This window comes from Urocitellus parryii, chromosome 11 (genome assembly GCF_045843805.1).
Source record: "Urocitellus parryii isolate mUroPar1 chromosome 11, mUroPar1.hap1, whole genome shotgun sequence".
Classification (NCBI taxonomy): domain Eukaryota; kingdom Metazoa; phylum Chordata; class Mammalia; order Rodentia; family Sciuridae; genus Urocitellus; species Urocitellus parryii.
The window spans coordinates 22,909,642-23,049,962 of record NC_135541.1 but is presented as its reverse complement, the minus strand read 5'-3'; the positions used below and the strand labels follow the sequence as shown (position 1 = coordinate 23,049,962).

The window sequence follows — 140,321 nt, the reverse complement described above, 5'->3', positions numbered from 1 at the left end:
GTATTTATGTATCAAATTATCACATTATACCCATAAAATACATACAATTAAATGATTGACTTGTTTTTCTTTCATTTAAGAGTACTGGGGATTGAACCCAGGATGCTTTACCACCAAGCTACACCCGTATCCCTTTTTATTTTTATTTATTTACTTATTTTTGTGGTGCTGGGGATTGAACCCAGGACCTTGTATATGCAAGGCAAGCACTCTACCAACTGAGCTATATCCCCAGACTTTTTTTAAAAAATATTGAGACAGGGTCTTGCTAAATTGCTGAGGCTGGCCTTGAACTTGTGACCACCCTGTTTCCTCATATCTTCCACCTGTGAGTTGAGAGGATTACAGGTGTGTACCACTGAACCCAGCTTAATTACTTGTTTTTTAAAAGAGCCATTGCAAGGACACAGACCGGTCGAGAAAGTTCAGGATATTAAAAATCTTATGTATCTTTGTTTTCCTGGCACATTGTTGCAACCTAATCAATCAATAATTTAGAAGATAATGCATACCCATACTTTATTTGCATTGTATCAGTTCTAAAAACAATCCTATAAGGCAGGAACTGTAGTTATCACCATTTTACACATGAGGAAACTGAACTTATCATGTTCAAGAGATTTTTTTCCAAGGTCACAAAGTTAAAAGGCAGAACTGGGACTGGAACCCAGGTGTGTCCGACTCCAGAGCACCAGCCTTGGTGCTCTGCTGACTCCCAGATACTCATGCTCGCTACCTCGTCGGGTGGGGAGAAGACTAGCAGTGTGGGGAGAGGCGGGGACCTCTTCCAAGGCCCTGAGGTGGGTAATGGGAGATCTAATGGGATCAGAGTGGGGCTTCCTGGGAGGGTCATGCTATGTCAAAGACAGGAAGATGAAGAAGATGGTCCTGTGTCTAGGGAAAGAGTAATCCAGCTCTTTCTTGGTTGAATTTGAAGAGATGGCAAGAATGCATGTGCTGGAAACTTGCTCCAGGTGGCTTGGGTGCTGCCTGGTTGTGGAGATCGGAGAACAAGCTGGAGATTACATTATGCATATGAATGTGGCTAAGTGGAGTGGAAAGGTGGTTGGAAAAGGAGAAGCCTATGTTTCTTGAGATTGTACTATGGCCAGAGAGGGAGCTATGCCCTGTGCCATTACTGCAGATATGTTTTGGGGTACCTGCCCAGTTATATGGAATCCTTCCCATCCACAGTTCCTCCTGAGGACACGTGTCCAGGTAGCCACACCTGTCTCATGACCTTACCATCTTGTCCACAGTTTGGGACAATTGGCTCCCCATCTCTGAAGTAGGGCTTAAAACCCCAACAGGCAGTGGATACTGGACAACCCCCAACGAAAGGTCCCAGAAGCCATTCTGGGCCACAAATGGCCACATGCAAGCCAAAGAAACTACTTTTCTGAGAGGAAGCCCAGAAGTGGGGATGAGGAAGCATGTGGCCTTGCAGGGGGGAGGCGGAGAGCACTGACAGGGCCCCTTTGCAATGCCCAGGAAGCAGCCCTGTTCCTGCATGCTCTCCTCTCCCCAGATGCTCACCAGTCTATCTTACAGTAAGCCGCCTTCTCCTTCGCTGGCTTGAGAGGGATTCTGCTCCTTTCGACCAATAACCTTGAACTAACGAACTACACATCTCAAGTATAAAGTTCCTGGTGCAGTGCTTAGCTCATGATGGGCCACCGAAAGTTTCAGCCATGATTATCTCATTTGCTTCTCAAAGTAACACAAGGAGGCAGAAGGTATTGTTATACCCATGGGAAAAAGAAGGAAACGGAGGCCCATTGACGTGTTCGACAGGTCCTGGCTGAGTTCCACTGGGGGTTTGGAGAGACAGGGCTCAGCTGGACGGTGTGTGCGTTTTTATAGAGGAGACAGACGACAAGAAAAAAATAGAGACATCAGGCAGAAAGCAAGCATTACAAAAAAAAAATTATAAAATGCTCTACTAGGGGTAAGAGAGTGTCCCTCTGAGGAGCAGACAGTTGGCAGGAGGCCTGAATGACCAGAAGGGGCAGGCTATGTGCCTGGACGAAGAGTATCCAAAGCTGAAGGAAAGCAAAAGGGAGACATTGAGGTTGGGCAGGGTTTGGTCCAAAGAGGGCAGAGTGGGCAGAGTGGGCAGGCAGGGAAGGTCCCCTGGGGACTGGGAGGTCAGGAGAGATGTTTGGCTTCTGCACCAGGTGGGAGGGTTTAGGAGTGCTGGGCTAGACAGTTCTTCCAAGATGTCCAGCGTAATCCCCCAAAGCTGTGAATCCGTTACCTTATGAGTAAAAGGGATTTTGCAGATGCTGTCACAGATCTCGACATGGGGAGATTGTCTTAGGTCAGCCAGGTGGGTCCTGGATCATCACCAAGGTTCCCATGGAAGGGAAGCTGGGGTGGGGTGGGGTGGGGGGTGGACGGGGTGGGTCAGCATCCGAGAAGGAGATGGGACCATAGAGTGGAGGTCCGAGTGAGGCAAGGAAGGGGCCACGAGCCAAGGAACGTGGGGGGCCTCTAGAAGGCGAGGAAAGCAAGAGAAGATCTTCCCCGGGTACCCAGAAGGACCTGCTGCCCTAAAAGCCCATGTCAGACATGAAGCCACAGGACAGTAAGAATAAGTTGTTTTAAGCCACCAAGTTCATGTTCATTTTTTGCAGCTGCAGCAGGGAACGAATACAAGTGCTGTGACCTGACTTTCAGAAAACCACTCTGGCTGCTGTGATCATCAGCTGGAGACAACCAAGGAGCCCCAGGCATGGCCCAGGAGGGGATGGCCGGTGAGGTAGGTAATGGGACATCTATGGGATCAGAGTGGGGCTGACCAGCAATCCTCCTGCCTCAGCCTCCCGGATCACTGGGGTTATAGGCATGTGCCACTGTGCCTGTCGAGATTATCTCTCTATGAGATAGACAGACACATGTCACAAACTTGGTGTCTTAAGGCAACACAAGCTGGTGGGCTTACAGTTCCAGAGGCGAGGAGTCTGAAATGGGTTGTAAGGGCTGTGTTCCTATCAGAGGTGCTGAAGAAGATCTGTTTCCTTGTTTTTCCACCTTCGGGAGTCTCTTTCTGTGTCTCTCTCTGTCTCTGTGGCCCTCTTTGCCTCTCTGTCTCTGTTTCTCTTTGACATTCTAGTATCTGTGGGGCGGTGCCACAGACTGGAGGCCCAGGGACATCCAAAGGCAGGGTGCCGGCAGAATTCCTTCTCGTTCCAGGGAGGGAGGTCTTTTCTTTCTCTGAAGGCCTTCAAGTGGTTGGAGAAGGCTCATGTGAATCATCAAGGGCTTCATTTTATTCAAATTCTCCTGATTTAGACTATCAGTACTTTCACCAGGTGCCGTGGCACATGCCTGTAATCCCAGCAACTTGGGAGGCTAAGGCAAGAGGATCACAAGTTTGAGGCCAGCCTCAGCAACTTAGTGAGAACCTATCTTGAAATAAAAAATAAAAAGGGCAGAGAATGTGGTTCAGTGGTAAAGCCCCCCTGGGTTCAAATCCCAGTACCAAAGAAAATAAATTAAAAAATAAAAATAAAAAGTACTTTCAGAAAAATGTTTAGAATAGTGTTTGTCCACTGGCCCCAATAAATTCACACATAAAACTAACCATCTCATGAGTCTTACGACTGGGCGTTGTTGTTGTTTTCAATTTATTGATTTACATCTTATGACAGCAGAATGCTCTTTGATTCCATGTACACAAATGGAGCCGGAGTTTTCACTCCCCTGTTGCCCCCAAAGTAGGGTGGCACCATTCATGCTGTTGATTTTAATCTATTTGTGGGTGGAGAAGGGCATGAGGCCAGGATCCCCTTGGGTTTGTCCACCGTTGAAGGCTGGGAGGAGGAGTGGGCAGAGACCAGAAGAGAGGAACGGGCCCTGGGGGGGTTCAGGAGCTGCACTGGGGGGAGGCACCAGGTCTGGGGATGAGGAGGCTGTTGGTGACCTTCCTAGGGATGGCAGCAGACAGGCTGGGGGAGGGCAGAGGGTTCACCCGCAGGGTCCCCAGGAGCCCGAGTCCACAACAGGACACACCACCAGGCAGAAGGGAAGCCGTGGCCCCAAGTCATGGGGCGCTACTTAGATGGAGGGGTCAGGGAACATCCCTCAGCATCCCGGGTCTCGGCCCAGATGGGCGGAAGGGAAGCCGCAGCCGCGCCAAGAGCCACGGCAAGGGCAGTGGCCAGGGGACCTGTGCAAAGGCCCTGAGAGAGACTGGGAATCATCCAGGGACTGGAAGAGCCCGGTCAGCTGAAGCAGAGGGGGAGAAAGAGGGAGGGAGGGAGGGAGGGAGGGAGGCGGTCTATGAAGCCGGAGGGACGTGGCCTTATAAGGGATGGTGTTTGGACTGGACTCCAAGTGCCATGGAAAATCACCGGACGTCTGGGCAGGGAGCGAGTGAAGGTCCCTGGGAGCGCCTGGCTCCCTCCTTCTGGGTCTTCTCTCCCAATTCAGCCATATGGTCTTCACCGTGTGCACGTGTGCGCCGGCTGCTGTGTGCGCTGTGCTGAGGGGGAGTGGGAGCAGGGGGCGAAGGGGTGCTGACAACCATCCAGGTAGGCAGCAAAGAGGGCTGGGCCCCGCGGCAACCAGGGAGATGGTTCAGGAAGGTGCTGGAGCTGGATCGGCAGGGTTTGCCAGTAGAGTGGAGGAGGGGGGGGTGAGAGAGGGAAAAGAACAAAACAGCACCCCCCTCAGTTTCCTGCTCCATCAGGATCCTTGCTGTTTACCAAGAGGGAACCTGAGGGGAGAGAGGTTCTGCATGGGGATCAGAAGTGTAGTTTCAGGGATGGGGATGTAGCTCAGTCCAAGAGCATCTGTCTTCCATGTGCAAGGATCCTGGGGTCAGTTCTCAGCATTACCAAAAAAATCTATCTATCTATCTATCTATCTATCTATTTTAGGGCAGGAAGTTGGGTTTCTACTTTTTCTTTTTTCCCCTCTTCTAGTACTGGGGACTGAACCCAGGAGTGCTCCACCACTGAGCCACACCCCCAGCTTATTCATTTATTTTTTGTTTGGTGACAGGGTCTTGTGAAGTGGCCCAGACTGGCCTGGAACTTGTGATCCTCCTGCCTCAGCCTCCCAAGTTGCTGGGATTATGGGTGAGCACTACACCCCGCCCAAACAGGAAATTGGAAGAGCTACCCCCATCAGTTCTGAGGATGGGAACTGGGACTAGGAGACGAGGGTGGGGTCTGGGTGGCCCAAGGAGCTTCTCTGGGGCCATCAGCCCCACACACCACAGGACACATGGCACACGTGGCTGAGGACGTGCAGTGAGTGGTGCCACCTCCCGGGTGGCTGGGGCTTCTCCAGCAGAGCTCAGCACCCAGCAGACGGTGGCAGAGGGTTTGCCTGCAGGTGAGCTGCTGAGGCCAGGCGGGCACGGGCATCACCCTCCGGCAGGTGGAATGCCAAGACTCTGAACTAGGAGCAAGGGGCAGGCCTGGGAGCAGAAGGGGGTTCTGGGGAGGGTCCGGGGGTCCAGCAGTTTGGGTGAGGCCACGAGGGCGTGGCCATGGGGGTGGGAGGCGGAGGCGGAGGTGGCGAGGTGATCGTCCTGCCTCGGAGGTCCCGGAGGCTGGGGTACGCAGAACAGGTCTCCAAGTTGGTGTTCGAAGCTGCCACAAAGAGGACAGGGGCCCAAGTCCTGTGTGAGGAAGAGGGCACTGCAGGGCACTGGGAGGGGAGAGGGCAGCAGAAGAGCAGGAGCCTGCAGGGGGGTAGCCAGGGCGGGGAGGAGTGACAGGAGGCTGGCGCTGCACCCTCCAGGGGGAGGACTAGCGATGTCTCCCACCGCGCTGGGCGCTGGGCAAAGGGACAGTGGCCCTGGTGTGCATTAGCCAACCCGAGCTTAGAGCCAGGTGTACGGTGGTGCTGGCCTCCAGGGCCCACGGCAGGCCCTCAGGAAGGGAGGCTGGAGCAAAGAGAAAATGAAACCACCACCCATCAGTTGTCACTGGAGCGCCTGGCTCCCTCCTTCTGGGTCTTCTCTCCCAATTCAGCCAGCGTGGGCGTTGCCAGGAAGTCCTTCCGAAGCACAGCTCCAATCCTGCCTGCCCCCCACCGCCTCATAGACCCTCAGGGTTGCCGTTGCCCTTAAAGTTTAGTGCCTGCTTTTTAGCCTGGTACAGAAGGTCCTTCGGGAAGGACTTCATCTGCTGCCCTCCTCCCTACTTTGGGCATCTTAAAGTCCCACGAAGCAGAACTACTGATTGCTAGCTGGGTGCTGCCTGTGATCCCCGGGAGGCTGAGGCAGGAGGATTGCAATCTGAGACCAGACTAGCAATTTAGCAAGGCCCTAAGCAGCTCAGTGAGAGCCTGTCTCAAAGTAAATAGATAGATAGATAGATAGATAGGGCTGTGAATGGGCTCAGCTGTTAAGTACCCTTAGGTTCAATCCTTGATGAGAGAGAGAGAGAACACACAGGCCTATAGTCCCAGCTACTGGGGAGGCTGAAATGGCAAGACCCCTGACTGGAGTCCAATTGGAGACCAACTTGGGCAACACAGCAAGACCCTATCTTTTGTATGTTTATGTGTGTGTGTGTGTGTGTGTATATATATATATATATATATATATATATATATATATATATATATATAAATAATATATAGAGAGATAGGTTTTGTATATATATGGGTGGGGAGAAAGACTTGTTGATGGAATTGGTGGATGAAGATGTGGTGCCTCCAGCTGCTGCCTCCACACCGTGTTCATAAGGGCAGTAGCCAACATGCTGAGGAAGACTGAATGAGAACAGAGGAAAAGAACATGATTTTTTTTTTTTGGTAATACTTGGAATTGAACCCAGAGACTCACGCTAAACGAGTGCTCTACCGTGGAGCTACACCCCCCCGCCCAGAACCTGATTCTCTCGAGGGAGCGGTTGAGCTACTGGATCATTCCTACATAAGTCCTTCTTGATGCACAAATAATACATAAATAAATAATATAAATACTATATCACTCTTTTGAGTTGTTCTTTTATTGCTTATGGCGGAAAGTATCACGAGACGGTGAAAATGAAGATGGTAAATGGTTCTTGCCTGGTGAAGAATAACACAAAGTATTTGGAAACTTGCTCATGGCCAGGAGCTGCTACTGTGGCCCGAGTCTGCTCACTTTTTATCTTCTAATGAGAGTGATGATCTAGGCTTGTTGTGGTGACAGTGACTTAGGACACCATCGACGGACTACAGACGGATGGTCCCGGCTGTCTGGGGTTCGGTTCCCCAAGCGTTGCTTCAGCGTGTCCACGATGCTGGGATCACGAAGGAACTCACCAGGTAGGGGAAGAGACAAGCACCAGCCCACGAGGAGTGATGCACAGGTCTACCACACAGGTCTGCCGGCCGACTCACGAGAAGACTCCATAGAGCTGTTTTGAGAAGGGTCAGGGACAAATATTTCTAGGCAGAATTGACCCAATCTGCAAAGTTTGGGCAACACCACGTTGTTGGGGAAAATGACGAGGCTTTTGGCATCACCTGAACTGGCTGGCTACTTTATAGTCTCTTGACCTCTTGGAGGTTCAACATTCACATGTACGAAGAGAAAAAGGGGGCGTGCTGGGCACGAGGGCGCACATCTGTAATCGCAGCTTACTCGGAAGGCTGAGGCAGGGGGATTGCAAGTGTGAGGTCAGCCTGGGCCACTTAGGGAGACCTTGTCTCAAAATAAAAATAAATAAATATATGAAAAGGACTGGGAATGTAGTCTGATGGGAAGAGGGTCCCTGCGTTTCATCCCCAATACTGAAGAAAAAGAAAGAGAGAAAGGAAGAAAGAAAAGAAAATGGTTGCGAAACAAGTAACCATCTATGCCAAGCACAGTGGCATATATTAGATGCACAAGAAATGCTCTTTGTTATCCACCCATTATGGTCACATGGTTCTAATTCCCTATCTTCTCTGACCCAGGTGGCTTTCTACGCTTTCTCACTCATTCCTGAGCCCAGTAGCGAGGCCCCCAACTCCCACAGACTTCTCCTCAGGCAGGAAACCCGAGCCCACTGCCTGGCCTAAGACAGCTTCTAGGGCTGAGTGGTTTGTGTTATTTCTTCTCTCTCTCTCTCTCTCTCTCTCTCTCTCTCTCTCTCTCTCTCTCTTTTCCCTTAAATGCAACAAAATAAAACCAAACAAAAGCCCAGCGCCTGGCGTGGCTTGTCAGGGAGTTATGCAAGTGTGTAAAAAAATAAAATAAAATAAACATTGAGTTTTCGGCATTTGGGGCTGTTTGATTAGGCACAGAGCAGAGCCAAGAGCTGGTTAGACACCAGGGAGGCTCGGGGCAGAGGGAGAGGGAGAGGCCTGGAGGGGCCCTGGACCAACTCGGAAATGGCCATTCCCCTCCTGCAAACTTGGCAACACTCTGGCTCCGGGAGTCCAGACACTGGGCATCTGGGATCCCAGGGCTCCACTTTCTCTGGCAACCTACCATCCTGCTCCCTGCTCCCTGGCCATTCCACCCATTCCCCTGCCGTGGAAAAGGACCCTGTGCTCTTGGCTCAGCAGTCAGACCTCCCCCCTCCTCTCCAAGGAAGGAGATTCCACAGCCTGTCTTGATTACTCACCCCCACCCCACGCACAATCAGTACATCTTTTCTGCTCCAGCTTGACTCCACTAAGGACAGTGTTAGCTCATTTTCCTTCCCCCAATCTGAAGGGAGGCTGGAGAACAGCTGTTTGCCACCCCAAGAAGTGAGTGTCCCTCCCTCCCTCTTCAGGCTCAACTTCAACATCATCTGGGTCACTGCAGGTGTCTGCAGCCCTTCCATGCTCATCCCACAAACATTTATAGAGTTCCTGCCATCCACCAGGCATTGCACACTTCATTTCACTGAACCTGCAAAACAGATGAGAACCTTGAGGCTCAGAGAGGTTAAGTACCTTAGGCATGGCCACACAGCTGGTAAGTGACCGAGTGGGGGATTTGAATGTAGGTTGTATTCTGTAACTTCTGTCACTCTCCGGTACCAGCGGAGTGTGGGAGTGTGGAGCTGTCCTCGTGGGTGCCCAGAGTCTTGGTATTTCTTTTGAAAGATGCTTTGAAGATTATTTGATCCTGAAGGGGAGGAGGGTGTGGCTAGGAACACAAAGCTCTGTTGAGTCTATTCCTTGTCACTTTCCTGGTTCTTGATGGGGAAACTGGGGTTTGGCTAGGGACCCGGGCGCTCTTCAGACCCCCAGATGCTCTGAACCGCTGCGGGTGCCCAGGCTGTTGGGATCCCCCTGGTGTGGACACTGGTGCGGCCCGGGAGGGAGGAGACCCGGGCAGAGGGTCTGCGCCGGGGTTCAGAGAATTTGTTCCCGTGCCAGCCTTGCGCTCAGGGCGCAGCGCGCCAGCGTGGTGCACGGGCGTGCGGGAGGGGGCTGCGGCTCCCGGCCCGGCGCTCCAGTCCATTTTTTCTTGCGGATCCCAGGAAGGGGGGCCGGCTCGGGGGTGGGACTGCGAAGGGGGGGATTCCCTCCCTCGTGCGAGCGGAGGACTGGCCTCTCTCCCGGCTGGGAGCTCCGGCCGAGCGGAGGCGCGACGGAGACACGAGCGCGGGGCGGAGAGCCCGGCGCGGCGAGCCGCAGTCGGGCTTTCGAGCCGTGAGCCGCGGAGAGCGGGGGCCACAGAGCCGCCCCAGGAGTGATGCGCCGGGTGGGGCGCTGGCCCCGGAGGGCGTGAGCCGCCCGCAGATTGAGCAACTTGGGAACGGGCGGGCGGAGCGCAGGCGAGCCGAGCGCCCCGGACAGTCCTGCGGCGGGCGGCTGAGCCGGCCGCGCCCTCGCCCCTCCCGGGCCTGCCCCCGCCGCGGCTGGCAGCGCCGAGGTGAGTCCCCGCTTTGCGGCTCCGTCCTCTCTCCTAGCGCCCCTTCCCCGGGACCTGGGGTGTCGCGGGCCCCCATTCGGGGCTTACCCATCGGGCGGGGGACACGGAGAACGGGGAGCCTCATTGCTCTCTCGGTCATCCTTCGGAAGAAGGCACCTCCTGGACTCGCTCCTACGAACCCTGTCGCCCCGTCACCCCTCAGGGCAAGCGGGCAGCCCCGTCCCGGTCGCTTCCTCGGGTCCTCCGCAACCCCCCTCGCTTACAGTCCTGAACTTGTAGGTCCACCAGCCCTGTCACACACCCTCCCCGACCCACAAGCTCTTGATCCTTGGTCTCACTGCCTCGGGGTCCCCCTGTCTCAAGGCTCCTGGTGACCCCTATCCCATTCCCACAGCCCGGGCCGGGGTCCAACGTGGCAGGCAACGTGCGCTGCGGCCCTGGGTGCGCAGGGAGGTGGCGCGACTCCGCGCTGAGGGTCAGACGGTACCGCTTGGTGGGGCAGAGCTGGGGGCCCTGTTCTTCTGGGGCCCCGAGGCGAGCAGGGATGACTTCTGGGTGCCGGTATTAGAGGTCAGGGTTCCTTGTGAAATTGGCTCTTGAACTTGGATCTTGGGGGCAACCACCGGGGCTTCGGTCCGTCTCTCCTAGGGCACCTGTTGGGGGCCTCTCGGGGATGGTGGAGAGGGAGGATGAATGTGGGCACTCGGGGCGGTGATGGGGGGGGGCCTGCAGGAGCCTCTCTCCGGTGCCCTTGATTTTGGGGGCGGGAAAACGGCCCCAGCACCTGGTTCGGCTCTGGCGGACAAGCTAATCCCGGCAGGTTGGGCAGCGCGTCCTCGTCCCGCCCCCCAGCCCAGCAACTCGGCCCCCGCTGCCTGCCCGCTCCGCAGCCCGAGCTGTCCAGCCCGCAGCCGCTCCTGGGAGGGCTAATGAGGAATTATCTGGATGGTTTACATTTTTGGGTCCGGATCGGCCCCGGTCGGAGTACCAATTTATCCTGACAGTGTTGCAGGCAGGAAGGTGAAGTGATTGCAACCCTCTGTCAGGACCCAGTCTCCGCCCAGCTCCGCCCCCAACGGTGTCCCCCTCCCCAACGCGCGCGCGCGGCCTCCCCTTCCGGATCCATCCCTCGGTCTCCCGCCAGCTCGGCCTCGGGCCCCCAGCCCTTTCACCTGCTGCAGGTCCAGTCCCCAAGCAGGGAAGGGGGCACATTCCTCAGCGACCTTTGCAGCACCCAGCAGGCACCCCGTTCTGGGTAGCCACGGAGACCCCAACCTCTGCAAAATGGGATATAATACTACCTCCCTCTTCCTTAGGGTGGAATAAATGAGGGCCTAGAGCATGTCAGGTGGCAGGAGGCACCCTCACCCCCACCCTGGCAGAGAGGAATGCCCTTCCCCACCCCGAGCCCCCACCAATGCCGGGCACCCTGAACATCAGCAGTTCCCTTTCTTTCTGGGCAGAGAAAGGAGCCCCCGAGACTGCCTGTGCCATAGCCCAAGGCCCCCAGGACATGGGACAGCAGAACCGTGATAGGCGACTTAAAGGAAAGTTGTCTGCTTCTGGCTCCACTCCCGCCCCAGCCCATGGTGACCTCCTTTCCTAGGGGCCAGGATCTAGTCAGAGGGATGTGGAACCTCCAGGCAGGGACCTGTGGCCCCCTGGAGCTTGGCACCTGAGGATCTGTAGTCTAAGACTGTGCAACATTGAAAATCAGATTTCACCCAGGATCCTGAATGTTCTACTGCTCTTTCAAAATGCCTGAGGATCTGGTGATGTTGAGCCATCCTTTCTGCCCGTCAGCCCCCAGCTGGAGCCGAATGGCCTGTGCCCACTTGAGCTGGGTTTGCCCATGCCACATCCTGCTCTGCTCACATGCGTCACTCCCATCCCCTGGTATAGATGTGTCCTTAGCTTCTTTGTGGGGTTGAAAATATTATATTTTTCTCCTAAAAAAAAAAAAAAGGGCTTGGAATGCTTCTGATCCCAGAGGTGAGGGATGGAATTTGCATCTGGATCCCCCTCTTCATCTCCCAGCTGAGACGGTGGTCCCTGGTGATTCCCGTGGGAGTGGGCCAGAAGATCACTGCAGGCAGAGGTTAGGTGAGTGTGGCCAGGTCGAACCTGGAGGACCGGGGCTCAGGGAGTGGGCAGCCTTCTGAACACTGACCCAGGCACCGTGTGGGCAGGCACAGAGCACCGAGAGGCATAGGGGACCTTTTCTACCCCAAGGACCCTAGGGACATGGATCACACAGTTAGGCCAAAGTCTCACAGACCCAGGGTGTGACACTAAGTTTGTCTGATGCAGTGTTTGTCAAATGTAAGGACTGGCAGGATGGATCTGCCAGGGGTCCTCACAGCCCAGTCTGACCAGTGCTGTTAGAGGTAAATCCTGTCCCTCTGGGGAATCAGAGGTAAATCCTGTCCCTCTGAGCAGCTACTTTGGTGCCCAGGCCATCAACCAGAGAGATCAATGCAAATGAGTAAATTGCATGCCAATGCTCATGATCAAGGTAGGTATCGAGATGACACAGAAAATGTCGATATTGCTTTTGTTGATATTGAGATTGATATTGATATCGAGACCTCCCTGTGTGCCTGCCCCACTCAAAGCAGTGACATCTAGTAACTCATTTAAGGTGTCCAGAGGCAACTGTCTTGCAGATCAGGAAACAGGCTTAGACCAGCTAAGCCAGGAACACAGGGTAACAAGCTAGCCAGCCGCAGAGCCAGCATTCAAAGCGCTCTGTGCCCTTGACCATCAAACTGTGTGCCCAGCCTCTGAGGCTGCGTACTGGGGACCGAAGACCCTAGTTTGGTAAGCTGGACTGGGCATCCACACTCTGGGTGAAGGACGTGTGTAGCTGGGGCCGGGGAAGGTGGGAAGCCTTTGAAGGTCATGCAGGGGCTGGCATTTGGGGGTGGCTGGGGGCATCTCCGCTGGCTCCGGCCACAGCGGCAGGTGGGATCCATCAGCCCTCGTGTAAACACTTCTTCCAGGCAGCTTAACCACTTGAGTGTGTCTGGCCTTCAAAGCTAGTGGGAGAGGCCGAGGAGGGAGGTACTGAACTCCCTGGGGGGATAATGATTTATCTCCTGTGCAGGTGGGCTCTCCTGGGGCCTCTCCAAGAGGCGAGGGGGTAAACTGGGCACCGAGGAGACGAGAGGCGAAAGGATTAGGACAGGGGAGGAGGACACCTGCATGCCAGTACCTCAGGTTCCTCATCAGGAAGCCAAACTCAGCCACCCTCAGCCAGCTTGTGAAAGTCCTGAGTCCCCATCTTATAGATGAAAAGACCGAGGTTCAGAGAAGCTAAGTGACTTTCCAAAGGTGACTAAGCAGTGGACAGGAAGGCGATGCTTCCCTGGCATCCACAAGGCTTCCGCTGCTGTGGGCCGGGTGTTCCCCGTGTGAGCGTGGGCAGGTGTGCAGAAGGGTGCAGAGGCCGTGTGGGCGGGCCTCTGTGGGTGGGGAGCAGGGCTTTGGCCCTCACTCCCAGGTCTGGCTAGAGGCTCAGACGACCCACCTCCCAGATACATCTCACGAGGGAGGGCCCAGCTCCCCTGCCCCCATCACCCCAGCCTGCGGGTCCAGAGCCCTGGCTCTCGCGGGGCTGGGGGATTATCGCCATTCTCTGTGTCCCTGACCAGGGCGGGCATTGCTGCCTCTTTTATCCCCTCACAAAGGCCAGACCCGCCGGGCCTGCTGTGTCAGAGTTTCTGTGGCCCGGGGAAGCCTTACTTCCTTTTCTCCCGCCAAGCCGGGAGGGCCATCCAGAGTCTGCCAGCTTGCCGGGGGCCACTACTCTAGCTCCAGGACAGGTGAAAGGCACATGGGTGACTCAGCACTGGGAAGAGAAGGCTGAGGGGCCACTCATGGAAGGACAAGTAACAAGCTGCTACTGCAGCATGAGGTCTGTAGGGTAGACTTAAAGAAGGACTTCCAGTGAGAGCTGGCCAATAGTAGTCAGGGTGGGGCCAGCTGGTTCCCATTATTGAAAAATCATCATTAAACCACAAATCTGGTTTGAGCGTTCACCATATTCCAGCTACTCAGGTAGCCGGCTCTGGTGTCAGGTTAGGGAATTCGGCAGGAACAGGAAGAGGAGCAGATTTCTTCTCCCTGGTGCCAGGTGGGTAACTGGTGGCGTCCAGAGGTTCTGAGTTCTCACCCTCTTCTGGGTAGGGAAACACATGGGGAGCCTGGGGCTCCCGGGTACCACAGACTTAACCCTTCTCTCTCCTTCCCCACAGGTTGTTTTTTGGGGTAACTCCTGCTGAAGTGACAGAGAGGACTCCCATGTGACACTCTGAGGTGGCTTTGAGGACCTCCATTTGGGCTGATGGAGGCTTCCCACGCCCTCTCGGTCCCCCGCTGAGATTATGGTGGATTTGGGTTCTGGCCCGGACCTGGGCCTCCTGCTGCTGACCCAGCCCCAGAGGCGTTAGCAAGAGCCCTGCGCTGTCCACCCCCCAGCGACCACCCCTCCTGCGGGGGCCTGGAGCCGGCCAGTGAGCATGCGGCTTGGGCTGTGTGTGGTGGCCCTGGTTCTGAGCTGGCTGCACCTGGCCGTCGGCAGCCGGGGGATCAAGGGCAAGAGGCAGAGGCGGAGTGAGTACCGGGCAGGGGGCTGGGCCTGGGGCCGGGCCTCCGCTGGCCTCGGCGGTGGGAGGGGGGTCCCGGGCTCTTGGGTAGTGGTGACCCTTCAGATCTCCCCTGGGTCGGTGGGTTCCAGGTCCGTGGCCTCGCAGTTGTTGGGTGGATTTGTGGAGATCACCTGCTCCCTCCTGCCCCCTCGTTGACTGTGTTCCCCGGTGTAGACGCTGCTTTCTGGATTAACCCATCTCTTGGGAGGATCCGTTGGTGAATTAGCCCTCTGACATGACACCAGCTCTGTGGTGTCCATGGATTCAGGGGTGGCGGGCAGCATGCTGGGTTCCCCCCTCACCGGATCCCAGGCGGCGGCTCCTCGCTTTCTGTCATGGCTGAGGCGTGGTCCCTGGGGGACTCTGCACCTCTGGGTAGTGGGCCACAAAGGGCTTCCCCCGCCCCACGAACAGGGCGGGAGGGAAGGTCAGGAGACCCTGCGGTCCTGTGGCTTTTAAAGCAGGCCCAGTGGGACTGGGAGCTGTGGGGGAGACGGGAGGCCAGCAGGCCGGGCGCTGCCCTGGCAGCCTGGCACGGGGACAGCTCCACTGCCCCTGCTCTCATGGGGAGCCTCCATGTCAGATGTCACTGTGGGGCTGGGGACCTAGCTCCGTTGGTAGAGAGCTTGCCTCGCGTGCACAAGGCCCTGAGCTCAAGCCCCGGCACCACAAAAATAAAAAATAAAAAAGAAAGAAGGAAAGAGATGTCATTGGAACAAAAGGTTCTCAGCTTAAAAAGGAAAAGCAAATCTCTCTCTGCATGATGCTAAGAAAGGTGAAGGGATGGGCCTGAGCCCACACAGTCATGGTGGGAACCCTTCTCAGGGTGACAGAGCTCAGTAAAGGTCAAGATTAAGGTGTGGGACCCCTCCCCTCCACCAGGCACTCCCTCCCCTCTGCTTATCATCTCCTGTGATGGGGCTGTTATGTCGTGGGAGTGGCATTATGTGACAGTGACCTAGGCCAGGGAGTGGGCTGGTGGCTTCTGGACTCCCAAGGCCTCATCTATTTCCACACACACCGAGGAGATGTCACGCCCAGTCTTCCTGAAGTCTCTCCCAACTCCCTCTTGCTTCACTTTTTCCTTCAGATGGATGCCGCCCGCCAGGGGAGGCTGAAAGGCAGTAGAGTCTTGTTGGGTCCTGATGGGAGGATGGGAGCGGCCGAGGCCAGGACTCAGCCCAGGGAGGGAAGCTCAGAGAATTGGTGAAGCTGAAAATCCCTGGCTTAACAAACAATTAGAGCCGGTTAGGTTCAATCAGCAGCGGGCCTTGATTTCCCTCCCCTCTCCTCTGTTGTGGCCAGTATTTTGGACTCCACGGGCCAGATGTGGTTTAGTGGTTTATAATCAGTCTCCTCTATTTCCGAAATGAGAGAGAGAGAGAGAGACCAGCAATACTCATGGAATATGCACAAACGATTCTGCTTACGTTCACATGCAGGGCCACACACACCCACCTAAACCAGGGGCCAAAAGATCTGGGTTCAAGTCTGTTGGACCAAAAATACAAAAACAAACAAACAAACAAACAAAAAAACTGTACTGGTCTGAGCATCAGTAAGGGCCTCTTGCTTTGGCTAATCTACTGCAGCAGTTCCGATGTGCCCACTTTTGATACAGTGGCATTCGGCAACCTCAGCAGCATGTAAACCGGTTTTTGTTACCAAATGATGTGACAGACAACCTTGGCAGTGGGAATCAAGGGTGGGGGAGGTGTGGGGAAAGACTGGGTGCAGTGAGGGTCCGGAATGAAGGGAGGCTTGGAGGAGATACAGGGTGTGCGTTGTGAGGCAGTGCTTGTCACTTAAGGGTCATAACGATCACCGTTGTAAAGCTGAAATGTAATCCTGCGGGAATATAGTAAGGCTCACGTGAGATAGCAGCTATTTTGTTTTTTATTTTTGTTTTAGTGCTCCCCCATGCCAGGCAAGTGCTCTACCGGTAGCTACATCAAGCCCTAGATATGCATTTTAAGCTCTTTGTAAAACAGCAAGCTCTGTGCAGAGTTGGGGATGCAGCGGTGGTTAAATAAACCACGTGTGGACCATTTTGCCCTGGGCTTTCCAGGGAGTGGTGGGAGGTGGGAGACCAGGCACCTGTGTGAGCTACTCTCCACCATACAGAAGGGCACTAGGTTGTTTGGGGAGCACAGAAGTGGGCTTGCTGTGTGTATATGGGTCTTAGGGCCATTGGGTGGGTCTGATGTCCCTTGACCACATGACAGCAGGCTGCCCGCAGCCACCCAATAGAGCTCTGATCCTGAGCCTTACACCAGCTAGTCAGCTTTGTGTCACTGTGACAAAATGCCCGACAAGAACAACTTGGAGGAGGGAAAGTTTCATTCGGCTCATGTTTTAGAGGCTCAGTCCATGGTGGGCTGAGTCCTGCGCTCTGGGCCTGTGGGGAGGTAGGGCCTGAGGTGGATGAGAGCAGCTCAGGTGACAGCCAGGAGCCCAGAGAGGGGAAGGGGTGGGAGGGAAGAAGCGCCCGCCCAGGCCACGCCCCCGGGACCCTCCTCCAGCCACGCCCGCCTCCTCCAGTCACCTGGAGATTCCTGCGGGAACACAGGCGCTTTTAGGGGCCATCTCACATCCAAACTGTAACAGCCATCTCTGGACCCAGAAATGCCTGACCGGAGCCCGAGGGAGGGTCCCCTGCTCCGAGGTGCAGGGAAGTTGAGCCAGAACTTCTCTTTGGCGGTGGCTTATGAAGCCCCCTGGTCCTTGCTCCTCAGGACCCTCGCCACCGACCCTCACCCCCTCTGAGTCCCTTCCTGAGCCCTCTCTCACTCCCATCTCTCTCACCCAGTACCCCTTCCTGAGCCACCCAATCTGATCTCAGGGCCCCTCGGCCAATCCTGGCCCCATTCCTCCCTGAGCCCCTGAAGCCCAGATGGTACCTTTCTGCCCCATCTCACTGCCCTGCCGCCACCCCAGCTCGCGTCCCCTCCCACACTGACCAAGCTCAGGGCCCCTTCCCTGTGCATTCATGGGGTCATCCAGCAAGCGTCACTGAGAACCGGCAGAGCTGGCCCCAGATCACAGAGAGGACTCCTGAGGGGCTCACGGTGATGGGGAGGCGACCAGCAATCCAGCCTCCTGACTACTGCTACAGGAGGCAGCCCCAGGGCAGAGAGACCCTAGGAGAACTGGGGGAGGCCAGAAGGAAGAGCAGCGGGGAGTAGCAGGAAAATGATTTTAAAATGGGGTTCTGGGGGCCCTCAGGGTTTCACCTGGGCAGCTGTGCTCATATCTGCTTTTTTTTTTCTTTTTTTCTTTTTTGGCACTGAGGATTAAACCCAGGGGCACGTAACCATGGAGCCACATCCCCAACCCTTTTTGCTTTTATTTTGAGACAGGGTCTCACTAAGTTTCTTAATGCCTCACTAAGTTGCCAGGCTGGCCTTGAATTCGGGATCCTCCTGCCTCAGCCTCCCGAGTCACTGGGATTGCAGGTCTGCAATACCACTCCCGCCTCGCATCTGGTTTTCATGCTGGGGATCTTTGCTGTGGAGAAGAAGTGTTCCATTGGTGAAGCAGGAAGCCCAGCACCCCTTAGGCTAGAGGGACATGAGCTGAGGGTCCTAGGGAGATGATGCTGTGGACCTGGGCAGAGGTCAGATGATTTGAAGCTCTTTGTACTCATCAGGTGGAGGAGTTTGGACTTGCCCTGACTTGAGCTGTGGGTGAGGAGCAGCCACTGAGAGGTCTTAGTCTGGGGGCACATGGGCCAGCATTGGTAAAGGCTGGAGACGAGCTACAGGCAGGCACACAAGCTAAGCTATGAGGCAGTCTTGGCACAGGTGAGAAAAAGTCTAAGCTAAGTTCATGGTTAGTTAAAGAATCCCGAGGGCTTGGGTGTGGCTCAGTGCAGAGCATTTGCCTAGCATTTGCCTAGGCCCTGGGTTCAATCCTCAGCATGAGATGAAATAAAAAACCTCTGTATTCCCAGGGGAACATCCCCAGGGCCTGCTGTCCATGCAGTAGCTGGTCCTGGGTGCCAGGAACAGATGCATCCCTGAGAAGGCTCCCCGCCTGCTCAGTCCACCTCTCCCAAGGCTGGGTCCACTCTACAACCAAGGCCAATGCTCCTCTGAGTCATGGCCAGTTCTCTCCATCCCCATGACCCCTGCATTTCTGCCCAATCCCACTCCCCACGTTTCAGGGGTTGCCTCTGAGACCTAGGCACACACCGTGCTTCCCCCACCCTCCACCCGTGGGGCCCTGCTCCTTAGGAGTCTCACTGCTTGACTGGGCCTCCGTTCAAAAATAAGAGGCTGCGCCCTCCAAAGCTCTTTCTAGTGGGAGAACCAGACTTATTACCAGATAAGAACCACATGAAGTGATCAAATACCGGGGACATGGGAACACAGGAGTACTCCAACCAAACTTGTGGGAGGTGAGATCTAGGAGGACTTCCTAGAGAAGGTGACTTTAATTCTGAGGCTTGTGGGAGTTTGTCAGGCTCAGGAGGAGGCAGTGTTCCAGACAGAAGGGCCATCTTGAGCAAAGGCACCGAGGTATGAAATAAGGTGACATGCCCAGAGAACAGAAATAGATATTGTTTAGGGAAGCATTGAGAGATTGGGGGGGGGGAGGTAAGCTCATGATAACGTTTTAGACCCCTCCAGGAGCTGGGTCTTCTTTCTGTCAGTAATAAGGAACCATTGACGGATTTTAGGCAGGGCTGGGGCACCATGAGATTTCTGGTCTAAAGCAGATGCCTGGGGAGGAGGCCGTTGGGAGTTAGAAGAAGCAAAGACCTTGGGGGAGGAGGGACAGTGGGACAGAATCCATTCTTCAGGGAGGGGCAGGCTGAGACAGGATGGGACTCCTTACCAGCAACTGGGAAGTGTCTTGCACAAGGTTGACAGAGGCCAGTCCGACCATGCCATGGTCCCTTTCCTCACCGATAGTAAAAAGCCCTGTTTCCCACCCACGGTCGTCAGTGCCTCTGAGCCTGTGCCCAGGCTGTTCCTCCCGTGGGGCGCACGCTTTTCCTGGAGCGGCCCAGGGGCCTCCCCCACCAGGGCTCCGTCACCCCTGGCTGCCCTGCAGAGCCAGCCCTGCTTCCCAGGCCCTGGGGGGCCTTCCTCTCTCTATCACCATGTCCCAGCCCCCAGCAGTCCTGGCAGCTGTCAGGTTGCAGCAAGTGCCTGGGGAACAAGTCCCCTGGAATTGAAGGCATCCCTCAAACACGTCTTCCGGGACCCTGCATTGGAAGTCTTGTTCTCATTGTTGAGCCCACCGAGCCCTCCTCTCTGGCTCTGTCCCCTCCCTGCCCACACGTTGGCCCGTCAAGCTGAGAACACCTTTTGGCTTTTATTCCCCTTATAAGCATCCCTTTCCCTCCCTGCCCATCGCTGAGCCCCCTCCCCTTTCTGAGCTTCAAACTCCCATGGAATTCGGATCCCTTAGTTCTTTGTCCCTTGTCCTTGACTTCAGTCTCTCATCACCTGATCTTTTTGTTGTTGTTTTTTCCCCCCCATGGTACTGAGGACCCAGGGCTCCACACATGCTAGGCAAGCACTGTACCACTACCCTACACCCCAGCCCTTTTTTTAAGTGTGACACAGAGTCCCACTAAGTTGCTGAGGCTGGCCTCAAACTGTGATCCGCCTGCCTCAGCCTCCTAAATAGCTGGGGGCACCGCACCCAGCCTGACCTCTGTATCTCGACCCTCCTGTATCCTCAGGTCTTCATTCCATCAATTGACTCTGCCTTTGAGTCTTGGAATCACATTCCACCCCCATTTCTTCTCTCCATGTTGTCTCTCTCTATTATTGTTAATAATAATAATAATAATAATATTATTATTATTACCACCAGGATGAACTCTGGGGTGCTTAACCACTGAGCCACATCCTCAGTCCCTTTTTTATATTGTATTTAGAGACAGGGTCTCGCTGAGGCTGGTCCTGAACTCACAGTCCTCCTGCCTCAGCCTCCTGAGCTGCTGAGATTATAGCATGAGCCACTAGCCCAGGTCCTACGCTGGCTCTTTCTATGCTCTCTGATTTTCATCCCTCTCCTTGCTTTATTCCCACCTCCTTCCCTCTGCTCGTTCCTCAGCTCACTGTGGTCTGGCCGACATTCCCCCTCCATGAAACTGCCCTTCCTGACATCACCCAGTCAATGGCCACCAGTGGTCACATCTCTAGGTTTGCTCCAGGGCTCACTGGCCTTGGCTTCCCTCCAGCCCTGTGCCTGAAGAACTCTTCCTTTTCAACTTTTTTTTTTTTGTACCAGGGATTGAACCTAGGGTTGCTTGACTACTGAGCTACATCCCCAGTCTTTTTAAATTTTTTTTGATTTTGAGATGGTCTTGCTAAGTTGCTGAGGCCAGCCTCAAACTTGCAATCCTCCTACCTCAGCCTCCCAGTCTCTGGGATTTCAGGTGTGCGCCACTGCGTTTCACTTTCTGCTTGGTTTTTATCCTCACCTTCTGCATCTCCTCTGGCATTTCCAAGGGTTGCTTGTCAGCTTTCTGGAGCCCCTCTTCCTCTGCTTCTCTGTGGACTGCAGGTGTCACCAGGGCTCAGCCCCGGTCTCCTCCTCACCCACACACTCCCAGGGGGTTCTTACCCCTCGTCCGCAGGCACTTCTAGAAAGAGATGGCACACGGCCTCTCTGCCTCCTCACCATTCTTTTACTCCTCTGCCAGGCACTCAGCTCCCCACCAGAGTGGCCAGCACCCTGTCACTGATTCCCCAGGGGATGTCTCAGCAGCATTGGGCACGTCCACACCTCTTCCTTCCATGGAGAGCGCTCTTCCCCTGGGTCCGTGGTGCAATATGCTTCTCAGTGTCCACTGCCCCCTTCTCAGCCTCTTGGGGAGACCTTCTTTCTTCTGTCCTTCTCTTAAGTGCCGAGCTCCTCTTCCTGCTCTGTAGATGCCTTTGGTGACTGTTTTCACGTTAAGGACTTGGCGTCTCCATTTCCAGGCCCCTGTGTGCAGCTGGCTCACTCCCCTGGGTGCCCCACAGCGGCCACACCTGGCCACACCTAGAGCCTAAGTTCTCACCATGTCACCCCCCAAAAAATCCTGCTCCTCTTCCTGGGGCCTCCGTCTTAGCAAAGGCCCAACAGCTGTCCCCTGACATGGGCCCCCCATCTCCAGGTCACCTTGGCCTGTGCTGTGCCCTGTCCCTGGTCTTCCCACGCAACCCCTGGTCCTCGATCCTTTCCTCCCTCTTGGCTCGGCCCCAGCTCTTCTCCCTGAGTCCTCACCTGGCATCTCCCCCTGGCCCTTGGCCGTCCTTCAACCCGTCCTCCCCGCTGCGGAGGGGTCTTTCTGACACGAAGCCCCAGCCTGCCCTTCCAGTGTCCTGCTGATTCCTCCTGGCCTCGAGGACAGCTCAGGCTGGAGGCCCTTCCTCTCTGGCCCCTGCCTTGCCCCCCGGCCTCCTGTCTGAAGTCTCCTGCTTCCCTGTGCTGAGGAGGCCACGCTCTCCCTGCCCTGCCCTTGATGGCACTGAAGAAGGGTTGGGGTGGAGCTGGGGGAGAGCGCTGGCCAGTGCACCACGGCCGGGGCCATCCCTGGCACTGAAAGAAAATAATAATAATAATAATAATAATAATAATAATAATACTGAAGAAAAAGGCACGCAGGGCATGTCTGCCGGTCGAGTGAGTGGCGGGCAGTGGGACTCTGAGGAGAATCTGTCCTCCACGGAGGAGGCAGGAAGGGATCGAGGAGTCTGGTAAGGTCCCTCCAGAGGACGGCCAGGCGGACCACTAGTGGTCAACATCTCTAGGCAGAAGCCCAGAGGGAACATTCATTTCAACAAGGATTTAAGTAAAAACAATAAGTAAGGGGGGTTTTAACATCTTAGAAGGGGAAGCGGTCCCTCAAATCTTCAAGGACATAAATTTGTCATAGAGCTGAAAGAAAAGGCCCAGAGTAGAAAAAATAATCCCAAACAATTCTAAACCAACAAGAAGGATGGTAAATTTTAAGTTCATTCATGAAATAGTCACATCGGCTTGCCAGATGTGGTGGCGCATGCCTGTCATGCCAGTGACGCGGGAGGCTGAAACAGGAGGATCCCAAGTTCAAGGCCAGCTTCAGCAACTTAACAGGCCCCTGTCTCAAAAAATAGAAAGGGCTGGGGATGTAGCTCAGTGGTAGAGCACCCCTGGGATCCACCCCCAGTGCCCCGCCCCCACACACAAACAATAATAACATCGACTCTATACAAATAAATTGCATACTTCAGAAATCATCACTCTAGCCACACTTGCAGTTCCTCTGCTCCCTCCTGCTGCCCCACACCTGCCTTTTATATGCGTGGTTCCCTCTGCCTGGAACTCATTCTGCCTGAGGAATCTGGCGGGAGAACTTGAACCTTTCCTTTTCTGTGACAATGAGGATGGGAGATAACTACAGCACCTACCTCACGAGGTGGTGCTTGTCAAGCCCTGAAGAGTCCTCCTTATCAGGGGGTCAGTGTCACACTTAGCGACACTCTGCCTTTAGGACTGAGACTGCTCAGTGACGCCTGCGGTGGTCTTCGTCTCCCCTCCCCCTCTGCCTGCCTCCCTGCATCGTACTTGCTCTCCTGTTCTGAAGTCAGGAGTCGTCCCTGCGGCCTGTACTCCCCCCAGGAGCCCCCAGGGGGGACACCCTCACCTCCCTTTCTCTGGGGTGGGAAGGGAGGTACAGGATCCAGTATTTGGCCTGGGCTCACAGTCAGAGACTCTGGCCTGAGGTCCAGCTGGGTCTGCAGCCTGAGCCCCGGGTCCATGCTGCTGAGCTCCCTCCTGCAGTCTCTATTCTGATTTTTCCAGCCCCGGCATCAGGTGTATCGACAGCTTCTTGCTGCTTGACTTCTCCTAAGTGGCTTATAACTACTCTCCTTCCTTCTCCACTCGATTCTCTTCTCTTGGGCCTCTTTTAGTGATTGACCCCACAGTTCACCTGCACCCTAGGCCAGAATCACCCAGGCTCCTGGCCGCTCCTCTCTGCTAAGCATGTCTCCTCTGTCTGCACTACCCACAGTTTTGTTTAAGGCTTTCTTACTTTCTCATCTGGATGAATGGAGTCAGCTCCACCCAAATATTCCTTTGGTCTCCTGTCTCCACCCTGGTTCCCAGTTGAATCTTCACAATATGTAAACTGGACCAGTTATGTCCAATGCAAATTGGATCTCACTCCTGATTCATTTTCCCATGGCTCCCTGTTGTCCAAGCAGCTCTGAAGAGGTCCCAAGAAAGACTCTTCAAAATAAGTGGTTTGTGTCCAAAATGTTGGGGAAACGCAGCTTCCTCTGTCCCTCTCTTATATGCTCTGCATGAGAGTGTCATAGAGTTTGCAAAAAGTCTCACTGTAACAAATCCTGTTTGCATTTGTTTGACCCACGGGGTCCTGGTCTTACCTGTTACAGTAGCCTTTTCTCCAAGTCTTCCTATTGGTATTTAAGGGAATCTCCTTCCAAGGAATACTCTTTGGAAAATGCCACGTGGCAGGATCAAGTTCAAGTTTGTGATATGTAGATAGGATATCTTATTTTTCACTACCTCCTCCCCTCACTTCCACCCCCAATTATCTGCAGTTCCCCCTCTGTAATATTTTACCTCTGTGGTCCTGCTCCTTCTAGTACCTTATCTCCATTTTCCGGAAGGAAAGCTGTCTACACTTCTCTGTGAATCCTTCCCCTTTCTTTTCGAGTCCACTCTTGCTTGGCTTTGTAGCTGTCAGCATTTGCCTGTCTGTGGGTGTCTGCTCCGCTGAAAGGCCAAGTCCCCTGCCAAGTGGCCTAGCTCACCTGCCTCCCTGTCCCCAAGGCTCACCCTGTGCGTGATGCATGGAAGGGGCTTAGTGAGTGTTGGTTGGCCCAAGGAACAAGATCAAAGCTTGGAGACTCAGCACTGCACCTGGAGGTCACTCTGCCTCTCAGGATGGTTCTAAGACAGGATTTTTCAATCTCGGCACCACCGACATTTTGAATCAAATAACTATTTGTTGCCAAGAGGCTCGGGAGACTGAGGCAGGGGGATCTCGAGTTCAAAGCCAGCCTCAGCAACAGTGAGGTGCTAAGCAACTCAGTGAGACCCTGTCTCTAAATAAAACACAAAATAGGGCTGGGGATGTGGCTCAGTGATTGAGTGCCCCTGAGTTCCATCCCTGGTGTCCCCTCTCAAATAATAATTATTTGCTGAAGAGGGCCACACCATGCCTTAGAGGGTGCTTAGCAGCATCCCTGGTCTCTATCCACTTGATGCCAGAGCAACCCACCTCTGCAGTTGTGAGGATCAAAGATGTCCGTAGACACTACCAATGGTCCCCTGGGAAGCCAGATGGTCCCTGGTTGAGACCACTGTTGTAGACATAGGTTATTTTGGTCATCTTTCTGTCTCTAGGTAGGTGGTCCTTTTCTCTGATAGCTTGACCCATTACCTGTCTTGTCCTTAAAACTCAGTCAGGGGAGTAAAAACTGTCCTTCTGAACTTGAGGCTGGACTTTTCCTCTTTGGGGAGAGTCAGGGTAGGTTCCGGGAAGGGGGCTGCTTCAGCTGCTTCTCTGGTGGTGGTACAGCGAGCCTGGCAGGGTGAACTTGTGTCTGGAGCTCGGGGGGCACGTCGGGTCCTGGGAGCCCTAACTCCAGGTGTCCACGCTCTTTCCCCGGTGAGAGGATTCTGGGGGTGTTCATAAAACAGCCTCTCAGAGGGCTGCCTGCCTGGCTGTTTCCTGACCACCTTCCTGCTACAGAATGACACCCCGTCTACTCTCCCCCTGTCCTGGTGGGAGTCTGGAAGGCCAAGGCTTGGGCTCTGTCCTTCAGCATCTCCTCATGCCCGCCCGCCCTGTCCTTGCAGTCAGCGCCGAGGGGAGTCAGGCCTGTGCCAAAGGCTGTGAGCTCTGCTCCGAGGTCAACGGCTGCCTCAAGTGCTCCCCCAAGCTCTTCATCCTGCTGGAGAGGAACGACATTCGCCAGGTGGGCGTCTGCTTGCCATCCTGCCCGCCCGGATACTTTGACGCCCGCAACCCTGAGATGAACAAGTGCATCAGTGAGTGTCGGAGCTGGAGCGGGGGTGCCACCGGCCCTGGGCGCCCGGGAAGGGTGCTTTGAGCCGTTGGTGGTTGGTGAGAGATGTGGAGGGGATGCTGGTGAGAGCAGACGAGGCTCTCGATTCAGGTGTCCGGCTGCCAGCCAGACATGGCCCCAGCTATCCCAGCTGCACTCCCCACTCCTTGTCCAGACCCAGGCCCCATCCTGCACCTGCCTGTGCTCTCAGGTCAGTTCAGGGTCCCCGCGCATCTCCCTAGCCACAGACCTGGCAGCCAGCCTCCCGCCTGTGCTGCCCCCATCCACCCAGTAACCAGATGCTGGCTGCTCCCTTCCTTCCTCTTCGCCACGCTCTCCGCCTGGCTCCCAGCCTGGTCCGGGGTCTCTCCCCTGATCATCTGTGCTCCAGGCTGTATGGTCCCCCCAGCCTTCCCTCTGCACCACAGCCAGAAAGACGCTTCCAAGACACCCGTCCTATGGCTTCCCACTTGTGCTTGAAAACCACCGTTGGCACCACACGGGCCACCAAGAAATCTAAGTATGGCCGCCCCACCCTTTCACTCTCTTCTCGCTCTGGTCTTCCAACCCTGCTTTTCCATACCAGCCCCAGCTCTCCCTGCTCCAAGGCCTGGGCTCCATTCCATCTCTGTAACTGCAGCTGCAACATGCTGGGGACACTCAGTGAGCACACCGGCTGAACAGTGGCCACATCCCTCCCAGTTGATCCTTTGAACTTTTCAGGGAAGCAGGGCCATGGGATGGTACCCTTTTTATAGCTGATAACTTAGAGACTTAGAGGGGAAATGTCTGGCCTGAGCTTCGCCAACTGGGTTCTGATCTCAGCTCTGCTGTTTAGGCATTGTGTGACCTTGGGCCTATCTCAGCCTCCCTCATCTTTAAAATGGGAGTACTAGCTTCCCCCCCCCTGGGGTTGGGAGATGCTCTGATAAGGCTCTTGGGGTCTAGCACTCAATAATGGTAGCTGCTATTGTTATTTTGGTTTCTATTTTATTGGCCACCAAACCTAGGCCTCAGAGCATCGGGAGGTGAAGGAAGAAGGGAGAGGAGGGAGTGAGGCTGAGATAAAGCCATGGGGGCTCTGAGGCACAGAGGTGCAGTAGGGAGCTCGGCAGGATAGAGGTAGGACCCCGGGAGCAGTGTTCTTGATCCTCGGGGTCGGGAGAGGGGCTCCTGGCTGGGCTGGCTCCTGGGAAACTGGAGGCCTGGGCCTTGGGCTCCAGAGACTGGGAGGGGAGAGATTGTGAAAGGGCTGCCTGTTCCCAGCCAAGCCCTGAAGAGCCATCCTCCCTACCAAGGAGAGAGCTGGCAAGAGGGTGGCAGGGAGGGACCCAGGAGTCCAACCAAGGTGGTTCCTGGAACTTGGCCTTGCACAGGGAGAGGAATTTGCCCCGGGATGGCTCCTGCTCCTCCGAACAGATTCCTTCTGCCCAGGGCAGGAGAACAAGGTTGGGATACTGTGGATGCCCAGCGGTGGAGGAGGGAGCCCCGACAGCGGTCTCCAGGGGTCGTCCCACTCCTCAGTTCCACCCTGGGTAGAGGGCCCTCTGGGAAACAGTCCTCCCACAATCCCCGCCAGGCACAGAGGGTCCCCCAACTTCTTCTCTAAAACCAGCTCTTGTGGGCCTTACCTTGGGTTCCAGGGCTTGAATCTGGGTTTGGCTTTGGGTTGGCTGATGGAGGGGAGAGTCCCAACCAGCCCTCAAGAGTGGTCACTTCAGACTCCCCCCCCCCCCCGGTCTGCCCTCATTCCTGCTTCTGCTCCTCTCCCAAGCTTCCTCTGAGATCACAGTAGTAGGCCGAGGGTCTGGCCTCCATGTGGGTGAGTGTGGATGGGTGGGCTTTGGAGCTTGGGATGAGGGGAAGGGTCTGTTCCCGGCTGGGCCAGAGACCCCCGACTCTGGTGCTGTCCACAGAATGCAAGATCGAGCACTGCGAGGCCTGCTTCAGCCACAACTTCTGCACCAGGTGTCAGGAGGGCTTGTACTTGCACAAGGGCCGCTGCTATCCGGCCTGTCCAGAGGGCTCCATCGCTGTCAACGGCACCACGGAGTGCAGCAGTCCTGGTAAGCCGTGGAGGGCGCTCACAGCCTCCCGCACCCCAGGTGGAGTGAGTGGCAGGGCGGGGTCCGGCCAGGGATCATGTGTCCTGGGAGCGCTGTGCAGAGAAAGCTTATCCCGCCACACTCACCTGCTGGGGCTTCCCCGAGGCCCTTCTGCCCTCTGGACTAAAGATGCTCTGGCCTGAGGCCCAGGCCAGGGACAGGTGGATGAGGTTGCCCTGTTCTGGTCCAGGGGAGGAGCCTCCCATATTTCCTTCTCCTCCTTTTCCCTCTCTTCCTACCAGCACCATGTGAAATGAGCGAGTGGTCCCCTTGGGGGCCCTGCTCCAAAAAGAAGAAGCTCTGTGGTTTCCGGAAGGGCTCTGAGGAGCGGACGCGCAGGGTGCTTCATGCCCCTGGGGGGGACCATGCCGCCTGCGCTGACACCAAGGAGACCCGGAGGTGCACAGTGCGGAGGACGCCGTGTCCTGAGGGTGAGTGGCAACCTCTGCCTCCCCGGGGTCAGTCACCTCTGTGTCCTGCCAGGTGCCCAGGGCAAGGCCAGATGGAGAATGCTCAACTCGAGGCCCTATGCCGTCCAGACTGGGGGCCCTGTCCTGGCGGAAGGCAGTGCCCCAGGATGCCGTGGCAGGAGCGGGGAGCTTCTGTGGTCACTGTTCCTGCAGTTCCCCATTTCTTCTGGGTGTTCATGGTAGAAGGGCCTTCAGGGGTCAGATAGCCAGAGGGCTAAGCCCCAGAGACATACCGTGATTCAAACAAGGTCACGTAGCCTACGTGGTCATGAGGTGGCTGCTGCTCCTTGCCTGGCCCCAGAGGTACCCAGTGAGGGGCAGGGGTGGGGACTGTCTTGCCTGTGCGGAGACTGCACCCAACACCTGGAGAAGCTAGGCCCACTGGGATCCGGGGTCTGAGGAGGGCACCAGCATGTACTGAGGGTGGGGGACCTGCCCTTATGCTGGGGGTTCTCTGAAGTGTCTGCTGGTAGAGGAGTCGCTGGGCTTCCCGTCCCAGCCTTTTCGTCACTCCCCTCCTGGGACTCTGGAGCACATCCTCTGTTGATTTTTCCTGCCATGGGGTTTGTTGCAGGGCAGAAGAGGAGGAAGCAGGGCCAGGGCCGTCGAGAGAATACCAACAGGAACCTGGCCAGGAAGGAGGGCAAGGAGTCGGGCTCCGGCTCGCGGAGACGCAAGGGGCAGCAGCAGCAGCAGCAGCAGCAGCCCGGGACAGTGGGGCCATTCACATCTGTGGGGCCCACATAGGCTCAGCATCCAGATACCAGGCCTGCACAGAGGGGCCCAGAGCTGTGCTGCGTGATGAAAGCTTTCCAGAACTGGATCATCGGAGGCAGTGCACACGTGTGCATGCACACACACATACACACACACACACACACACACACACATACACACCCCTGAGGCCACCAGAAGACGCTTTCATCCTTTGGCCTGGCGGTACACACTCGGTTTAAGATGTGCCCAGTGGGCATGTCAGAACATTTCCCAGCATCCAAACCCCAACCTTGCAGAGTGGAACCTTCGGGAGAAGCTGCTGGGATCGCATCTGCCAGGAGTGGCGGGCAGAGCCAAAGCTGGAGGACCGCAGGGTGACGCCGCCTCCCACCCCATTCAGCATTCCCGCCGTGGGACCTTATGGTTGGAGACTTATTGTTACGCAGCCGTGATACCTATCAGGGCTGACCTGACTCCGAAAACTGCTTAAAGGTTTATTTCAAATTAAAAAACAAAACAAAACAAAAAACCCAGCAGTCGTCACTGGCACCATGTTCCTCTTCAGGGTTTGAGGATCGGGAGGTCCACATGGGAGCAAGAAGAGTCAGGGTCAAAGTTCAGAGGCCCCGAATGGCCTCTGTGACAAAGGATCCAGAGCAGGAAAAGAAATCCAGGACTCTAGGAAGGTGATCACAGGCTCTCTCACAGTCTTCTTACTCAGAATGCAGGGCCGTGGACCGGCAGTGACATAGTCACCTGGTGGCTTCTTAGGAATGAGAACTCAGATCCCATCCCAAACCTGATGAGCCAGAGTCTGCCTTTGAAGGGAGGGTCCAGGTCATCGGCATGCACTTCCCGGTTCAAGAGGTACTGCTCTAAGAACCCTAAGGAGGAACAAAGGGCTCCAGGCCAGCTCTAAAGGAGGACTTCCCACCTGGGAGGGCAGAGTCTGTGTCCTGAAGGGCTAAGGTGGCCTTCCCAAGGGAAGAGGGGTGCACAGGCTCTCTGAGATGGCTGGGGACTAAACCAAGGGGAGCAGTAAATCCTAGAGCCATCAAGAAAGAGGGAGAGGGGCTGGGGCTGGGGCTCAGTGGTAGAGTGCTGGCCTGGGTGTGAGGCTCTGGGTTCAATTCTCAGCACCAAATAAAAAATAAATAAAGGTATTATGTCCATCTACAACTTAAAAAAAATACACAATCATGTTTAAAAAAAAGAAGGAGGAGGAGGAGGAGAGGTCAGGTTGAAAGGAAGGACGGGGTGGACTGACTTCCTGTGGCATGCGGCACCCTCTGGGCTCTGGATGAGGTGCAGGGTTTGCAGCAGGGAGCCAGGCAGATGCAGTGCAGCTCTCCTGCACCTCAGGGTTGGTTGAGACAGGCCTGCATCCCGTCAGCAGAGAAGCAGATTCCTAATTGCAAATGGTGGGCTGGTGGGCGTGAAGGGCAGGCCAACACTGGCTGGACTGGGAGCTGTGGACGTGAAGACCAGGAAATGAGCCTCTGAGGGAGGCAGGTCGGAGGAGGCTGTCCTTGGGCCCAGCTCTGAAGGATGGGAAAGAGTGGAGGGACGGCAGCGACATGGCGTGTCCCATAGCAATACGTGAGCCAGCCATGTAGATAATTTACAAATTTCTAGAAGCCACAACTTATCTAACCAAATAGCTACGAACTAACCCAATATATGCAAAATACCATCTTTTAAACATGTCACCGACAAAATCGTTAGAGAGATCTTTTACTTTTTAAAAACCAAATAAATATCCTGTGCGATTTTTCACCCTTACAGCCTAACTTAATTTTGAGACAGGGTTTCTAGGTTGCTGGGGGCCTCCCTAAATGACTGAGGCTAGCTTTAAACTTGTGATCCTCCTGCCTCCGCCTCCCAAGTGGCTGGGATTATACAGGCACGACTACTGCATCAGACTTGGATGCTAAATTTTCATCAGAGATGCTTAATCTGTATTTAGACTGCATAAAAATTAAGGTTGAAACAGAAGATTTTCATACCCAAGTTGTTTTAGGAATACTTAAATCTTCTGATTTGGATTTTTAAAAAAAATATATTTTTTTAGATATTGATGGACCTTTCTTTTATTCATTTATTTATATGCAGTGCTGAGAATCAGAGCCAGTGCCTCACACATGCGAGGCAAGTGCTCTATCACTGAGCCACAACTCCGGTCCCCTGAATGGGATATCTTTAAATGTAAGTTTAATTAATTAAAAATTAAATAGTATTAAAAAATTTAGCCCTTTAGTTGCACACTAGCCATATTTCAAGTGCTCAATGGCCACATGTGGTTACTGGCCTATAAAAGATATAACACATGCAAATGTCCTGTGCAGAAAGAAGCTTGGTGTTTCAAGAAACTGAAAGCCAGTATAGCTGGGAGGCCTGAGAGCAAGGGAGGCCAGATGATGATTCCAGAAAGGTCCTCTGGAGTTGGGCCTTTATTCTCAGAGCCAGGGAGGTTGCTGAAGCATTGTCAGCAGTAATTCAACATAACCAGATTTGCATTTTTTAAAGATCATGTTGTCTGCAGTGCAGAAGATTAGAGAGAGGCCTCCTGGGAGTTCTGCTGTCATCCAGGGGAGAGAGGTTGGGGGCTTGGTCTGGGGTGGTAATGGTGGAAATGGAGAGAAGATGACTACGTTAAAGATATTTGGAGAGTGAAACTGGCAGATTGTGGCAATACACTGGATATGGAAGGGGTGAGTGGGAGATGAAGTGTCTGTGGCCTGTGGCCCCTTTCACTGCTGGTTGGTCTGGCTTTGGAGCCCAGGCTGCCCCCAGCCAGCTCCAGCCTCTCTCCCTGGCTCTCACCTTGCCCCGCCCCCTGACCTTGGCTCTGTCTTTGCCAACCTTCCATCGCTACTTTTTGCTGTCTCTTTCGTCACCCCTCTCTGTTTCTGTGTCCTCTTACGGGTCCTCTTTTTGTCACAGTAGCTTTTTTCTGCTCCCACTGCCGTCTCTGGCTGCGGGTCCGTGGATACCATTGTTTCTTTCTCTTTCTGCTGGTGTCAATCTTCAGACCTTGTATATCTTGGCTGTCTCTGGTTCGGATTTGTTCCAATCTGCCAGATCCTTAGGCAACTCCAAGTGTGGCCATGGACCCGCAATCTTGGCCTCATTTGAGAGCTTGTTAAAAATGTAGACTCCCAGGCCCCACCCAGATGTAAAGAATGTGCTGCCTTACCACCAGATCCCCCAGGTAATTCACGCACTTTAAAAGAGCGCTGCCATAGCGGCTCTTTTAAAGCAACAACCAGACCAGAATCCAGAAGCTTAGTCACGTCCAGGAATGAGCTGGGGCCTCCTGATCCCTTTGGTGATCCTCTGAGCCTCCGCTTCTTCAAATCACCTTCTTGAACCCCAGTCCCCTGAAGCTGCTCCTGAAGCTCTAGGCAGCTCAGGGAGGGACAGTGTGGTTCCAGGAAGTCCTGAGCCCGCTGACCACATTCCACGCCTCAGCTTCCACATCTGGAGAAGCAGTAGCCAGAGTGGGTTTTGCTATTGGTACCCAGGGAGCTTCCAGTGGTGAACCCAGTGCATCCTTCAATACCATGCCCCCCAGGACCTATTCTTGTGTGTCTCACTCTATGGTCTTTGGAGCTGGAGGGGAGTGTGGGTTTCAAAGTGAGGGGTGAGTATCCTTCCACAGCCCCGGGAGGCATCCCACTTGAGGCAGAGACCCCAGGACTGGAAGCAACCAGAGCCGGTCCAGAAATCACACTTTGTGCTTTGGTTGGGGATGAGCAAGTGCTGGAGAGAGGGAGTCTGTGTTGAGATCTAGGTGAGCCTGACCCGGCTCCCAGGTTTAGGCAACAACAGCCCATGATTGAATCTGGTTATCTGACTACACTGTTACTTGGAAAATGTTGGCTTTATCCTCTCCAGGGTCACAGACTTGCCCAGACTAACACATTTCTGGCCACCTTACCCGGTTCCAGCTCTGGTATGTTTTAGACCAAGTCTCCGGGGGATGGATTTGTTTTCCATTTCATTATTTTGGGTGATGAGGTTGTGTTTTCTAGATATATATATATATATTTTAAAACTGGGGATTGTTTTCCTCCTCTGGTTTGTTTGGGTTGGTTTAGGAGGAATGAGAGGGAATTCAGGGAAAGGGTCAGCCTCTCGGGCCTTGTTACAAGCCTCTGACACAGGGCCAGGGCTCCAGGTGCTGGCTTTTTGCCTCTGACCTTCCAGTTATATAGTCCTTATGAGAGATAAATGGGCAACAAGTAGACACATTAGTTCGTGGTGCTGAGGAAGGAGAACAGGTTCCATCTTGAGGGACTCCAAGGATTCATGGAAGAGGGCCGCACTGCTACTACTGCCAGGCAAAGTGAGCCAGAACAAAAGCCCAGTTGTCGGGGAGTAGAGAGGACCTGAAGATCAGACGCCCCGGGGTTGCTGAGACGAGAGCATACCTGAGCAGGGCGCACCTGTCCCCGTGTGGCCTCCTGCTAGCTCTCCCAGGGGAAAAAGCCAACACAGACAGCACAGGGGAAAAAAATAACAAGACTCAGCCCGAGGCTTAGCTGAAGCTCCTTCAGCACTGAGTTAGTGACCTGCCCTCAACAGACCCTCGGATGCTGGCGCCAGTGGGGGACTCTAGTGGGGGACTCTGGGAGAACCTGTAAATCGGAACCCCTTCTTTCTCTGGCACCCCTAACCTACCAGGTTGGTGGCCGCCACCATCAGAGAGTCCAGCCAATGGCTGGAGAAGGTGGCTTGGGTTATGCCCTAGAGCCTTCCAGAACTTAAGTAGGATATTGCGAAACAGGGCTACATTTTGAAAGAGAAAGTATGTAAAAAATGGTTCCTCCCTCGCCTGCTTGCTCTCCCGGGGCTTGGTGCTGGGAGGTGGGTGAGATGGATTCCTGGCTGGACTCAATCTGGTGTGCAAAAGAGGGCAGAGCCCAGCCCCCATGGACTCCCCAGGCTGGCTCCCGGCAGCTGCCAGTCTTTGATTATTGATTATCGTCATTGGGATGCACTTTTTCCATCTGTTGAACATCAGCTGGGTCCATGCAGAAGGCTGGTGCCTTGGCTGCTTTGCCTCCTGAAGGGGCTGGCTTCTGAGGGCTCCCTCTGCAACCCAATACGTACCACGGGCTGCTGATTGAGTACTTGGAATGTCTTCAGGTGGAGCCAGGCCTGTCCATAAAAATGGGAGACATTTTGGCAGTTCCAAGGCCCCTGGCACCCCGTCTTGGCCCTGGCCCGGCTGTCTTCTTCAAGGAGCTGGGGCGGGCCTCCCGCCAGCATGCTTCCCTGGGAGACATCGAAGTGAGTTAAAGTCAACAATGAGTTCATCTCCAAAAGGAATAAGCCACAGCCTCCGGGCACGGGGACAGGAGGAGGGGGAACAGGGACTGGGGGCAGAGGAGGGGGTTAGGTGATGCTGGAACAACCAGACCAGATCCCAGCCTGTCAAACGAGCTGGCGGCTCGAGAAACAACAGAAGTGCTTTCCCAGGCCAGCCCTGGAAGGCTCACTTGGCAAAAGGGGTGACAATGAGGGTGTCACAACCCCAGGGACCATGGGGAGCGTTCTTTCAGGGTCTGGGGGCTGGAGCAAGATAGACAGGAAGAGACTGGGACAGACTGGGTGAGTGGATCCATGAGCTGGGGCTCAGCTGCCAGCCTCGTGGATGCACGGGGATGGCCATTTGGGCGGTTGGACACCACTGTCTCATCAGGGAGGATTGCAAGAGGGTGGACTTAGCGTCAGGGCCAACAGAAGAGCAGGCTCACGAGGGTTGCGGAACCCGACGTTTTAATGGGAACATCTCTGTTATTAGGTTTATCTCTGAGGGCTTCACACATAGCTAAGGGTTCCCTACTGAGCCTGAGTCACGCTGCTCAAGGACACTTGTCCTGATGCACTGTGGCGCTTGGGAGCCATTGGCACTGAGAGCCCAAAGTGAGTGGTTCCCACCTCTCTCTGAGCAGCAGAGTGGTATCCCAGCCTGCCTGGCCACTCAAGGGCTGGCTCTGCAGGGAGGAGGACAGCCGTGCCTCCCCACTTTGAATGGGAAAGCAGAAGACAAAGATGCTGTATCAGGTTGAGATGCACGGAACCCATCTGGCTCAGATCTCAGATATGTCCCAGGGCTCCTGGAGACTCTGGCAACAACTACCTTGAATATACACTTGGCCTTTCTCCCAAGGGCAGGACTGCTGCCGATAGACTGTGCTGGATTTCTCTCATGCCCTCACATCATTCTCGCAAGATATTTTATTGTACGAGGTATTTGCCTACCACGCATATTTACAATTCTTTGCCCGCCACCAAACCAACAAAACGTCCACAGACATTGCATCTCAATTTCTTACAAACACATTCTCCCTGCATTCCCATGGTGCACCCTTCTCCCGCCCTCCTCCTATTTTTTTTTTTTTTTCAAACCTGCTTTGTCCCTCTGATCCTTCCAGATCCCTCCCCAAGCTGGCTGACCTTGACTTTCCTGCTCTCCGGGCTAGCCCTGAGGGCTCCCTCCACCATCATCCTCTGCATGTTCCTGCTTCCTTTTGATGTGTAGCTGCAGGTTCTTCATGGTCACAATGTGCCTGGTCCACGTATAGTTGACCAATGGCATCTGTTTTTTTGTTTTTTGGTTTTTTTTTTGCAATTACAGGCTAGATACTGAATAAATGAAAAGGATTTGTGTTATTAATGGGACTTAACTTCTTTTTCTTTCTGGGAAGAAAAAAGAGGCTACCTCAAAGATTGTTGACAAATGGGGTCAAAAACAACCTGATCTTGATCTTTCTGTCATTGGGCCACTGCTGGCTATGACCACTCACCATTCCAGAAGCATCTTCTGCCTCTCCTACCCTCCTTGACTCTTCGCTCTGAATTCCTCACTGGTGCCCAATACAAACGAACCGCCCCTTTTGGTGCTGTTCTGGAGGTGGCTCCCCCTCCCCACAATAGGTTTCCCTCGCACTCCCATCCACAGACCTCCTGCTCATATTGAGCAAATTACTCCCAGAGCAAATTACTATGCCTCTGTGGAGCAGCCTCCCTCACCAGGACTAGCCTCTGCGTTTTCTTGTGGACATCTATACGCCTTTACCACATTTATGGCTGCATCCCCCAACTGAACGTAAGCTCCTGAGAGCAGGGATGGTGGGGTTCATTACTGCATCCCCTGCCTTTTCTCAAGTCTCTCCTAAGGCTGTGGATGAAGTTGGGAACATAATCATAATGGCAAATATTTATATAGCCCTTAGGCCCTTCTAAGCCTTTTCTTTGCTGTGTTTTACTTAACCCATGATTCAGGCCTGGGAGATGGGTACCATGATCATGCCTGGTTTATAGAGGAGGAAACTGAGACAAAGAGCTGAAATAAAAGATGTGAACCCAGGCACACAGCTAAAAAAATGGTGAGGTTAGGATTGGAACCCAGATATTCTGGCTCTGCCACTGCCTAGCTAGTGGCCAAACTTACTCCTGGCATATTCTTTTCCCACTTCAGTACCAGGGTATCAGTGTGGCGCTCCTTTGCAGATAGAGGGGTTTCGGGGATTGGATTGCAGGTGCTCACAGATAATGCCGTAGACTCCACAGGGGTTTCTGCCAGGCTCTGCCCTCTACCCTGCCAGTATGAGTTGCTCACAAAACCTCTTAACACTTCCTTACTATCACCAAGGCTGCCGGTGTGTGCCCGGTGTCCTGCCACAGTGGCTGCCTCGGAATGCTTCTGAAGCTGCCCACCCCAGCCCTTGAAGAACCCTGGGTAAAGCAGTCTCTCCCTTCTGCTTTGTGTCATGCTTTGACTCAAGGTAACCAAAGCCAGTCTCACAGACTCTGAATAAAGGGGCTTTTTAGGTTTCTACTTGAAGCCCCTTTTCCTTTGGGATTAAAAAAAAAATCCCAGAGCTTGACCACAGAATAGATCGGTGCTGCTGCCCTAGACCAGATTTGCTTTCTGGCACAGGCTCTCTAGACCCTCCCCATGAAATTTAAACCCCTGCAGAGCGCCCCCTGCTGGCCCATAAAAGCATCAGCTACATTCAGATTGCAGGGGCCCCCTTGCTTGAATCCCATCGGGGTGGAAAAACCAAAATATATATATTGGGATAAACAATTGTTCACTCAGAGAACAATGGTAACCATATAGTCATCTAATAGTTAGTTGCATGCCCATTCAATGCCAGAACACACTCTAGTCCCCTGCAATGGGGGATGTGGGCAGGCTGTTTCTGTCCTGGGCCAGGGATTAAATATTTTAGGCTTTGTGGTCATATGTCATCTGTTGCTTTAACTCATCTTCCTCTCAGTGCAAAAATAGCCAAATGCCATATATAGACAACAGTGTGGCTGTGTTCCAATAAAAGTGTATTTATGAACACTGAAAGTCAAATTTCATATCACTTTCATGTGTCAGAAAGGGCTTCGGTACTGGGGATTGAACTCAGGGGCACTAGACCACTGAGTCCCATCCCCAGCCCTATTTTGTATTTTATCTAGAGACAGGGTCTCACACAGCTCGATATTGCTGAGGCTGGCTTTGAACTCTCGATCCTCCTGTCTCAGCTTCCTGAGCCACTGGGATTACAGGCATACAGGCATGCACCACTGTGCCCCGCTACTTTGGCTTTTTAACCATTTAAAAATGTAAAGTCCAATCTTAGCTCTTGGGCCATATTCAAACAGGCAGCTGGGGGAATTTGCCCAATGGGCTGTAGTTTTTTATCCTTGAGTTGGCCAATAAGCTCCTTGGTTTTGGTTCATGTCTTTGTCTGTGTGTGTGCCTTAATGATGTGGGGGAGGAGGAAAGCACAGCAGAAGTCTGTGGCCCCATGTCCTGGGCACATCGGAGAGGCATCTCAGTGATTCGCCCAGCTCTAACTAGAAGCAAAACTGATAACGCTCATGTTTCTCAAATATGTATTTGAAGCAATGAGAAGACTCCTCTCTCCTGGGTTGCATGGTGTGTTGGAAGGGAAGCTTTTGCCAAAGATGGGAAACTGGTAGACTTATCTTAATTAGGGCTCTAAAAAGTTACACAAATAAGGTTTTGCTCAGTTCTTTCTCTGCTGCTTGAGAAGGTATTTACCTTTCTTCCACACCTTGGCCTAAATCTCTATTTTGAAATTAAGATTTCGTTCCCAGTCTAGATTAGACTGGACAGTGGAACAGGAATGATGGAGGAAGTCAAGGAACATCTCAACATCTTGCTGGCTAGAAGCTGCCCTTGGGGCAAGACTGATAGACCCCCCCTTGATACACTGGTTTTAGAGATGACTTTGCAGATTCTTTGATATGACATTATTCTTCTGGAAACAGTCCAAGGGACCTGGTTAACATTTTTAAAAAGTGTTTTCCTAAGGAAAAAGGAGAAGGTGAGCAGGCGATGAGGGGGTAAAGAATTACACAAAGATTTAGTCTAATGTCTTGGAAATCAAAAGGATCATTGGACAGATAGATGTCAAGTGTAATAGGAAACACACTGATTCTGGAGAGGGGATTTAATAAGGGCCCTCCCAGCCTCCCTGGAGCTGGCACAATGATCTACGATTTGGAATCATACTTGAAGTTCTCACCATCAGTGTGCGTTCTGGATCCATTTCTCAGGACATAGCCAGCAACCTTGAGTTCTCTAAACCAGGCTGAAAATTAGAGGTCCTTAACGGCATCTCATGAAAGTGCTTCTCAGAGTTTTCTTAAGCGGGATATGCTGAGGACCACAGGGATCCAGCCATAGGAAGAAAATGCTGCGGGTTATTTTCCAAAGCTTAATCTAGGGATCTTTTTGAAGAGCTCCTTACCCGGCAATGTGATGAATACTGAATACCAAGACTAATATTGACTGCTTTTCCCACTTATAAGTGGTGACCAGAGGGATATATCATCCACAAAGAGAAGTTTCTTAGGGTTTGCCAGAGCTGCTTTTCATAGCTAGCCAGGCTGCCAGCTTGCTGTGTCCTTATCCAAAAGCGTCCCAGGCAACCCAGACTGAAAACTGAGGGCACTTTGGCCAGGGAAGCCCCAAATTAACACACCTTATTTTTAAAAATATTTCCTGATAAACCATTGAGGTTGTATTACCAAGGACACTCACACCCTCTCTCTCTCTCACACTCTCTCTTCTATTTTGTTTTCTTCAAATGAAACAAAATGATAAAACTCAGTAAATACATTCTGAGTCCTTCCCTGTTCTTCCAGGGTCCGGAGCCTCCTGCCTGGGAACTAGGACTGTTTGGCATTAAGTGGCAGCCACTCCAATGTCTAACGCTTGGCCACAGCAGACAGGGGATCAATGCATCATGGATTTGCCAGAGGAGAGAGACCCAAAGGGAGCCAGCCGAGGAGCCTTTGCTGCAGCTCAACTGGGAAGCATAAACCAACAAGCTGGCACTAATTAAGAGCTAATGGCCTTACAATGGAGCGTTGCCAAAGGATAACGACCCTCCGGCTGCGGCATAAATATCAAGACATCTGGGGCAGAGCCAAGACATATATTTTCAGAGAGCATTAGACTCTGTTGCAGCCTTCACCCAGGCTCTGCTGAAAGAATGAGAGGATGTAAGGTAGGTGGGAAAAGCCAGATCTTCCAGGTCTGCCTTCTGGCCCAGCTGGTCTGAATGCCTCAAGGTGATTTTGGGGAAAGACTTTGCTTTCCAGATCTCAAAGCTTTGCACACAAGAATCACTAGCGGTAAGGATGTAACTCAGTGGTAGAGCCTGTGCCTGGCAAGTACAAGGCCTTGGGTTTGATCCTCAGCACTGTAAAAAGGAAGATAAGAATCATTAAAGTGTAGGTTCTTTGGGCCGCACACCCCAGAGGGACTGACTTTGGAAGCTCAGGGATAAAGGCCAGGAGCCTCTATTTCTAACCAGCTCTTCCAAGTGATTTTGATGATGGTGATCCTCTGATCACACTCCAAGAAAGCCTGCGTTAGGAGCTGCTGCAACCCTCAATGACAGGGTGAATGAAGACAGAAGCAAGGTCAAGATTCTGAGCTTCCAAGCCTGGCGCCATCATGCCCCTATAAGCACAGTGACTGGAGAGGCTGAGGCAGGAGGATGGCAAATTTGAGGCCAGTCTCAGCAATTTAGCAAGGCCCTAACAAGTTAGTGAGGCCCTGTCTAAAATTAAAAAAAAAATTAAAAAATAAAAAAGGGCTGGGGATGTAGCTCAGTGGTAAAGCACCTCTAGGTTCAATATCCAGTACTCCCCCCGACCCCACCCCCCAAATCTGTTTCTTAAGAAAAACCCCAGTCCACTGGTTTCAGAAAGGTGGTATTTCCAACCAGTCTCTGTTGGGCTCTTTCCATTCACACAGACCCGGTTACTAGGAGCAAGACTTCAAGGAATGAGGCACTACCTCTTGTTCTAGGGGGAACAAAAGAGAAAGTATCCCATCTGTATGGTGCATACCACATCTGTGAGGCTTTCCTGTACCATAAGTCATATAATTATCCCGCAGCTTTGCAGGGTAGCTAAATTATTCTGTTTTAAAGCTGAGGGACTGCAAGCCTGGAGGTGTCTAGCCTCCTCCAGTTGCCATGACATCAGGAAAAAAAAAAAGTGAAAAACTGTCCCAGTATTACAACTGTAGGAAGCAGGGCAGGCAAACCAAGCCAGTCACTGAAGCATAACCTATCTCCATCGAGGTCATTATCTTCGGTGAAACTGAGGTTGGTGGTCAGGATGAGCAAACACAGTTGTAAAAGGATTGATAGGTCAGATTCTAAAAATAGATGGAAAGTTTGTATGATAAATGTGAGCAGAGGATGAGAACAGGAGAGAAACGACCCATCGTATCATCTGGGAAAATGAAACTCTTTGGCAAGACTTCACAACAGCCCGATTCAAAATTTCATAATGAAATTATGTCTCTGATCAAAGCATGCATGAGCTCATGGGATTTTTGCCATTCGTGTTTATTCTGGTTTGCACCAAGTCGAAGCATCAGAAACATATTAACCTAATCCTCTCTCTGGGAGGAGGATATTGGACCCTCATTTTGGGAATCAGTGGGACAGTTGGGGCAGGAAAGGGGCATCTTTAGACCTTCACTGAGTGTAAAGTTTTCTCCAACTAGCTCAGAGTTCCCTTAGACATATGCCAGGGGCAGGACCTACCTAGAAAAGTTGTGTTTAATCTCATGACACTTACCCTTGGGGCAGTAAGAGTGAAGTTCAAGAGAGAGAGGCTACATCTAATTCTCATCTAGGACTTAGACCACTTTTGCTCTAGAAATAACATTTGGGGATATTTTTCAGACTCAGAGAACTACTCAATCATCCCCCCTCAATCAGAATGCCTCTCTTTATAACAAATTGTTTTTGTAGAATTAGGGGAGCTGCAGAAAGCCCTCCTAATTCCCATTAAACCATGTCCTCTTTGGCCAATCCCCAGGGTGCAGTGATGGGGGAAACTTGGGGTACCAAAACAGAGGGTTGGTTTCTTGGTTGAAACTTTGACCTTGACTTTTTTTTTAGGATATTGTAGTGAACAAATTCCCTGCTCTCAAGAAGCTCACATTGTAATTTTGGGGATGCATCCAACAATATTGTAAATAAGATAATTTCAGCTAGTGATAAGCATCATGAAGTAAATAAAACAGAATAATGTAACTGAATCACTGTGGAATAATGAAAGTGGTTGATTTACCCACATTAGATGGAAGACTTCTCCCAAAGGGAAGGGTTGCCAGATAAAATGCAGGACACATAGTTCTACTTGAATTACAGGTGAACAATAAATTCTTAGTGTTAAGTATGTCCCAGCTGTACCAGCATATATTTACACTAACAAATTGATTCATTATTTATCTAAAATTCACATTTAAATGGTGTCCCGTATTTTTATTTGCTAGTTCTTACAACCCTAACAGTAGAATTGAATGACCAGAAGGAACCAGCTCCATAAAAGTTTCAGGGAAACAGTGATCCAGGCAAAGGAAGCATCTTCCATAAACGTTAGAGGGCGCTATAAATAAGGTCAGATAAATAAGCAGGGGCCATGTCACAGAATTCTGTAGGGATGCCCTGATTGAATCCATCAATCAGTCCTCCCCCCCCTCCTTAACCCCTATGATGGTAAAACATTAGACCATAAGAGGTGTTTTGTAGTTCTGGGACTGAACTCAGGGTCTCTGTGCCATACTCCTAGAGCTACTCCCTCAGCCTAGAGTTTTAAGGAAGAAGATCAGGACAATTCTGAGTACTGATTGACATTTGGCTACTGTGTGGTCGTCCAGGTTGGAAGGGTTTGTTTAGAGGACACATTCCTAGGATAATTAAGGTTGTGTTGGCTTAAGAAGAGACTATTTGGGGGGGGGGGGCGGGGAGGATAGTGGGGATTGAACCGGGGGATACTCTAGCACTGAACTACATCCCCAGCCCTTTATTATTTTGAGACAGTCTTGCTAAGATGCTCAGGCTGGCCTTGAACTTGCAATCCTCCTGCCTCAGCTTCCCAAGTCGTTGTGGATTACAGGCGTAAGCCACCCCGCTGGATGAGAAAAGCCTTCTTTATTTGGGGGTGGAGCCAACTAGGAGCTCTGTGCCCTACTCCTAGGGTAACTAGAGGTTGCTATGGCGGGGCAGCTTGGCGGTTGCTAGGGCAGGAGTGGTCCTGCGGTCCACGCAGCGTGAAGCCTAAGACTGGAGCGGGGGCGGGGCCAGAGCCCGGGCCGGGGCGGGGAGTGAGAAGGCGCGCGCCGCGCGTTCGCAGGAAGTCGCGCCGGGGGAGAGAGAGAGAGAGTGGCGCGAGCGGAAGTGACGTATCCTCGCGCTCGTGGTCCTGCGTGGTTCACGCGCGTTCCCTCGGCTGGCCTGGGGAGTTCCGCGCTCGTTTACCCATCGATAGCCAGAACCGTCCCGGTCCCGTCGGCAAGATGGTGAAACCCAAGTTCAAAGGAAGGAGCACCATCAACCCCTCCAAGGCCAGCACAAACCCGGGTACGGGCTGCGGGGCTCGCGGAGGGGGAGCTTGGAGGAGACGTGGGGGAGGTCGGAGGGGGAAGAGGGCACCTGAGTGGCGTCGCTTGGGGTGACCTCGAGCCCAGTGGCTTTGGGGGATGAGAAGGGAGAAGGCAACCAGCGTTTGAGGTGGTTTCTCAGTTGGGGACACCGGGAGGTTTGACAGCTCGCTAGCCCGGCAGGCCAAACGGCAGTCACCTGGTTGAAAGGCGGTGGGGGTTGGGGACAGCGAAGCCCGGGCCTCTGGCAGCCTTGGGGCCTCGCCAGCTGTGAGATGCAGAGAAAGATAGTTTGAGGGTGGCCTAGGCCGACTCGGTGGGCTTTTCACACATGACCACACTCTCCTGCCACCTTAGCTTTGATCATTTAAAAGAGAAAGGGCCCGTGCATTCTTCCTCGCCGGTAAAAATGACTAGGAAATCCTAGAGAGATAAGTATGGTCATTTCAGTCCAGGTGTTTTTTGGATATGAGTCTAAATTTTGGCAAGGTTTCACCTACAAGGTGAACAAGATAAGCTTGGTGGGGGTGCGGGTGTCCCTTTCATTCCGATTTAGTTAATCAAACTTTGTTTTTAAATATGGTTAAGAATTTTTGTCCACCCAGCATGTGTTGAATGTTTTCCCGGATGGATGATAAATTAATCCAGTTTTTGTAGACTGGAATCTGAGAATATTAGCCCCCAAAAGGCTGTCAGAGGTCATGATTTTTTTTGGTGAAGAGACTGAACCAAAATAGAGGATGTGGCTTGTCATGGTGGCCACACTTCTTAGTAGAGTCCCCAGTCCTATGATGCCAGGCAGTTTTTTACTGCATTTTTACTTCAAGAGCAGGTGACTTGAAGGGCTTCTTAGGTGAGAAGCTAGGCTAGTATTACCTTGCTTATTTGACATTCTTTTTCTCTCTGGGGTAGAAGGAAGGATTCCTACTTATTTTAATTAGACTAAAATTGACAAGTTTTTAATTAGGAAGTTAAGAAACTGGAGCATTAAGAACAATTCCATTTTAAAACTGTAGTGTCCATGGTGCCTTGCATGTGTCAGGCACCAGTATTGGTTAAACTGAGATGTAGATAGGTGTCTGGAGCGTAAGAGCACAGATTTTGATTTGGTTCTGGCTCTGCTGCTTCATAGCTTTGTGACTTTGGGCAAAGTGTCTGTGCCTTCATTTCTTAGCTAGCAGCATGGACATAATGTATCTCTATATGAATATTATTTAGATTAAGTGAGATAATGACTGTAATATGGATAGTTCATTGTCATAATTAAGCTAAAATATTAGCTATTATCATATATAATCATATTGAAGATTAAAGATTGGATACATTTTTCATACCATGTAGCTTTAAGTAATAGCTTATTGGAGCAACATATGGAAAAAAATAGAGATTTTTGTGGTGTAGTTTGTACAGTGTGGGTGAGCTACATGGTTCAATTTGAGCAGTGACCATCCTTATTGGTTATCAAATAGTGTACTGTTTACTTCTGCCCTTCCTAGATCGAGTACAGGGAGCAGGAGGCCAAAACATGAGGGACCGTGCCACCATCCGCCGCCTGAATATGTATAGACAAAAGGAGCGCAGGTGAGGACTGGGTATTGCCATCCTTTCCCCTTTCCTTTGTACCCTTGACTTGTAGCTGAGACCTGTTAAGCCTTTGGTGTTCCCACCCTCACTTTCCCCAAACAGGAGTAATATGTTGTCAAATACCACTTCTATATGAGTGTCATCAACATAAGTCATTCATTTTTGGCTAAATGCATGGGTAGTGGATGGTGAAATAGTGATTGTTTCATAGTACTTTCAACAGGTGACAAGTGTCTTGCTCCTCACAGCCCAGGTCTCCACCAAGGGCATGTTAAATCTCAGAATTAAATATCCATCAGGTAGAAATCAAAGTATATAGTTATGAAAACTGCTAGAAAAACTGTTTTTCAGTGCCAGACTTTTTAGATCACAACATTGTGGCACTTGGAAACTCATCCCAGCTCAGTTCTGCTGAGGCAGCCTCCACCCTAGGGACTTGCTGAGTGTGGCATTTTGCTAGCTGGTCTTAATTTGTTTGGTAATTAGATTCTTCGTCTGTTCTAAAAGATGTGTCTAAAACACAAACGTCAGTGAACTTAATCTGCCTTAGTCACCTCTTTGCAGTTTGTTTTAGAATTTTGAGTTCCAGAATAAATCATCCTCTACTTAAAATTCATTTAAACCAGGCTTCAAATAATTACCAAAAAACTCAAATATGTGATTTTTTTTTAAAAAAGCAAACAAACAGTGAGCAGATTTTTAAACATAGCATTGTTACTCATCTAGCAGAAATCATTACGTGCTCTGTTGCAAGAGGTTAAATGACTTTTGGGCAATCTGTTTCAAATATAGAAGTACTTTTTGTTTACTGAAATCTGTACTGCATGATCATTTAAAAGCAAAAAAAAGTCCTTTTGATGGAAAGGGTATTCTGTAAACCAAACTTTTGTGTTGCCTTTCTTCTGTCGTCAAACCAGAATCTGTTATTTCCTCAATTTAGGAACAGTCGTGGTAAAGTGATTAAGCCTCTGCAGTATCAGTCAACAGTAGCTTCTGGCACAGTGGCACGAGTAGAGCCAAATATTAAATGGTTTGGTGAGTACTGTCCCTTGTTATTTTGTGCAACAGAACGAACGTTGTATGGGAAAGACTAGAATGTTTAAACATCTAAAAGGCATTTTAAGTGTCTAAAAGGAGCTTTTGGTGAGTGAAACTCAAAAGTTATAGGAGGAAGGGATAAAAAGTACCCGTAATAGAAGAAGTACTGGGGAAAGTGGTGGATTTCTTAAGTCTCTTTTTGAATAGAGCTTATCATTCTTAATTGTAAGTGAACCATCTTAAGCAGATAAAAACAATCCTTAATGACTAGCATTTGCAGACCTTGGAACTCTTACCCTTTAATTTCTGGTTGCCTAGAGAGATTACTGTTTGAAAGGTGGCCTTGCAGATGTGTTTGTGCCATTAACTCCCAGAGTGGATCTCACTGTTGGTGCTTCCAGGAGTGAATAGACTATCTCCTATTGAGGCTTCTTCCTTTTGACTTTTGAGCTTTTCCCATGGCCATTGGTAAGATATGTGATGGTCATCATTTACCTGGTGTTTGAACTCCTTGCTTGGGGGCAGATGGCAATGTCTTTTGAGTATCTTTTACACTTTTTGTTGGGATACCCCTTTAGAAGTGCAAAACAAAAAAGTGTCAAAAAGGGGATGAGGGTTGTAGCCCAGTGCTAGAGTGTTTGCCTAGCATGTGCAAGGCCTAGGGTTCAATCCCAGTACTGAAAAAAAGAAAGAAAGAAAAAAAAAAAAAAAAAAGACATGTCAAAGAAGACTGTAGAGGAGCATTTAGCATGGGTATTGGGACTGTAGATCCAGAGTGCCTGAGTTTGGAATCAACTTCTGCCATTTGTGTGAGTTTGGGTAAAATTGTTAAGTCTATTTAATTTCTTATGTAAAATGAGAATAAACCTGTAATCTCAGGAACTCAGGAGGCTGAGGTAAGAGGATCACAAATTTGAGGCCAGCCTAGGCAACTTAGTGAGATCCTGTCTCAAAACTAAGAATAAAAGGGACTAGAGATACATCAGTGGTAAAGTGCTTCTGGGTTCAATCCCCAGTACTGCAAAACAAAAACAAAAAGAATAAAAATAGTACCAACTCACAAAACTGTTATGGCAATTAAATTAATAAATACATGTAAAGTGCTTGGAATAGTGCCTAACATACAGGGAGTGTCTTTTATGCATTTCTATCAACAGTGCCTTGATATTTTGAATTTTGTTATGCTGCTGCTATTTAATTGAGTACTTTCTTCAGGATCTGTCACTTAAGATGTTCTCCAGGGTGTGTTTTAGGGCTTCATTTTATTCTCTTTGGTGAATTTAATGATTAATATTCGTAACCCTAAAAATTGTAACTACGACTATTACGTTTCTGAGCTTCAAGATTCCTGGTCTACATCAATTGACGAGCTGTGATTGGCTCCAGATTTCTTTGCCAGTATGAGAAGGAAGTAGGACATTTTTCAAATCTTAGTCCCATAGGGTGATGTTTATTTTTCAGTTTCATTCAGCCAGGAAATTAGGCTTGGAAAACTGTTAAATTCCCTTATATGTCTGGGTAGTAGATTAATTCATGGTATATGAATGCAGAAAAGGCAGTTTCTTGGTTGTTTCCTTTCCTCTCTCAAGTTTGAAAATGTGACTGGGGATTGGATGTCTAGGTGCTTGGAGAGTAACTTAGCATCATGCCTTTCATTGTATTGGTGGGAAGGTGGGTATAGAAGTAAAACTAAGTTATTTATTAAATGGCAACATTCTTTATTTGTAAAACAGGAAACACACGTGTGATTAAGCAAGCATCATTACAAAAATTTCAAGAGGAAATGGATACAGTTATGAAGGATCCATACAAAGTTGTCATGAAGCAAAGCAAGTTACCAATGTCTCTTCTCCATGACCGAATCCAGCCTCATGTAAGATGTAGGGTATCTTTGGTGATAGAATTTCTCAGGTAGACTGCATGCAGGCAACCTGTCTAACCTGTTTGTCTTTGGCTTTAATAAACTTTGAACTTTCTGAGACTTCTCTGTTTATCTTCGTTAGGGTCCTCACTTTTAGTATGAATCAAGTTTTGTGAGGAACATGCTGTAGTGTAGTGAATCAAAACAGGTCTTCAAGCAAGACCTGAATTCTAGTCCTTCCTCTGTCCCTTCATGTACCCTTTGTTAGGTTTCTCTGTGAGCCTTAACATTTTCTTCGGTATGCAAACTTGTCTTAGTGGTAATTCCATCAGTCTGGGGGGAAATGTAGGATTAGGACCGGACCGAGTTGGAAGGAGGCCTTTGGTGTTGCTTGCTTCTCCGATTTTGTGAGGCCCCTGGAAATGCTTTTCAGCCTAGGGAAAAGGTGCCATTCACATTGGCTGTTGATTGCTGGAGTTGGAAGGACAATCTGGCAAGAGTGGGATGAGTGTCACATGGAACACAGACATCGCCTAATGTTGGCTTGCATGTTTTTGCTTGCATTGAATAATAATTCCCAGAAACATAGCCAGTACATACACTTCAGTTCCAGTATAAGGAGGGGAGGAAACATTGACATGCATACATGGATTAAGCAGTTCAAAGAAAAGTGTTTACTTGCAGAACAAAATAAAAACCAAGGCCTGGTTATTGCCTCAGGTTTTGTCAATTAGGTTTTGTTTTATGATGGACTAAAAGAATGGCACCTATTAGTGGAATGGCTGTTTTCTTTCAGGGAAACACATGAGTACAATTCATGAACCACAGGCAAGTTGCTCATTTCCCTTGTTCTCTTTGTCTGTTCTCCCTAAAGCCATCTTCTAACCAGCTATTGAATCCTGTTTATGGGAAAAAACAGAGAGGTTCTATTACAGATTTTTTGCTTTGTTGCTTGTTCTAGTTGCTCAGTGCTCCTAAAATCCAGTACTTAAATATCTGATATGTAGGATGAAGGGTCTGCAGTTGGACTACTCAGCTTGGATTATGGTGCAGGAAAATTCTTAAATCAGTAGGTTTTCTGCTTTTGCCTTGAAAGCCCTTACCTATTTTATTTTAGTGTGATATCTGTTTGCTTTGAAATCTCATTCTGTACATTTTAGTCAAATCGGATATACTTTGACTTTTGCACATTCAGCTTTTATGTATTAGAATTACTGTATTTCTGTCTGGGTGAGGTGGTACTCGCTAATAATCTCAGCTAATGTGGAGGCTGAGGCAGGAGGATCACAGGTTCCAGTCAGCCTTAGCAGTGTAGCAAGACACAGTCTCAAAATAGAAAATTAAGAATAAAATAGGGCTGGGATGTAGCTAGTAATAAAGTGCCCTGTGTTCATTTACCTATACCCAAAAGAATTAACTGTATTTCTGTAGCAATACAATAAAAATGATGCAACTTACTTTACATGTGTATTTTAATAAGTACAATGTAGTAGGTTTATGGACACTGTATTTTCTAAGCTAAGATATATTCAGGAATAGTTTTGGTCATACTTGATTTTAGAACCTAATTCCTGTGCAAAATGTGATTCTTCTGTTTTGGGGATGTTCCCTGAGGATACCAAATAAACTAAGAGGTGGATTAGAGAATCCAAGCAAGTGATAGTAGTTTAAAGATCTTTAAAGGTTGGAAGGGGAGATCAATTAAAGTTGTTCTGTCATCCTGAGGTTTGGAGTTTGTATCAAGGGGAAGGGGGTGATTTTACTTTATTTTTTAAAGGTGGTTCTCTGTTGGCTCTCAACATTCTGTTACGTGATAGATCCTAACTCAATCTTTGACTTTTATCCTGCTTCAAGAATTCCTATGCCTGTAACTCCTTTACCGCACATCAAGTTCTAGTTAGTATCAAGTTCCTTTTATCACATCTAAAGTATTATTTTGGACTTTTGCTAGATGTTTTTCATCAAAAGACTTTCCATGTGCGTTTAATAAAAATGTTACCTAAATTAGGGAAAATGTTATCTGAAACTAAAATGCATCTTACAAAACAAGCGATTCCTTTTCGACATGAAAGAAATTAACTTCCAAGAAAAGGTTGGCATTTACAGTTGGTTTAAAAAAAAACACAAATTTGAGTATGATTGTCCTTGACAAAATCTGTGAATTTGGCAAACTTTATGCACTCATTTGAAAACTCAAAAAAAAAAAAAAAAGAAAAGATAAGTTACTTTTCATTATTGTAGCCTTAATTACATTTGACTAAACTTTATGATAAATGAAATAAAGCAGAGTTTTGGCAAATCTTAAACACAACTATCCATATTTGCTTTAATTTATTACTTTTGTGTTTCTCCAAAGAAGCTCACAGAACTTCAGAATAGAACAAGTGTTTGTGCTATTTAAATAAGCATTTCTGATTTGAAACTAGACCAAATTCATGTTCACTTAGATTTCAAATGTGTGTTGAGCTCTGGAAAAATAAAGGCAGAAAACCTTTACCGGGTTGGTTTTTAAATTTTTGCTTTTCCTCAGTGCTTTCCTTAGTTTTACCTTTAATTCTCCTTTCCCTTTAGAACTCAAAGGTGCACATTCTTGATACTGAAAGTTTTGAAACTACATTTGGCCCTAAGTCTCAGAGGAAGCGGCCAAACCTATTTGCAAGCGATATGCAGTCTCTCGTAGAAAATGCTGAAATGTCCACTGACAGCTATGACAAGGGCAAGGATCGTGATTTGGTAACTGAGGATACTGGTGTGAGGTACGCTGTCAAAGTTTGCATGAGTCTCATCATTTGCTCCTCTGCAACAAAATGTTTTACCTATTTTGCCTGTATGAAGGGTTGATATAGAGAGTTCTCCTGTTCCCTTAGACCAGAAATATTGGTGGAATTCAGTCCAGTAGGAAAACTATTTAGGATGGCTTGATTGTCACAGATCTCTTCATTCCCCCAAATAAAAATAAATGATATTTTCTTCATCATTATAATAGTAGTATATCCCATCACAGACAAATTAGAAAATTCAGTTAAGTTGAAAAATGAAGCAAAAAGAAAATAATTCATAATTCCATTACTTCATTAAAAGAATTTTTAATACTTTGTTAACAATTAACCACTGAGTATTTATGGTGGCCTGTGATCCTCTGAAGTAGTGGAATTTTTTTTAAGTTGACGGATCTTTATTTTATTCATTTATTTATTTATATGTCGTCCTGAGAATGGAACCCAGTGCCTCACACATGCTAGGCAAGTGCTCTACCACTGAGCCATGACCCCAGCTCCAAGTAGTGGAACTTTATTGTTTTGTTTTCATTTAGTTTTGTTTTGGAGCTGAAGAGAGGAATAGTCCATAACTCTCATCAAATTCATGTAGGGGATCCACAACCCAAAGAAGGTTCAGAATCAGTCACTGATACATATCCTTTTAGGTCTTTCTTATGCTCATTTTTTATTTACAAATATAATATGTTACATCTATTTTAACTTGTCTTTTATTTGTGTTTTCCTGTGTTACTGAGAATATATTTGCTGAGTGTGGTGGTGCATGCCTGTAATCCTAGCAGCTCTGAAGGCTGGGGCAGGAGGATTACACCCAGCCTCGGCAACTTAGCAAGGCTGTAAGCAACCCAGTGAGACCTGTCTCAAAATAAAAAGTGCTGGGATGTGGCTCAGAGGCTAAGCACCTTGGGTTCAATCCCTGGTAAAAAAATATAAGAACAAAACCAAGCCAGCCTCAGCAAGTTAGCGATAGATATCCTGTCTCAATACTAAAAAATAAAATTGGTGGCTGGGTGCAGTGGCACATATCTGTTTTTGCTTGGCCTCAAAAGGCCAGACATTATCCCTAGTGGGTCCAAAGCTTGTGGCTGACAGCAATGAGGTCACCTCGCTGCTGTCACTGGACAATGCCCCTTCACATTAATAGGGCAAAACCTCCCTCTAGTTAGAGAAACTTGTTCGGGGAAATGGAGCCCTGTAGTGCTAATACCAGTGGCTCCAAAAGCTGAGGCAGGAGGATCGTGAGTTCAAAGCCAGCCTTAGCAACTTAGTGAAGCCCTGAGCAACTCAGTGAGACCTTATCTCTAGAATACAAAAAAGGACTGGAGATGTGGCTCCGTGGTTAAGTGTTCCTGGGTTCAATTCCCAGTACAAAAAAAAAAATTTTTTTTAAAGTGTTGGGGATGTAGCTCAGTTGTAAAGCTCTCCTAGGTTTAATCCCCAGTAATAATCCCCTCCCCCGCAAAAAATAATATATATCCATGTCAATCACCTACACGTAATGTTTATTATCAGCGGTATTTTGTTGTGGCCAGTCCAACTTAGACATTTGTGCTGGTTTATGGTTCTACCATATGGTAAATAACTTGAGGGAGAATAATCAATGTGGCTAAATCGTTTTCATCCTTAATTATTCCCCCAAAGATAAATCCTACAGGGCACATTATAGTGTTAAATGTGTGTATGTTTTTCGATGGACTGCTGCCACATTTTCTAGTTTAGCTTCTCTTGAGAGGTTTACACTGCAGGGCTCCATTTTCCCCCATAAGTCTCTCTAACAAGAGGGAGGTTTTGCCCTATTAATGTGAAGGGGCATTGTCCAATGATAGCAGCAATGTGACCTCATTGCTGTCAGCCCACCAGCTTTGGACCTCCTAGAGATAATGTTAGGCCTTTTGAGGCCAAGCAAAAACAGGCAGCAAGTCCGTTTACAAGAATTATTTGAACTTTCTAGTTGGGTTCATGTCTTCTTCTGATTAGAATTTTTTTCCTCCTCCAAAATGTACAGTAGGTAATGGAGAAAGGCAAAGCTATTTTTGTTTTGTTTCCTTGGGTAAATGTTTTTGAAACTAGTAAATAAACAGATTCTTAAAAATGTCATTTATCGAAAAAATGTCCTTACTTTACATAGTATCTATGGAGTATAGATGTGATTCAGATCCTGCCAAGGATATTTCATGATTCTTTGACATTGAGCCTCATTACAGCTGGTTAGTTTTTTACTGTAGTGAAATATACCTAAAATTTACCATTTTAAGCTAGGAGTGGTGTCACCTGCTTTTAATCCCACTCACCTTGGGGGGCTAAGGCAAAAGGATCACAAGTTTGAGGCCAGCTTCAGCAACTTAGCAAGGCTCTGAGACCCTGTCTCAAGATATAAAAGGTCTGGGGATGTGGCTCAGTGGTAAAGTGCCCCTGGGCTCAATCCTTGGTATTTAAAAAAAAAAAAAAAATTACCATTCCTAAGTACGCAGTTCAACAGCATTAAGTACATTTACATTATACAATCATCACCATTGCCCACCTCCCAAACTTCATCCCACTGAAACCATGTGTCCTTTTAGTGCTAATTCCTGCTCCCTTCTGCCCAAGCCCCTGTTAACTACCATTTAAGTGTTTGACTCACCTACGTACCTGCCTCTTGTTAAATGGAATCATGCAGTATTTGTCCTTTTGTTCCTGCCTTATTTCACTTAATGTCTTTAAGGTTTATCCATGTTGTATCATGTGCCAGAATGTCTTTCCCTTTAAAGCTAGATAATATTCTATTCATGTGTTTATCATATTTTTGTTTATCCACTCATCTATTGATGGACACTTGGGTATGGTTAGTTTTAAAATTCAACCTGGGAGTCAGCCATGGTGGCACATGCCTGTAATCTCAGCCGCTTCAGAGGCTGAGTTCAAAGCCAGCCTTAGCAACTTAGCAAGACCCTGTCTCTAAATAAAATATAAAAAGGGCTGGAGATGTGGCTTACTGGTTAAGTGTACCTGGGTTCAATCCCCAGTACAAACAGACAAACAGAAAACTTTAAAATTTAGTTTGCAGACTAGGGATGTGGCTCAGTGGTAGAGTGCTTGCTTGGCATGTATAAGGCCTTCAGTTCAATCCCCAGTACTGCAAAAAAGAAAACAAAAACATTTCTCTGTAAAATTGTTTTCAGTCCATCTCTACTGGTTTTGATACCATTTTCTCTGTTATGTTGACTTTTCCCTAAAACATCCTTTTAGTCTTGATAGTGCTTCTTTTGCTCATTTGGAGTGCTTTCTTATTTAGAAATGAAGCCCAAGAAGAGATCTACAAAAAGGGACAGTCCAAAAGAATATGGGGTGAGCTCTACAAGGTAAGACTCTAATATTCTCACAAATGAGTGAGTGATTTGTACCCTCATGAGCACAGATTTTGATATAGGGATGCTGTGTCACAGTACAGACTCTGTGACCCATTCTGTCCTCTATCCCTCCCAAAGAAACCAGGATGTTGCAGCCAGGCACATACTGCCTTTGTTGTAAGTGATCACATTTTTTTTAAATAATGTTTTTTTAGTTATCAATGGACCTTTTATTTAATTTATTAATTTGTCTATATGTGGTGCTGGGAATTGAACCCAGTGCCTCACACATGCCAGGCAAGTACTCTTCTGTGGAGCCGTAACCCCAACCTGTAAGTGATTGCATTTTAAAAATTTCTTTTATAAGAGTAAAAGCTACCTTATGCATTCATATATTTCCTGTTGATATTTAGATTTACTATCAAAATGGTGTTCTTATTTAGATTCATCTTACATGGTTAGAGCCACATGAGAAGTTTTAAATTAGTCCAGCTGTTTTGTTTTATAGCTGAGAACTCTTATCTGGAAAGGGTTAATACCCTACGAGCTTGTTGGTGGAAAAAGCCTGATCCAAACAATGATTTTTATTTATTTATTTTATTTTATTTTTAAAGAGAGAGTGAGAGAGGAGAGAGAGAGAGAGAGAGAGAGAATTTTTAATATTTATTTTTTAGTTCTCGGCGGACACAACATCTTTGTTGGTATGTGGTGCTGAGGATCGAACCCGGGCCGCACGTATGTCAGGCGAGCGCGCTACCGCTTGAGCCACATCCCCAGCCCCAAACAATGATTTTTAACTGGTTGAGTTATTGGTTTTATTTTGTTTTAGTTGTATATAAACACAATACCTTTTATTTATTTTTATGTGGTGCTAAGGATTGAACCCAGTGCCTCACATGTGCTAGACAAGCGCTCTACCACTGAGCCACAACCACAGCCCCTAACTCGTTTGTTTTGAGTCTGTGTAATAATATTCTAGGAAGAAAGACCTTTAAGCATAGTCTCATAATTAAACAGCATCATAATAGGAAACTAAGACTATAAAGGTAAATTAAATAATTTCGTTTTCTAGAAAAACACACGAGACTTATAATACTAGAAACTTATGGAAGTGATAGATTAAGTTTAATAATCTCTAGTAGTTATGTGATGAAATAGGTCTTATCCAAGTTGGCTTTCCTATTTGAAATTTGTTAAGTTTCAAATAGTTACAGGTTGAAAAATCTTGAATTTTTTCATCACTTGCCCACATTCAAGTGTCAGATTGAGGTTGGCTAGCATCTGTTCTCACCAGACTTGAGTTGTGGTTGTCTCTAAATATTATTTCCTTAGTTTTTTTAAATGTCATCTCTCTTTAATTTTCTCTGTACTGTAGCAAATCATTTCTGTCTCTTGAATTCACAGGTGATAGATTCATCAGATGTTGTTGTTCAAGTTCTTGATGCTAGAGATCCAATGGGTACCCGTTCCCCTCACATTGAGGCTTACTTAAAAAAGGAAAAACCCTGGAAACATCTCATTTTTGTGCTTAACAAATGTGACCTTGTTCCAACCTGGGCCACAGTAAGTACAGCTACTGATAAAACACAAGACTCTCAAGGCCACTCAGCTCTTGTACACTCTGAGTAATCTGTTAACACATCAGTTTCATGGCCTCTAGGCATTAATACATTAAGGTATTGCACTCTTGAGCACCTTAGTAGTTTTTGGAGTGTTCTACTGAAACAACCAAAGTGAGCTTCACCAATGGTGGGTAGCAGCAACTCCTTTTGTTCTCTGTCGTCTGTAATGAGACAGCTGCAGGGCCCCCAAGGACAGGCGAGTGTGTGCCCTGTCAGAAGGCAGCAGCTGCCATAGCTACTAGCCTGCTCCACATTGCGTTCCATTAATTGCATTTAGTAGCAATGAAGGCATTTTTGGAATATTGTTTTTGTGGTTATGAGACAAAAGACAAAGCATTAAAACAATTAGACTTGAAAGAACATTTCAAAGAATTATAACTAGCATTTTCCCTTAGGCAACAGTGCATTTGAAACACAATTCAAACTGTAATTCAAGCTTCGATTCTTCCACATGTTATAAATAAACAAGCTCCAATTTACCAGTGTATTTTCTTCTTTCCTTTTAGAAAAGATGGGTTGCTGTCCTCTCTCAGGACTATCCTACCCTTGCCTTCCATGCAAGTCTCACCAACCCCTTTGGCAAAGGAGCTTTCATTCAGCTTCTTCGGCAGTTTGGAAAGGTATGAAGACCTGCTCTGTTGTTCTAGGAGTTTGATAGCTGGGAGTTTGTGTGCAGATCACTTGCCGCTGTGCATCAAAAGTTGCCAGCCTCACTTCCCTCCATGTATTCTAGAGATGTAAAAATGCATACAGCCTGTGAAGTATGAGGAATCCCGAGGTGTTTTCTCACTCCACATTTGCCCCACTCCTAGATTCCCTTTCTGCCACATTCTGGTCCGGTGGATGTCTTCCCTGCATTCTGTGTGTCCACATTATAAATAAACAAGCTCCAATTTACCAATGTATTTTCTTCTTTCCCTTTAGAAACGATGGGTTGCTGTCCTCTCTTTCTTTGGTTTGCAAGGCCTACCTTGCTTCTTCCTCCCTCGGGGCCTATGTATCATCTTTTGGCCTGGAGAGGGCGCTGCCCACATTCAAGCCTCAGATGCCAGTTGTCATGGATGCCCTGGGACCAAATCACTCTCTCAGATGTCTTAAAACTTATCTTCATGCTCTTATCTGTAATTGTGTGTGTGTGTGTGTTTTTGATTAATTCTACCTGTCTTCTAATGAAAAACACATGTCACCTGTGCCCCCCTTTCCCTCTTCCCAGAAGGAAACACTTCCAAGTACTCTTGGCCATCATTTCTGGTATTTTTCTTCATGTTGTTAACACATGCCTATCATTTGATCTTTTAAACTTCCCTAATTCTCTTCCTTGTTTAAGATACAAATTTTAATTTCCTATTCTGGAAAGTGAGGATTAGATGTGTGTGCGCGCGCATACGCATGTACATTCTGAGGGTTGAACCCAGTGCCTATGCATGCTAAGCATATGACTATAACACCGAGCCATACTTCCAGTAGTAATTAGATTTCTTACAGTCACTTTCCCTCCACACGTACTTTCCTCCTCCTGCTTTCCCTGTAGAATTGGACAGTGTTGGACCACATCATTATTCAATCAGTGTTTATATTGTTATGTTTGTGTGAAACACTAGTATAGCTGAGTCACTCTGTGATATGATTAGAATTCCTTTCTGATGAAAACCTTTGTTTTTCTCTGGTGTTAATTTGTTCTTTTTATGTTTGTGTCTATTACTAATAGTCCAGAGATGCTCTGGTAGAGTGGGAATGTGTCCACGTGTAACAGGATCTGCCTTGGTGGCCAGCCCTTGGTCCTCTCTCCAGTTGACGGGAACTGACTATTCCTAGGCCTGCTGTGGTCTTCCTGGGATTTCCTTTCACTATCTTCATTCCCAGGGCTCTTTCCTATGTTGGATCACTTTTATTCTTGTCCAATTTACTCCTTCTGTTTTTGTTTTATGGTGGTTTTTTTTTTTTTTTTTTGGATGTGGGTAGGGGGGATACTGGAGATTGAAGCTAGGAGGTGCTGAGCCACATCCCCAGCCTGATTTTTTTATGTTTTATTTGGAGACAGGGTCTTGCTGATTTGCTAAGGCTGGCCTTGAACTTGTGATCCTTCTGCCTCTGCCTCCTGAGTCACTAGAATTGTAGGCATATGCATCTGTACCCTCCTGAAGGAATTTATTACTTATGGTTATGAGACAAAAGACAAAGCATTAAAACAATTAGACTTGAAAGAACATTTCAAAGAATTATAACTAATTCTTTGAATTAGTTATAATTTTATTTTCTAAAAGTTTCCTGAGAATTTATTTTCTAAAAGTTACCTGAGAAGGGGTGCTTCACAAGAACTGTTTTGTTTTGTTTTTTTTACTTTAAGACAGTGTCTTGCTAAGTTGCTCAGGGTGCCCTTGAACTTGTGATCCTCTCGCTTCCACCTCCTGAATGGTTGTGATTATAGGAGTGGGCCATTGTGCCTGTCTTTAGAGGGAAACTTTGAGAGACCTGTCATTCTGTCCCTGTTCTCCTGTCACACTGTTGCGGCATCACTGCATTGCCTTCTGGCTTCCCGTGTTGACATTGAGAAGTCAGAGGCCATTCTGTCTCCTAATCCTTTGTGGCTGTGATCTTTTTAGAAAATTTCTCTTTTGGAATTTCACAGTATTGTGTCTGAAGCTGGGTCTTTTATTGTGGAGTGAGCTAGGCATTCCATGGGACATTCAGCCTGGTATTGTCTGTTTTTTTGAAATTTCCTTTTCACTATCCATCATCTTTTTCTCATTCGGGAATTTGATTTTTGCCTCTTGGCTTAATTCTTGAATTTTCATATCTTTTCTTGATTTTAGTACTTATTTATTTTGCTCAGCTTTCTTGACTTGTTTATCAAATTGTTCTGTCACAAAATGTATTTTTTTCTGGTCACTCTTAATTTTTAATTTCTGAAAGCTCTTACTTACCTCTTTTTTCCCTACCTCTTATACATCACTTTACATCTATAATATCCTCTTTGTCTCTCTGAGAATGTTAATGATAGTGGTGTTTTCAAGTTTTCCTTATTCCCAACATTGACTTTGTTGGCTCCAAGTTTCTTTGTTTTACTGTCTTTTCTGCTAGTCGTGTTTCAAATGGTTATTCTCCATATTTCAGAATACTTTACTGGTGTGGTGGTATGAGCCTTTAATTCCAGCTGCTCAAGAGGCGAGGCAGGAGGATGGCCTAAGCCTTGGAATTCATATTGCCCTCATAAAATAGAAAGATCCCATCTGAACAAAGGAATAAGGCACCAAAAAATGATTTTTAAAAAAATTTTTGGCATAGTGGCTTATTGACTGATAGATTTCATTGTGGGGTGATTAGATAGTGACCCAGATATTTTGTTGTAAAACAGATGTCACTGTTTTTTTTTTTTTTTTTTTTCTTAATATTTTTTTTTTTTAGTTTTCGGCAGACACAACATCTTTGTTTGTATGTGGTGTTGAGGATCGAACCTGGGCCACACACACGCCAGGCGAGCGCGCTACCACTTGAGCCACATCCCCAGCCCCAGATGTCACTGTTGATAGGTCTTTTTTTCTTATGGTTGTATCTCTAAAACAGTCTTCTAATTTCTAGCCCTGGCAGGTATATAAACCTGGCTGCCAGCTAAATGTGGTGGGGAACACCTGAGATCCCAGAAACTTGGCAGGTTCAGGCAAGAAAATCACAAGTTCAAGGCCAAACTGAGCAACTTAATAAGACCCTGCCTCAAAATTTAAAAAAAAAAAAAAAAAAAAAAAAAGTTTAAAAAGGGCTGGGGATGTAACTCAGTGATAGAACACCTCTGTATCAATCCCTAGTACAGCTGCTGGGTCGTGAGCTCTCTCTGGGAATAGGAACAAGGTCTCACTGTTTGATACTTAGGCTTTGAGTGTATGACTTGGGAAACAGCCTTTTGCTGCTGGTATATTTAAAAGGATCCATTTCAGGTTAGAAAATAAAACATTTTCAGACATGCAGGGTCTCAAAAATCAAGATTTCCTGAGGACCTGGACTTCTTGGGGAATAGAGAAGCCATGTGCTTGTGCTGAGTGAGGGTGGGGAACAAGGGGTTTGGCCACTTGCCAGAGCCGGGCCTTTGGCTTTTAGTCCTCTTCTCAAAGGTACCCAACATTTAATTTCAGGACTTTTTGTTATTCCTTGAAATTATCATTCAATTTTTATGAATTTTTTCTTGCCCTACACATTGTTAACCTTAAAACATTCAAGGGTAATTTCATGTGGATACTGAGGAAATGACTTGCCTCTGATTTATTAATCAATATTTGTGTGCAGCTCACTGAGGCTGTGTAGCTGGTATGTGTCTAGGCTTCCAATCATGTACCAACAGGTTTGTGCTATACCCTTCAGCAAATTAGCAGTTTATCTTAAGGGATATTCATGACTGAACAGATGTGGTGTGTATTCCCTTTTTGCACAGTTGCACACTGATAAGAAACAGATCAGCGTGGGGTTCATCGGCTACCCAAATGTTGGCAAGAGCTCTGTGATAAACACACTGCGCTCCAAGAAAGTTTGTAACGTGGCCCCCATTGCAGGTGAAACCAAGGTACGTCTGACTTGGACTTGACTTCCGCGTATTTTATTTCTGTCATGGGTGATTGTTTCAGACATAGGGATTTCTGTCTCTCCCCCTTTCACTTTTTCTTTTCTTCTGGGGATCAAACCCAGGGCCCTGCACATGCTAGGCAAGCATGAGGCCACTGAGCCACACCACCAGCCCCATCTGCTTTGCTTGGATAAAACCACTGTTGGCAGTTTAGTTCTCCATATACTAATTTTGAATGTACCAGGGGTTTTTTTTTTGTTGTTGTTGTTGTTTGTTTTGCTTTCCATTTCAGTAAGACTTGAGCATACTTCTTATGCCACTGTGTAGCTTTGGTGTAATTTAGTTAAGGCCATTTATATTTAAGCCTATTTCAAATTGTCATACCAGCCTTTTACTTTTTTTTTGGGGGGGTGGGTACTGGGTAGTGAACTCAGATGTACCCAACCACTGAGCCACATCCCCAGCCCTATTTTTTATTTTATTTAGAAACACAGTCTTACTGAGTTTCTTAGCACCTTGCCATTACTGAGGCTGGCTTTGAATTAGTGATTTTTTCTGTCAGCCTCCCAAGCTGCTAGGGTTAAGAATTCCTGGCTGAGCATGGTTGCACATACTCATAACCATAGCAACTTGGGAGGCTGAGCCAGGAAGATCACAAATTTGAGGCCAGACTCCACAGTCTAGCAAGATAGTTGTCTCAAAAATAAAGCCAGGCATGGTGGTGCAAACCTTTAATCTTAGCGACTCTGGAGGCTGAGGCAGGATGATTGTACATTTGTGGTTAGTCTCAGCTATATAATGAGTCCCTAAGCAACTTAGGGAGACCATGTCTCAAAAATAAAAAGAACTGGGGATGTGGCTCAGTGGTTGAGAACCCCTGGGTTCAGTCCCTGATACAAACAACAACATCAACAAAATGGTGGGGTGCTTGGAATGTAGCTTGGTAGTAGAGCATCTCTGGGTTCAGTCCTCAGTAACACACACCACAAAAAAAAGAAAACTCCACCTTCTGGTAGAATCCGAGAGTTGGAGGGCCAGGGAACATGGTTCGGTTTAGAGGTAAAGAGACAAACAGTACTCTGCTTCCAGACCACTTTAAACCCAGAGAATGGTTCACTGGGTGTTTCTGTGTGATGCTAAATGAAAATCCTGTCTCTGCATAATTTTTGCACTTTTAGCTGATGAAACCTGGGTCCTTGGTGGAAGTGTTGTGGGTGTGGCACAAACAGGAGAAAAGTACTGGATTATCCTGCAGGTTGCTTTGCTTTGACTCCTCCCTTCACTCTGCGCTTCTACTGTAGCAACCGTGTGATTGTGTGAAGTGTAGCTCTGAGCATTTGACTGAGGGGTGTCTCTGCTTTCAACTGCAGGTCTGGCAGTACATCACCTTGATGCGGCGCATATTCCTGATTGACTGTCCAGGTGTGGTTTACCCCTCTGAGGACTCGGAAACAGACATTGTGCTGAAAGGAGTTGTGAGTAATTTGGTCCCAAAGCCTCTGTTGCCTTTTGGGAAGTTTCTTAAGGAACACTGGGAACCTTTGCTTTCTTCCCATTCACAAGGCAGTTTCAGGTCAGCCTGTCCAACCAAACTTCGGGCACATGATACTGCACAGGGCAGCCTCTCTCTCCACTTCAGCCTGCTTGAGGAGTTAGTGAAACCATGAGCATATCTGGTCAGTATCATCTGTAGCAGAGTTTGTAGTTTACACACAGGATCCAAAGAGAAGCAGGGCCTATTTATGTTCAGTGATAATTCATCTTAGAGGGTTTATGGGTTGAGTCATTTTGGAGCCCAGTCATTTCCTCACTTGTTTCTGAATACAATCAAAAACTCTGAAGGCTCCCCTTGACCTTAACCATGCATCCTGTGTACATTCTTCCCTTCCATTCTTAAAACAATTCCATTCTTTTCGAGTTCTGGGATTGGCAGGCTGTTAACTATTTCTGCAAATGGGTAGCAGGAAGCATTCCATGGTCAAACTGCTTGTGGAAGCCACACAGTTTGGGTGAACTGTTAGAAAAGTTGAATTCTGGGCTCCATGGCTCTGGTATTTTCAGTGGTGCTTCCTGCTGCCAGCCATATGTAGCCATCTCAGAGAGAGGCTCCTGCCAAGTCCACTGGCCCTGTGATACTGAAACCTATTTCATGTTATGAAGAACACCAGAAACTTCCCTACCTCTTTACAAGCAAGAGATTTCTATGCACATGTAGGTTCAAGTTGAAAAAATTAAGACTCCTGAAGACCACATTGGTGCTGTCCTTGAGCGGGCAAAGCCAGAATATATCAGCAAGACGTACAAGATTGATTCCTGGGAGAACGCTGAGGACTTTCTTGGGAAGCTCGCTTTTCGCACTGGGAAGTTACTAAAGGTGATCCAGAGTCTGAGAGAATTTGGGCTGCTATACACTACAAGCATGTGTGTGTTTGGTGTGGAACTATTCTGTGTGCATTGTGTGAACAGTGTAAAACTTACCAAAAAGTGATAGCTGCGACAGCTGAAGTGCCCCCAAATTGGAGGTGGCGTTGTTCTTTGAATTTAATTGGGAATCTTTCCTAACATTTCAGGGTGGAGAGCCTGACTTGCGGACTGTGGGTAAGATGGTTCTCAATGACTGGCAGAGGGGCCGGATTCCTTTCTTCGTCAAGCCACCCAATGCAGAGCCACCAGCTGATCCCCAGGTAAGAATATGGTGGACCCAACTCTTGGAAAGCGTGATTGTCTACTCCGATGTGGTGTAACTTCTGGTTGCCTCCCTCAGTAGAGCATCTTTCTTTGTGGTAGCTATCTCAGCTGCAGTGACTCATTCCAGAGTGCCACTACAGTAACATTTATTTTGTTTGTTTATTTATTTGAGACAGGGTCTGACTAAGTTGCTGAGGCTGGCCTCTAACTTGGGGTCCTCCTGCTTCAGCCTTCCCAGTTGCTGTGATTATAGGCATGCATCACTGTGCTGGGCCCATGACTATATTTATTTAAAAAAAAAAAATTTAGTTGTAGATGAACATAATACCTTTATTTTATTTAGGCATTTTTATGTGGTGCTGAGGATCAAACCCCATGCCTCATATGCTAGGCAAGTGCTCTACCATTGAGCTTCAGCCCCAGCCACCACCACCCCCGCCCTTCCCCGCCATTACTTTTTGAGAGTGGTGTCAGAGACTAATAAGCAGAAATAAAATAGGAGACCAAGCTTAAATACCAGCTTACAGGGCCTTAGGAAAGAAGGTTCATTAAATGTAAGGGATCTTCTGGTACCTCTGTCTTTTCTTCTGTATGAGGAATGGAGGCACTGCTAAGATTCATTTGTTTAACAAACATTTGTTAGAACCAACCATGTGCCAAGTGCATCATACACACCTGTAATCCTAGCAATTTGGGAGGTTTGAGGCAGAGAAATTACGAATTGGAGGCTAGCCTCAACAACTTAGTGAGGTTATATGCAATTTAGCAAGAGCCTGTCTCAAAATATAGAATGAGCCAGGTGTGATGGCCCACTCCTGCAGTCTCAGCAGCTCAGGAGGCTAAAGCAGGAGGATCACAAGTTCAAAGCCAGTCTTAGCAATTCAGCGAGACCCTGTTTCTAAATAAAAATAAAAAAAGAGCTGGGGTAGTGGTGCCCCTGAGTTCAATCCCCAGCACCTAGATAGATAGATAAATAGATAGATAGATAGATAGGTAGATCCCCAGCACCTAGATAGATAGATAGATAGATAGAAAGAAAGAAAGAACTGGGGATGTGGCTGGGTGTTATGTGCCCCTATCTCTCCTGGTCCTGCTCACAGTTCATCATGTAGAGGTGATGCTTACGGAAAGAAGTCTTAGATTTGGAGCCTCTGACCTGAGTCAGGAAACTCCCTGGTTCCCTGACTTACCTGGACAGTGAGCTGCCTCAAGGTTCAAGGCTCTTTTTAGGGCCTGTTTCAAAACTCAACCAAGTCTCTTGAAGTGGTAACTTCAAATTTTGCTTCTGTTTGGGTGCTTATAGTTCTGGTTTCCTCTTAAAGATACTATTTCCAGAGTTGTAGTTGTAGCTAGATAATACCAGTTGGAACATTCTCCCAAAATTTTTAAAACTTAAAATATCTGAAGTGATGTTGATGAATTTTCCTTCTTCTCTCCCCTACTACACACCCATCCAAATTCTGTGCAGAATAGCTCCTCTCCCTTTTTGTTGTATATTAGGTCATTCATTTGTTGAGACATTCACTCACCTCCACTCCACCAGTGGAGGATCTGCTGTGGCCCGAGCCCTCAGGGTACTGGAGATGCTGCAGTGATTAGTGGGAGGGGCCTGATATTCCTCTGTGTGCGTATGCGTGTCCCCAGATATGTATCATTTCCCCACACCAATTCTGCAGTTTTCTAACACCAGCTGTGTGTCCAGCAATTTCATAGGATTCTTATACTAACTCTTGGAATTAGTGTGGACCCCACGGGTTGAGAGCTGTGTCCCACAAGGTTGCTCTCACTTCAGCTGCCAGTGGGATTCCCAGACAACTCCCACTTAGGCCCTACTGATTGCACATTTAGGGGTTCTAAGATTTGATAATTTTCTGGAACAAAACAGTTTAGGAAGGTGCTTGCTTTATGATTACCAGTTTATTACAGATGATAGAGGTAAGTAAGGGACGGCAAAGTGAAAGAGATGCCTGGAGCATGGGTGGAAGAGCAGGGAGCTTCCGGGTGCTTTCATGGTCTACAGGCACGTCATCCTGGAAGCCCTTGAGCCCCATCAGGGAAGAATGGTTATGAGGCTTCATTACACAGACACATTGATCAAGTCAGTGGCCATTGGTGATTGGGCTCCAGCCCCGCCTCCTTCCCCAGAGGTTGGGGTGGGGCTGAAGGTCATGCCTTTGTCTTTCTGGAGACCAGCCTCCATTCTGAAGCTACCTGGGAATCCCATCATAAGTCATCATATTAACTTAAATGCAGGTGTGAGGGAAAGGGGCTTATGAATAGCAAAAGAGACCCTTGGCCCTCAGGAAATGCCAAGATTTTTAGGAGCTCTGGGGCAAAAACTAAATGTTATCTGTCTCCTTAAATACATACATTAAAAAATGTATCAAGAAGTGTCATGTGCTATGAGGAAAACTCAACCGGGGTAAGGTGTTGAGGCAGGCAGAGAAGTTCTCCTGTGAGTAGGGAGCTTGGAACGGGCTTCTGAGAAGCAGCTTTCTAGCAGTGAACTTCAGGTTTGAAGCCTTTCAGGTATCTTGGGAGGAGAACATTCCAGGCAAGGGGAGCAGCACAGCCAGAGCACCTGAGATGGGGTGTCTGTGGCCTGCGCAGAGTGCTGGAGAGAAGTGGCTGGCTGAGTTGGAGGGGCAGGAGGCTGGGTCTAAACCAGCTGGAAGTCTGTGTGCTTGTGAGCCTGTGTCCTTCTTTCCTTTCTAGTCATTAAGTTTAGGTAATGAGTTCACATAATTCTTAAGAACTATCCTGCTGGGGCTGGGGGTGTAGTTCAGTGGTAGAGTACTTGCCTAGCATGCAGAAGGTCCTGGATTCCATATCTAACCTAGCCCCCAAAACTATTACGTTCTCCTACGCTGTGATTTTTTCCTTTCTTTTTCTCTATTGGTGATGCAGAAACCTCTTGAACTTGAAAGCTAAAAATTGCCTCACTAGAAAAATGGACAATCCTCCTGGATTTTACAGATTCCTGACGAATTTAGTGCTTTGCCACTGGTTCTTTTTTTTTTTTTTTTTTTTTTTTTTTTGAGCTAGAGATTGAGTCTAGTACTTGGTGCATGCTAGGCAAACACTCCACCACCAAGCTACTTCCTCAGCCCTACTTACCTGCTCTTCTTTGGGAAATCATTTGAGTTCTGTGAAAAAAAAAAAAAAATCCAGTTATTCCAGCATTCTTGGACTTTCTTCTTTTAAGACACCTCCTCCTCACATGCCTCTCCTGGTCCTGCTCACTGTTCAGCTCTTGTTTCATCTTCATATGGTGGCATGTGCTTATCTCAGTAGCTCCATGTTCATCACAGTACTCTCCAGGAACATCTAGGGAACATTACCTGTCTGTACTAAATGATCGATTGGTTTTCCCTGGTTCAATACTGTTAAAATGGGTGCATCTTTTAGAAGTGCATATCAGTTCCTTTGATCCTTTGTTTCTGGATCTGACATATATTGGCTTAGAATAGATGAAGGATGTGACTCAAATGTAGATATTTTCCATACTTCTCTTGGTTCTAAGATGTTGGCTGCTCATTCAAGAGCAAGGTGTGAGCTCAGGCATTTGCTTCCTTTTCTGATTCTATTTCTCTCCCGGCTTCTGCTCCTTCTTGGCCTCAATAGCTTCCACCACCCTCATCTTTGGAAATTGCCACAGAAACAACCCAGAACAACCCAGAAGAGGAAACCACAGAAACTGTAGGTAAAGGGTCAGAATCCGTCATTGAGGGAAAAAAAGAAGAGGACAGTTCCTGCAATGCCAGCTCAGAGATGCAACAGATCCTCACAAGGGTTCGCCAGAACTTTGGCAAAATCAATGTAGTGCCCCAGTTTTCTGGGGATGACCTGGTTCCTGTGGAGGTGTCAGATATTGAAGAAGATCTGGAAAGCTTGTCTGCTGAGGAGGTGGAAGAAGAGGAGCAGCCAGGGGAGGAAGATGAGGCCGAGTCTTACCAGGAGTCCCTGGAAGAGCCAGGGCAAAGTGACACCAAAGCAGTCATTAAAGCCCTGGATGAGAAGATCGCAAAATACCAGAAGTTTTTAAACAAAGCCAAAGCTAAAAAGTTTTCAGCCGTCAGGTAATATTTTCACCATTAAATGAATTGCATTTGTTCTTTTCCCCAAAACTTGCCACAAGTATGGGAAAGGGTGTGTTTGTTTTTAGTGCTAGGGGTGGAACTTGGGGCCTGGAGTGCACTAGGCAAATGTTCTACCACTGAGCCTACCCACCCCTATCCTGGCAGTACATGTGTGTGGGTGGCGGTCATTGCAGATTTTAAGAAGAAATTGTGTGAATCTTGTCACATTTAGCTCCCTGAAGCATGAGAAAATTAGTTATCCAGTATCTTAGAAATGCCCAAGGAACTCCACCAACTTTTTCCCCTGGTGTTAACCATGCAAACAGGAGTGGAGTTTCTTTATTTTAGAGGTTGTTGCAGGTCTCCAAGGCACCCTGCTGCAGGTGACTGAAGAGAATATTGGGCCGCTTCATTACTTTGCTTTTCTGTTTCAGAATATCCAAGGGGTTAAGTGAAATGGTTTTCGCCAAACCTGAAGAACAGAGAAAATCATCTAAAGAAGAAAATGATATAGGTGAAGATACATTATTTAAATCATTTAAATGTGATTTGCATCTTTAGAATTTTGGGAACCTAAGTGGAACTTCCAGGTGACCTCTACTGGCATCCACACAGATACATGACCTGGTTCTCCATAGTATTAATCATAAAAATTGGGTTATCTGCTTCTCATTGTTCACTTTGTCAGGATTAACTTGGCAATTCAGGAATCATCTTTCTAAGAAGGGTACAGTGTTAGTCTAAGAATCTAAGGGTGGGTCCACAGACAAATTGGAGCAGGGACATTACATGAATTTGTTCTTGACCCCTTCTGACTGAGAGCTTCCACATCAGGAGTGTTTATGTAACACGAAAGCAAACCCTGCTATAGTCTGTGTGGTCTGACCTGACCTGGCACCCTCCCCACCCTGCCTTGTCCTGCTTTACTGTATGCTGTGCTCACCTGCCCCATCCACTGGCCACCTTCCTCCTCCTCTCCACCGTGGAAGTCAAGGGCAAACTTTGAATAGAAAATTTGAATGTGTGTTTTATGTATCATTTAGATCCAGCACCTACTAAAAAGGGAAGGAAGCGGAAGGCTCAGAGGGAAGAAGAACGTTCAAGTAAAACTCCAAGGACACTTACATCTAAGGAAGTAAGTGCTTTAGTTCCCAAGACCCAGGTGTAGAAAGTAGGGAGAAGTGCAGTTCTCAGGATGCACTTTCTGAAACAAATGTGGGTCTAGAGCTGAATCCTAGGAACCCCAGACCTCAGCTACCTGGTTGAAGTCACTTAAATAGGGTCAAGAGGTGGCCAACTGGACAGATGTCATAAGTCCATGGAATTTGTTCCTGGGTACTATCTTCCACTTTGTGACCTACCTTTTGGAAGAGTTGGTTGTTTTGTGTGGTCCCGATGACCCGAGGAGCAGAACTGGCTAGGCAGGCAGATCACTGACCTCTATGAGAACAGCTTTGTGACCGCGCGCTGTGGAGCTGGAGCAAGCCCTCCAGGGAGAACAGATTTTCAGGAATGCCACAAAGGATTCAGGCATCAGAGGTGGGGTTGGGGGCTGGACCAAATGTGAATCAGGAAGGGGTCAACAGGTCTGTGTGGGGGACCTCTCTTTAGCCCTGTTTCACTAGTTGTAAGGGAGGTGGAGTGGTAAGAGACAGGCTCCCGTTTTATGACTTTCAGCGCTTGATTGGGGTTTTTTTTTTTTTTTTTGCAGCGAAGGCGAGCAGCACGGCAGCAGCAATCCAGAAAAGTTGGTGTGCGCTACTATGAAACACACAACGTGAAAAATAGGAACAGGAACAAAAAGAAGACCAATGACTCTGAGGGACAAAAACACAGACACAAAAGATTCAGACATAAGCAGTAACATGTAAAAAATTGTTTATTAAATTATATTATACAAAAATATACAATTAGAAATTGTAGTCATTTTCTTCATGCCCACTTGGCATTTCTAAGGACGCAGTGCATGTGTTCTGAGGCTTGACAGATGCAGCCATTCACTGGTGCCGGTGAAAATAAAGCCCTCAGCCCTACTGAGTTCCATCGTCAAGTCCATTGACCTCTCCAAACACTTGAGTCAGCTCTGAGTTCCTCCAAGTGTGCCTCTGGCTGTCTGTGTGCTGAAATGGGGTCTGAGATGCGCAGAGTGCAGAATGGTAATTTCCTTTGAACTGCCAGGCAGCAGCGTGTGTGGAAGCTCATAGAGCTGTAGCGTGTTTCAAGGATGTTTGGTATACCTGGCCGTACTTTTAAGATATGAGAAAAAAGCTCTGGCAACTTTTGTCCCTCATTAAGTGGACCCATTTAGGACATGCATGCTTTGCTGTCACGAGTCATGGGACCACAGACCTCAGGGAATGGAGTTATTTTCCATGAAGATGGCAGCACAGGCAGGTCACTTGAGTGGACTTATAATTCCTCAAGACACTGGGTACGGATCAAAGCTGTGGCTTGCAACCTGAGATTAGAGTGGTGGGGTGTGCTCTAGGAACACAGCTCTTGTGGGACTAGTTTTCCCAGTGAGCCTTGAAGCCCTAATCTAGGAGGGTGTTATGTTAGAGCTCTGCCAAGGAGTCAGTCTGTCCTTGCACTTCAAGGGATACTGAGTGGCATTTCAAGCCCGTGAAATGGTAGTGCCTTCCTATGGAACCAGACTTGGGAAACTTAAACTGCATGATGGATGTCACCTGGCTTGCTGTCCTGGTCTGCCCAGAATTAAGGATTTGTGTCACTAATTCAATCCTCTGGGTCTACAGAAGCTATCTGCAGGCCATACTCTCTGGTCATTAATAATTAGCATGGCCCCTGGGCACAGTGGCATATGGTTGTAATCCCAGCCACTTGAGAGGCTGAAGCAGGGGGATTGCAAGTTTGAAGCCAGCCTCAGCAACTTAGTGAGACCCTGCCTCAAAATTTTAAAAGACTAGCTCAGTGGTAGAGCACCCCTAGGTTCAGTCCCCAGTACCATGCACACGCACACGCGCGCACACACAAAGTAATAGAAACTGCATACAAGAGACGGTTACCTCTCCAGTTGTTTAAACAGGTAACTATGGGGATGTGGAGTTAGAGTTCAATTTTCTGCAGAATAAGGTGAATGATGTCTATGGGAGGGAGGAGCTGAGGTATGGACAGCTCACAAAGGACACTGGGACTTGGATTCCTTTCCAGCAAACATTTACTTCCTCCACAGACTGGGTCTGCTGCTGCCGCTGTTCTCTGAACTCTTAGACTGAGGAAGAGATCCAGTTGATGTGGTGGGTGGGGATGAGACCATACAGCAGAAAAACAAAGCTCCAAAATGAGTTACCAAAACTGCATTGGTTAGGAATGAAAATGGAATGACCGAGGCCAGAGAAGCCCCAGTTAGGATACAAGGGAAACTGTGAACCAGACATTTGAGAGACAGGAGTAGCTTCCTTTGGCCACAGATGGATGGTGGATGAGATGGGAAAGCAATTCCTTCTCAATCTTACTATTTGAGTTGGCGAATGTCCTGGTTGGCCCACAAGTTGCATACCGAGACTATCAGGGTCACGCCACCCTCTTGCCTAACCAGGAGCCTGGTTGCCAGACTGTAGGTGTCCCATGCCACGGGGGCAATAGTGTGACTTCTGACAAATGTATAGGTGGTGGTCAGGGGAGGGGATGGCTTGTTCACTCAGGAAACTAGCTTTTTATTACAAAGGGCTTGTGATGGGGTGGTAGTGTTCGCTGAGACCCATATGGAAATTATCACTTCTTTGGTGCAATAATGCCTTCCAGTTGGGCCTGAAAAACAAAACAAACCATTAATGCTTGAAGCTTGCAGCCTAACACAAATAGCTGAGAGGTGATAAAGTCTCTGGGAAGAATAATCCAAATGCTGCCACTCCAAGTGTTCTTTTCTCCCCCCTTCATTCTCACTCCATATTTTCGGGATTAGCTGGTTTCTGGCTTGGCGTAGTCTTGTTACACCAGGAGAAACCAGAACTGTCCTGGTTTCCATACAGTAATGGCTCAGTGTATAATATAAAGCATTGAAAAGGAAATTGAATAAAAGTTGTTGAAATAGTGGTTTTTCATTGCTCAGATTTCAGGCCTGAATGTGTCTGCTCTTTGGTTTAGGATCCTGGGATCTCTGCTGGGACCAGAGGTTTGGGAAGCAGCAAATTATCAGCCACTAAGACAACTTGACACCCAATTAGAGAAAATTGCTACCAGTGAGTAGGGAGCTGTCCATCTTGTAGGTAAAGCTTAAGACACTTGGGAGTTATTTACCCGGCTTCTCTGGTAGCCGGTACAATAATTTACTATCATGGTATGTGAACAGATCTTTAAGTAGGTCTATCCTGGGGACTGCAAACACTGCTTTATTTGCAGTGCAGCTTTGAGCCAATAAAAGAAACTCACTTCTAAAGAATCCTTCACCCTGGGGATTACAAGGTTGCTCTTGAATGTTAAAAAGATGCTAAGGTATTCAGCTTCGGAAAACCGTGTAAGTAGGACTTACAACAAAGGAATATGGCGGATAAAGGAAGATGGCAGATAGGGAAGCAGCTTTCAGGGGTAGCTAGGTAAGTGATCACATTGCTGTGAAATTTTCTAGCTTTACCAAGGGTGCAGTGGTGCACACCTGTAATCCCAGTGGCTCAGGAAGCTAAGGCAGGAGGATTAGGAGTTCAAAGCCAGCCTCAGCAACTTAGTGAGGCCCTAGGCAACTCAGGGAGAACCTGTCTCTAAAATACAAAAACGGGCTGGGGATGTGGCTCAGTGGTTAAGTGCCTTTGGGTTCAATCCCTGGTACAAAATAATAATAATAATAATAATAATAGAATAAAGAATTCTTGCTTTTCTTTAACTCTTTGGTAATAAGAATCTTTTCTGATGGTGATTAATACAAAGGCTTCTTTATCACAAATAGCTGGCCTTTTTGGTTTGTGGAGCCAACACACCTGCTGATCTCAAGAATGTAAGCTCTCCTTGCAATTAGGGAGGAGGCGGCCAGGGTTGTGGGAGAAGTGGCTCAATGTCAATAGGCTATGCATCTAAGAGAGTGCCTAGGGCCTCAGCGGACACCAGGACTTCGGGAGGCCTTGTTGAAGTTTTCTGGTTCAGCAGATGCAGGGAGTGCCCAAACATCTATTTCCACAAGCTGCCCCCGATGAGGATGATGCTAGTCTGGGGTCAAACCTCTGAAAATCTTTGGCTCAGTCAGGGAGCATAGGGTTGCAGAGGCCTGTGACTAGCCTTCTGTTGGACCAACCTTTCCCACCAGCATGGCTCCCAGCACCTTATATAGATGGGAGCATGTCACCAGTTCTTGGACCCTGAGTAAGGAAGACCATCTACAGGGGGTGCTTGAGACCGAATGCCTGGGGAGGTCCTCAGCTTTTTTTTTTTTTGGTACCATGGACTGAACTGAGGGGCACTCGACCCCTGAGCCACATCCCCAGCCCTATTTTGTATTTTATTTAGAGACAGGGTCTCACTGAGTTGTTTAGCGCCTTGCTGTTGCTGAGGCTGGCTTTGAACTTGTGATCCTCCTGCCTCAGCCTCCCAGGCTGGGGATTTCAGGTGTGCGCCATCGTGCCTGGGAAGGTCCTCAACTTGAAGTGTCTCTTCCTCCCAGGGGGCTTTCCTTCTCTGTGCACCCACTAACTTGGCCTTCTCTGCTTCTGCCCCAGACATGGAACCCCAGTAGATGCCAGGAGGACAGTCAGCCCATGAAGGAGAACTCCAGCTTTGAGGGGAGGGCGCCTCTACTTTCCGCCATATCCTCCTCTCTGGGGTTAGGCGACTTTTCCCAGGGCAAAAAGTCTTCTCCTAGAGAATCAGGCTGATGTGCCATGGGGTCAGAGTTGAGAATGGAGCCCGTCCAGAGCCAGAGGGATGGAGGGCCCTCGTCATGGGCCTGCCCCACCCCAATGTCAGCTTCCTTTACCCCATGGAAGTGCGTATGGACCAACACGTAAAGGCCACGGGGACTGTCCAGCCCATGAGGCTGGGGACCAGTGCTGTGGGAGCACCGTGGCCTGGGCCTCCATCACCTTCAGCTGCTGATTTGTCCGCTTCAGGAACTGAATCTCCTCATTGTGCTTCTTCTCCTCCACCTGTCGCCGCTCGGTCTCCCGCTTCTCAGTGGCCTCGCATTTTGCCTTTTGCTCGTTCACTTGCCTCTCCAAGTCTCTCTTTTCCGTTTCCAGTTCTGCAATCTGAGGGCACAATACTCAGTCATCCTGGGATGTTGCCCAAGGATGGGTGGTGTGAGAGCCTGGGTGGTGAGGACTTGGGACACCACAGCTGTCCAACCTGACATTGCCAGGGTATATACTGCCACCAAGTGGGAGGTCAGTGACTGGCACGGAGCATCCTCAGGGAGACCAGCAAGCCAAGACCATGTACGTGGCTGGCTGTTACACCCAAGCAAGGGTCCTCCCTGAATGACAGGCCCAGAGTCATGAATGTGAGGAGGGCACCCTAGCAGCCAGAATGCAGTGCGGCAATGACAACAGAGTGGCCCTGGTATCAACAGAAGAGCCTGAGGGCCAGGGGGCATGGTAAAACCGACTCACTTTCTTCTCCATGTCTGACTTCCCCTGCTCAGCCTGCAGCGCCTTCCTCATGCCAAACGCCACGCTGCTCTCGTACAAGGTCTGGTAGGCAGCGATGGTCATGCGAATCTCGTCCCGGACTCGCAGTAGCAGCAGCCCCCTCTCTGCACAGTTGATGGTCACCTCCCGGATCAGCTCATCTTCCAATATGCACAGCGCAAGATCAGAGAAGGCAGGGGCAAGGGGACATGCACCTTGCCCATGGCAAGCCACCCTTCTTCTTGGAAGGGCCCTAGGGTGTGTTCTCACTTGGAGCTGAGGTCTCAGGGAGACCTAATGGAGGGCACCTTCACTGGCCCAAGAGTCTGCCATGCAGCCACCCCGTTCCATTTAGCACAAGGAACAGCACCCAGCCAGCAAGAAGGGGTTGGCCAACGCACAGGGAGACTAGGAACCCCAGGTTTGTTTGTGGTAGTGGGTCCCCCTCAGCTAGAAACTGGGAACTAATGCAGAAATCTGACTTTTTCGGTGAGAAGATGGTGGCAATTTTAAAGCAGACTGGACTGATCTGTGGCTGAGAACATCAGGGTTTTAGAGCACACATAATCACCTTTTTTTAATAACTTTTATTTTTTTAATATTTATTTTTTAGAAGTAGTTGAACACAATACCTTTATTTTTATTTATTTTTATGTGGTGCTGAGGATCGAACCCAGGGCCTCGAATGTGATAGACAAACACTCTACTGCTGAGCCACAACCCCAGCCCTTATTTTTAGCTCTTTATTTTTATGTGGTGCCGAGAATCAAACCCAGGGCCTCACATGTGCTAGGCAAGTGGTCTGCCACTGAGCCACAACCCCAGCCCACATAATCTCCTTTATAAACATATAAAATCTCCTTTATAAAGCTGGAGGGTCAACCACAATCATAGTAAGACTGAGAGGAGCTGCTCAAGAGTTTAGAGGCAGCGAGCGTGCAGATTAGAATCCAGCCACTGGACACCTCAGGGTGGCAGATTTTAAATCCCTTGTGTCTACTGAGGGACAACAAATTAGTTTTGCAACATTTTTCTGGGCTGAGTACTGAATGCTGATGGATATAAATACCAAACATTATTTTTTTCTGATTAAAAAATTAGCTCAGTGGATCCTCATAGCAACCATGAGGATCTGGGTTTGACCTCCAGCATTATAACAAAAAACAAAACAACAACAACAACAAAAAAAACCAAAAACATGTGCTTATTGTGACTATCTTTGAAAAGGCCAAGATTTAAAATGGAAGCTCTTATTTGACTCCAAATGTGTGAGAGATGAAGAAACCAGATCATCAGAGTACAGTGACTGGCAGGTGGGGGCCTGTTGGGACAGGTGGTTGGGAGGGGGAAGGAGTTCCACTTGGCAGTTATTGGGTGGGTCAAGAAGGGTGAAAAGAGGTGATTTCAACATGGGAAGGGCTTCAGCTCAGAGGTGCTCAGAGCCAGATCTGTGCTGAAGGGAAGGAAGGAGGCGGGGGTTGTGTGGTACCCACCCCCACCTCGCCCACTCACCAAAACACTGTGAGTAGAGCTCCCTGCGGACAGGGCAGATGCCCGTCTCCCTGGCTTGCCGCTGCTGCAGCTTCAGGTCCAGCTGCTCCTGGAGGTGCACCACGTCCATCCTGGTGCTGGGGGTGCTGGACACCTGCTGGATCCATAGCTGTGTATCCTCCACCCACTCCCTGCGGCACAGACACAGCCACGCTGAGCAGAATCCACATGCTTGAGAGAGTTCTCAGGACATCAGCAGAGAGATCTCTTTGTGTTCTCGGCCTGAGCAGGAGTGAGGGGCAACTCTGCCACCATCCCACCAGAATCCCTCACTCCACTCCTGTGGTGTGGGTTCCAAAACCATACTTGCTTTGCTGCCCCACAGAAAAGGATCTGGGGAACAGGGCAACGTCTACTCCCCAGGTGGTCTTCATGAAATCATCACCATTGCTGCAGATTTTACCCTCCTAACATGATTTACATTGTGTTGCCTGATCTGTGTGGAAGGCCCAGTGGAACTCTCCACTGACTTAAGGAGTAAGAGACACAAGATTCCATAAACCTTGTGCAAGCCAGAAAGAGGCAAGTGTGTGTGCAGGGGTTGGGGAGGATCTTGACGGGGTGTGCCTGCATGGGCTACCCACAGGGAACTTCATGGTGGAGTAACAACCAGGGTCTGGAATCACCACATAGGAGACGTGGAGGAGAGAACTTCAGTGCCGCTGGTGGGAGGGGATCAGCTGACACATCGCTTCCCTCCATTGACCTCCTTCTCAGAGGAGATGGATTTCTGTTTGCCTGTTTCCTCTTTTCATTAAAGCCTTAAAAACTGCTGTCAATATGTTACATAAGAACAATACATTACATAAGAACAGTTGAGTGGCTGGAGATATAGCTCAGTGGTAGAGTGCTTGCCTCCCATGCACAAGGCCCTGGGTTCAATCCCCAGCACCACAAAAAACAAACAAACAAACAAACAAACAAAAAACAGGAAGGCTTCACCTGGAAGAAATGATGTTTCTTCTGATAGAAGAAATGAAGGGAATAGTAAAGGAAGAGTATCCTTGGAAGTGAGAACAGCAATTGTTAAGGCCCTGAGGTGGGAGAGTGATTGAAGTGCTTCAGAAAGGCAAGTGGAGACCCCTGGGGCAGTGAACAGGAGAGAAAATGGGGGATATCATGGGCTAGGCCGTTCTACATCTTTGAAGCTACTGTAAGGACTTCAGGCTTTACTCTGAGTGAGGTAGGAGGTCATTACAGGTGGAAGACTTGGTCTGATCTGATTTATGTGGAGAACACTGTAGAAGCAAAGAGTGGAAATAGGGTTTTTAAACAGGCCATCGCAAGTAGTATGGGTGACAGAGACCAGGGACAAGATGGCAGAAAAACTTGGTGAAAAGTGGTTGGCCCAGGGAGATAAATTGAAGGTGAAGTCAAAAGAATTTCTTGAAGGATAAGACAGGTGGCGTGAGAGACCAAAAGCATTGAAAGGCAACCTGTGTCTCTAGCAGAAAGAAGACTAAGATGGGGCAGTGGGAAGAGGAAGAAACTGTGGTTTCATTTGGACATGTTGAACTTGAGATGCCTATGGGACAACTTGGTGAAGGCACTGAGGAAGAAGTAGACTATATGGTCTGGAATTTAAGAGAGAGGACAGGGCCGAAAATACACATTTGGGATCCATCAGTATACAGATGGCATCTAAAGCCATCAAACTGGCTGAGAACACTCAGGGTAGATTTAAGGTTTCCCACCACCCTCCCAGAATCCAGCCATGTGCAAGTTCTAGGAGCTCTAAGAGGCAGGAAGGAGATCCCAGCCAGGAACTAAGGCAAAGTGCCTCTCCCTGCATTTCTAAATATTCTGGGATATAAAAGCCTTCTCCCAGTCATTGCTCATTTTTTTTTTTTTTTTACCTTGGGGGCAGGATGGCATTCAAGATTTCTTCTGCCTGCTTTGTAGGATCTGGGATACAGGAAGTTGAGGGGAGCTTGGCTTTGGGTGGCTGTGGGACTGGACCTGAGGGTCCAGGCTGCTGGGGGCTGACTTTCAGAGGCCGAGCCTAAGAGGAAGGAACAGGAGATATTTCAGGGATTCAGCTCCACACAGCCTGGTCCTCTGGATTGCTCCAGGTCTTCTGCCAGTCTCTCCATCCCAGCCTACTTTTCTCATCTGTCTGCTCAGCAGAAATGTCTGAGCTGAAGCCAGCCATGAAGAGTCTCTGGTCCCAGCCCAATGATTGAACTGATGTTTCTGGCTCAAGTGATCTGTCACTGCTATAGTGATGGGAAATCACTGCCTGATCTACTCTTGAACCCAGCTACCATGAACCACAGCCAGCTTCATCCGTTTCCTTGTGACTTCTTTCTCATTCTAAATCTCTGCTCTAGGGTCACACCCAACATTTGGGCCTTCTCTAGTGGTACTGGGGATTGAACCAGGGTCTCATGTATGCTAGCCAATTGCTCTACCACTGAGCTACATCCCCAGCCCCATCGGGCTTCTGGCACCCCTCTCCCACCCCTCTTCCCTGACCCAATTCCCTTTACTGCCAGTCTCTGCAATTCTAGTCCCTTGGGGTTCCCGACCTTCGGCTCTGAGATCTGTCTTTCCCCGTTGAAGCTTTCAGGTCTCTCATCCCCTGAAACCCGTCCTTACTTTGGGGCTCCGTTTCTCAGTGTTCCGGCTCACCAACACCGGGGTGTCATACTTGAGCAGAGAGTCAGCAGGGGGAATCATGCCGGCGGCTGGGACTGCGGCTCAGCAGCTGGCCCTCTAGTCCCGGCCTTGTTTACGGTAACCACGGAAACCCCCTGGCCGGGGCGGGGCTTCTGAGTGGGGTGGGGCCATCAGCGCGCGGATTTCATTCCAAACAGCCGGCTTCAAACCTCCTGTTCTTGGCTTCCCAGGCCTCCTGTTCATTGGTTCGTCCTGTACTTTCCGGAGCAGGGAAAACAAGGTTCAAGTTCCTACACTGCGTCTAGTTTGCTATTTGAATGGGATGGAGGGATCACTTTTGCTGAACCTCACTTTTGACTACTGAAAAATGGGAGTCATCTCCTGACCCCTGAGTAAAGGGTTGGGGACGATTTCCGAAGAAGACATCGAGTATTTCCAGGTTTAAAAAAGTATTTTTTAAAATTAAATGGAGCCGTGCGTTCGAGGCCAGCCCCACCAAATTAGCGAGGCCCTAAGCAATTTAAACCATGTCTGAAAATAAAGAATAAAAAGTGCTGAGGGGGCTGGGGTTGGGCTCAGTGATAAGCGCCCTTGCCTAGCATGCGTGAGGCACTGAGTTAGATTCTCAGCACCACATACAAATAAATAGAATAAAAGTCCAACAACAACTAAAAAGTATTTTTTTAAAATAGTGCTGGGGGTGTAACTGAGGGGTAGAATGTTTGCCTTGCATACACGAGGCCCTGAGTTCAGTCCCCAATACTGAAAAAAGTAAATAAATAAATGGAGAAATGACAGTTTCACATAAAGTTGAGGAAATAGAGGGAAAATATGCTAGTGATTTGCTCATGTGCTACCACATATGATTGCATTTCAATCTCTTCATTCCTTCATATTTCCAAATGCCAAAGTAATCGCAGTTTAAGCACAATTTTGTATCCTGCTTTTTCGTCTAAAAGTCAGGTTTTAGGGTTAGGGGGGTAGCTCAGTGGTAGAGCTTCCCCAGTATGCGCGAGATCCTAGTTTCGATCCCCTGTCACAAAATTAAATTTTTTTTATTTGCCATTGTTTGCAAATAATATACTAATAACCACAATCCATCCAATAATCGACTAAATGATTCACTATTGCCATGCATTTGGATTATCTCCATTTACAATTACTAATAACGGAGCAACAAAAAGCCTTGGAAAGTGAAAAAACTCAGAAGTTTGCTCCCCCCCCCCCAAGAGTAGAAACAGCTTTATTGATTATAATGAATTTCAAACGTAGAAACAGAAATAATAACAGTGGCCAAAATTTACTAAGCCTTTAAAACTGTGCCAACAATTATATGCTGACAGTTAAGTTTTCGTTATGAAATATAAAGGGCTGGGGGTGTAACTTGGAGGTGGAGCGCCAAGGTCTACCCATGAAGTAGTCACAAGTTTGCTTTTGAAACTTAAAATTCCCGCCTCCCGAGATGGGCCAATTGCGGTCCCGCCCAAGAAGGAATCGTCACGTGCTCAGCTTCTCCGCCGCGAGGGCTTCTGGGAGAGTGCGTACCCGGAAGCGGAAGTTCGGTGGCCAAATTCGTCATTTCCTTCAGGGAGAAGAGCTTAACGGACCTATTTTTTCTTTCGCTCAACCAAACTCGCAGAATGAAGGAGATGAAGAGCGAGAGGGAGCGAGGAAGCCGGCGAAGGCACCGGGATGGGGACGTGGTGGCGGCAGCGACGGTGGTGGTGAAGCAGGAGCGCCTCAGCCCGGAAGCCGCGCCTCCAATCCACCGCCGTTCGGACTTCTCCGGCGGCAGCCCGTCCCCGCCGCCCGGCGAGGCCGGCCGCCCCGGCCACCGTGGGAACCGAGCCCGAGGAGTTAGCCGGTACGTGGGAAGCAGCCCGAGTGGACCTTAGGTCGAGCTGATGGAGAAAGGAAGGCAGAGCTAACGTCAGAAATAGGCCTCGAATGCCGAGCGCAGCGGCCTGGGCTTAATGCTGAGACGTTGGGAGTGACCCCAAGGTGCCCGTATTAAAGAATGTTTACTCCAGCACCGGTCACTTGCATTGTAGCTGGATGTTGAGAGTCCAAAGTTTATTACGGGCAGGATCCCGCCCCTTCATTCTTGTGTCCCCAGCACTTAGTACAGTACGGCCCAGCGGGTAGCACTGGTCGTCCGAGTTGAATGTCTCCCCATCTGCACAAGAATGGAGTGCAGGTGGTGTCTTTCCAGTTACCTGCCCCAAAAGATTGATAGGATTGATCCAGAATCTTGGCAGGGGAAACAACATGGGCAAAGAACTTAAAGTAGAATTGTCATTGTCTTAGAAGCTAGGGGGAAAAATGTATTTGGAGTCTAGTGATTGAAGCAGATAGAGTGTTAAGGAGGAGGCAGAGCACAGGACTTGTGATTATTGGGGAAGGCAGGGTGTTGGTGGTGAGGAAAAAAACAGAGAGGCCAAGAGCAGCTTCTGGATGGTGGTACCAATTAGAGAGATGACACAGACTCTGAGAAGAAAGGTTTTTGAGGGTTGAGAACCAAGAGTTATGTTACCCAAGTGAGAAAGTTCAGTAGACAGTTTGTTATATATGAGTGTCTGGAACTCAAGGGAGATATCAGGGCTGGGAAAATGAAGCCTCTGACTCCATTGGAGCTCAGCAGAGATCTTCACAAATGTGATGTTTGTGTTTAGTTGGTAAGCCTGATATTTAAAGCTAACTTATGTGGGGGAAGGGAAATTGAGATAAAATCCTGTGTACCATGCTCTGAAAAGGTCCCCAGCCAAAAAGAAAAACAAGACTTCAGGGAGAAGAAGCAAGTCTCCTCGGAATAAGAGAAGCCGAAGTCCTCATCACTCAACAGTCAAAGTGAAGCAGGTAAGTGGATTGGGTGTTTTGATAATTTGTCCAAATCTAGAGTCACATCACTTGCCATCTAGCTAAAGTGTATATGTGTGTGTTCTGCAGTGGGCTTCTAAAAGCTGGGTGTGTTTGCTTTTTTTTTTTTCTGCTTGTTTTTTTAAATTAGCTTTTTGTTTTGAGTAATTGTTCATTTACATGTGTTGGTTATATTTGTCACAATTAATAGAAAGGTGTACTCTATCTTGTTTTTGCTAATAGTAAAATCTTTCAGAGCTATAGTGCAGTATCACAATTGGAATTTTGTTGATACAGTCAAGATACAGCATGTTTCTATCACCCTGATATTGTCCTTTTGTAACCACACCCATTTCTTTCACAGTTTTATCTTTATTTAACTCCAGGAGGCTTCTAATCTCTTCTGGAGGCTGCTAATCTGTTTTCCATTTCTATACTTTCGTTATTTCAAGAGTGTTACATAGGAGCTGGGGCTATGCGCGAGCGTGTGTGTGTCAGTCACTAGGTTCAATTCTCAGCACCACATAAAAATAAATAAATATGGGGCTGGGGATGTGGCTCAAGCGGTAGCGCGCTCGCCTGGCATGCATGCAGCCCGGGTTTGATCCTCAGCCCACATATAAACAAAGATGTTGTGTCCGCCAAAAACTAAAAAATAAATATTAAAAATTCAAAAATAAATAAATAAAGATATTGTGTCCATCTACAACTAAAAAATATTTTTTAAAAAAGAGAGTGTTACATAGATAGAATCATATGGTATGTGACCTTTGAGATTAGATTTTTTTCATTCAACAAAGTTCTTTGGATTTCATTCAGGTTGTTGCATCCATCAGTAGTTTCTTCATTCCTTTTTACTGATGAACAGTGTTCAGTGGTATGGATTTAGCCATTTGCCTGTTAAAAAAACAGGTGCTTTTCATTTTGGGGCTGTTGAACACATAGCTGCTGTCTGATCATTTGTGTATAGGTTTTTCTGGGAACATTTCATTTCTCTGGATTAAATGCCTACAAGTGAATTGCTGAATTGAATGGTAGTTGCATTTTTAATTTCTTAAGAATTGCCAAATAGTTTTTCTGGAGTGATTATTAATTTGCCAAGGCTGCCATAAAAATATCATAGACTAGGTGGCTTAAATAATGGATTTATTTTCTCATTGTTCTGCAAGCCAGAAGTCCTAGATTAAGGTCAGCAGATTTAGTTTATTCTGAGACTTTTCTCCTTGGTTTACAGATGGCTGCCTTCTTGATGTGTCCTCACACAACCTTTCTTCTGCACAGACTTACCTGTTGTCTGTTTTTTTTTTTTTTTTCTTTGTGTGTGTGTGCGTTGCTGGGGATTGAACCCAGGGTCTTGTGCCTGGGAGGCAAGCACTCTACCAACTGAGGTATATCTCCAGCCCATGTTGTCTATCCTTAAAAAGGACACCAGCCATATTGGATCAGGGACCCACCTGATCCAATTTTATAGCCACGCCTACTGTTTAACCACACCCACTTTCACAGTTTTATCTTTATTTAACTCATGGAGTTAAATAGTTTGTTAATTATTATGAAATACAGTTTAACTTAATCATGTATTTCCAGGCCTCATCTTCAAAAAATGGTTACAATCTGAGTATTGTGGTCTTGGAACTTTAATATATTAATTTTGTGGCTGTACCATTTTACATTCCCACCAGCAATGTATGAGTGATCCAATTTCTCTGCCCATGCCCCCTTTTTAGGGGCAGTTCTGGGGTTGAATCCAGGGCCTTGTTCAAGCGAGGCAAGTATTCTACCACTGAGCTACATGAATTTTTGAGACAGGATCTCAGCAAGTTGCCCAGGCTAGCCTTGAACATGGAGTCAATCTCCTGAATAGCAGTCATAACTTTTTGCCTAACTCTAGATCCTGAAGATTTCCTACTATATATTTTTTCTTTTTCTTTTTTTTAAGACATACTAGAAACAGATTTATCAAAAATAAAAACAGGGGCTGGGGACTTGGCTCAAGTGGTAGCGCGCTCGCCTGGCATGAGTGCAGCCCAGGTTCGATCCTCAGCATCACATACAAAGATGTTGTGTCCACTGGAAAAAAAAAAACTAAAAAATAAATAAAATTCTCTCTCTCTCTCAAAAAAAAAAAAGTTAAAAAAAGTGATTCTTTTATACAACTACACACATGTAGAAAAACAGATTTTGAAAACTGAGAAGCAAATAAAAACTGACCATAAAGGAATAAGCGCATCAACCCACAAAGACAGTAGCAGTAAAATAGACATATCTTTATAATTTACAGTTTCTGCTTTAAGTATTATTAAGGAACTAAAGGTAATAAATAATAACTCAGCATTTTCTTCCAAGGGAGGCTACATTTTAAGACAGTGGCACTTTTTCCAACACACATGATAGTGTTTATCACTAAGAGGTCCTCATTAAATAACTTTTAAAGAATGTACTTTCTGGAATGGGAAATTGAAGCTACCACAAAAGGATGACATGCAAGAAGAATTGTTGTCCAACTATCTGAGTTTACAATATAAGGCCATAAATATTCTCTGGATACTTGGTGTACTTGCAACAACCCAATAACCAGCTGCCCTGAAAAGCAATGTAAGCCTGCAACATAAAGTTAGATGTCATGGAGAAAGACCATCCATGACAGCTTTTGATTAGGAGCAACATTACCACTTAGATGATTGAAAAATCCATCAGACATATTTGCTATTTAATATAAATGCAGCAATACCACCACTGAGACCCCTAAAGTATGAGTTGTCTTCAAAGCTTATCAAGGCTAAGGGTGTCATTTATTGGACTTCAAATAAGGAATAGGAGATAATATTCAAGTTTTAAACAGAAGGTATTGTGGACAATAGAACTTAAATTCTATTTTTTTTCTTTTCAAATTTCCTACATAATTGTGAGAAAATGAAAGCAATTCTCTTCTAAAGTATAATTTTTTAAAGTACTGCAAATATTTAAATTTTCTCATAAATAAATAAACCAATGATTAAATATTCACATCTTATAAGTTTTTTGCATTGCTGGTGGGATAATAATAAAATTATTTTTCAATAATAAAATTAATTTTCTGGATATATTTCCTCTGAGTATTTGAAATATTATTAAAATTATAATTTTAAGCAATTTCTTTTAGCAGGTCCTGAACACAGGCACTAACTAGATGTTTTTTCTTAAAATTCTATATTTAAGTCCATTGAGGCAGGGTCTTGCTGAGTTGCCCAAGCTGGCCTCAAATTTGTAATTTTCCTGCCTCTGACTCCCCACCCAGTTGCTGCGATTACAGGTATATGCCACCACACCTGGTTTAAAATAATATATATATATATATATATATATATATTTTTTTTTTTTTTTTTTTTTAAAGGAAGTCTTAGGGGCTGGGAATATAGCTCAGTTGGTAGAGCGCTTGCCTCGCATGCACAAAGCCCAGGGTTTGATCTCCAGCACCCCATAAAAAAGCTAAAAAGGAATTTTTTTTTTTTTTTTAAATAACTGCCTCAGCTTCCTGAGCCACTGGGTTACAGGTGTGAACCACTGCACCCGGAATAACTTTATTTTTTAAAAAAATTATTCTTATGTGGTGCTGAGGATCAAACCCAGTGCCTTACATGTGCAGGGCAAGTGCTTTACCACTGAGCAACAACCCTAGTCCAATTTTTTTTTTTTTAATTTTAGTTGTAGATGGACACAGTACCTTTATTTATTTTTATGTGGTGCTGAGGGATTGAACTCTGTGCCTTACGTGTGCTAGGCAAGTGCTGTACCACTGAGCTACAACCCCATCCCCTATAGTAATATTCTTGATGGGAGAGAATGAGATCAAGCTCCCAGGTATAGGAATTAGTTTTAGATAACAGCACAGATAGTTCATTTTTGGTCCCAGGAATGGGGGGAGGGAAGATAGAATATATGTGTGTAGGTACTGTTGGATAGGTAGATGAGGGAAGATCTGACTCTCTAAGGAAGGGATGGGGAAGAGTTATTGGAGACTGAGGAGAGAGAAGGAGTGAAACAGTCATTAAAGGAAATTAATGGATTAGAAAAAGATAGGGTAGTTGCTGAACATCCTTAAAAGAGGCTTGAGTTGGGGGCAGGGAGCAAGATGTATGCATAAGTAAGCAGTCTTGCTTAACTCTGGTCTAGTTGATCATTCTTTCTGTTCTGGTTCTAGGAGGTGGCTCTGGAGAAGTCCTTATCACCTGATGGGGCAGTCTTCATTTTCTGGCTTTGTATGTTTGCCTGTCAGATTTGTGATCCTGAAAGGGGGCATTTTGGTTTCCATTATATGATTGCTCCTGCTTATTTGGGGGGCAGTCTTATCATGGGACAGTGTGTCTGCAAGGCTCCACTGTTCTTAGGAGGTGTAGAGGAATGAATGAGGACTTGTAGATGCTACTACAGGGGTCTGAAACAGCATGCTATATTGTCCCTATAAATCTTGCATCTGTCTTGAAGGAGGACAAGATAGGTAAGGTATAGGGATGATAAACCTTGTATTGTTAGTTTTGGATTGAACACTCCTTAAGTGTTTCGTATGCCTATGTGCAGAGCAGCAGGAAACTTACTCAAAGTTTAAATTAATAGAGGAGACAGATAATGAAGGTAAAGATTCCAGGCTTTATCCTGCTTTTAGTTACACATTGGGCATCTGCAAGCCTTAGAGTCTCTGCTTTTAGCAAAGGCAGCCTCTCTAAGTCACTCTTATATTGGGATCAGTCAGAGTGATTTTGATTTGATTTGATTTGATATTTTATTTGATTTTCAGCCATATTTATTTATTGGTGATGGTTGTGGTTTTGCCAAGAGAGTACAACAGAACAGCATGGGGACAAGAGATTTCAGTGTGCATGCAAGGGAGTGACCATACTGCTTGGCTGTGGAGCTTAATGGTAGGCTAGAAGAGAGTTTAGAGGTGGGAGACTTGTGCATAGGTGATAGAATCAAAGGATTGGCTTGCTGGGATAAGAGCCATTGGAGTTGGGATAAAATGTGAGCTGGAAAGAATAATGGTGGCCAGAAAGAAGGTTCCTTGACATTAAGATTATAGTGGGGTTCAAGTTGCTAGAAATGAAAAAGGTCTATTGACAAGAGAATAGGTGACTGAGGTGAAGGAGAGACAAATGGCATCCTTGGAAGAGAGGAACTCACTGCCTATGTGTTACCCAAGTCACAGAGGCTAATGTTGGAGAGGGTTAGAGTAGTGAGTGATAATCGTCTGTGAGATTCAGAACTGGGGGTTTGGGACAGGCGTGGTAGCACATGCCTGTAATCCAAGCTGCTCCGGAGGCTGAGTCAGGAGGAGCAAGTTCAAAAACCAGCCTCAGCAATGGTGAGGCACTTGGCAACTCAGTGAGACCCTGTTTCTAAATGAAATACAAAATAGGGCTGAGGATGTGGCTCGGTGGTTGAGTGTCCCTGAGTTCAATCCCCAGTACCAAAAGAAAGAAAGAAAAAACTGGGGTTTGGGGGTAGAGAGGAGGGTTTGGGTTGTGTATTACATTGGCAAGGAAGATACCTGACTTATATCCAGGCCCAGAGATGGTATAGGAAGGAGGAGGGGTTGGGTAGGGGGAACTACTGCCATTTGAGAGCTGTAGGGGAGCACTGTCCTTAGAGCTGAGGGAGGGTTCTCTTTGAGCAAAAGGTGAAAGGAACAGAGAAAACATTGAGAATGTAGGTTTTGCTGAGCTTTATGTTCTAGGGAGCATAGTGCAGTGCGGTGGTTTCAGGAGTTAAAAAAGGGTGGGATTTGAACAGAGTATTGGAAGTATAGAGCCTTGTGGGAATATAGAATGCAAGGAGGTGGGTATATATGTATAATAAGAATTATTAAAAAGAAAAAAGAAGAAGAATGCAAGGAGATGGGGTTGATGCTCTCTTTTTATTTTGTTTGTTTATTTTTATGTGGTGCTGAGGATCCAACCCAGTGCCTCACACATGCAAGGCAAGCGCTCTACCTCTGAGCTACAACCCTGGCCTGCATCCTAGCCCTTTTTATTTGTTAAGTCAAGGTCTTGCTAAATTGCTTAGGCCTTGCTAAGGCTGGCTTTGAACTTGAGATTCTCTTGCATTAGCCTCCTGAACCACTGGGATTACAGGCATGCACCACCATACCCAGCTAGTGACTGATACTTGTTAAAATCAGGGATAATGGGGTATTGGGGTGTGTTCCTGTAATCCCAGTGACTTGGGAGGCTGAGGTAGAAAGGTGGCAAGTTTGAGGTTAGCCTAAGCAATTTAGTGAGACCCTGTCTCAAAAAATTTAAAAAAGGGTTTGGGATACAGCTCATTTTTTAAAGTGTTCCTGGGATCAGTCCCCAGTACTAAAGGTGGCAAGTTTGAGGTTAGCCTAAGCAATTTAGTGAGACCCTGTCTCAAAAAATTAAAAAAACGGTTTGGGATGCAACTCATTTTTTAAAGTGTTCCTGGGATCAGTCCCCAGTACTACTACTACTACTACTACTACTACAACATCATCATCATCATCAATTAAATGATAAAGAACATAAAAGATTAGTTCTGGTGAACTCAAGGCAGGTACCACCTTGAATAATGTTTGCAGGTATGAGGGGGATCGGTGTTTGGGTATACCTCTGAATACTTATTTTTAGAGGCTAGGAAATCCAGAGAAACTTACTCTGAGCATTCAGGGTACATTTGATCCCTCTTTATGGTAGAGAGAAGGACTTGGGGTGGGGAGAGACCTTTTGCTGCAGTACTCAGAAGTTCCTCCTCACCCTCTCCTGAGGTCATAGCTTTGCTCACATTGTTCAGGGTTCTGTCCCTCTTGACTCTGGACATGTTTAACATCTGGGGAAACCAGGACATCAGAATGATTATGCCCATGCCTTCCCTACCCTCCTTGTTCCCTGATGATAGGGAGACTTCTTTTTATTCCTTTGCTTCCAAAAAACTCCCTGACCCCCAAAAAAGGGTCTTTTTGCTTTGATGTTTTGCAGTGTGGTTACCATGTACCTAAACAGCAATTTTTTTTCCCCCTTTTGGTACTGGGAATTAAACCCTGGGTGCTTTACCACTGAGCTATATTCACAGTCCTATTTATTTATTTATTATTTTGAGTCAGAGTCTTACTTAGTTGCTGAGGCTGATCTTGAACTTGTAATCCTTCCACCTCAGCTTCCCAGGTCATTGGGATTATAAACAGTATCACCATTCTAGAGGCAAATTTCTTTTTGTTTACCCACTTCAGGATTTTAAAAGCTCTGCTTGCTTCTTTTTCCTTTTTTTTTTTTTTCCTTTGGAGGTACAAGATTTTGAACATGTGTAGGCAAATGCTCTGCCACTGAGTTACATCCCCAGCCCTTATCTGGGTATTTTTGTTTAACTTTTTATTGAGAAAAATATAAAGCATATTTAATGAACCTTCATGTGTCTGTCACTTGGCTTAAATAATTATAAGTAGGGCTGGGGATGTGGCTCAAGCGGTAGCGCGCTTGCCTGGCATGTGTGCGGCCCGGGTTCGATCCTCAGCACCACGTACCAACAAAGATGTTGTGTCTGCCAAGAACTAAAAAATAAATATTAAAAAATTCTCTCTCTCTCTCCCTCTATAACTCTCTCTCTAAAAAAAAAAAAAGAATTAAAAAAAAAATAATAATTATAAGTAGTCAGCATACCATGTCTATTCCTATCCACTTCCTTCTTTGCCCTGGATTGATTGTTTTAAAGCAAGTTCTGGATGTACCATTCCATCTGTAAATATTTTAAGCACATGTCCCTAAAAGATGAGGATTTAAAAAAATAATAATGATAACCACAAATCCATTATCCCACCTAATGTTTTATTTTTCACTATTGGGGTTTGAACGCAGCAGTGCTGTACCACTGAGCTACAACCCCCACCCTGTTTTATTTTGGTTTGAGAAGAGGTCTTGCTAATTTGCCCACACTGGCCTCAAATTTGCAATCCTCCTGCATCAGCCACTTGAGTCACTGGGATTACAGATGTGTACCATTCTGCCCAGTTTAAGTATTCTAATTTTGGGAAAAATATAAAATTCACTCTTAACTTTTTAAAGTATCCAATTACTAGTATTAAATACATTCCTATTGTTGTGTAGCCATCAGCATCATCCTTCTCTAGAACTCTTTTTCATCTTGTAAAACTCTGTACCAACTAAACAATAATTCCTCTCTCTTCCCAGCCCCTGGTAACCACCATTCTACTTTCTGTCTTTATAAATGTAACTACTTCAGGCAACTCTCATAAGGAGACTGATGTATTATTTGTCGTTCTGGGTCTGGCTTATTTTACTTAGAATAATATCCTCATGATTCGTCCATCTTATAGCATATGTCAGAATTTCCTTTTTAAGGTTAAATAATCTTACATTGTGTGTATATACCACATTTTGTTTGACCATTCATCTATGGATGGTGTGGGTTACTTTTACCTTTAGGGTATTGTGAATTATGTTGCTGAAATCAAAAGGATTGAACCACATGTACAAATAACATTATTTTTTTGTACCCCCTGGTTCAATCCTTTTGAACTCAGAGGCACTCTACCACTGAGCCACATCCCTAGCCATGTTTTTATTTTATTTAGAGACGGCGTCTCACTGAGTTGCTTAGCACCTTGCTTTTGCTGAGGCTGGCTATGAACTCGTGATCCTCCTGCCTCAGCCTTCCAAGCTGCTGGGATTACAGACGTGCCCCACCACGCCTACCTACCAATAATTGTTTGAGATCCTGTTTTCTTTTTTTTTTTTTTAATACCGGCGATTGAACCCAGGGGTGCTTAACCACTGAGCCATATCCTCAGCACTTTTTTATTTTTGGTTAACAAGACAGGGTCTTGTTAAGTTGCTTAGGGCCTCCCTAAATTGCTGAGGCTGGCTTTGAATTTGAGATCATCCTGCCTCAGCCTCCTGAGTTGCTGGGAATACAGGCATGCACCACCCTGCCCAGATCATTTCTTTTCTACATACCCAGAAATGAAATTACTGAATCATATAATGGTTTTTAAATTTTTTGCAGACCACCATTTTGTTTGGCTATACCATTTTACATTCCTCTCAGTAGTACATAAGGGTTCCAGTCTTTCTGTGTTTTTACCAATAGTTGTTATTTTCTGGTTCTCCTCAACCTCCATCCCTGTGCTGGGATTGAACCTAGGGCTTTCTGGCTGTTTAAAAATTGTTAACTTTAATCACTTGTAATTCCTCCCTACCTCCCTTTTTTCCTTCTTTCCCATGTTGGGGAAAAAACACCAAACTCAAGGCCTCACGCATGCTAGGCAAGTGCTCTACCACTGAGCTACATCCCTAACTGTTTTTATTTTATTTTGAGACAGGGTCTAGCTGAGTTGCTTAGGCTGGTCTCAAACTTGTAAAACTCTTGCCTCAGCCTCCTGAGTTCTGGGATTACAGGCATGTGCCACCATGCCCAACTGCAAACATTTTTATACATAAATATGCTTTATATTCTATATCTTACTAGTACAATGTCTGAAGTCCTTGGGGATTTAAATCTATAGGAGTTGTTTCTGTTGTTCCTCATAAACATAGGCTTGTTTCTTTGTGTGTCTAGTGCTTTTTAATTTTTGAGCTTATGTTTAGTTGATCCCCCTCCCAAAGATTTTCCCTTGCTTTCTGTGAGTTTAACAATGTTTTATCTGGTATTTAGTTGAATTGTAGTGGGAATACCCCTCTAAGTATCTTACCTGATGAGTGGAGATTTTTCTATATATTGTGAAACTTATCCCCTTCTCTTTTATTTTAGGTATACTCTTTTGGGGGTGGGGAGGGTATTGGGGATTGAACCCAGGGGCTCTTAACCACTGAGCCACATCCCCAGTCCTCCTTTTTTTTTTTTTACACAGGTCTTGCTAAGTTGCTGAGGCTGGCTTTGAACTTGGGATCTTTCTATTTCAACCTCCCAAGCTATCTCCTTTTTTTTTTAAATAACTCTGAAGTAACCCTTTGTATGAATATATAGTCAATTTATTTAACCATTTTATTATTGTCTTCAGTTTTTATTACTACAAATAAGATTGCAGTAAGCATCCTTACATATTTATCTTTGTGCATTTTTGCCTGGTATTTCTATAAAATAGATTCCTGTGAGTTGGATTACTGGTTGGTGAAATCAATATTGAATACTGCAGTATTGCCCTAAGTAGGCTATACCAGTTTGCATTTGCAGTAGCAGTGACTGAGGATATCCCATTTTCTTTTTTTGTCACTAGCTATTATCTTTTTATGATCTTTTTAAATGAGCTTTTTAATTTTGCTGATCTAAGAAAATTCATATTATTTTTAGAACTTTTGTTGTTTGGTTATTAGTGAGGGTAAACATCTCTTTAAGAATTTATTAGACATTTCATCTGAAAATTGCTTTTTTTAATGCCCATTTTTCTATTGAACTTACTGTTTATTTTTAATTGTATATTAATATATGGGACCTGTGGTGAACATTTTCTGGCAGGCTGTTTTTCAACACTTGCTTTTCATGAAATTATGGTATGTTTATCCATTTTTTTTCAGGTCTTTAATACATTTTTATAGATTTCTTTTATCTTTCATGTTTCTTAAGCTTATTCTTCAATATTGAGTAATTTTTATTACTGCTGAAGTAGGATTTTTGAAAAATTAACTATTATGGTTTCATTTTTGGTAGAAGAGAAAGGTAGTGTTTTCTTTTTTGAATCTTGGATATGCTATTTAATTCTTTGTTCCATTTTCTGTATATGCTTCCCTGCAGGTTTGCCTGTAGTTAAGCATATTCTGAAAGGGAGGGTATTACTTTTTCTTCTCTGTATATGAATTAATCTCTTGATTTGGGGACTGTAGCCATGAATTTGTGCTGTTAGGGTTGTAGTTGAGCAGCAGCATGGCCTTGTGAGGGAACATATCCACCACACTGACTGCCAAAATCCAGAGGACAAATGACTTTTTGAATGCAGCTTTTTAAAAAATAAATTGTGGACTGCCTTTGATTTATTGAGTCCTTTTGAATTTTAGGAGCGGGAGGATCATCCCCGGAGAGGACGGGAGGATCGGCAGCACCGTGAATCATCAGAACAGGAACACAGGAGAGCTAGGAACAGTGACCGAGACAGACACCGGGGCCATTCCCGCCAAAGGAGAAGTTCTGATGAGAGGCCTGGGAGCGGGCAGGCCTCTGGACGGGATCGAGACAGCCAAAACCTGCAGGCTCAGGAGGAAGAGCGGGAGTTTTATAATGCCAGGCGCCGGGAGCATCGCCAGAAGAATGAAATCAGTGGCAGTGCTAATGAGGCTCAGGAGGTGATTCCTCGACCTGGTGGCAATAATAAAGACAAAGAGGTGCCTGCTAAAGAAAAACCAAGCTTTGAACTTTCTGGTGCACTTCTTGAGGACACCAACACTTTCCGGGGTGTAGTCATTAAATACAGTGAGCCCCCAGAAGCTCGTATCCCCAAAAAACGATGGCGTCTCTACCCCTTTAAAAATGATGAGGTACTTCCAGTCATGTATATCCATCGACAGAGTGCCTACCTTTTGGGTCGACATCGCCGCATTGCAGACATTCCAATTGATCATCCCTCGTGTTCAAAGCAACATGCAGTCTTTCAGTATCGGTAGGTATGCCTTCAGAGGAAGAACCTGAAATGCCAGCAGAAGCCAAATAGCTTCCTTAGTTAGGATTACTAAGATTTGCATCATGTATTTGCAGAAAAATCCAGTACCCGTCGTGTCTAATATTAAATACCTTTCCCCCTTGCATCCTGCCATGCTGGGAATAGACCTAGGGCCCCATGCATGCTAGGCAAGTGCTCTACCACTGAGCTGCGTCCCCAGCCCTAATGTTAATTTTAAAGAGTACTGTAAATCTAAATGCACATTTACTAATTGCTTATATGTGTAGAAGAGCTTGATCCTGGTATCAGAAACCCAGATTTAAAATTCTGTCATTGCCAGTTACAAGTATTTGACCCTGGGCAAGCTTCTCTCAGGGCCTGTTTCCATCTTCCCTACAGGGCTGTTATGAGGTTTAAATGGAAATATACCAAAAAATGCCTGGCATATATGTTACCTAAATCTGCATAGCTTGCATAGTATATCTGTGACCATTTGATTCTCAGAACAATCCTGTGAGAAAGATAGGATCAGTATTAATATCTCCATCTGACAGATGAGAAAACTAAAGCTCAGCAAAGCCAGGTGACTTCCTAATAAATAATTGCCATAATAGAACTCTGGCTCAAGTTTGGCTCCCTTGACTTTGAAGTCCAAGGCCATGGTTTTCTCCATTTGGAATGAAGCTAAAACATCAAAATATAGGTTTAAGAAGCATTTTATTGATTAGAAACAACAGGGGAAAAATTTTCTTTTTCATGGCAAAAGACTTGAATTCTGCATTTCAAACTTTTGATCTACCCCCCAAGAATGAACCCAAATGTACATTCTTACCTTGGTACTAAGTATATTTAAGCTGCTCCCAATTTCCCTATCCAAGGCAATGCTTTCCCCCTTAGTTTCCTAAAGTTTTAACTTGAATCATGTTTCAGCCAATTTATTGACATCATTAGCTCTAGAGAAGGCTAGATGATCCGAGGCAGGATTTTCCTCATAGGCTGTCTCCTTTCTCTCTTGCTAGGCTTGTGGAATACACCCGTGCTGATGGCACAGTTGGCCGAAGGGTGAAGCCCTACATCATTGACCTTGGCTCAGGCAATGGAACCTTCTTGAACAACAAGCGCATTGAGCCACAGAGATATTATGAACTGAAAGAAAAGGATGTGCTTAAATTTGGATTCAGCAGCAGAGAGTATGTCTTGCTTCATGAGTCATCAGATACCTCTGAACTAGACAGAAAGGAAGATGAGGATGACGAGGAGGAGGAGGAAATAGTGTCTGACAGCTAGCAAACTTAACCAAACCATTGAGACATTTTTCCTTCTTGGAAGACTTTAGGATTGCCTCAAAGAGCACGGTGGTGCTCTCTGTAATGCCTTTTATTGCCTTAAGTCTTTCCTGTGTTGCTGACCAGCTTATTTTACAGTGTAAGAACACTGACTTAGATTTTGTTGAACTTTTTCCTGTGGCACATCAGCCACGTGTCTGTGCCATTTGTTTTCAGAAGAGTCTCACCGATTACAACACGTCGTTTTAGTAGAAGCATTGTGGCTTTAGTTGGTGCTTTCAGAACTGCTGCCTAGGAAACTAACCCTTATTTGAAGGGGAGTCATGGCTTGTTCTCTTTGTATAGTTACTTTATTATTTATTTAGTTGTTAAGCTTTGTGGATCAGGAGTTTTTGTTTGGGGGCAAACCTCTAAACAGAATCTTAATAAGCTTTGGTTGTCACCAAAACAGCCTCCACCAAAGCTTTGACCTGGTTGAGCTCTTGAGTCATAGAAGTTGATTTTGCACTTAGCTTTTTTGGGGGGTGGGAGAGGAGGGGGTTTACCGTGTGACCTCATTAGTGACTGTTTAACTTAAACAGATGCTTTATGGCACCTGCTTAAGTACATGACTGTACAGGAAGATCATGGCTACTACCAACGGGTGCTGATTTAATATCATGAGAGGCTGAAATGCATTGTGGATCTGTTTCTTAAGAGAAAATTCCTGATTTCTTTATAGAACATGTATATAACAATTTTGATCATCTTGTCTGTTCTAAAGTTTGCCTTTTTGTTCAAATGTTATTTCCCCTTTTTTTTCCCCTTTGAGTAATAACACTGTTGCTAATGTGGCAGGATCCTTATTCTAACAACATGTATATATGTCTAAAGGAGATTGTGTAGCTTACATGTTTCTACACATTTCATCCTTAAAAAAATTGTTCAAAGGTTGTATTTACCATCCAAGTCTGGAAATCAAGGGGACTGTCCAGTTTCCAAATTTTCTACCAGAGGACTATGTGTAAGTAGGAAAAAAGTCTTTTAACTACTTACATATAGTTTGTGTGTGTGTGTGTGTGTGTGTGTATGTGTGTATGTATGTATATACATATATATATACATATATATATATATATATACAAATTGTGTTAAAGAGCTGTGTACCAATTTTCATAAGACAATGTTTTGTGATATAAATGTAATACCACATGATAGGCAAAGGCCTCCCTGCATTTGAAGAGCAGGTTTTTGTTTATATGTATTTTTGGGATAAAAAATAAAATTTGTAAATATAGCCACATTTCAAAGGGTAATACTTTCCTAGCATAGAGGGCTGTGTGTATATAGGTATGTTTGCTGCTGAAGGAGTCTTTGTATCCAGTGTTTTTAAGGTAAAAATAGGTAGTCTTGTTGAGTGCCACTGAGAGAGACCAGGAACTAGTGAAGAGAGGACCTACATCTGCCCTGGAATCCAGTCTTCAGATCACAGTGAGTGAATATTGGTTACCTTGAAGCAACGGTGCTTTTCTGAACTGGCAGTGAAGGGTTTTTGCATCCTAGAGTATTCAGAACTTAAGGCAGGTTAGGTGTAATTGGCCTTTCACACAGTGAAACACCATCTCTACCATTTCGTCCTCACGTGGTAGGGGTGCTGGGCAAAAGGAGATACAGCTCACTCAGTGCTGCTCTTGACTCTCCTAGGTTGAAACTTAGGCTGCTGTTGAGTTAGATTCTCTTCTTTTCCACTGTTTTTACATTATGGTATCACATATGCAGGTGTACTCAGGGGTAAAGTTTGGCTAGAGCAGGGAGGGGCAGCTCTGACTAGTGTTTATTCAAAAGAAATTGAAAGATTCCCTTTGAAGAGTGACCACTTAATAAGGCCAATTAGATGAAAGGTAAGATTAAGGAAAACTACAGCAACCAAGGGAATGACAATTGCTACTTCACATCCCATGTGTTTTACACTGGCCCCTACAATTGCTACTTAGTGCCATATGTCAGGTAATACATATGTGCATGTCTTAAAAGTAGATTCTGTTTTGATTAATTTTTCTCTTGGGGCTGGAATTGTGGCTCAGCGGTAGAGCGCACGCCTAGCATGGGCGGGACCGGAGTTTGATCCTCAGCACCACATAAAAATAAAAGCATTGTGTTGTGTCCATCTACACCTAAAAAGTAAATATTAAAAAAACTTTTTTTCCTCTTGACCCAGATAGGTTTTCTTTCTGGGATTAGGTAGTAGTCTGATAATCTTACTCCAGGGCCCCTTTATTTGGTGTTTATTGCTAAAATTGCTCCTTGGTAGCCTTGAACTTGGCTTCAAAACACCTTCCTTGTGGGCACTGTGATAGGCTGCTTTGCCTGCATTATTTAAAAAGAGGTTCCAATTATATAGTGAACTTCTGCTTTAGTGGAGGAATAACTTCCTAAATTAAGGTATTTTTCCCTTCCTTGCTGAACGTGGTGGCTCATACCTGAAAATACCAGTGACTAGGGAGGCTGAGGCAGGAAGTTTGTAAGTTTGAGGAAAGCCTCAGCAATTTTTCAAGGCCCCAAGCAATTTAGTGAGACCCTGTCTCAAAATAAAAAAGGGGTAGGGATATAGCTCAGAGATAAAGTGTCCCTGGTTTCACTCTCTATTTCTAAAGAAAAAGAAAGAAAAGAAAAACACTGTCTCCAGAACCTAGAAACTCCTGTTCATCGTGGCTATTTGCTGCTGCTTCATTCTTTCTCCTCTGGGGCTGGCTTTTCTGTGAATCATTGTTGTCAAAATCAAAGCTACATGCAAAACAGCCCTTTGCTTCTGAGCCCCTCCCCCAAGTCTTCTGTGGTCATCCGCAATTCTGTGGAGGTATGAGACAAAATCTTCAGATTTTCCCCATTGGGCCTCTTATTTTCTTTTCCTTTCTAGTACCTGGGATTGAGCCCAGGGGCCTCTACCACTGAGCTATGTCCATAGGATCTCACTCATTAAGTTGCTAAGGCTGGCCTAGAACTTAATACTACCTCAGCCCTCAAATTGCTGAGTTCATGGAAGTGTGCCACAGTGCCCAGCTCCCATCAGTCTTCTAGCAACTCTAACCCACTCACTCATTCTATTATTGACAAAGGATAGCTCATTAAGTGCCATTGGTGATGTAACTTTATATTACTTTATTGTGTGCTGGTGATGAGATGAAGCAGAAGTAACCAGGATAATGATAAACTTTTAAGAAAAATTTTTATTGTTTTGAGTGTGTTAGTATACAATAGCTTAGTTTTAAAGAACTTAGAACTTAAATATGTATTTCAGGTTGAGTATCCTTTGATATGCTGCACAGGTAGTTATATTTTTTAACATCCTTCCTGTTGTGAGAATGAGTTGTGGATCTGAGGAACAAAATGTCCTGTTAATTAGAGTCTAAATGTGGCACACAATGTCAGCAATGCCTATTTAAGAAATAATGTAATAATGTTCTGGTTATGTGAGTTTATATCAAGTGAAAAGGCTACTTGGTTTAAATTAAAATTATGGATCTTAAAGCTACAGTGTATTTATCAAATGGGAAACACTTTAAAAAGACAGTTGCTTAAAAACTCTTTTTGAGATTTCCCTTCCCCCACAAGCACATTTTATGGTGGCATGTCGATTTTTTTTTTTTTTTGAGACAGGGTCTCCCTAAATTGCTGTGTGTACCACTGTGCTTGGTGGTATTCCACAGTATGTTAATTTTAAAAATTTAAAAGGGCTGGGGATGTAGTTCAGTGGTAGAGCACTTGCCTAGCACTCCTAGCAAGGAGCCAGGGATAATATAACCCCCAAGGGCATGTATCCAGTGACCTACTTCCTCCAGCCACATCCTACTTGCCTACAGTTACCATCCATTAAAATTATTAATCCAGCTCTGTGTGGTGGCACATACCTTGATCTTCAGCACTGCAAAAATACGTAAAAAAAAAGTAAAAAGTGGTTTTTTCATTAAAAAAATAGAAGTGAATTTGTTTATACTGAGTGAATTTCCCATCAGCAGACGCATAGTGTGCTAGCAGTTGGTTTATCACTATGAGTCAGACATAGGGAGCAAAAATTTGAAGGTGAACTGCATCTTGTAGAAGAGATGATGTGTGGTTTGGATATGAGTTATTCCCTGAAAGCTTGTGTGCAGGGATGTTCAGAGGTGAAATCATTCAATTATGAGAGATAACTAATCAGTGGGTTAAACCATTTGCTGGATTAGTATATATGAATATATATTTTTGGTACGAGGGATGAACTCAGAGGCACTTAACCACTGAGCCACAATCCCAATCCTATTTTGTATTTTATGTAAAGATAGGGTCTCGCTGAGTTGCGTAGTGCCTCGCCATTGCTGAGGCTGGCTTTGAACTGGCAATCCTCTTGTCTCAGCCTCCCAAGCCGCTGGGATTACAAGCATGTGCCACCACACTGGGCTGGATTAATAATTTTAATGGATGGTAACTGTAGGCAAGTAGGATGTGGCTGGAGGAAGTAGGTCACTGGGTACATGCCTTTGGGGGTTATATTATCTCTGGCTCCTTGCTTGCAAGTTCTCTTTGCTTCCTAGCTGTCAAGAACTGATCAGCTTTCTTCTGCCACGCCCTCTCTACCATGATGCTTTGCCTCACCTATGGCCTAGGGCTATGCAGTGAACTGACCATAGACTGGACTAAAATAAACTTTTCTTCCTCTAAGTTGTTTTTGTCAGGTCTTTTGGTCACAGTGATTCAAAGCTGAACTAACAGATGGAATCTGAAATATGCATTAGAGGACAGGCTGATTTTGGACTACTGAAGAAGCCTGAACAGTCTAGGGAGCAACACCCACAGTGGGGGATTTTGGAAAGGATTCTATACATTGTTTGCCTCAAGTTCCATAATGATAGTGAGAAATCATGCAGTCCTGGTTCAAGTCATCTTTCCTCTGGACTGTTGGTTTCCAACTGCAGAACTTCATAAAAAGAAGACAGATGATTCATTAAGCTGCCCATTTCACAGGGATCTCAAGGAAATCAGATTAGATGGGACTTCTGGGGGTAGAGAAGTCACCCCCAAACTTGCATCACCAAGTCACAGCTGGAGCTACTTGGAAATGATCTTGTTGATTCATAAAAGTTTTCAGTAATTGAGTGTGGAAGAAGTGCTATCAATTGAGACTTTAATAATAAAGCTGGCTGGGATTGAGGAGCACTTTCTATGAATAAGTACAGAGCTAAGCATGGACTAACTCTCATATGTACTCTTAATTCATCTTCATAACTCAGATGAGGCAGACTTCAACCATAGTTCCATTTTGCAAATGGGAAAACTGAGGCATAGAAGGTTAAGGTCATACAATGGTAGGCAGTACTGGTATTATTCAAACACTCTTTTCTTTCTGAGATGGGCTTTTGGTATGTTTCCCAGCCTGCTCTTCAACTCCTGGGTTCAAATGAGTGAATCTCAGTATCCCAAGTAGCTAGACCTTTAGCGTTAAGATGTACAAAGGCTGGCCCTTGCAGAGCCATAGAGTCAGCCATATACATCAATAGATGGACGACACATTGGGGATTGTTTAAGTGAAAAGCTGGGGTTAAGGGAGCCTTATGAATAGAAGAATGAGGAGTTACACAGAACAAGCCAAGCAATGGCACTAGAAATGCTAAAGGAGGCTTTGGGAAAACTTGAAGTTCAGTTGGGGAATTGAGGTAGTGAGACTTCTGGTTTCTTTTCACAATGGAACTACATTATTTTGATGAACCCACCTGCAAAAACTTAAAGGTAGAATATGAACAGAAAAAGTTCTTGATGATTCCAAGAGCAGACAAATTAGTAAAAAGTTATCAGTCAAACTAGGCATGGTGATGCATATAATCTAGCAACTCAGGAGGCTGAGGCCAGACCCTGTCTCCAAAACAAAACAAAACAAAAAACAAAAAAACTGGGGATGTAGCTTAGTGGTAGAGTGCTTATCTAGCATGTGGGAAACCCTGGGTTTGATCCCTGGTAGCAAACACAAAGTTAACAGTCAAAAGTGAAGATAAAGCCAGGTGTAGTGGCCCATGTCTGTAATCCCAGCAACTCAGGAGGCTGAGGCAGGAGGATCACAAGTTTGAGGCCCTGTCTTTTTTAAGGGTTGGGGATGTGCCTTTTGGTTAAGCATACCTGTGTTTGATCCCCAGAACCAAAAAAGAAAAAAGAAAATAAAGATAAACAAGAATCCAGAAAGAAATGGAGTACGGATGCAATGTTGGAGATCACATTGAGGGTATGGTGTATGCTAGGTAAGTACTCAACCACTGAGCTACACTGCTGCTCAACCCTAGCCATGTAAACCACATTTGACCTAAAGGAAAACCATGTTTGATTCTAGCAAATCAGACTTCACATTGAGTGGGACAGAAATCAAAACCCAAAGTCCACATATAATGGGAAGTCTAATGTTTCATTTTTAAACAAAAACTGGCATACCATACACCTTTCAGAGTAAAAGAGTAGGTCAGGAATAAAATCTTCTTAAGGATTTACAACTCAGGAATTTAGGAATACTCAAGCTATGTTTCTGTATTGTTAGTGTCTTGGATATCTGATAGAAATAAATGAAATTACTTTCTAGAAGAATGGATTTTCTAATCTAATTATTTCTATATTCTTTCCCCAGAGACACAGTTATTTTTATTTTATTTTTTGGGGGGGTGGGGTATCGAGGATTGAACTTAGGGGCACTCAGCCACTGAGCCATATCTCCAGCCCTATTTTGTATTTTATTTAGAGACGGTCTCACTGAGTCCATTGCTGAGACTGTTTTGAACTCTCGATCCTCCTGCCTCAGCCTCCCAAGCAGCTGGGATTACACATGTGAGCCACCATGCCCAGCTCACAGTTATATTTCTTAAAACACAGGAAAACATGCCACCATAATCCCAGGTAGTTGGTAGGCTGAGGCAGGAGGATCTCAAATGTGAGGCCAGCCTGGGCAACTTAACCAGACCCTGCCACAAAAAGGGCTGGGGATGTGGCTCAGTGGTAGAGGGCTTGCCTAGCATATGTGAGGTCATGGGTTCAATCTGCAGTACCCCACAAAGAAAAATCTGTAACCCATTGTATCAACAGGCTACAGAAGAAAAATAACATGATCATGCCAACTGATTCAGGAAAAAAAAACCTTGATAATATTCAATGGTAATTCGTGATTCCAGGCATATAGAACTTTCTGGCCTTGATAAAGAGCATCTACAAAACCTAAACAGCTAACATACTTCATGGTGAAAAACTGCTTTTCCCCTTTGAAAAAGAACAAGGCAAATATGTCCACCTTTATCACTCTTAGTACATATAAAAGTCCTCCTACTCAGCGTAATAAGGCAGAAAGGAAAATAAAGAGCATTCAGACTGGAAAGGGAAAAAAAAATCAACTTCCTATTTGCAGATGAAATGACTCTACAGGGAAAAAAAAAATGCCAAGGAACAAACACACAACACACACACACACATACACTACAGAATTAATAAGGGAGACCAGCAAGATGCCAGGTTGTATTGTACTGACACAAAACAAATTATCCAGACTGTTATATCAGAGAGACAAAAAGAAAATGCAGACAGTTGGTTAAAAAAAAAAAAAATTCTTATGTCTGAATTACAGGGGAGATAAAAATGAATAGGCATTTGAAGAAAAATGACAGAATTTTCCAGGATTGATGAAAGATACCAACTTCAAGATTAAGGAAACCCGGGCCTCTCTCACTCTCTCTTTTAAAAAAAAAAAAAAAAAAAAAAAGATTAAGGAAACCCAAGAACTTCCATGCAAGGGAGGAAAATAGAATCCCACCTAGACCTGTTGCAAAATTGCAAAATATTCAGAACGGGGCTGGAGAAGTTAGATGGGGCCAACGTTAACAATATTGGACCTAATGATAAAAACTAATACATGATCCTTTTTATTTGCCAAGCCCCTTACATACATCAAGCGATTTATTCCTTACAGTATCATGTATGTTCTATAATAAGGGAGTTGAGATAAGTTTAGTCCTTGCCAAGGTGGCACAGTTTACGAATGTAGAGGAAAGATCTTGAACAAGGTAGTTCTGGCCCCCATTTGTGTTAAAAACCTTACCCAAGGGAGGGACATCACATTTGTTTTTGGAAGATCATCCTGGCACCACTCCGGATAAGGGACTGGATGGGGCCAAAGATAGAGGTGTGAGACTTTTGGAAAATGGGGGCCCAAATAGGGAGGGCCTGAATGAACTAAGGAAGTGATAAGAGGGGAAGACAAAAGTGAACGGGTTGCGAGGTCATCTGGGGTGCAGTCCACGGGACTCGGTTTTGGATGGATCTAAAGGGTGGATTGAGGATGGTACCCAAGTTCTGACGGGCAATTCCGAGAACAGAGAAAGGCATTCACCGAGGCGGGGCACACAGGATTCTTGGGAGGCTTAAGGAGCTTTTCGGCTTTGGCACGGTACAGGTGTGGCGTCCGCAGACCCCGGCCACAGAAGCCCCATTGGCCCCACGCGGCGAGCTGGGCTAGGAGCACGCGGGCGCCCCGCGACGCCGGAAGCCGCGCGCGCAGGCGCAGTGCGGCGGGCGCCCCCTGGCGGGCGGCGGCGGCGCGCAGAGACCGCCCCCAGCCTCGCGCCGCCGCCGCCGCCGCCGCCTCAGCCCAACATGGCGATGCACAACAAGGCGGCGCCACCGCAGATCCCGGACACCCGGCGGGAGCTGGCAGAGCTCGTGAAGCGGAAGCAGGAGCTGGCGGTGAGCGGCTGGGGCCGGGACACCGGCCTGGGCCCCGCGCCCGCCGCCGCCCGCCGCGCAGGCCGTTGGTTACGCCAGGGCGAGCGCGGCGGGCTGGGGCCCGGAGCGCGCTGCGCGGCCCTCCGGCAGCTCTGCTGCCCGGGCTGCGGAGCCCGCGGGGATCGGGAGGCGCGGGGCGGAGGCCGGGCGGGCTGCCGTGAGGGCGCCAGCTGGCCGAGCGTGAGGGCGGCCGCAGCCGCGGGCGCGGGCGTCGCCTCGGTGGGCTTCGGGGTGGGAGGGAGGCGGCGGTGGGAGGGTCTCCCGGCGCCCGGTCTGGCCGCCGAGGGTGGGGAAAGCATGTCCATTTCGGTGCTGGGAGGCGGTGGCTGGGGATTTTGATGGACAGGGATGTGGTGTGTTTGGGAACATCTGGAAGGTGACAGGCAAAGGGAGAGGACCTGGGCTAGGGAATTCGGATTGTGACGTGCACCCAGGGTCTCACGCACCCTGCGGCTGGGTCCCCCCTGCCCCCAGCGCTTTGGCTTGCGCAACCGGGAGGCTCATCTCACCTGAAGCTGCCCTTCCAGGTTTCCATAGCAACTGCAGCCCTCGCAGAGGGGAGCCCGTGGATGCTGAAAAGCTGCTCACCCTTGGCTCTCCTGGTAGCGACACCTTTAGTGAGTGGGAGTGGAGACTGCCCACGTTCCGTCTCAGACCTGTTCTTGACACTCAGGTTTCCCTTTGGAGTATATGCAGAATTTTGCCTGTGTGTGCGTTTTTCTGAGGACAGGCTCTATATATTCCATTCTGTTCACCAAAGGGTTCATCATCCCCAAGAGGTCTGGACTGTCTTTGGCTTTGACTACCTGGCACTCCCCATATCATCCCTCTCTCCACAAAAATGTGTCCGTGTGGGCGAGCTTGGCTTTACAAGGCTGATATCAGGATTTCATATTATCTTTAATAGACACATTAAAAAGACTTTTCATGACCTTGTTTTTCCATCTCTAGGAAACACTGGCAAACTTGGAGAGACAGATCTATGCTTTTGAAGGAAGCTACCTGGAAGACACTCAGATGTATGGCAATATTATTCGTGGCTGGGATCGGTATTTGACCAACCAAAAGTGAGTGTCAGAAGCCAGTAATGTTCCTGTTGTGCCCTAGTAATATTTGTTTGGAGGACAGTGTTCTTGGTAGCAACTTTGCAGAGAGGCAGTAGTAAAAATGATGGTATGAAAAGAGGTCTGGGTTTGAACTTGGCTTCTGGCTCACTTCTGTCACTGCCACCACCTCACTGAGTAACCTTGGACAGAGCCCACATCTGTAAATGGGGAAGTTGGCCCTATCAGCAGAGTTGTGTGAGGTTTAAATGAAATACAGCATATGCCAGTACCTTATACAACAGCACTCTATTGGTATTTTCCACATTTCCACCCTCAGTCTGCCATACCTGTATGCCAGTTTTACCACTATTTACTTAATAATATTCTGTAAAAAATTTCTAAAGTTTTGGAAAATTTTCAAACCTAGAAAAATTGAAAGAATATGGTACATGAACATTTTTTATCCTTCACCTATACTCACAAATTGTTAACATGTTGCCACATTTGTGCTGTTATGTGTTCTCTTCTCCTTCTGTGATATAAACGCCTGCATATACTTAAGATTTTTTTTTAATTTGAATAATATTTTATTATTTGAAATAATTATAGATTCATGGGAAGTTGCAAAAAATGGTATACAGAGGTCTCATGTACCCCTTCACTCAGTTTTCCCCAGTGGTTGCATTTCATGTAACTGTAGTATATTATTAAAACCAGGAATCAACATGGGTACAATGTGTATAGTTCTATGGCATATTATCACGTGTAGATTCATATAACCATAGTCAAGGTACAGAGCTATTCAATCACCACGAAGCTCTCCCTCATGCTATTCCAGATATCATGAGACTTTGCACCTAATTATGTCAACGGTTACCTCCAGAGAACAAGAACATTTCTTCTACCATTGTATGGCTACACAATGATCATACTTAGAATATTAACAATGCTAATGTATTATTAACATTATGTGTAATGTTAGTAGTATCATCTGTTATAGTCTTTCTTCAGATTTCCTCAGTTGTCCTGAAAAAGCTTTGCTTTAATCCAGCATCCAGTCAGTATTTCAGTATTAAGTCTCTGTAGTCTTAATATTTAGGAGTCCCTCTCTGTTTTTTTTTTTTTTTTTTTTTTCAGCAGTGCTTTACTGCTAAGCCACATCCCTAGGCCTTTTTATTTTTTGTTTTGAGACAGGTCTTACTAAGTTGCTGAGGCTGGCCTTGAACTTGTGATCCTCTTGCCCCCTCCCAAGTTGCTGGGATTATAGTTGAGCACCACTGCTTCTGGTGCTCTCACTCGATTTGTAGTGGTAGTCATGACATTGTCCCATAGAATGTTCTAGTTCACACTTTTCTTATTGTGACCTCATGAGCAATCCTTTAAAGATTTTTGGCAAAAACAGTGTGATTTGTGTGCCTTTTATTATATGTCTATGATCCGGAGGCACATACTGCCAGATTGTCTAATTATTGGTGCTTCTGAGATTGGGCATATAATATCTCTGCTGTAAAAGTTCACCTCCCATTGTGATTAGAAGGTTACTCTTTAAGATATTATGAATATATTGCTTCCCCCAAGTTTTTATTCAGTAGTTTTACTATATATTACTGATTTTACCAACATTGGTTTTTATACTGGAAGTTGTAAAATAATGATTTTCTAATTTTATTATTTCCTTTACATTTTTTGTTTCAAAATATATTTTTTAGTTGTCAATGGACCTTTATGTTATTTATTTAAAATGGTGCTGAGAATCGAACCCAGTGCCTCACACATGCTAAGCAAGTGCTCTTCTACTGAGCTACAACCCCAGCTCTCCTTTACATTTATTGTTGGTATTCTGAAAGAAAAGTCTTAATTTTTTTTATTCTGTTCCTTTTGTTCTCTCTCTCTCTTTTTTCCCCCTTGGTCCTAGGGATTGAAATCAGGGGCACTTGACCCCTGAGCCACAACTCCAGCCCTGTTTTGTATTTTATTTAGAGACAGGGTCTCACTAAGGTGCTTAGTGCTGTGTGGTTGCCGGGGCTAACTTTGAATTAGCCATCCTCCTGTCTCAGCCTCCCAAGCTGCTGGGATTACAGGCATACATCACCAGCCCGGCTCTTTCTCCTCTCTCTTTTTTGATTAATAGAGTCATAAATTGAAACAAATTGGCCATATGTGGTACACATCTTGTTGAGGCAAGAGGATCACAAGTTTGAGAGCCTGAGCAAATTCAAGAGACCCTGTCTCAAAATAAAAAATAAAAAGGTCTGGAATGTAGCTCAGTGGTAGAACACCCCTGGGTTACATCCCCAGTACTGCAAAACAAACCACAAAAAAAGCCAAAGTGAATCAGTGTTGAAATCTAGTATTGTCACTTTTCTCTCTTTTTTATAGAGGCTTATTTTCAGTGAAATATATACAAATAAGTACACAAGTCTTAAGTATACCGCTCATTGCTTTTTCATAATGTAAACATACTCTTTGTTATCCTTTTTGATGTTTTCTTTGTCCCAACTGTAGAGCCTTCTTGAAATGTTTCTTTGCCCTTTTGACATAACTCTGTTAGTCTCTGAGCACTTGTACTTTCTGGCCCAAAAGAGGTCCTAGACTGACCATGTCCTTTTCTTGCCCTAGCCATTTCTCTAAGGAAACTGTTCTTATAAATTAGAAAATTAAGTTTATTTAACAAAGATACTGCATATCACTAGCGTGTGCTGGATTGTGTTCTTTTTCTTTTTTAATAGCATTACTGGTGATTGAGCCCAGGAATATTCTGCCTTTGAGTTAGATCCCCAGCTCTTTTGATTTTTTGTTTTGAGACAGGGTCTTACTAAGTTGCCCAGGCCGACTTTGAATTTACAATCCTGCCTCAGCCTCCTGAGTCGCTGAGATTACAGATTTGTGCCACCATGCCTGGGTCTGTGCTGAGGTGTTTTTCTTTCTTTCCTTTTTTTTTTTTTTTTTGGTGCTGGTTATTGAACCCAGGGTTGTTTAACCACTGAGCCACATCCCCAGCACCCCACTCCCCCCGCCCTTTTTTTGGAATGTTTTTTTTTTGAGACAGGGCATTGTTAAGTTGCAGAGGTTGGTCTCAGACTTGCAATCCTCCTGACTCAGCCTCCCAAATTGCTGGGATTACAGGCATGTACCACAGTGCCTGGCTGTGCTAGTTATTTTTACTAATAAACATTCAAATAAGGGGCTGGGGATGTGGCGCGCTCGCCTGGCATGCATGCGGCCCGGGTTCGATCCTCAGCACCACATACAAACAAAGATGTTGTGTCTGCCGATAACTAAAAAAATAAATATTAAAAAATTAAAAAAAAAAAAGCCAACATTCAAATAAATTCTTAATAAAGTAAAATGGGGAGAAGGGTTTGGGCTGGGCGGGCACCTGGTGCCCACCAACCACATATTGGTTGGGCATTAGTACACTATATTTTGATGATAGGCAAGACATGCCTTAAATGTGCTCCAGGCCTCTGAGCCCCTTAAAAGATAGATAGATAGATAGATAGATAGATAGATAGATAGATAGATAGATAGATAAAATGAAAATATTTGTGAAGCAACTAAAATAATCTCTCTTCCCATAGTGGGGCATATGCCATACATTGGGAAACATTGCTATCTACTTAGGCATTCAACATAATAATTGTTTGGGCCAATCCAGAAGGATTGGAGGCATTCCTGTAAGGAACTTGATTAAAAAAAAAAAAAAAGTCTTTTTATTTTTTTTTTATTTTTATTTTTTATTTTTTTTTAGAGAGAGTGAGAGAGGAGAGAGAGAGAGAGAATTTTTTAATATTTATTTTTTAGTTCTCGGCGGACACAACATCTTTGTTGGTATGTGGTGCTGAGGATCGAACCCGGGCCGCACGCATGCCAGGCGAGCGCGCTACCGCTGAGCCACATCTCCAGCCCCAAAAAAAGTCTTTTTATATTTGCCCTGGACATCCCCAACTTGAGCCATGGACTTAATTTGATGTTTATAATGAATTTCTTTTGTGTGCTTTTAGAAACTCCAATAGCAAAAATGATAGAAGAAACCGGAAGTTTAAGGAAGCTGAGCGGCTCTTCAGTAAATCCTCAGTTACGTCGGCAGCTGTAAGTGGTAGTGGTGGTGGCTTGGAGGGCGGTGTGTGTTTTCTATGGTATGTAGTTAAGGAAGGTGAGTTTTCTCTTTCCCTTCCTCTCTATATGGAAATGCTCTCCTGAGGTCTGTGGTCACTTTTCTAGTAACTGGTGGCTTTTCTTTTAGGCAGTAAGTGCATTGGCAGGAGTTCAGGACCAGCTCATTGAAAAGAGTAAGTTTATGTTTTCACTTTCCTTGTCGGTTTATTTTTAAGCTGCCACAATCCCTAAATTTAACTTGTATCCACTGTGTATCTGCATCACTTAATGCTCTGCCTTTTCTATCTAGAAGTTGGGAAGCCTTTTGGGCATCTTTTATCATGCCTTTCTTTGGAGGAAGAAACTATGCCCTTCTTGCCTCTTCTGTCACATGAAGATTGGCTTTATTGCTCAGAGACACAAAGCTATGTCTTTGCTCCTGATAAGTCTTTTAAATTCTTAGAGATTTTAAAAAAATTGATTTTATATATATTTTTTAATATTTATTTTTTAGTTGTAGTTGGACACAATACCTTTATCTTACTTATTTATTTTTATGTGGTGCTGAGAAATGAACCCAGGGCCTTGCACGTGCTAGGCAAGCACTCTACCGCTGAGCTACAACCCCAGCCAAGGAATTTTATTTTAATTAAAAAAACTTTTATGGAAAGTTGCAAACATATAATGAAATCTTAGAACTCAATAATTTTAAATAAATTCTAAGTAGTACCTATGTTCTTAAATATAAAATGGGGAATATGTACCATTTATTTTATTTAAAAATTCCACTATTTTCTGTATGTAAGCCAGATGGTCTAATTTTGTTCTAATTTCTAGTGATGAGAGATAGATCTGTACATTTTACTTGCTGAATCAGGCTCTCTGTAGCTGAATTGGGTATCCTCTCTGTGCATGGGATCACTTTGAAATATAACCTGTTTTTTGTATTGCACCTGTGTACTTCTTTCAGATGATATATCTTGTTGTAGGATCTAGTTCTCTAGTTTTCCTTGGGGCAGTGTTTTGTGGAAAAGGAATTTTGGTATTTGGGAATTATAACTACTCAGTGACTTCAGTTTCTCTTGTCTTATCTCATACACCTTTCCTGAACTTTAATCCTGCCTTTTCTTTAGACATTTCCATTTGGATATTTAAACTCAAACATTTCATCTAAAACAGAACTGTTCTGTTTTCTTCTATTGTCTGCCTAATTTTTTTGTTATGATACTACTGTTCTCCCTCATTCAGAACTCTTTTACTCCTTTCTGCCATCCTTATCAATTGTACCAAGTCTTTTTGATTTTTCCTTTACTATGACTCTCAGCTGAGTCTTATTATTTAATTTTTTCAATTAATACCAACCTCTCAAGTGTAGAGGAACCAAGACTAGTTAAAGAATATGCTGGACCTCTCTTCTGAGTTGAGATGGAGTGATGTTGGACTTCTCAGTTTTCACAGGAGCCTGTAATTCTTCCCCTGCTTATGTGATAATTCAGTATGTGGCTCTGTACTTATTTTAGGATATCTATGCCCAGGCCCTTCTCAGGAAAAGACTCTTAAATTAAGTCACTCCTTTCAGAAACTTGACTGAAACAAAAACTTACGTATGAAAGATTTTCTAAAGTGTACGCAGGCCATTCATTCCCCTAAAATCTTTGTTCTGGATGGAGCCACCTGCCTGGGTTGCATCATAACTGCTTTTCTTTGTTTTTTCCCAAAAAGTTATTTTTTGCAAAATTATATACTTTGGTCCCTTAAAATGTCATTGTGTTGTTACAAGGACATTCCAGATGTTGTTTATTATCAAAACTGACTCCTGTAGGAATAGTTCTCCCTGGCCGGGCACAGTGGTGCACACTTGTAATCCCAACAGCTTGGGAGGCTGAGGCAGGAGAATTGCAAATTCAAAGCCATCCTCAGCAACTCAGCGAGATCCTGTCTCTAAATACATCCTGTCTCTAAATAAAATATAAAAAAAGGGCTGGGGATGTGATTCCCTGGGTTCAATCCCTGGTACTAAAAAAAAAAAAAAAAAAAGGAATAGTTTTCCCTAAATACTTGTTTTTTCTTTTTTAACTGAAAAATCTCTTTTATTTTAATTTTTGTGGTGCTAGGATTGAACCCAGGGCTTGATATGTGCTAGGCAAGCACTCTGCCAGTGAACCACATCCTCAGCCCTTTAAATCTTGTTTGATTGTTTCCATTTGTGTGGTCACTAAAATTCATAAAGCCACATTTGTGGTCTACCCCCTAGCCCAAGCAAGCAAGTAGGAATTTGTAACATGCATTTTGGGAATGAATCTCAGTGCTGTATCCAGCTTACTTTCCTCTTCTATTTATCATTGCTTTACTTATTCATTTATTCTTATTTTATATTTATTCTGTTGGATAGCATTATATGATTCTTAGTAAGCTGCCTTGAGTTCCTTTTGGAGGAAGGCAGGTATACTGAAGTAAATGAATAATGGAGTTCATTAATTCAAATGGTCAGAGCCCTTTTACATAACCCTCTTTATCCCCATATTGGGGATTGAACCCAGGGGTGCAAACTGAGCAATATCCCTAGCCCTTTCTATGTTTTTTATTTTTGAGAGAAGGTCTTTCCAAGTTGTCCAGGCTGGTGTCAAGCTTCTTATCCTCCTCCCTCAGCCTCCCAACTAGGTGTGAGCCACTGCTCCTGGCCCTTTATTTTTATTCTATGGCATTTTATTTCACCATTTTCACCATTACCACTTCCCACTGCTAGTTTTTAAATTTTTATTTTTATCTAGATTTTCTGCAGTTAACTACTGTGTGTTTAAATGTAAATTTCTTATTTATCTGGATGGGTTTCTTTTATTTTTTTAATTGGTCCATAGTAATTACACATTTATTGGGCACATTTCATAATATGTGTGATATTTCATTATGTTTACAATGGGTAACAATCAAACTTGAGTAATTAGCATATCCATCACCTTAAGCAATATCAAAATCCTTTTTTTCTGGCTATTTTGAATAATACATTGTATAGTACATTAATATGAATACCTAATATTATTAGTGAACCATAGTTGCTCTACTGTGCAGGAAAATATGAGAACTTATTCCTACTGTCCGTAGCTTTGTACATGTTGTCCAGCCTCTCCTCAGCCCCGCTCCCCACCCTATTCTGGTAACCAACTTTCTGTTTTCCAGTTCTATGAGATCAACTTTTGTGATACCCAAATGAATGAGGTCATGCCTGATTTGATTTTCCTCTGTGCCTGGCTTATTTCACTTAGTATAACATCCTCTAGGCTCATCTATGTTGCCACAAATTACAAAATTTCATTCTTTTTAATGGCTAATAGTATTTCATTAGACTTCTTGAAACAGTGGTTTGGTATTTTTTATCATTTCTTGAAAATTTCATCTGTTACTTCTTCAGAGATTGTATTTGCCCCAAGCCTTCTTTACTTTCCTCCTGATACCTGATTAAATGTATTTAAACCTTCTCATTTTAGCCTTTATTTATTATTTTTTTACTATCTCTTCTTTCATTTTTGCCTCTGCTCTCTCATGAGTGCTTCTTTCCCTGACTTATCTACCAGTTCACTAGTTCCCTTTAACTGTTTGATCTGTTGTTAAACCTTCCCTTGATTTTAAGTCCTTTGTTTTTGCAATTTTAATTTCCATAAGTTCTACTTATTTAAAAAAAAAACATATTTAACTTTTTCATACCTTTCTCTACAGCTATTTTATTTTTGGTGCTAGGGATTGAACCCAGTGCATGTAAGGCAAGCATTCTACCAACTAAGCTGTATCTCCAACTCTTTCTACAGTTATTTTTAAACTTGTCTTTACTCTGTGAAAATTGTCAGAATCACAGTGGAGTCACTTGTATCAAGCCCTGTCAACAACAGAAAAATAAAGCCAAGAGGTTATGAACGAGGGGATCTCATGTACATATGTTTGAAAACAAAAACTATCACAAAAGACTTCGAGAACCACAACCTTGCAGGATGGCCACCACAACCTTACACAGAAAATACTTCTGCAAGGACATCTGTCCAGGAACTATCTGTCCAACCTTAGACTGAAGCCACCCTTGCTATTGATCCTTGTATCCAAGAATAGTTGATCCAGAACCCTCCTCATTTTGCCTTTAAAATTTCCCCCTTGCCATATCCTCTTTCCGGTCAACCTAGGCATTAAATTTAATTAATTAATTAATTAATTTTGACAGTTCTAGGAATTAAACTCAGGTCCTCAAGCATGCTGGGCCAGCACATAACCACTGAGCTGCATTTCTAGCTCTTTCTAGATCTCTTTGAGTATACTCATATGACACATCCATGTCATACATCTTCCCATTGCAGGTTCTTTTGTCCTGAATAAATTTATTAATCTTTGGAGAATCTTTTTCTGTTTGTTATTTAGGATGACAACCTCTTTAAGTATATTAAGCATTGTCACTTTGTATTCTTTTAATTTAAATCTCTGAAGTCTTTATGAATCTGTTTGTATCTGGGCCTAGTGGTGTACACCTATAATCCTAGCCATTTGGAAGGTTTAGGATTCAGAGATTGAGGCCAGTCTGGGCAATTTAGCAAAACTCCTCCAAAAAAACAGGAGCTTCTTTCTGATATCTGTTGTTTCTGTTGGTTATTGTTTGTGAAGTCTACTTTCCTTGTGTACTAGGTAATCTTTGTGTCTGCTCATTTTAGTTAAAAATACTGTGTTTTTTGGTATATGTCAGAATCCCATTCCAAGACAGACTTAGTATACTAATATCCATGGATATTCAAGTTCCTTATTTTAAATGATAGGGTATTTATATATAACTTCCACATATCCTTCTGAATGCTTTATTTATTATTTTGTGGTATTGGGAATTGAATCTAGTTCCTTTCTTATATACTTTGTTTTTTTATTTTTATATTTTACAGAACTGGGAATTCAACCCCAGGGGTGTTCTACTGCTGAGCTCTATATCCAGCCCTTTTAATTTTTTTTTAACATTTTTTTTTTTTAATAATAGATGGACACAATACCCGTATGTGGTGCTGAGGTTCGAATCCAGTGCCTCACATGTGCTAGCCAAGCACTCTACCAACTGAACTACAACCCCATCCCTAATTTTTTTTTTTTTTAGACAACGTCTTACTTAGTTGCTGAGGCTGGCCTTAAATTTGTGATCCTCCTGTCTTAGCCTCCTGAATAGCTGGAATATCATATATATAGCCTGGTTTCTTATATATTTTAAATTGTCTCTAGATTACTTATGATACCTAATGCAATATAAGTGTTGCAAAAATTGTTTTTGTATTGTATTGTTTAAGGAATAATGACAAGGAAAATAGGTCTTTGTGTGTTTAATACAGATGCAGGTTTTTTCTGAATATTTTCTTTTTGTGGGGGCATGCTGAGGATTGAACCCAGGGGCATTTAACCACTGAGCCACTTAACCAGTCTTTTTTTTTTTTTTTTGTATTTTATTTAGAGACAGGGTCTACTGAATTGCTTAGGCTTTTACTAAATTGTTGAGGCTGGCTTGTGATCCTTCTGCTTCAGGCTCCCAAGCTGCCGGGAATTCAGGCATGCACCACCATGCCTGGCTGTTCTGAATATTTTCTGTCTGCATTTGGTTGATTCCTCAGAAGTGGGACCCAGGAATGTGGACTACATTAGTGAAAAAATTTGAGGGCTAGGAAAGGTACTGTCTTCCAGAGAAGACTTGTGTTTGCTTCTGGTTGGTGCTTGGGCCTCTTTAAGCCAGGTTTAGTGCTTCAGGGTCCCTGGAAGATCCAGATGATTCAAACCAAGCTTTAATTCCATGAGAGGAATTGTCTACTTTCTCTTTTACCCCCCCCCCCCCGCCTTTTTTTTTTTTTTTTTTTTGTACCAGAGATTGAACCAGGGGTGCTTTACCACTGAGCCACATCTCTAGTCCTTTTTTATTTTTTTATTTTTTTGTTTTTTTAAATATTTATTTATTAGTTTATTTATTATTTATTGGCGGACACAACATCTTTGTTTGTATGTGGTGCTGGAGGATCGAACCCGGGCCGCACGCATGCCAGGCGAGCGCGCTACCGCTTGAGCCACATCCCCAGCCCCTAGTTTTTTATTTTTGAGACAGGATCTCACTAAGTTGCTAGGGCCTCACTAAGTTGCTGAGGCTGGCCTTAAACTTGCAATCCTCCTGTCTCAGCCTCCGGAGCCACTGGAATTATAGGTATGCACCACCAGGCCCATTTTACTTCTTTTGTTTTATGTAGAATCCCTCCAGTGCTTCAGAATTTCTGAGAAACAAGTCTGGTGAGATGAGTTTTGTGTTTTTAATGCCTTTGATTTTTGATAGGAATGAAATAAACATTCTTTTAGAATTTTGCCTTGCATATTCTTTTTTTAAAATATATATTTTTTTAGTTGTAAGTGGACACAATACTTTTATTTTATTTATTTATATGTGGTGCTGAGGATCGAACTCAGGGCCTCACCCATGCTAGGCGAGCACTCTACCACTGAACCCAAACCCCAGCCCCTTGCCTTACATGTTCTTAGATGTCCTGATTTTGGAGTTTTGCACTTTGAGAATTTTATTTTAAACCATTTTGAAAAACTTCCTCAAAAATGCGATACTTGGGCTGGGGCTGTAGCTCGGTGGCAGAGTGCTTGCCTGCCATGTGTGAGGCACTAGGTTCCATCCTTAGCACCACATAAAGACAAATAAATAAAATAATTTTAAAAATGCAATACTTGAGGGCCTGGGGTTGTAGCTTAGTGGTAGAGCGCTTGCTTAGTGCAAGGAGGCCCTGGGTTCGATCCTCAACACCACATAATTAAAAAAAAAAAATGCAATACTTGACGGGTGTTGTGGTGTAAGCCTGGAATCCCAGTGACTTGGGAGGATGAGACATTAGAATCTCAAGTTCGAGGCCAGCCTCAGCAACTTAAATGACATCCTGTCTCAAAATAAAAATAAATAAAAAGGGCTGGGGATGTAGCTCAGTGGTATAGCATCCTTGGATTAAATCCCTAGTACTATCCCCCAAAATGCAATGCTTTCTACTATCTTTGGTTTCGTATGTATCCAGGCTAGAAAGAAAGTGTATTTGCATCGTCCCTATAGAGGACTTTTTGCAAATTTATGAAGCATTCTAAAAAGAATAAAGCAGAAGAAAGGAAAATAGGCAGATTTGCATCTGGTTTCCTTTGAAGGATCAACAATCCCTACTGTTTGTTTTACTGAGCTTCTCTGAACCAGATCTCTCTTCAGCATTTTTTTTACATCATTCAAGTAGGTAAGTATGATTCTGTATAGTTTTCCTTCTCCTCTGGCCTTTTCATGCTGATTAGAAGTTACACCTTTAATAGCCATTCCTTTCTTTTAGTAGCTAGACTTTCTCATTTGTAGATTTATTTATTTATTTCGGATAGAATGCCTTTATTTTATTTTTTTATGTGGTGCTAAGGATTGAACCCAGTGCCTCATACATGTTAGGCAAGCACTCTGCCACTGAACTATAGCCCCAGCCCTCATTTGTAGATTCATTAATCAAAATTTGATCTTTGCTCAAAGAACAAGTTGCTTTTTAAAAAAAACGTTTTGAATTTTTTCAATTGTTGTTGGACAACAATTTATTTTATTTATTTATGTATTTATTTTTGTGTGGTGCTGAGGATTGAACCCAAGGCCTCACACGGGCTAGGTGAGTGCTCTACCTTTGAGCCACAACCCCAGCCCCACTTTTTTTATTTTTAATATCAGTGAGAAACACATGTTCATGTCTTGCACAGTGACAGCATCATTCAGTGGAATGATTGACTTTCTGCTGCACTTGGAGGTATTGTGACCTGCTCCTGTTATGAGCATGCTTCTTGTGTTTCTATGAGCTAAAGAAAAATGTTTTTCTTATTTTGTGGTCTTACTTTGTATTTTAATAGCACTTAGTCTTCCCACCCCTCTTATAAACCACTACCAGCCTAGTAATCCTACAATACAGGTCTGTACAAAGAGCTGAATATTGATCATTTTATGTCATTCAGAAATTCCTGGTAGCTTTCCCTTGTTCTGTCACAGTTGTTTCACTACATATAGTCTTCACTCTATTTAGAGTTTGACTTGCACGTTTGTAGATCTCAAAGGTATCGACATTTGAGCACTTACTAGGTTCCAGACTATGAGCAGTTTCTTTTGTTTGTTTATTTTTTAATTGTAGTTTCACACAATACCTTAATTTTACTCATTTATTTTTATGTGGAGTTGAGATTCCAACCCAGGGCCTTGCATGGGATACCTCTGAGCCACAACCCCAGCCCCTCTGAGCAGGTTCTTTACTTGCATTACCTTCTTTAATTCTTAGAGCTGCTTCCTGAGGATAGGTGTAGATTGCAAACTCCATGGAAGCAGCGACTGTTGCCGAAGGACTGTGTCCAGCTAGTTCCTCGCCCATGAGAGAGATTCAAGTGTTTGCACATGAGAGGAAGAATTCCTATTTTGCTGTTGGGGGAACAGGCTCAAAAGGTTAAGCAAAAAGTCATTTCTCTGTCACCTTATACTGTCTTCCTAGATCAAGTCTGACAAATATGACTTATTAACCTGTCTTTCCATTTTACCTTCCATTTCTCAGGCTCTCTATTTAATTCATTTGTCCCTTGTGTTTTCTTACCTATGTACCTTATCTTGTGCTTTTTTTGTACTTTTTTTTTTTTTTTGCTTTTCATTTTTTAAATTCTAGGTGTTTTGTTTTTTTTAAAATATTTATCCAGGCCCTCAGTTACAACTAAGCTATATCCCCAACCTCAAAGTCCCTTTTAAATTCTAGTCCCTCAGTGAAACTTCTTCTGAACAATATGCTTTTCTCCGACTACTGTGGTATTTCATGTCCATATGAGTCCTTTGAGGTGTCTGTTATTGCCTCAGGTGTTATCTTTTCAGAGACAGGACACAAGTGAATTCTCCATCATAGGACTTTGGTAGGATTGAAACTATTTCCTAAGTGTACTTATAGAATGTGAGTGACACATTCATTTACTTAGTAGCGCCACAGCAGCTTGCCCCGAATGAGAAAACAGTTGGGTTTTCCTGTCAGTGTCTTTAATACAATTGCAGCATGGACAGAATTTGCTGTGTCTAACTTGCCTTTCTTGCCTGTCTCTTATATTTCAGTTATTCCTTTTCTCTTCTGTATCCAGCCCACTTACTTACCCAGTCCTGTGTCCCTTCTGCCATCCTGTCTCTGATGCAAAGCTTTGTGGCCTCATGCCCTGTCAGCCTTCTTCTCATCAACCAGTGCTTTCACAGAGTTGTATTTTCAGAAATGATTTTTTTTTTGTGTGTGTGTGTGTGTCTATGGGAAAGGAGGGCTGTCTTGACCATCCTTCTCCTTAAATTCAGGTTTTATATTTCATTAGTTTGGTTTTTTTTTTTTTTTGATGTGGTGCTGAGGATTGAACACAGGGCCTTATGCATGCTAGACAAGCACTCTACCAATTGAGCTGTACCCCCAGCCCTCATTAGATTTTTTTAAAACTACAAAAGTAACCCCTTCTTATTGTGGTAAGTAATTTAGTCATGTAAAAAAGTTACTCCTACTTCCATCCTAACTTTGTGAGGTAACTGACATTAACAGGTTGGTATTAGCCTAACACATCTTTCTGAATGACTTATTGGTCATTTATATATCTTTAGAGAAATATCTATTCAAATTCTTTGCTAAGTTATTTTAATTTAATTTTTTAATACTTTGCCCAGGTTGGTCTTAAACTTGTGGGCTCCAGTTATCCTACCTCAGTCTTCTGAGTAGCTGGAACTGGGGGCCCAACTTTTCCACTGTGCCAGGCTCCTTTGATAATTTAAATTTCACTTTTTATATCTTTTTTTTCTTTCTTTTTTTTTTTTTTTTGTTGTTTTCGTACTGGGGATTGAACCCAGGGCCACTTTACCACAGACCTATATCCCCAGTTCTCTTTATTTTTTATTTTGAGTCAGGGTCTTGCTAAATTGCTTAGGGCCTTATTAAGTTGCTAAGTCTGGCCTTGAACTTGCAATTTGTGATCCTTCAGTCCTAGTCTCCCAAGTTACTAGAATTACAGGCATGGGCCGGAGTGCCGAGTCCTGCTTCATTCTTTTGCATGTAAATATTTGGTTGTCCAGCATTGTTTATTGAAAAATTTTTCATTGAATTGCTTGCCTTATTGCTCTTTTCAAAAATTAATTGACATTAAAGGTACAGTTTTATATCTGGATTCTGAATTCTGTTCCCTTGATATATGTGTTTATGCTTCTGCCACTATCACGCACTATTGATTACTGTAGCTTCGGTAGTCAGTTTTTAGAATCTTTTGGTAATATTTACTTATTTAGGTATTTACATGGTGCTGGGGATTGAACCCAGGGCCTCAAATGATAGGCAAGTGCTTTACCAATGAGCTACCACTCCAGTCCTCTTTTGGTAATTTTTTCTCCTCAGTACTGAGGATTGAACCCAGGTCTGTTCCACTTCTGAACTACATCCCAATCCCCCCCTGCCTTTTAATTTTTAATTTTGAGCAAGGGTCTCAGTAAGTTGGTGATGCTGGCCTCAAACTTGGGCTCTTCCTGACTCAATGTTCTGAGTAGTTGGAATTACAGACAGGTGCCACATACCTAGCCTTTTGCAATAATTTTTTTGTGTGTGAAATCAGTTTTGAATTTTAGAAGGGTGGGATACTTTTTCTGGTTTCATAGCTCTAGAGCTCCCTCTTCTGTTGCGTTTATGAAATGTGTTCAAAATAGTGCATGATTTCTGAGATCTGGCTGTTTCTTCTGATATTTTGGGAATTTTTTTTCCTCTACTTCTGATGTGCTTTCCATACAATCAAAAAAAATTTGTTTTGAGGGGGGGATACTGGGGATAGAACTTAGGAATATTCTCCCTCTGAACTACATCCCCAGTCCTTTTTTATATTGAAATAGGGTCTTGCTAAGTTGCTGAGGCTGGCCTTGAACTTGCAGTCCTCCTGCCTCAGCTTCCTGAGCAGTTGGAATTATAGGGTATGCATCACTGTGCCTGGTCCTTTTGACAGTTTTTAGCAAGAGATAATGCATTTATTTATGGTCCATTGATGGTTGAGTAAAGTGAAAATCTTTCCCCCATCCTTATCCATTAAGTTTCAAGAAACACCTTCCTGGGGCTGGGGATCCTCAGCACCACATACAAATAAAATAAAGATGTTGTGTCCACTGAAAACTAAAAAAATAAATAATAAAAAAAAATTTAAAAAAAAGAATCATTTCCCATTCTTTTTTTTTTCATCTTTTCCCATTCTTTTTTTTTTTTTTTTTTTTTTTTAGAATTTTTAATATTTATTTTTTAGTTCTCGGCGGACACAACATCTTTGTTGGTATGTGGTGCTGAGGATCGAACCCGGGCCGCAGGCATGCCAGGCGAGCGCGCTACCGCTTGAGCCACATCCCCAGCCCCCGTCTTTTCCCATTCTTAAAAGAAAAAAGAAACACCTTCCTTCTGGGCGTGCTGGCATACACTGGTAATCCCAGTGGCTTGGGAAGGTGAGGTAGGAGGATTGCAAGTTCAAATCCAGTCTCAGCATCTTAGTGAGGCCTTAAACAACTCAGAGACCCTGTCTCTAAATAAAATATAAAAAAATAAAAAAGGGCTGGGGATAGGGCTAAGTGGTTAAGTGCCCTGGGTTCAATCCCTGATACTAAAAAAAAAGGAAGAAAGAAAAAATTTTTTTCAGGAGAAACTAGTATATATTAAAAGGGAAAGAAACTAGTGTGTTTTTTTTCCAAAATATGTTTAATTTAATTTATTTTTAAAAAATTTCCTTGGGCTGAGGATGGAACTCAAGGCCTTGTACGTGCTAGTAGGCAAGAGCGCTACCATTTAGCAACATCCTTAGCCCTAAAATCACCTTCTCCCCATACTGGGGATTGAACTCATGGGCACTCTATCACAGAGCTACACCCCCATCTTTATTTGTTTGTTTGTTTGTTTATTTATTGAAAGGATCTCACTAAGTTGCTGAGGCTGTTTTTATTGACTGAAAGGATCTCACTAAGTTGCTGAGGCTGGCCTCAAATTTGTGATCCTCTTGCCTCAGCTTCCTGAGTTGATGGGATTACAGGCATGTGCCATTGCACCTTGCTAATTATACTCTTAAGAATAAATGCATACTTAAAATGTTCTTGAGCTTGGTTCTGTTTAATTAGTATAACAAGTGAACTTTTAAAATAGGGCTCGTATGTCAGGTGAAGAGTACTGTTACTGCTTTTTCAAAACATTCTTGGATTGGGAATGTAGCTGAGTTTTAGAGCACTTGCCTAGCATGTGGGAGGCCCTGGGTTTGATCTCAAATACCACCATAAATAAACAAACAAACAAACAAATAAATAAATAAAAACTTATGACTTCTTGAGGTAATTTAGGGAATGGACTCTTCTCCCTTTTTGGTATGTTTTTCGGGGCAGGGGCCAACTTTTCTTGATAGAAAGATTTTCTGTATGATTTGGGTAAAGAATCAGGGCCAGCTGTGGGCAATTTTGTCAAGATCATCCCTTGTCTCCTGGAGACCTATCTAATATTTTCAGTCACACTTTTTGTATAATTATTAACCCTATTATTGTATTCTATGTTTAAATAAACTTTATGCGGGGAGGTTATCCTGGTTGTATGTTCGAAACTCCCAGTTGTCCTTAGACCTCTTGCCCCTGGTTACACTGTTTCAGATTACATGTTTTTTAGGAACTCTGGTAACTTTGTATCTTCTCTGTCATTTAGCATGTATGCTCAAAAAACTCTTTCCAGATAATGGACCAGTTGTCTGAGGTTTTGGGGGGATTTGTGTTTTATTTCTTCCAGGGGAGCCAGGAAGTGGGACAGAAAGTGATACTTCTCCAGACTTCCACAATCAGGAAAATGAGCCCAGCCAGGAGGACCCTGAGGATCTGGATGGATCTGTGCAGGGAGTGAAACCTCAGAAGGCTGCTTCTTCTACTTCCTCAGGGAGTCATCACAGCAGCCATAAAAAACGGAAGAATAAAAACCGGCACAGGTCAGTGACAGGGACCCCATTCCCAGAGCTTCCGTGTACTTTCCTAGAGTAAAATACTATAGGATTGTTTCAGAGCCTTCTACTGTGGATGGGCAAGAATTCCTTTGGGCCAAATGAAATGGGCTAGTGTTCTCTCTAGGGAGGACTTGGTGGGTATCAGAGTAACCCTGAATGATTCGGGTCAAAGGTCAGGGCCAGCTGTGGGCAATTTTGCCAAGATGGACTCCAGGGCATCTATGTATGTAGTTTGAAACATGATGCTAGGAAGTTTTGCAAAGCTGCAAAGTTAGAGGCTTTTCATTCTGATTCCTGCCTTATGAGAACCAATGTGACTCATCTTTTTTCTATTCTAATTACAAGTTTTTTTGATTGCTTATGGTTTTTCTGTTTTGGTATTTCTCTGCAATATGCTAACTTCAGATATTGGAAGACAATATAAAGCCTATAAAATATGACAGTGCCTTCCTAGAGAACATTTGTCCACCATGTTTTTTGCAGTACATAATGAGTTTGGCCTGACATCAGTGGACAGAGAGGTCAGGTGTCTTCCAGAGAGGATTTTTAGCTTTCACTCTCTCTGGGGTTTGTATGACAATGCTGGGGCCTGTTAACTCAGATAATTGGAATTTACACAGCTTCATTAAGAGAGGGTAATAAATAGTTTCTACAGTGAGGAATCTTGTCCTGGCCTCATACCTTCTGAGAGGCATGGAAACTGGATTTGCATTGACTGGCTTTGTCCTACTGTCCTTGGAGGCCTGAATGCAGAAAAGGTGAAAGGGGCATGCAAGGGTTGGGTGGGGTTCTTTGTCCTCCAATTGGCTTCGATATTGTGTTATTTTAGAAACCTGTAGGATATTCCTTCATGTACCCACGGTATTAAAACTGTTGGCTTTATGGATATGGATGGGGATATGTAGAATTTATTCTCACTGGTTTGAACCTCTTTGGCATTAGCTGATTCTTTAATTCACTTAAGAATGTTTTTTGTTGTTGATGGTAATGGTGAAATAGTATTTCCTGCAAATAGTGACAAAGGACTGCTGCTTAACATTTTTCTGCAAACCAGAAGTCACCATGCCAGCCTCAAAACTGTAGTAGGAAATAGCAAAATTTGCTTTCGCTTTTTATTTGGGCTATGAATTATTTGACCACCATGATGGTATTGGTGCTGGCTTCTAAACAGCAGATACTTATACTCTTAAAAAATTCATTATTTTTTGTTGTTGGGATCAAACACAGGACCTCATGCTTGCTAGGCAAGCACTATTACACTCCCCTAGCCCGTTAAAGAAAAATTTTTTAAATTGTCAAGATAAATAAATATTATGCTTTATGTTGCTTTTATTTAATTTACTCCAGTGGGTTTTTTTTTTTTTTTTTAAATGTGTGTGTATGTGTGGTACTAAGGTCCAGTGTCATTTTAAAGTAATTCTTTTCCTATTTCAGAGTCTAGAGTAGGGACAATATTCTTGAAAAAAAAGTCTGTGACTTTTTCCATTACTGATAAGTTTACTCTCTAGACAGCTATTTATTTCAGGTAATACTTCATTTTCATTAATGACCCGACCATTAGTGACTGAAGATTGACAAAAGGGAATTGGACAGGCATGAAACTTAATTAACTTTCTTCTTGAAGTTTTCTAGTAAATTTCCATAGGATCTATATTTCTTATTCTTTCCTCTGCTGGCCTAGGAACTAATTCCTCCCAGAAAAACACTAGCATTTATAAAGATTTTTGTGTTAGTTATTGCTTTCGTCAATGATGTCTCCAATACAGAGAGCAGGGTCCTAATTTTTATTGCTTTCCCTGTCTTTCCTTTCTCCTTAAGGGCTTATCTGCCTGAATGAAGGGGGGGACCTGATTTGCTTTCTTTCTTGCGAAACCAGGTTCAGGACACCTTAGTAGCATCTTAGGGGCCAGTTAAGATGCTTGGGTTCCTGCCAACTTTAGTGAGGAATTGTATCTGGCCCAAATCCCTTGCCCCTGGCTGATGGCTTAGTGGTGCTGACCGATCAGGGTGAAGATGGAGTAGGTCCTCTAGGCATATTGGTAGGTCAGCACCCGGTACATAGTTGTTTTTCCTCCAAGGTGCTGATAGTAGACTATTTTAAGAAATGTTTGAGTATACTATATGCGAGGCACTGTCTAGTGGTGAATTAAGATGGTACTTTAGCAGAAGGAAATAACTTGAATTTGCCCTCTTCTGGAATATGAAAATATATCAGTTTTTCAACATTCATAAATGATCAAATGAATGCTTGCTTACATTTGTATGTTATCTGAACAATAATTAAGTCCTAGTGTCTTTAAAGAAAAAATTGAAAGAATAACTCACAGCTGTTAGAGTTTTACTACTATAGCAAGCCCAAGTTTAACCAAGATTAACCAAGTACACTCTTATTTATATATTTATTTCCAGTGCTAGGGATTGAACATGTTAAGCAACATACTGTACCAATGAGCTGCACCCTGTTTTTTAATTGTCTTTTTTTTTGGCGGTGGGTACTGGGGATTGAACTCAGGAGCACTCAACCACTGAGCCACATCCCCAGCTCTGTTTTGTATTTTATTTAGAGACAGGGTCTCACTGAGTTGCTTTAATACCTCGCTAAATTGCTGAGACTGGCTTTGAACTCTCGATCCTCCTGCTTCTGGCTCCTGAGGCTCTGGGATTTACAGGCTTGCACCACCGCACCTGGCTTGTCTTATTTTTTTATTGTCTATTTTAGTGATGAACAAAATTAAAGTCAGGCTGAAAGTAAAATATTTTTTAATTCCTGGTTTGTACACTGTATTCTTTCCCAAATGTCATAAATGAAACTATTGCATAAGGGATATGGCAGTTAAACTTCCAATTTCACTCTTGTAAACATGGTCTAGGAGGAAAGCTCTTTGCATATTGTTTTGCCCCTTTTCTACAGTGTGAAAGGCACTGGAGTCAGCTGTGGAGCTGGTGTCGTGCTCCAAGTTGATGTTTGCTTTGGGGCTCTGCCTGGACCATCATCTGTTATAGCAGTGATGGCACAGAATGGCCTCCTCTCTACTGCTCCCTTCCAGATCCTTGAGGCTGGGGTGCTTATGGATGCCAACTTTCCTTTGTTTTAAAAAGGGTTCTGAAAAGGGGGGGGGGGTTCTGCAGACTTTGGTGTTAAATGTCACCTTGATATAAACAATTAATTGTCATCACCATCTTATGGGGCCGAATAGTGTTTTACTCTTCAGTTTCTGGAACAAGACTCAACCCTACAGCATGTTCATTCAACCCCTGACTTCTAGGATGAATGCTGTAGCAATGGAGCACCAGTTTCCTGGACACATTTAGAACATAAAACTTGAGTACAAGTTGCAAAATGTTTTCCTTTTTTTAAAGTTTAAAATGTTTTTGTCATCTTTCTTTATCGAAAGCCTATTATGCTGAGTTTTATAAGCACCTTTCATTATATGACTAAACCTTTCTTTCTCTGTTTCTTCTAATGCCCTAATTATATTTTATGATACAAATATTTTGAAAGTTCTAACTCTGAATCTGGCAGCTAATAAAAAGGCTCCAGGTGTCTGTAGTTTTCTAATGATATAACTTTTTCTTTCATAGTCTATTCTTTGGCTGTGGAATCCGTTGAGGGAAGGGATTCTTCTGACCACAGAATCTTTGGTGCTTTCATGTTTAAAACTTATGGCTTAAGATCTTAAAGCTGGTTTTGTTTCTATAAATCTTGCTAGGGTGGCTAATCGACTAATTTATTCAATTAGTGTATTAATTTCTATTGCTTTCTTCCTTTCAAATGCTGCCCCTCAGCCCGTCTGGCATGTTTGATTATGACTTTGAGTAAGTTTGATTTGAATTAGTATTTGTGCTGTGTTTTTTAGTATGTAGACACCAGTATGCCTTTTTGAGACCTTTCTAACCCATAGTTTATCTGTTTAATTGTAGGTATGTATATTAGGTTAGGCTGGGAAGTTTTTTTTAAAAACAGAAAAACGTGATGGAGGTAACATTTTATTTAATAACTTAAGCAAAATTAAGTAAACTTCACTTTTATGCATTTTAATTTCTTTTTAAATAGATAACCTTTAATTCATATTTAAATTGATTTTCTGGCTTTGCTTCATAAGGAGATTAATAGTTAAAAGATTTTGATATTTTGCTTTGGAAAGATTTAAAAATTGAAATTCATGTAATTTCTTTTGTGTTTCATGTCCAGAAATACAAACTCCTAGTCTCTCTTCTATTCTTAATCACCACATGTCTCAGTAATTTTCAGTGATATAGTTATAAAGCTAACATATTAACATAGAGCATGCCTTCTTAATCCAATCTCTTTAACATGTAACTTTGGAATATTTTTAAAAGATTAAATGACTTTTGCAACTGCTGTATATTTCTTTTTAAATTATCCAAGTTTACCTTATGGCAAAAGTATCTGCTCATATTTTTTAATACTTGCTTAATATCTGGGTAAACAACTAAATATGACATAGTCTAATGAAGAATGTGGATTTTACTTAACCAAATAGCCTTTGTTATAGCTTATGCCCTATGCAATAGCTAATTGTTGGACCCTTTTTCTGTAAATTAAAATGCAAATATCTTTTATCTTTCCTATCACAGAATTGATCTGAAGTTAAACAAAAAACCACGAGCTGTAAGTATCAGCCAGACTACTTCAGAAAGGCTGGAAATTTTGTAGATGATTAGGAAAATGTATCATCTTCAGAGTCTGAGTGTCTCTAATCTGGGTCACACTCTAATTTTAAAGTCTGGGATGTCCATTTGTATATACTGCAACTTTTAGATAATATTTGCTTTATTTTGGAGAAAGAGCAGTTGCGCATATTTTTACTGAAGAAAAATTCCCTCTGATTAAATAACAAGTTGTTGATACTAACTCCTTTTTTTGGGGAGGGCTGGTGAGTTTAGGTCTAGCAAGAGCAGAGTTGATGTTTCAGTTGATTTTCCTTATAGACTCAGAAGACAGGCCATTTTCCGTTGTGAAATGTTCTACATTACATTTGAGATATCTTGGAGTATAGAACAATCCCCTAGCACAGTTGTTTGTGAGATTTTTTTTTTCTCTAGATTGAAATGAGTGTTTTGTTGAGTAAGTTGAGATTTTTCTTTCTTTCTCTTTAGGACTATTAGAAGACTCATTAGTGCAGAAGCCTCCAGGCTGTAGAGCTCTGCTTCCCTTCTCCGACCTCATACAGATAAAGATAAACATCCCTCACCTGAGTGCGTGGCCATCCACCTCTGCTCTCCCAGACCCAGTGCCTGTGACTCTGAGTAGTTTGTTCTAAATGTTGTGACAAACAAGTCATTTCTGTAAGACATCGGATCATTTGCTTTGTGTCATTTTTAGTAACAGAGCTGCAGGAAGACCAAGACATGGTTATAATCGCAGCAAGTTGTTAACTGTGCATTTCTCCCTTCTTAGAATGAACATTTTTCCCCAAACTGGCTGCTGCCAGCCACATCTGTGATCCCTGTTGAGAAATATTCTCTGGTTTTCTTTTATGCTAAGTAGAACACAAGTCACAATGATGTAGGCTGTAAATATCTGGCATTCTCTTACTTTGTTGTGTTTTATTTTCTGTTGTTATTTTACCATCTCATTTTCTTTGGGGACTTTTTGTAATGCCTTTGTACAGCTCATACCTTCCTGCCAACATATCTGGTAATCTATTTCATGCAGTTGCCAATATTCCAACTGAAAATAATGTGGCTTACCATAGTAAAATGGGAAACTTGGCTCTTTGTTTTCTTGCAGGAGGAAGGTAAAGAGTGTTTATTCAAAAATTACCTATCTTAAATCTTTGAGTTGAAAGCAGTTTCATGTTCAAGGAACAGGAAAAGCGGAAAAACACAAGTTAAAATCAGTTCTTTTAAAATAGATATTTTTATTCTTTTGTATAAATAAAATTTCACAGGCTTTGACTTCTCATGCTTTACTTTTAAACCTGAGATTGTTTTTTTACTTATTTATTCATATCATGCCTTATTGGAAATTTCTTTTTTCCCATCTTTTTGTTAGTAATCACCTGATTAAATATTGCTGTAAAAATCACCAAGGCAATGGAAAGTCTCAAAATTCCACCAGAAGCTGATAATGTAAGTTCTTGAACGGAGTGAAAGGTAGCATCAGCAGAGCCAGCACTGCCTCAGGGACATTGTCCTTGCAGGGGTCAGTAGGCAGAGGAACTTGCTGATGATTGTGCTTGATTCAGTGCAGTGGTCGCCTACTTTGGCAGCAGATTGTAATCACCTAGGAACCCTAAAAATGCTGATGTCTGGGCCCTGCTCCCAGAGACCCTAGGGTCCATACAGCCTGCTTACTAGGATTTCTTTTCAAAGGGTCCTGGTGATGCTGATAAGAAGCCATGTGGAGAGCCACTGCATTAGGAAACTGAATACTTTGATTAAGTGCTATGCTGTGAATCATTCTAAGATTTGGGCCTTGCCTTTCCGTGACTCTATTTAGTCATAGTCCTTTATGTATGCCCATCTCTTTGTAAGAAGAAATATGTTCATTGTGATCTCAGTGGAGCTGAATATGGATGGCATCTGTTATCAGAACAAAGCTGCCTTGTCAGGTGTGCAAAAGCTTTCACTTTTGTTCTCAAATAAACTTTTTTTTTTTTCTCTGTGATGATTTAGACATCTTTGGCTATGTCTTTGGCAGCAGAACTCCAATGTTGCAATGTTTTAAGGAAATAGTTTCTTAGATTGTTCCTTTAAAACAAAAACCTTGAAGTATTCTGTGTCCTTCTTTGTCAGTTCATCTCCTTTTCCAAGAGGGAAGAGTGAGATTTCCTGCACTTTCCTTACCTCTAAGGAAAGTGCTGGGCTGACTTTAAAATATCTCTGACACTCAGAGTTTGGCATTTGCTAGAGATGCAGTAGTATTGTTGTTTAAAAGGTATGTTATTTATTTTGTTTTATTTATTTTTACAATGCTTGGGGTAGAACCAGGGCCTCAAGCACATTTTACTGCTGAGCTACACTCCCAGCCCTTCTAAAGATATTGTTTAAAAGATATCTATGCCAGGTATGGTGATACACACCTATAATCCCAGTAACTCATGAGGCTAAGGCATGAGGATCACAAGTTCAAGGCTAGCCTCAGGAATTTAGGGAGGATCTGAACAACTTAGGGAAACCCTATTTCAAATTTTTAAAAAATTAAAGGACTTGGGGATATAGCTCAGTGCTAAAGTGCCCCTGGGTTCAATCCCCAGTACCAATAAAAAATAAAAATGTATCTATGTGATTACACCTGTGTGTATATAAAAATCATGATTATGGGCAGGCTACTGGCTTTATAGCTATATAAAGTTTAACCGCTGATTAGCAGACCTTTCAGTTTTCCTGTAAGTTGGCCAGGGATACTGGTCTGAGAGATTACTTAGTTTCCCTACATGGGGATATTTTAGAAAAAAGCACCAAGGGGTGCACCATTGTGCTTGTAATACTTAACTTTGGTTATTAGTTAGATTGCTTGTGAGTGAATGTGCCAACCTGAAGAGACATTAATGTTAGTGGATGGATAACATTGGTAGCATGTGCAAGGCTCTAGGTTCAGCACTGAAGAAAAAAGCAAGTCCATCCACTGGGTGGCTGTGTTCTCCCACTTTAGCCCTGATGCAGCCTCTTAACTGGGCCTTCTGTGAGGACCACTGAGAAGATGCTTCCTCCCAGGCCTGCCCTCACTGGCTCAGTTTTTTTAAAAAATATTTTTAATTGTATAAGGATACAGTCCCTTTATTTTTATGCGACGCTGGGGTTGAACTCAGTGCCTTACATGTGCTAGGCAAGTGCTCCCAGCCCTCAGTTGGGTTTTGAGTAGTGCTTTGCTACACATTATAGGTTACTGAACAAATTGGTTTAAAGAACTAGAGCTGATTGAGGAAGCTGTGTCCTGGAATATATCCTTCCTTCTTCTCTTTTTTCCTATTCCAGAGGGACTAAAGTGGGAATGGGAAGACTGAGGGGGCCGTACATGTTTGTTTCTGCCATCTGGGTACACTTTCTGTACTTTACATTTCTCTTAAACTTGGGAATAGGTTTTCCTTTGCTCCTCTTAGTAGATATGACATTAGAATAAAAAGTCAAGGCCCTTGTAACATTTTTGTCTCCTACTAGGAGCACAGTGCCAGCGCAGAGTTCCTGGGAGTCTCAGGTGAACTCGGCCCCTCTGAGGACTGGGAAAATGGTTCATTCTATTTAAATGTAGAATGTTTTAAACCCATCATACCGAACAAGTTGAAGATGGAGAGCAGGAGTAAACCACAGAGTAGAAGCCTGGAAATCCATTTGGGGCCTAGGGGAGGGCTATGGGCAAGGCCAGTGGGAACCTATAGAGGCCTTCCAAGCTGCTGTGGTGATCTGGAGAGGCCATATATCTTAGGGGCCTTGGAACACAGAAAGAAATTGATCAGTCATGACATGGGTCAAACATTTTCCCCACAAAGGAGTTCATACTATTTGCTTAGAAGATCCTTTGTTCTGTAAGAGAAGGAAGCAGTATTTCTGCCTCCATACTTGAGCCCTTGGTTTCTGGGTACTGTAAGTACTCTAAATATCCTGTGAAGAGTGAGCTTGACATCTTGACCCATGCAGTAAATAAGAGCATTGAAATGAGTGTTAAATAGCCTACACTTGCTTGCAAGTGGTTACATGTATTGTTTTGAAATACCGTTTTTCATTGCATAATCATCACAGATTTTATGCCAAAAAAATTTTTTTTAAAGTGGGATGCAACTTTATGTGAAGCCCCTCTCTCTTTTAAAAAAGAACTCATGCTCGTATTAACTTAAAAATTATTTATTACTAAACTATCTTTGGTGTAAGATTAGAATGCATGGGATACTCGTGAATATATGTTACTGCATCAGTGATGATTATGTGGTGAAATACAGCACTCCTCGTTTTTGTATTCTGACTTTTCTGTCCCTCAGCCTTCTCTGGATTTCTGAAGCAAAGTCACATCTGAAGTCCTGACTCCATGCTGTTTGGGTAGGAGAAAGTACAGGACTGTGTTTTGTGCACCTTTACTTCTCCAGGGTGGTGTATTCAGTGCCTAGGAAGGTGATACAGTGGTGATGGGAAGCGATTGGAACTTTCATTCTATGACATTCTAAATGAGTATTATGTCTGAATCTTCTAAGTGGTAAACTTCATGATTTCAAACAGTTTTCTGGAGTAAAAGTTGTCATTACTGGTAGGGCTGTGTGCATTTGGTGTTGATCCTCAGGGTAGTGGTCTCCAAGGGAGAGGGTATGGAGGATGGCCCGGGGGTGTGGGAAGGAAAGATTAGGACTTTGATGTGTGCTTCACTTTTGAGATCAGCATTATGTAGTTCTTCACTTTGAATGTGTTGTATAATATGAGTAAATATTAGCTCGTTACTACATGCAGATAATTTATAAATAAATATTAGGTTGAACCACAAGAAATTGCTGATATTCAAATCATTTTGATCTATTAAAAATGAAAGTTATTGCCAGGCACAGTGGTACATGCCTATAATCCCAACAACTTGGGACACCAAGGTAGGAGGATCACAAGTTCAAGGCCAACCTCAGCAATTTAGTGAGACTCTGTCTCAAAAAATAAAAAGGGCTGGGAATGGGCTGGGGATGTGGCTCAAGCGGTAGCACACTCGCCTGACATGTGTGCGGCCCGGGTTCAATCCTCAGCACCACATACCAACAAAGATGTTGTGTCCGCCGAAAACTAAAAATAAATAAATAAATAAATATTTTTTTAAAAAAGGGCTGGGAATGTGGCTCAGTAATAGAGAACTCCTGAGTTTAATCCCCAATACCACAAAACAAACAAAAACATCTATCATGGTTTAATAACACATACCTGTTATAGATGTATATATTCCAAAATTTTTTGCACTGGAGATTGAACCCAGGGGTGCTTTACAACTGAACTACATCCCAAATCCTTTTTATTTTTATTTTTTTTATTTAAAAAAAAATATTTATTCTTAAGTTTTAGGTGGACACAATATCTTTATATGGTGCTGAGGATCGAACCTGGTGTCCTGTGCATGGTAGGCGAGAACTCTACCACTGAGCCACAACCCCAGCCCCCCTTTTTATTTTTTATGACAGGGTCTTCCTAAGTTGCTGAGACTGGCCTAGAACTTGGGATCCTGCTGCCCCAGCCTTTTGAGTCACTGGAATTACTAGTATCACTGCACCTGATCCAAGTTTGACCTTTGGCCAGTATAGCCCTCCCTACTGCTACCCACTTACTGGTAACCCCAAAACTTATTTCTGTATCCCAGAATGGGGGACATTAAAATATTTAATTAATTTGAATTCATATGTCAGTCTGTTAGGACTGCTATAACAAAATTAGCATAAACTAAGATGGCTTATAAATCGTAAACATTTCTCAGCTCTGGAAGCTAGTACATCTAGATCAGCTATCAGCAGATTCAGCCTCTGGTGCAGGCCTGATTTCTGGTTCTTAGTCCTTCACATGATGGAAGGGGAACAAGCTCTTTTATAAAAACATTAATTCCATGGGCTGGGGATGTGGCTCAAGCGGTAGCGCGCTCGCCTGGCATGCGTGCGGCCCAGGTTCTATCTTCAGCACCACATACCAACAAAGATGTTGTGTCCGCCGAGAACTAAAAAATAAATATGAAAAAATTCTCTCTAAAAAAAACAAAAAACCATTATTTCCATTCATTATCTGATCGCCTCCTAAAGACCTCCCTCTTGACACCATCTCCTTGGGGTTTAGAATTTGGGGGAAAAACAACATTCAAACCATAGCAACATGAAACTAGCATACATTTAAATGGTCCTGAAGTGTATTCAGTGGAAAAGCAAGTCCTCCTAACCTCCAGCCACCAGTTTCCTTCCCAAAGACAACTCTGAGGGTCTTGTGTTCCTTCAGAGGAACTTGGTACATGTATGAGCAGTGTACACACGTGTCTATTTACAAAAATGGGTAAAGGAAGTAGTAGTGTAATATGCACTATTTCTACCCTTGCTTTTTAAATTTAGCAATCTAGCAAAAAGTGTTCAGCTATTTATTTTTACTGACTCCTTAATGTTCTGTTGCATGTGGGTATCAGAATTTATACAGCCAGTGCCCTGTTGCTGACATTAATATTGTTCCCCATCTTTTGCTGTGTCAGACAGTCCTGTAGTAAATAGCCTTAACACATGTAATTTTGCAAATGAGCACCTGTGGGATAAATTCATAGCATTGGTATTGCTGAGTCGAGGGGTATGTACCTCTATGCATGCTAGGCAAGTGCTCTACAACTGAGCTATATCACCAACCTGAGTTTTTTTTGTTTTTTTGTTTTTTTGTTTTTTTTTTTATAATTTGTTACCTGGAACAGTCAAAACCTTCTGGAATTTTAGACTGTAGAAGGTATGACAGTGACCTCTGGTTGCAAGTCATTAAGAATCCCCTATTTTAGCCAAGTAGTGGTGCATGCTTGTCATCTCAGTAACTTGAGAAGCTGAGACAGGAGGATCACAAGTTCAAAGCCAGTTTCAGCAATTTAGTGAGCCCCTAGGCAACTTAGTGAGACCCTGTCTCAAGATGAACTTGAAAAGGGCTGGAGTGTAGCTCAGTGGTGGAGTACTTTCCTAGTACACTAGGCCCTGTCTTCTATCCCCAGAAATGAAGAAGAAGAAGAAGAAGAAGAAGAGAGAAGAAGAAGAAAAGAGACAGGCATAAACCAGGCAAGGTGGTTCATGCCTGGTTCACCCCACTGACTCAGAAGACTAAGGCAGGAGGTTCGCAAGTTTGAGGCCAACCTGGGCAACTCAGTGAGACTCCAGTCTCAGGGAAAAAAAATCCTGCTAACAAAGAAGGAGTTCCCTGCTTTTGCTTTAGCATGTCATTTGCCATATTCTAGATTCTTGTTTCCAAGGCCCATCATTCCAGGCCAGTGCTGGTCATCCCAGGGAGTAGGCAGGGTTTTCCCCAGGCAGTAGTGCCAGGAGGCACCAGCAGGTGGCAGGCAAGACACCACATGCCTTCAGTGAGCCTCCTCTGGAGTGCTGCCAGAATGGGAGCCTTTGGGTGGTTTCCAGTGACCTGACCTCCCAGCAGCAGACCTGGCTTAATGTTGGGTGGGGTGCCTGATCCTTTCCTCCCACCTAGTCTTATGCCATTTCTTAAATTGGTGAGCAGTTTAAGTTCACTAGCAGCTGCCTTGAGAGGAGCTCCAAGAGGCCACACCCAGAGGTGCCAGGCTGGGCCGCCACCCCCTCCAGGAACTGGCTGGAAGTATTTGCATGCTGTGGCCTGGGATGACTTGGGTTTCCTTAATTGCAGGGCTCTACTTCCTGTCTCTTTCAGCCAAATCTCCCACACCCTTCCCATGAACTAGGAGGTCCCCAGAACAGACATTTACCACTTGTACTCCACCCACTTTGCTACGGGCTAGGGAAAAAGAATGAGCTAGAGGTCTGAGCAGGGCCCTGGACTGCCTTACCTGGGAGTCAGGGCTCAGGCTGTTGGCCCCGCCCCTGGCGACTCCTGTTTCCTAGGCTCAGGCAGTCTGGTAGAGGCCTGCCTACCACTTCCCTTGGGTCCAGTTAGAGGACATGTGCAGGTTGCCCTTCAGTGCCTGGGGGAGTCTTGGGGAAGGAGGGAGGGCAGAGGACTTGGGAAGTGGGATGAAATAGCATCTGTGGTAAGTGCTGACCCCTTCCCAGCTACTATCTGGTCTCTTGCCCTGCAAGAGACTAGCAATATTTGGGGATTAACAGCACTGGGAGGGCTGATCCCCTCGAGCCCAAAGCTCTCCTGCCCTTAGTTTAGGTCTCCCGATCTTCAGAGACTGCCCAATTTCCCCTCAGCCTGAAGGAGTGTGATGGGATGGAGTGGGCAGGGACATATGAGCAGGGAAGTTTTATCTCACTGTGGGCTGATGAGTCTCTGCTGTGAGGGAGGCCCAGGAGGCTGGAGGTTTCCTGTCTTACACACAGTCTGTGCCTCAGAGTAACTCCTGCAAGACAGAGCTTGCAAGAAAATTCAGGGTCAGCCCCTGCTGCTGATGAGAGCCTGAGGGCCGGGTGGGGACCCATGGTGGGAAAAGGTGGGCAGGCAGCTGTCCTCTGTGGCTCCCCAGGATCATTTCCCAGCATGCAGGAATTTGCATATCTCTGGTTTCCCCATCAGTTTCTTGGCTTGTGGAACCAGGAAAACAAGAAGAGGAAAAAGCAAGTGGGGCAGCTACTTGGAATTTGATCCCTTCTAGTCCACGCCTCGTGGCTTGAGCTTTGGTCTCAGGAATCATATTCTGTCCGTGTCTGCCACCCTCTCCCTGGAAGCTCACGTGGAGCTGGGTGGGCCAGGCAGCTGAGGCCCTAAGAAGGGAAATAAGTTGTCTTGAACAGTCCATGAGTGGTGCTCGAACCCAGGTCTTTCCTGCTGCCACTACATGAATTGAAGTATCAGATTGTCAAATCTAGAAAAAGACAAGGATCACTGTGTTCTTTTATAGGTGGTGAGGCTGAGACCCCGTGAGTTAATGCCACCTGACTAAGCTGCTTGAACAGGCAGTGGGGCAGGAGGTAGTAGAATTTTGGAGTTAAAACCCAAGTCATGGGAAAAAAACAGCCTTGGCATTGGACCTGGCAACTTGAGTAGCTCTGCCCGGAAGCCAGATTGAGGAAGAGGCTCAGAGGGGAGGCTCTAAACACTGGACGGCAGGCCCAGCCGGGCTGAGCCTGTCAGAAAAGTGCAGGATGCTAGCATGGGCCGTTGGTGGTGCTGAACTGACCCAGCCATCCCGAGGGCTTGGCCCTGGCTGGTGCCTGCTGCACAAGCCCTCCTTGGTGCCCATCTGAACCAGCAAGGCCAGACCCAGCCTCCTGCCATTAGCTGCAGCCGGCTGGGACTAACACCACTGCCCACTTGCCCCGGGAATACTTGGTTGCCCTCACACCCACAGAGCAGGAGGGCACATGAGCACAAGTTCAGCTCTGGTTCAGGAACAGGTGTGAGAGAGTGCCCTACTTCCAGGTGACCCCTGTGGCACACACAAGACAAGGCTGTGGCACCTGCTGCTGAGCGGGTGGGTAGAGTGACCATCCCACCTGCTGCCAGAGAACTCATGGGAATGTTGTCAAACTCAGAGGCTGAGGGCACCCTGTGTCCCTCCAAGGCCCAAGGTGCTGCAAGCAGGTGCCAAGGCTGCCCTTCCTCAGGTGTGGGGGCCAAGGACTAGTGTTCAAGCCCTGGCCCAGCCAGTCCTCCTCCATGGGACCTTGGGCAAGTCATTCAACATTGCCAAGTGGCCGATAATGGTCCGGTATTTTAGCTTCCTGCCCAAACAAACAGGCCCATAAATAGCCTTTTAATCTGGAATACAGTCCTTTATTTATTTTTTACCTTTATTTTCTTCTACCTGTTTTTTTTTTTTTTTTGTGCATTAGTTGTAAGTGTTGATAGGATTTGGTGCTGCATATTCCTGTATGCACATGGTGTGACCATATGATTTGGCCAGTTCCACTTTCCAGCACTCCCCCCCGCCCCCCAGAATATAGTTCTTGATTGGAAAAAAATAAAAATAGGTCGAGGGCATTTCCCTGTGTAGATAACACCTGAGTCATCTGGAAGGAACAGGCAGCGGTGCCTTGAACAGCACTCAGTGGGAGATTGAGCTACTGCTTGCCAAAGTCCTGAGTGCCGAATCCCTCCTTGATTTCTGTCTGGAAGCACTGGCTTCCGGAGCTGCTCCAGGGTGAAGAAGGTGGTGAGGCCCCAGGTACAGGGCTGGCCACGATGGCACTGTCTCCCACGTGCTTTACAGCTGTTCTGTGCTGAAGCAGTTCCTCCAAAAGAAAATGCAAATACTATAAAAGCCTCATGACAAAGTACAAGTCAGGTGAGATGTTCAAGACACAATTATTGAAACTGCATTTTATCCATTTTACCTGACCAATAATGTATGTTTGGAGAATCATTTGATGACCTTTTGCATTTAAAATATTTAACATTCAGCCAGGTGCAGTGGCTTATGCCTGTAATCCCAGCAACTGGGAAGGTTGAGGTGTGAGGATCACAAGTTTGAGGCTAGCCTCAGCAACTTGGCAAGACCTTCAGCAACCTAGGGTGACTGTCTCAAAATAAAAAAAATAATTTTAAAAAAGGGCTGGGGATGTGGCTCAGTGGTAAAGTACTCCTGGTTTCAATTCCCAGTATCAAAAGGAAAAAAAAAAATCACACTCATCTTTTCAACTGCAAGGGAAAGGGAGAGAGGAAGAAAAGAAAGGTCTCTTTCTGAGGTCAGATGAGAAGTTAAGACTGGATGAAGGTGGAAACTCTGCAAACGTAGCAGTGGGTCATTCTAGAGGCCTCTTGAAGAGCAGTTGCTATGTGCCAAGTCTGGGGTCACACACCTAGCATACGTTATCTCCTGTAATCCCCATGACAACCCCAAGGTAGGTGCCATTATTATCCCCATTTCATAAATGAGGAAACTGGAGACCCAGTGAGGGCCAATCATTTGCCCCAGATGATAGAGTCAGTGGCAGAGCCAGTTCTTGAGTTTGAGAGTAGACCAGGCCTAACCTGGAAGACCCCCTGGCATTGTCTCTCCAGCTGCTGCTGCCCAGCACTCCTCCCCAGCCCTGCAGCCCCATTTCTAGAGCAAGGCAACATCTAGAAGATGGGGCCAGCACTGAGCACCGAGGAGCTCCTCTACACCTGCTCCAAGCCCCCAGAAACCACCATCTCACTCCTTTGCCATCCTCAGCTCTGGTCAGCACACAAAAAAGGAGAAACCCTCTACTACCCCTCAGAGCCATCCCTCCCCATGCTGCAGCCACAGGACTCTAAACCCTTACACTTCTGCTTAACCCCCACATCCTGTCCCAAACCCTTCCTGTGTCAATAGCCACCTCCAACAGAGGACCAACCGGAGGCCACAGGAAAGATGCCTCATCTCCAAGAGACCCAGCACTCTTGGAAACCTGCCTTCCAGAGGAGGGTCAGGGCACGGCATAGCATGGTTCCCTTGGGAGGCAGGTCAGCTTGCCCCGCCACCCCCCCCAAGATGATCACCTCCCAAAAGGGCTCACATTGATTTTTATTGATGTCTTACAGGTAAGGACATTCCACCTATATTTCAAATTTATAACTGTACACAGCATACACATGTCCCCTCACCTTTGGGGAAGGGCGCAGAAGACAGGGTGGGGACAGAGGCCCTTGAGCCCTGGCAGGAGTGGTGGGGCAGGTAAACAGTGGGTAGAGGTGGGTTTTAAGAAGCATCTTGCTTACTGACATGAAGCCTCACGACCCGCAAGGGGTGCAGATGAGGCCTCATTGGCTTACGGGAGGGGTGTTGGAGGGCAGGCACACGGTGCCCAACTAGCCGGCCACGCCGGCGTCCCAGGGACGGGGTGGAGGTGGGGGCCCTGCCCAGGCCTCTGTTCCCCCAGACCTCTCTCCCCGCCCTCTGAGAGAAAAGAGGGTTTGGGCCTCAGCCACGGACCAACGGCCTAATCGGCAGCGTCTCCTTAAACGAGATACAATGTGCATCAACGGGGCGATCGCCTCTGGCCCACAGGGCAGGCTGCGGGTGCCACGTGCGCCAGAGCCAATCCTACAGGATCTTAGGTGGGGGTCCCTTCCCTACTAGAACTCTCCCTCTGCCCAGCATCCAGGCGGCCTCGGGGCTGGCTTGGGAGCCCCTTTCGGGCCACGCAGCTGGCTCACTCAGTGAGGTGCTGCGACTTGTAAGAAAGGATCTCCGCCGCCAGCTGCTGGGGGTCCAGGAGCTGCGGGAAACGCCCCATCACGGCCTCCACCAGGTGCGGGGGGAAGACGCCACAAAGCTTGGTGTACACACTGGCCCGCTCCTTGGCCAGGACCCCCGCCCCACCCCAGGGACCCCCGCCACCCCCTGGGCCTGGCACGGGGGCCTCCTGGAGGACTGGGGTAGGTGGGGGCAGCGGGTACGGCTCAGACCAGTACTCTCGGGATGCGAACGCGCGTGGTGGGGGCGTGTAGTCAGCAGGGACACTGAAGTGGCCGGCACCCATGGCCCGTCCAAAGGCAGGGAAGGCAGGCACAGCCTGAAGCTCCGACCCATAATGGCGGTAGCCAGAGTAGGGGCCCTGAGGGGGTCCCAGCTCACCAGGGCCTCCCGCCCGAACCCCCCACAGTTCTGACATCTGACTTTCCAGGGAGCCGATGCCAGAGTCCAGGCAGTCCTGGGAGATGTATGGGAGCGAGTCCAGGGTCTGCGGGAGCCAGTCTGTGGGCCCCAAGTGGCCGCCGCTGCCTCCGCTGGGTGGGCGGCCCCTGCCCGCAGGGGCAAAGGTCTGCGTCAGCCCCTCCTGGCGGGGCCCTGAGGGTGCTTGGGTCCCCAGCTTCTTTCCCTCCTGGCTGCTCTGCTCACCCTGTGCAGGCAGAGAGCCAGACTGAGAGGAAGCGGAAGACCGCTGGCTACTTTTGTCCTTGCCAGGGGCCCTGGGGGGTGAGAGGAGGGCATTGGCACGGAGCTCATCAGCCACGGAGCGCTGGGGGCGGCTGGGCCGCTCAGGGTGGAAGAATCGGCACTTGACCCCGTAGGTGCATTTCCTCCCTGCAGAGGGGAAGGGAGGTGGGCTGAGTCGGGCAGGAGGTGGTGGTGGCAGGGAAACTTGGGGCTGGCTGGTCCCATGATGGTGCCACCCAGGAGGAGGCACCTAGGGCACAGGTGAGGGGAGGGCACAGCTGGGTCTCACCATAAGGGCACGGCTGTTTTCTGTGCTCAGAAGGAAGTGGCTTCTTACGCAGGAAGTTGTCCAGGCTGGGTCCATGCCGGCCCAAGGGGTCATCCGGGGGCATGAACCTGTAGAGGGCAAAAAGAACTCTCAGGAGTGGGAGACACAAAGGGGGACTTCCAATTGCTGAGGACATCCAGCCTTGCTGAAAATCCAGCAATAAAACTGGGGCCTATCTTTAGGACAGAACAGTGCCAAAATAGAAGGGGGATCCCCCAGCCCAGGGGCCACAGCTCAGGGGCACCTTTAGGGCAACTCCCAGGCTAGGATCTTTCCAAGGTCATCTGGAAACCACAACAGGTATCCCAGCCTCGGGCTGCTTTCAAGAGAAATAGTGTGCAGCTGGACAGGCTGTCCTGGACGCTGACCACATCCTGTCTCAAGTGCTACTTCTCCATCCCTGAATCAAAGAACACCCGTCCCACCTAGTCCCAGCCGGATATCTTCTGTCCCTTTTACTCCCAAAGCTGCCAGGAGCCCAGGTGGTGGCTCCCAATGGCCATAGGACCCAGCAGAGCCTGGTACCAGCCCCACCCTCCGGAGGGCATCTCTGGCTGCCTCCCAGAGCCAAGTTCATTGGGTCCCCCAGAACATACTTGTCATTGACAAAGGAGTACATGAGCAGTCGTTCCTCGATGAAGCGCTTCCACTCCTGCCGTTCGCCCTGGAGGTCCCGGTAGGTGTCATTGGAGACCACAACCCCATCCGAGTCGTAGGCGAGCTTCACAATGAAGCGGTCATCATAGCATACCACCCGCTTGCCTCCCACCCGCCGGGACGGTGTGAACACCAGGATCTTCTTCTTCTCCAGTTCCCGCAGAATGTGCTGGTCTGGGGGTGGCAGGGAGAAAGTCAGGGCCCACTCAGGACCCAGAGCCAGGCCACAGGGCTCCCTAACCTCCCAGTGGCCAGGCTCTGGGGCTGTTAACCCATATTCACAAGGGTGGAGACCGGTTCTGCGGAGGCCCCTGCTGGTTTGCTGCCTGAAGACTATGGACACCTGAGCCCAGGCTGCAGGGGGGCTCTGGGCACAGAACTGGCCCTTTGGCTTCTCACGCTCTGACATCAGGCCTGCTCAATCAGAGGGGTTTGGCTTTGGCTGTCGACCCAGCCTGTCCTGTAGGGGTCCATGAAGAAGTGTCCTGGCTCTGTCCCTGGACAAGGGACAGAGTTTCTGGCAAAGCCAGAGTTCCCTTTGGAAGGGGCCACTCCTCCTGGAGCTCACAGCTAGACAGCCTGCCCCTGGATCTCCAGACTCCTGGAGAAATGGCGGTTTTAATCTAGGCTGGGGCTCGAGAGCGTGCGGCCGGGGTTAGCACAGGCTGACACTCACCAGGCACCAGGAGAGCACCTCTAGATTAGCTCACAGGTCCACAGCAGGTGGGAGGAAGGCTCTGTACCAAACCCTGCCCCACCCTGTTTTTCAGATGAGGAACGAGATTTAGAGCAGGGCTTCGGGGTCCTTGCCTGGGTCACAGAGCCAGGAATGGACAGTCAGAATGCCAGGCCTCACTGTCCTGGCCCAGAGCCCTCAGCCCTAACCACTGAGACACACGGCCCCTCTGCCACTGGGGATGCTGAATGAGTGACATGCCACCAGAAGGACAAGGGAGGCACCCAGTATCTAAGGCAGAGGCCTGGACAAGGTGACATCTAGACCACTGTTTACAGCAGGGTTTGGGGGAATACAAAAGCCCCGGAAAGAGATGTTGATCCCTGGTCTCGAAGTCTAGAAGTTGTCAGCCCTGCCCAAGGGGTCCTCTTGAGGAGAACCAGGGCTGTGGGACAGTGATATTGGTCACCTCCAGAGTCCCACACACCTGTGATGGGCACGTCGGGCCGAGGCTGCTCCTTCCTCCAGGACGGTACGAACACTGTGATGTCGGTGTGGCCCCGCTCTAGAAACCAGGTCACAGCCAGTAGGATGCCCCGGCAGGAGAACACCTCCTTGTTCCCGTGGCTGGGGGGAAGGAGGGACAGGTCAGCCCACAGGGCCAGCTAGCTGGTCCTCACCCTGCAGCAGGGCTCAGCCCGGGTCCTCTGCCTGTGGGCCCAAGGCCTCTGTTCCTGGGCTGGTTCCCACAACGCCTGAATGGCCAGACCAGCTGCGGGACTTTCCCCAAGATTCCATCTGCCTAAAGTGGGGATCCACCCAGGAATCTGGCAGCACTGGCTCCCCGTGGAGGGGAGGGTCAGGCACTTGCAACACACCTGGGGGTGGGGAAAAGGTGCAGGGAGATTTCTGGTTCCTGCCCCACCCGGAGCTTCTGGGACCACGGGACACAGATGTGCACTGGCAGACTGAGTCACCTCCCTCCCTGCTCCACTGTGGCTCCTTGTCAGAGGTGGGGGTGGGGGAAGAACCAGCCGGCTAACCAGGGAGAAACCAGATTGTTCCGGATTAAAGTTCAGTTGGGGCAACGCACACAGCCTAGGGCAGGGACCCCAAGGGGTTCAGGGCAGGGGCTGGTGCTTCCACCCTTCCAGGAGGGACAGGAAGTGACGGCAGGAGGTGCTGGCTGGTTCCCTTTCAGTGTGAAAGTGAAAGGCCAGAGCTTTTCCTCCCAAGGCACCAGCTCCCGGCACCGCCAGGGCCAGCCCCACGCCTCCTCACAGAGCCAGGAGGGTGTGACCTACAGCAGAAAAATGGTCAGAAAGGGGCTGGAAGGCTGGGGGATTCAGCCACTCCCAAAGAGAACCCAGAGAGGGACCTCCTCCCTGCCCTGGTCTGAGGGCAGTTCCATACAAATGCATCTGGACCCAGAAGAAAGCCTGGAGGTGCTGGGCTCCAACGGCTCAGCTTCTTCAGCTGAGAAAAGGGCCCAGTGGCCTGCAGCTTTCTTAAGATGGATGGGTCAGTGACAGGTTTACACTGGCTGGAGGCCAGAGACGGGCAAAGCA

The 140,321-nt window shown here is 45.8% G+C and overlaps 6 protein-coding genes across 11 annotated transcripts; 4 read left to right on the top strand and 2 right to left on the bottom strand.

Moving 5' to 3' along the window:
* The first annotated feature begins 14,322 nt into the window (after positions 1–14,322).
* Positions 14,323–28,800, top strand: Rspo1 (R-spondin 1). The gene is made up of 5 exons (XM_026393485.2): positions 14,323–14,416; positions 25,270–25,461; positions 27,395–27,544; positions 27,826–28,014; positions 28,628–28,800. The coding sequence occupies exons 1-5, from the start codon at positions 14,323–14,325 to the stop codon at positions 28,798–28,800; spliced, it is 798 nt and encodes a 265-aa protein (XP_026249270.2).
* Positions 28,801–42,521: 13,721 nt separating this feature from the next.
* Positions 42,522–68,193, top strand: Gnl2 (G protein nucleolar 2). Its single transcript, XM_026393386.2, has 16 exons — positions 42,522–42,698; positions 44,215–44,299; positions 45,243–45,337; positions 47,074–47,213; positions 49,773–49,957; positions 53,253–53,319; positions 54,712–54,870; positions 55,436–55,549; positions 59,353–59,481; positions 60,852–60,956; positions 61,697–61,855; positions 62,052–62,165; positions 65,794–66,248; positions 66,683–66,762; positions 67,292–67,383; positions 67,960–68,193. The coding sequence occupies exons 1-16, from the start codon at positions 42,635–42,637 to the stop codon at positions 68,110–68,112; spliced, it is 2,196 nt and encodes a 731-aa protein (XP_026249171.1). The 5' UTR covers positions 42,522–42,634; the 3' UTR covers positions 68,113–68,193.
* A 1,790-nt stretch (positions 68,194–69,983) lies between these two features.
* Dnali1 (dynein axonemal light intermediate chain 1) lies at positions 69,984–77,050 on the bottom strand. The gene is made up of 6 exons (XM_026393495.1): positions 76,970–77,050; positions 76,228–76,373; positions 74,333–74,502; positions 72,803–72,981; positions 72,278–72,442; positions 69,984–70,019 (listed from the first exon to the last, which is right to left on the bottom strand). Exons 1-6 carry the CDS (start codon positions 77,048–77,050, stop codon positions 69,984–69,986), a joined length of 777 nt encoding a protein of 258 aa, XP_026249280.1.
* A 1,538-nt stretch (positions 77,051–78,588) lies between these two features.
* On the top strand, positions 78,589–95,942 carry Snip1 (Smad nuclear interacting protein 1). The gene is made up of 4 exons (XM_026393432.2): positions 78,589–78,854; positions 79,744–79,846; positions 90,841–91,439; positions 92,459–95,942. Exons 1-4 carry the CDS (start codon positions 78,631–78,633, stop codon positions 92,724–92,726), a joined length of 1,194 nt encoding a protein of 397 aa, XP_026249217.2. The 5' UTR covers positions 78,589–78,630; the 3' UTR covers positions 92,727–95,942.
* A 5,373-nt stretch (positions 95,943–101,315) lies between these two features.
* On the top strand, positions 101,316–128,447 carry Meaf6 (MYST/Esa1 associated factor 6). Of its 6 annotated transcripts, XR_003301218.2 has the most exons (9): positions 101,316–101,446; positions 102,437–102,552; positions 106,536–106,623; positions 106,778–106,823; positions 119,460–119,652; positions 123,454–123,483; positions 123,589–123,646; positions 124,267–124,300; positions 124,789–128,447. XR_003301218.2 is itself a non-coding variant. In XM_026393452.2 (8 exons), the coding sequence occupies exons 1-8, from the start codon at positions 101,357–101,359 to the stop codon at positions 124,795–124,797; spliced, it is 606 nt and encodes a 201-aa protein (XP_026249237.1). In that variant the 5' UTR covers positions 101,316–101,356; the 3' UTR covers positions 124,798–128,447. The 6 variants fall into 6 exon arrangements, 3 of the variants coding, with proteins under 3 accessions (XP_026249237.1, XP_026249239.1, XP_026249238.1); XR_003301220.2 differs by lacking the exon at positions 123,454–123,483; XR_003301219.2 differs by lacking the exons at positions 123,454–123,483; positions 123,589–123,646 and adding an exon at positions 123,250–123,309.
* Positions 128,448–135,769: 7,322 nt separating this feature from the next.
* On the bottom strand, positions 135,770–138,111 carry Zc3h12a (zinc finger CCCH-type containing 12A). Its single transcript, XM_077791436.1, has 3 exons — positions 138,017–138,111; positions 137,382–137,488; positions 135,770–137,239 (listed from the first exon to the last, which is right to left on the bottom strand). The coding sequence occupies exons 1-3, from the start codon at positions 138,037–138,039 to the stop codon at positions 136,365–136,367; spliced, it is 1,005 nt and encodes a 334-aa protein (XP_077647562.1). The 5' UTR covers positions 138,040–138,111; the 3' UTR covers positions 135,770–136,364.
* Between the last annotated feature and the right edge of the window lie 2,210 nt (positions 138,112–140,321).

What these genes read in the sequence shown, in the direction of transcription:
- Rspo1 (XM_026393485.2), top strand. Translation starts at nt 14,323, where the DNA reads ATGCGGCTTGGGCTGTGTGTGGTGGCCCTGGTTCTGAGCTGGCTGCAC. An exon ending in GGGCAAGAGGCAGAGGCGGA is followed by an intron (nt 14,417 to 25,269) that starts GTGAGTACCGGG and finishes CTGTCCTTGCAG; the next exon opens with TCAGCGCCGAGGGGAGTCAG. An exon ending in GAGGACGCCGTGTCCTGAGG is followed by an intron (nt 28,015 to 28,627) that starts GTGAGTGGCAAC and finishes GGTTTGTTGCAG; the next exon opens with GGCAGAAGAGGAGGAAGCAG.
- Gnl2 (XM_026393386.2), top strand. Translation starts at nt 42,635, where the DNA reads ATGGTGAAACCCAAGTTCAAAGGAAGGAGCACCATCAACCCCTCCAAG. An exon ending in ACTGAGGATACTGGTGTGAG is followed by an intron (nt 49,958 to 53,252) that starts GTACGCTGTCAA and finishes TTTCTTATTTAG; the next exon opens with AAATGAAGCCCAAGAAGAGA. An exon ending in GCACTGGGAAGTTACTAAAG is followed by an intron (nt 61,856 to 62,051) that starts GTGATCCAGAGT and finishes CTAACATTTCAG; the next exon opens with GGTGGAGAGCCTGACTTGCG.
- Dnali1 (XM_026393495.1), bottom strand. Translation starts at nt 77,050, where the DNA reads ATGATTCCCCCTGCTGACTCTCTGCTCAAGTATGACACCCCGGTGTTG. An exon ending in CTGAGAAACGGAGCCCCAAA is followed by an intron (nt 76,374 to 76,969) that starts GTAAGGACGGGT and finishes CCTTCCTCTTAG; the next exon opens with GCTCGGCCTCTGAAAGTCAG. An exon ending in AGTCAGACATGGAGAAGAAA is followed by an intron (nt 72,443 to 72,802) that starts GTGAGTCGGTTT and finishes TTGTGCCCTCAG; the next exon opens with ATTGCAGAACTGGAAACGGA.
- Snip1 (XM_026393432.2), top strand. Translation starts at nt 78,631, where the DNA reads ATGAAGGAGATGAAGAGCGAGAGGGAGCGAGGAAGCCGGCGAAGGCAC. An exon ending in CGAGCCCGAGGAGTTAGCCG is followed by an intron (nt 78,855 to 79,743) that starts GTACGTGGGAAG and finishes TGCTCTGAAAAG; the next exon opens with GTCCCCAGCCAAAAAGAAAA. An exon ending in CATGCAGTCTTTCAGTATCG is followed by an intron (nt 91,440 to 92,458) that starts GTAGGTATGCCT and finishes CTCTCTTGCTAG; the next exon opens with GCTTGTGGAATACACCCGTG.
- Meaf6 (XM_026393452.2), top strand. Translation starts at nt 101,357, where the DNA reads ATGGCGATGCACAACAAGGCGGCGCCACCGCAGATCCCGGACACCCGG. An exon ending in CGGTATTTGACCAACCAAAA is followed by an intron (nt 102,553 to 106,535) that starts GTGAGTGTCAGA and finishes GTGTGCTTTTAG; the next exon opens with AAACTCCAATAGCAAAAATG. An exon ending in GGACCAGCTCATTGAAAAGA is followed by an intron (nt 106,824 to 119,459) that starts GTAAGTTTATGT and finishes TATTTCTTCCAG; the next exon opens with GGGAGCCAGGAAGTGGGACA.
- Zc3h12a (XM_077791436.1), bottom strand. Translation starts at nt 138,039, where the DNA reads ATGTACTCCTTTGTCAATGACAA. An exon ending in TACTCCTTTGTCAATGACAA is followed by an intron (nt 137,489 to 138,016) that starts GTATGTTCTGGG and finishes TGCCCTCTACAG; the next exon opens with GTTCATGCCCCCGGATGACC. An exon ending in AAAACAGCCGTGCCCTTATG is followed by an intron (nt 137,240 to 137,381) that starts GTGAGACCCAGC and finishes TCCCCTCTGCAG; the next exon opens with GGAGGAAATGCACCTACGGG.